Source organism: Neopelma chrysocephalum, unplaced genomic scaffold (genome assembly GCF_003984885.1).
Source record: "Neopelma chrysocephalum unplaced genomic scaffold, ASM398488v2 Primary Assembly neopelma1_60, whole genome shotgun sequence".
Classification (NCBI taxonomy): Eukaryota; Metazoa; Chordata; class Aves; order Passeriformes; family Pipridae; genus Neopelma; species Neopelma chrysocephalum.
In genome coordinates, this window is record NW_020897715.1 from 6439735 (window position 1) to 6555965 (window position 116231).

Consider the following 116231-nt stretch of genomic DNA (forward strand, 5'->3'; position numbering starts at 1 on the left):
CCAAATAAGGTAAAGCAAGAATCTGAAAAATGCAAACCTGGCCTGAAATCGCCCATAGCTTTGAGGAGCTATTTTTGGATTTGTTAACCTTTTCTTAAAAATCAGAGGGTGCTGCAAGGCCTTCATTTTATTACTTTTTTCCCTGAATACTTAACTTCTAGAAAAGTAGTTTGGAACACAAGTGAGCTTTAAGGAGATGAAGCGGTAGGAGACCAGGGCTGAAAGCAGCAGTAGGAAGCAATACTGAAGAAAACAATGTTAAACTTCACCCAGAATAAAAATGGTGCAATTCACCAACAGATACTGAAAGGACATTCTCCAGATTACAGGCAAGCACTCTCCTGAAATGCACACGAGAAGGAATCCACTAGTTTACGTAACACACTGAATGTCTCAGAGGATTTTAGTTCTGGCCTCTCATTGAACTTCACTACTCTCCTTCTGAAGGAGAGGCCAGATATGTTTGTTTAAAGGAGACAATTATTAGGCATTTAAGGGAGAAAGGATAGGATGAATAACCTGTGTCTACATGTGAAGCATCATTGCAAAGACTTCTTAAGGAGGTAACTGACTTCACTTTCCTCTGCCCATCAACCATCACAAATACATCTTGTCCTCCAGCACTCTCCCTGCCACATCTGAGAAGCATACAGCTGTTTCACAGGAACCCAGATATTCAAGATCCCCTTTATCAATGCACATTGAAACTACAAGCATCTGGGACATGGGAAAAAGCAAGCACTTTCCTACCATTCCAGCTGAAGATGGAGTTACTTAGCTTTACACAGAGCAAGTGCAAAATAACACCACGTGGGTGATGCATACATGGACCAAATCTTCATTTAAGGGGGTGGGAAAAGCACAGATTTTTCAACATGCTGAAAATGTAAAAGCAGAAACTCGGAAAAAAAATGATTTTTGCTATTTTTTTCTAACTTGTTGAGGAGTTATGAGAAGTGATCAGGCATTGGGGGCATTGTGTGACTGAGAAGCTGCTCCTGGCTTCCCTGAGAAGTGAAGACATTGTCATGCCATGAAGCATTTTCTCTTTTTGATTATCACTAGTACAGGCTTCCATAGGGCATTTTTAATGCTGACTCAGCACCTCAGCTGGCTAACAGTTTTTGTGGAAGCATTACACCATTTGAGTTTCCTTAGCACACTGTTTGCTAGTCTTCTGCAGATACTGAGGAAATACCTGTATCCATGCAGGATACAGGGAGGGAGAAGGGAGAAGCAGTTATTCACTTCCAAACCCCTGTGTTCTACAGGAGGTTAGCAACTGAAACTGTTAATGTGCTAACTAATCCCTTTAAGCATTGTCATGTTAGCAGCACTCAGCCTACCATACCAAATTAAAGGTGAAAGAGCAGCTTTTAAGTTTCTCTTTTCCAGGAAATTATTCAAAGGAAAATTTAGAAAATGTAGCAAAATGGAAAACCAACAAGTTTAAAAGTGAGAAAGATTTACCTTTTGCCTACAAGGCACCAGGGACACAGGCCAGATTTAGCCCAGGTCACCACATTCAGGCTCCCAAAACTGCAGACCTCATCATACACTTTTGTACCTGAGGACAAGTCTGTGGCCTACAGCAAAGAACAAAATGGCAGTGTTGATGCAGCAGGACCATCCGTGTTTTAAGTGATGGAATATTAGGCAATCCCAGACATGAGTACAAACTGAGAGAAGAGCTCATTGAGACCAGCCCTGCAGAGAAGGACTTTGAGGATTCTTGTGGATGGAAAGCTGGAAATAAGCTGTCAATGTGCACTCGCAGTCCAGAAAGCCAAACACATCCTGCTGCATCAAAAGCAGCATGGACAGCAAGTCAAGGGAGAGGATTCTGCCTCTACACTACCTTTGTGAGATCCCACCTGGAATAGTGTGTCCAGCTGGTGTCCCTAGCACAGGAAAGACATGGGTCTGTTGGAGCAGATCCAGAGGAGGGCCTTGAAGACGATCAGAGGGATGGAACACCTCTCCTACAAAGACAGGCTGAGAGAGCTATGGTTGTTCAGCCTAGAAAAGAGAAGGCTTCAAGGGAGACCTCATTGCAGCCTTCCCATACCCTAATGAGGCCTATAAAAAGGAGGGAGAGGGAGTTTTTGTTAGGGCAGGTAGCGACAGGTCAAGGGGCAATAGTTCTAAACTGAAAGAGGGAAGATTTAGATTAGATGTTAGGAAGAAATTCTTTACTGTAAGAGTGGCAAGGCACTGGAACAGGCTGCCTAGAGAAGTTGTGGATGCCCCATCCCTGGAAGTGTTCAAGGCCAGGTTGGATGGGGTCCTGAGCAACCTGGTCTAGTGGGCAGCATCCCTGCTTATGGCAGAAGTGTTGGAACTAGATTATCTTTAAGGTCCCTTCCAAGATGAACCAATCTATGATTATGTTTCTATAGCGTAAGAGGAATTTAGAGGTTCCTCTTCCATGGGCAAATTACATTGCTCATCACATGGGACCATGTGCCAACACAAGAGCTTTGGAATAGTAGGGACACATGGATTTTAAGAAGCATGACAGGACTTTTAAGTTTTTTTTTAAACAGTCAAAATTGTGACAACAGAGAAAGGCTGTAATCCGAACACAGACTGGTCTTCCTCAGACAGAATACAGTTCTCAGTTTGAAGACTGTAATGCTCTCGAGCTGAAAACGTTATATGATTTTAATAAGTGTACAAATCTGAATATCACTCAGAGTTGTAGGACTCTGAGCTAATTTTGTAGCAGATTTCCACTCAGTGTGGGATTAGAAAATGGAGACAAAAATCCTCCCATCCAGTCCTGCATAATGAAGACACCTCCTCCTTTCTATGCTGATGCTGGTAGGAAGCACCAGTTCCCAAGAGTGGTGAAGATAGGTTCCTTACAGACCTCCTCTGATTCTGGGAGCTTAAGGTCTTGGCCTGCTGCATCCTTACCCTGGAGGGCCATAGCATGCCAAGTTGGCCAGGACCCAACTCTCCTGCTTGTGGCCAGACTGTGGCTCAGCTGCTGACCTGAGGAGAGCAGGGCTCCATGGGGAGGCCCAAAGGCTACCCCTCTGCCAGCTGGCCAATGGCCAAAGCAGCTCCCTTTCCAAACCAAAGCCAGAAAACACTATGAAGGCTCTGACTCCAGCTTGAAACTAAACACAAAATTATAGAAGCTTCCTCTTGCTTTTTCACAAGGTTTTAAAACTGAGCAAGGTCCTGTGAAGTTTCTCAAATTATCCCTGTAAAATTTGTGTCTTTGCCTTTAACATAGTAGAGCTTAGGGGTGGAAATAGGGTTGAATTTATGATTTTGTTTAGGTTTTGACTAACAGCAAAGCAAGACCAGGACACTTCTTCTAAACTGAAGGGCCCAGAGGTATTGGAAAGCTTTAGCCACACTCACCTCATATTCTGGAAATATTTGTTTGGATTTATTCTGTTTGTTTGTTGGTTTTTTTTATTATTTTTTAACTGATTCAAGCTGAAGAAGACAACCATGCTATAAAAAAAGATTTCAATGCATAATCAGCAGGATTCCTTATTTAGTCTAACTCAGGATTTAAAAAAAAAAAAAGACATGGAAACACAGATTCTATATTTAGACTTGGGAGACAGGAAGAGGAAGAAGTAGATTGGACTTACCTGGATATCACATCAGGCCCCAGGTCCTTGACAGAGCTGGCCAAGGTTTCCAACAGAACTGAGCACCACCAAGTGCAACCATGAGTTGCTGTTCTGGAAGCAATCTTAAAAGGGGATTAGGGGGGGGAAAGCATTTGGACAAGAGGCAGGAGGAATATCTTCTGATGGTTGGTCACATCTGGAACCTCACCAGGTACTTGCCATCAGCAATCTCCTGGATGTCCACAGAAAACTGCCAAGCCCGGTTCTTTGCCCAACATTTCTCATGCTACCACACCACATACAACCATTCCCAGAGAAAACACATCAAAAAACAGAACAAGACACACACACGCACACACACATGCAGAAAAAAACCCCCAAGAAAATAAAAAAACCCAAACCAATGCTTGTTCTACTTCTGCTACCTGGAGTGAACAAAATTAAATAGATCTTTGTGTATGTTTACTATCTGTGTGCTTCAGTACAGAACAAAAGGCAACTTTATGCTTAAAATCTTCCCTATAAATCCTGTTTAATTCATCAGAATGAAGGATTGGAGCAAGGGCACATTTTCAAATGCTGTACTGGAAACAGAGCTACACATATGTTTAAAGTTCAGGGTGTTTATATGACAGGCTTGGGACTTAGACTGACAAAGCTGATTATTTTTTCCTCATACTCAAACAGGCTAATGCTCTGTGTGCTTGTCCAGGGCCTGGGCCACAGCATCCAAGTGCAGGTCTTAAGTTACCCAGTCAAAGCAAACAGATTTGGGGTTTGGCTTCACGCACCGTCCAGGCTGAATTTCAGCTGGCTTTGCTTGAGGTCCACCTCCATTCTCTGCAGCTCTTCAGGCTCAGCACTCAGCCCTACTCTCCCTTCACATGCTTGGCCTCCTTCATCCTTGCAATTGGAGTTTCCAATGAGTGTCCTGCCTTCCACTGATGAGCCAAGGGCTGAAGCACCTCTCCTACGAGGACAATCAGAGACAGTTGTGGTTGTTCTTCCTGGGAAGACCTTATTGTGGCTTTTCACTTCTGAAGGGGTCTTGGCTGTGCTGGGTTAAAGGTCGGACTTGATCTTAGAGGTCTTTTCCAACCTTAATGACGATGATTATAAGAAAGATGACAAACTTTTCAGCAGGGCCTGTTGCGATAGGATGAGGTGTAGTGGTTTTAAACTAGAAAAGGATTGATTTAGATTAGATATAAAGAAAAAGGTTTTTATAACGAGGGTGGAAAACACTGGAGCAGGTTGCCCAGAGAGGTGGTGGATGCCCCATCCCTGGAAACATTCGAAGTCAGGCTGGGCAGGGGTCTGAGCAACCTGTTCTAGTTGAAGATGTCCCTGCCTAAAGCAGAGCAGTTAGACTCAGTGGCCTTTAAAGGTCCCTTCCAACTCAAACTCTTCTATAATTCAGCAAAAGGAACCAATCCAGAGAAGGTAACACTAGCCAAGATGTACAAAGCATAGGAAAGAAAGAAAATCAGGGAAACAGGAGACACAAAAAAAAAAGCAAACCCACATCTAAGAGACTATTTTGTTTAGTTTCTAAAAGAATGCTTCTGGTAAAAAGACTTTTAGCTTTGGGCTTGGAGTACATAATGGCCAATGTCCTGTGTTTTTACCCCAAGGGTACTCCAGGTTAGGGGTTCTCATAGCTGGGGTATACAGAGAGCTGGTGGGCCTGTGAGGGGGCCTGGAGACCATACCACTGCTCTGAGGTTGGGAATTCAAAGCTCTATGAAAAGGAACAACATGGGGAAAAGCTGATCCAAGAAATCTGGGGACCAATGGTGCAGCTTGAAGCCATGCTCGTTCTGAGCACCAAACAGGCATGCTTTAGTTCGCAGAGCTCCCCAGGTGAATTGCAATTTTGTACATCAGTTTACAGGCAGAGGAAATCCTCCTTTTTTGGTTTCCACCCTCCCACATTTTCCTCCTTCTCCCTAGAAGTTTTTACCCTCATAGTAAGCCAAGCATCAAATTATTTCAATGTGTGGTTATGCTCAGAGAGGGCAGGGACCCTGGGGAAGCAGACAGGGTGGGGAATCCATGATTGTCACCTTTTCCCTGTGACTCAGTTGCAGGCTATTCCAATAAGATAAATGAACTACTTTCAATTCAAATCAATTTTTAAATGAAAAAGTTGTCAAAATCAAAATAAGTATTTTCACATTTGACTGTAAAGATTAAAGAAAGTAGATCTTTGTAAAACAGATTCAAGTGACCAGCAAAGACATCTGAAAGGCATTTTATCAGCTGCTGAGCAGTATTTACTTATGAAACTGTTCTAATTGTTTTGGAATGTGCACCCTGGCTGCTGGAACAGCTCACTCCTGCTGATACACTGAGCAAAGTAATACTGGCTCATAGGACATGCCACTTTTATACAGCATTCATTCTTCATTCTGAAGGTAAATAGCATAAAATTTGAAAAGAAAAAGCAGCAAATACCTCATAAACAGTGACTTTTGCAGAGTTGCCCTACATGTTTCCAAGAGCATCAACTCATCAGCAAAATTAATAATTGCCATGACTGAAATCCTCACAGATCAGTAACTTAGAACTAAACCCATCTTGCAGCTGGAGATTGTGTGGGTGAAAACTTATTCCTGCTGCCCACTAAATCAGTGCTGGAGTCAATATATAGTATGGAAGAAGTGGTGTGTCCTGGCCACAATAAAGCCCTGCTATTAGCTTGCAGTCTCACCCTCCCTTAGTAGTTAAGCACTGAAGGTCTTGGCAGATCAAAGAAAATCTGCTCAATCTTGCCTTAATCTTCTAAAACTGAAGCAGAACTCTGGTCTGCATTACACATGCCCAGGCTCAGTAACAGCCTACCAAAAAACAAATTGGTAATAGCTCTGTCTTTAAGACAAAGCAATCCCAAATACTGAGTCACAACCTGGAAAGTGTAGTGGTTTGAATGGCACTCGGTCTCTCTGCATCACAAAATCCCAGTGTACTTTACCCAGCAGAGCTAGAAAAGCACAGAATAATTGCTATTATGCATGTTGATGTATAGAACATGGAAAATAAAGGACAAAGGACAAATCATCTTGATCCTCCTAGCATTGATGCAGAAGTGAACCACTATAGATGCACAACAGCCAAGTTAGTTCCATTGGCCTGGGCCAAACTTTATAAACAGACTTGTAAACTTCACATGCTTTGAGTTGACTTCATAGGAAGCAGGAATGTCACACACCCCTCCTCCCACCCTCCCTTCCAAAGCCTGAGCTAACAAAATCCTTGGAAAAAGCAGCTTCAGACAAAACCAGGCCAGGCTGGGAGATAAACAGTCCTGTTCAGAGCCCATGGACCAGGCCACAACAGTCCTTCCTCAGTACTGAGTTGTCCAACACAAGATAAGTGCTCCAGTGTGTGTGATAGTAACCTTGAATTATCTTCTGCAGGAAGCATTGCACACACACTGAAGTTTGTGCTTCGTGCAGACAAAAGGGCTGTGGCTTTTTAAAGAGCACGGTATTTGCTAAAAGGGCAGGTAGGATATCCATTTGGGAGCAGGCAGATCTTGGAGAAGGGTGAAGGTGAGACAGGGTTAGAGTCTCTCACCTGAGAGGGCTCTTCTCATTTCTGACTCATCCAACAAGCAAGTTTCTTGAGTTTTCTGCCTGACATCCCATCCAGGTCTTCTCCTGCTCCATGAGGGAATTGTTTGCAGTTCTCTCTGCATCTCTTCTCCAGATCCAAACCATATAGGCAGTCCTGAACCTCCTCAACTTTGATTGCCACTTCAGCTGCTGCCCCTTTCCTCTCCTGCTGTCAGTCACAGCCTGCCTCTGCTGATCAGCTACACGATCCATTCCTGCTCTCCTTTCACCAGGGCAAGGGTAAATGTCTCCTAATTTCCTGCTTTCCCCTGCCTTTCCACAACTATCCACAGTTACCATTTCCTTTTGTTTCCCACAGCCAATTTTTTTTTTTTAAACAGCTGGTTTGTTTTCTTACTGGAAAGCCTTTTTTGGCCTTAAGGCAGCATGAACTTCTCCCTGTTTTCTCCTGCTGAGAAGGGACATGACCTAAAGGTGAGAGCTTTGAGGCTGCAGAAGAGATTTCCTCGCACGACCTTTTTAATCCTTGGCCTCCATTGCTTCAGTCAACACCACAAGTGCCTTCCAGTATGACAATCACCATTTGTTGCTTAGGAATTAAACATTGACTAAACACACCATTCTGCATAGGCCATTGAACTGGAAGAATGTTTAGTGAGCTCAGCAGCTAAAGCTTTATTAACCATCTCTGGTGACCTTCTCCTTTGCCTTCTCCAAGGGCTCAAAGACTTTCCAAAGTGCTCCTTCTATAATTCACAATGCTTTTAAAGCTCTAACATCCCCCCCCCCCCAAACAAAAAAAAGTTCTGCCAGCACATAGATGCTAACTTATCCATCCATGGTATAAAGTTTTTAGTTCCACACTTCATGCTGTTCTGAGTTCTCTCCAAACCGGTTTAGCACCACCCACAGCACATCTACTGCTCCTTCTGCCACACCAGTAAGTTTAAGTGCTGCACTACAAGTAAAAAAAAAGATTCTTTTCCTTCCTTAAGCATGCCTGCAATGTTTAACAGTGCTCTAGAGCACAGGTCAGCTAAAGGTGTGTTGAAACAGAACAACTAACAGACAGGACAGCAAGTGGAGTTTTACAAACATCAGCAAATACAATCATCCAGCAGGATAACAGAAGTCCAAAATACCCCTGGGGTTGGATGCCCCCTCCTAAGGTATCAAAACCAGGGTGAAACGTGTCATGGGATAATTATATTCTGAACAGAAGTCTGGAAAGCCTGCTAAAGTACCAGCTTCTCACTCTGGTGCTTAAAAGCAAGCAGGGAGAAAAGTGACACAAGAATTCCTTGCATTTTCTGAATTCTCCTCTTCCTTTACTTGGCACACACAAAAGAGAAAAGTACAGGAGACAAGAGCCCACATTTCCCTCAGATTCAATGCTATTAATACATCCTGCTCTCATCAGATCAGGAAGAAAAACTTTGATGAGTGTTAGGTGGTCTTTTGTGGCTGTTATTCCATAAAACCCAACAAAGTAAGAGAGCAGCTCTACCACCTCCCCAAAACTGGACTCTGTTCCATTTGGTGGCATCTTGCCAATGCTAACAGTTTAGTAGGACAGCTAAGTGCTTTTGAAACTAAAATGCAGCTTTCAACACTATTCCTAGACCAATCAGATCTGGAAAAAAACCATCAGTCTGAACACTGTCTCAGCTTGAAGCCAGAAGGCCATACCTAATTAAGCTCTCCTGGGGGACATGGCTACACGTGCCAGCTCCCTTTAGTTAGGAAAAAAACAACACCAGCATTAATGATGAGATTCTCTGGACAGAGCAGATGGACTCTGACCGCCGGGAATCCAGCAAGACAGAAATGAGACAGGGGTCTAAGCATGGATTTGAGATTGAGGAGACACTACCTGCTGGCCTTTCCTCTCCTGTCCTACTATATACAGGAGTCTTCAAGAGAAGAAGGAGGTGTGGTGCCCTAAGATGTTAACAGATGGTATCTGGAAGCATGTACTTGAGCCTAACTTTTACCCTGGGGGTCCACATTCCCCAGGGAGGTGTGTCACAGGAAAAGCCAGGTGGGACAGCACCCCAGCACTTCATGGAAGGCATTCTTGAGTCTGCATGTGGGAGTTTGGTTTCAGTCTGCTTAGACTAGTACCTGTGTCAGACTACAAAGCTGTAGTCCTCAGCACTTGAGCAGGAGTGTTTCTCAACCTTTAATGAATGTAGTGCAACACCTCTGTCATCTGGGCAGGTATAATGATCACCATGGTCATATTCAGCATGTGAGAAGGTAGTCATGGTTTTCTTCTAAAACATAGTGCAGGTTTTTCAGTTTGCCACTTCCAAAACTTTGTAGTTTTGGCAAGGGTTGAGACTCACTTATTGGTTCCACAGGCACAAAGGGTGCATGAAGACCATTAAAGCTATACATGCCCAAACAAAGCAAGACCCCAGGAACAGAACGAGGCAACTGCACATCTCTAACAAAGCACATGGTAGAGACCTGGGGCACCACGCTGGTGAGCCTCTGGAATCTACCAGCCCCTGTCTCTTGGGAAGCAGGAGGGACAGCAATACACACCTGTCTATTCAATGTTTCGTTTCAGTGGGCATAAGGTCAGTAAGAAGGATTTTTTTTCTCTTTCCTAAAACACTCTAACCAAACACTCTCAGCTAGTGGGGCAGGAAAACAAGGATTTTGAGCTGGCTGATTGTTAGCCATCTACAAAAGCACACACGTTACTGGGTACTCCAGTGTCCTCCGGAAGCTTGATTTTCAACTCCTTTCCCTCTAAAAACCTTACTCCAACAGCTTCCACAGCCTCTTCTGCTCCAAGAGTCACAGAATAGTAACAGAGTAGAGAACAAATTCACTGGTCAATCCTTTCATTTCACTTTTGGGTTAGCCTAATTCCACTATAATCCTGATCTTGAGAAGCTGGTTCTCTGGTGCATTTACTAACACTGCCTGCATTATCCTTCAGCCTTGGAAAGGGGACAAACCTAGCCCCAAGACAGGAGGAAGGAACATGTGGAAGGGAAATTATACTACTTAAAAGTTCTTGGCAATAAATGCAAGAAGACAAGACTGTAATTATCTAGTTTATTGCCATAAAGAAGTAATTTTTTAGTAGTCTAGTTTTTTGTAAATCTTTCCAGGACATGGCAGTCAAATAGCCATTTGAGAACACAATCTCCCTTGTGCACAAAATCCAGATGATATGAAGACCACAGAATAGCTTGGGCTGCAAGGGACCTAAAAGCATGTCTAGTTCCAACCCCCCTTCCATTAGAGCAGGGTGTTCAAAGCCCCATCGAGCCTGGCTTTGAACACTTCCAGGGATGGGGCATCCACAACTTCTCTGGGCAACCTGTTCCAGTGCCTCACCACCCCCACAGTAAGAATTTCTTCCTAGTATCTAATCTAAACCTACTCTCACTTTGAAGTAATTCCTCCTTGTCCTGTTACTATGTGCTCTTCTAAAAAGTCCTCTCCAGCTTTCTTGTAGATTGCCTTCAGGTACTGGAAGGCTGCAATGAGATCACCCCAAAGCCTTCTCCTCTTCAGGTTCTCAACTGTCTCAGTGTTTCCTCATAAGATGGGCACCACCAATCTCTTTTCAGATTTAGCACTATGAAAAACAATTACTTGGTAGGAGTTTCTAGGATCCTCCAAATTACATAGACTCTACTACTGTAAACTGTCCTGCAGCAGCCTTGCCCTTCCTTTGTGGACATATTTCAGGAAACCTGAGTTTTAGATTAATTCTGAATCTTAAAGCCTGGAATGATATGTCTGGTTTCAAGTGTTTTTGCCAGCATGGCTGCACAGTGAACATATCCAATGGACAGGGGCAAAACCAGTCTTAAGAAACACCAGTTCATCACTCCATATACAGCCTCAGACAGTCCTATTACTAAGGGCAGTTTTCAAGAGAGATTTATGGAGGGTCAGAGGGGATTATCTTTGCAGTACACTTTTTTTTTTTATTTTGGCAATGACCAAAGCACATTTTTCAGCAATGTCCACTATCACACAGGATGAATTGGTCAATTCTGATGTTCAGAGTTCAAGTCACAATTCCTAAGAAATGCAGAATTAGAGAAAAAAAAAACCACCCTGTTGGTACTTGAGACATTTAGGCTGTCATACTACCAATTGTTATTTTTCTCAGGAGAAACACCTGGCACATCGTATTTTATTTGGTGCCAGCGTAGTCTTTCAAAAGATGCAATCAAATAAAATTCAGAACATTTACAAATGTGGAACTGCATTTAACATATCAGATGAACTTTGTACTGGATGTGATTCAAAGATTGAACTTTGTGTAATAATTTGTTCTGTCTCAAAAAAGCACCCCAAACTGAGAGCTTTATTTTCTGTTCCAAAGGGCAAGTTACAGCACCATCGCTGCTGCATACCTTTCCTCCTCCTCCCTTTCCACTGCTCCAGCCTCTCTTTCTGAGGATAGTTTTTGTTTCTTTCTTGCACTTGTGATTTTAGGTTTGGCAATCTCAAGCTGGAAGAAAACCTAGGAATACCAAAACCCAACCCCTTGCTCAATTGCTATGAACAAAAAGAAAAGTGAATTGCTCAGTAATAGAATGTTCAAGAAAAATATTTTTACCATCTTTAATTCTCATTTACACAGACCTTACTAAGTAAACACTGTGTTTTTCTCTGCCTGATCTGCCAGAGGATGACTGATGAAGGGAGGAACACCCCCTAAGCAGTCTTATTTTCCTTTTCTTAAAGTGTACTGGCAAGAAGGAACACGATAGAAAACAACTCAGCTATCAATTTCTTCTGTATGTTACATTCACGAGTGTTCAATCCAAGAGGAATTTGTATTAGTTACAAACACCTGAAGTGCCAAGGTGCTGTGGCCCACAGCAGAGTGAGGGCCTGGAGGGACATGGCTGGGCCAGCCACTTGTCTGCCCCTCTGCTGAGCCACCCAAACAGCACCTGCCACAAACAGTACCAAAACTTCCTTGTGATTATAAGAGATGAAACACCAAAGGCTTCTACAACTCTGATCAAACATTGAAATTGCCCTTTCAAACCCAAGCATGAGATACCATCTGGGCTTTGCACAGACCAGCCAAGCTTTTAGGCCATTTCAGTGAAAACTGAAAGCCTTTGCATGAAGACCAATACATTGTTCAGCATCTCCTGAGTCACCAGATCCTTTTCAAAGGTTCATCCATCTGCCTCAAATCTGTGCTGGCATTGTCATACAGTTTCCACTTCATGCAACTACCCACTGGCTTGTTTGATGCTCTAGTGCTTGAGGTACCATCAGTCACTTCCTTTCTTCCACCCAGACACTGCTCACTACAGATAAAGCAGGAGAAAATTACCCTTGTACATTAGAACCCAGGCTAAGAAATCATATCTTGCAATAAAGGGGTTGTTTTATTTTTAAACTACTGAAAACAAAAAATAATCACAAAACAGACCAGAGAAACATTGACCTCTCTGAAGTACTACCCAGCTTACAACCGTATGCAATTTGAGCCCATAGGTTATATTGAAAACTTTAATCTACAAATTTGGCCATGTAAGCACTTCTGCCACAGGCATGCGCTCTCAGTGGTTGCTGAAAGGAATGGTACCAACTCACTGAGGTTGAATTTTTTGTTGAACCTGCAGACATAAACCTATACAGCTATGTGTATGACAGTAGCTTCTCCCTTGAGCAGGCTCTGCATCATCCCAAAGTTCTTCCCCCAAGGTATATTTACTTCTGCTGCAGATAAGAGACATACAAGAAACAAACCATTTTCTACTCTAAACAACCTTCAATTTTAATTTAAAGCAAATCTCTGAAAGGAGATTCCTTAACAGATAATCAATTGAGTTTGAAAGCATGATTACCTTAACAGCTTATCCATTCAGCAAGATACCTGTTTAATGATCCTGGTCACACTCACCATCTTTTCCAGGAGAATCCACTTTGTCTTGACTTCATGCAGTGGCACTGTTATCAGCTGAGCAGAGCAGAAACAAGCATTAAACTGATCCCCAAGAAGAGCATCTGGGCTCACCAACCAGCAGTAGTTCAAAATTCACTTGGTTTCTTTTTCCAGCATTTGGTCACCTGAGACCTCAACAAACTGACCCTGCTTAGTACATTTAAATTGGAGAGAGGCTCTTTGGTTAAATGCTTGTATAGCCTAATGCAAGTGCCTGGTGTGCCACCTATCTGATCAGAAGAATCAGTGGCACTCCCATTACTCAGCTCCAGACTGACAGCATTTTCCTCACCTTCCAGCTACACGTAAAAGGAGAGCAGCTGGCAGCATATACCAGGTTTCAAACTGGCTTTCCTTCAGATAGCATGGAAGAGTTGACCCTCCACAGCTAAAAAAAAAAAAAAGAAGATTCAGTATCCCCTAAGAGGCAAGTACTAAGCCACATGTAATTCAGGAACGATCCTGTTTGAACAGCTAATCACAGATTTGTGGCAACAGTGAAACTCTGTATAAAGGGGATGCATAAATTTGTCGTAGAACATGCATCTAGTTTTTGCAGTCTCGTATGCTTCAAAAAAGTATTGACTTCATGCATATATGTGCACGTACATACATGTGTGACCTTTTCCAGCAGTTACTCCATAGAGGGAGAAGGGGGCAAAACAAAAAATTGATTAACCCCCCAGGGAAGCAATATGATGAAATCATACTCAGTCTTGCACCTGAAGCACCCTCAGGTATATGATTTTCCTTGCCTAGGGCAACAGTATACAGAGGTGGAAAAAAAGAGTCACACTGCTACTGCAAGCAATTTAACCATCAACTTTTTACACACTAGCAGCTTATGCCAAACACATTAGACTCATGTGGCATAGGTATATATTCTGCAAAAATTACTGGCACGCTTCCTGCCTACAGTACATTGCAGACAGATTACTAAACCATTGTGTCACTGCTAATATAGTCTGGCTTGTAAACACTTACCTTGAGGTCTGAGACAACAGGTAGAAACAGTAGTGATTAAGTTCGGAATTCCCAGCTCTACCTGTAGAATTAAAGGTAGACACACCCCACTCAGTCACCACTGTCTGAAAACATTAGGGAATCAGGGCCATCCATTCTCCCCTTCTCCCCACCCCAGTACTCCCACATCCTCAAGATAGGCAAGCTGAATGTAACACAAAAGCAGAGTCTCTCTGATCTCACTGGGTTACAAGCATCCGACATTAGCCAAGGCTCCAGGAGTCATTATCAATGTTTTATTTTCTGATCAAATGTTACCATGGAGCTTCATCACCTGTATTAAAGCAGTAGAGGCTGCACAGAAGTTATATTTGCCTTCCAAGATAGACCTGGATCCATGTATTAGCATGCTTTTATCCCAGTGCAGCCAGGCAGAGATATAACCGTGCATGTCCACGAGTGCAAGCACACAGAGATTTCTAATCATTTTGCACTGCTGCTTCCCCTGAGAAGTTGTCAGCACATCCTAAAAATAAGCATGTTGTCCAGGTCCAACTACCCAGGAGACACAAGTGCATCAAGATGTGACACCTCAAAAAAAACCCCAAACCAATGTTCAGTGACACGATTCTGCATCAGAGAAGTAACTGAGCTCAAGTGATGTTGGTTGACTCACAATGGAATCATCATGTATCAAAACAGTCAGCAGTACAGAACACAGAGTAAAGATGATTAGCTCATGTTGTACTTTTTATTTTCAGGATTAAAAACCCCAACAATATAAAGCAGAAAGAAACAGATGTGAACCCCAAGTTTATCTGCAGTTCAGATGAGGCATCCTGGTTTCACAAAACTATATTGGACAGATGGATCAAGCACAAACTACTACGAAAGAGAACAGAAACTTCACAAAATAAAAACTGAAAACTGGTAACTCCTCTTCACCTGATCCCTCTGCCTCTTCCACAGTATAAATAAAAAATAAAAAAAAAATCCATCTGCAAAATACATTTAACATTAAGAAAAAATCCAAGAACCATCAAAATTATTGTTATAGAGGATGTACAGATCAATACTTCTTTCAAAATTAAGAATACATTGCAGTTCAATGTAGATGAGATATCACAGATCTATCGATGGGTAAGAAGTACTGTTTCAATGGACAACACAATATATTTTATATTCCTGAATATTTATGTAATCAGATTCAGCACACAGTTCTAAAGCTGACATTCCTATTCCAGTAGCTACAATTAAAAGTTTATTTGATAAGACTTGCAGATAAATAAATATGCTAATGGAAGTAAACACTTTAACAGGACAGACATATTGAATTAGTAGGACTGATTATTTTTAATACAAAACAGAGACTGATTTAACAACCTAAAACAAAGAGCTAATAGGATTACCATTGAAAGGTGTGATTAAGTAAATCACTACACTCTTGCCACAGTTAGTCCTACATACGTGGAATAAGAATTTGTCAGAGAGAAAAGCAAAATAAAAATTAAAAAAAAAATCTTATTTTCCACTGCCAAAAAGAACTGCATTTTGAACTGATCTGAACTTTGAATGAAGTTTTGGGTCAGTTCTGTTCCTCACATTAGACAATTTCTCTGTGCTTAAACAACCACTGAAAATTTGCCTGAAGTTTTGTCCCCAACAGTGGTCCTCTGACCAAAAAATTTGCCTATTAGGGATTGGTAACAATATGTTGAAATCAAGACAAAAGCCTTACTAAAACTTCATATGGACTTTGTATGAAATACTGCAAAGTCAAGTAAATCTCAAGTCCCACATGCTCACTAGACTTCCAAGGGTAACCCAATTTTAAATCAAAATGGTCACATCCTCTATCTATCTACTGAAGTCCTAAACCCTGGACTGCTAGATGATACAGCAATGAACTCTGACACCTGAGACAGGTATGCAAAGAAAATATTTCCAAAGGCTTAGCCAGATGAGAACAAGATAAGCATCTTGGCAGAAGCCCTACTTGTGTTTGAGCCAGAAGCTCCTGCTCAAAAGTACTTCTTCAACCTTACAGAATAGGTGCTTTGTAAACTCCAGCATGCTAACTCAGTGCAAACACAGCAGAAGACAGCATGTGTTGGGAGCAAAGATAGCGTTTTCTCATTGTTCCTGTCTTCTCCAAAGAGTCCGTTTAACAGAATAGGGGCCTTTTTGCAGTCAGCATTTCTGCTCTGAATCACAGAATCATAGAATTACCAAGGCTGGAAAAGACCTCCAAGATCATCAAGTCCAGCACAGCACTGCTGTGTTCAGTACTAAACGATGTTCTCAAGTGCCATATCCATACACTTTTTGAACTCTCCCAGGGATGATGACTCCACCACTGCCCTGTTCAGTCTGTTCTCGTGCTTTACAACCCTTTCTGTGAAGAATTGTTTCCTAATACCTGATCTAAACCTCCCCTGGTGCAGCTTGAGGCCATTTCCTCTTGTCCTGTCAGTTGTTACCTGGGAGAAGAGACCAACCCCCACCTCACAACAACCTCCTTTCAGGTAGTTGTAGAGAGCAATAAGGCCTCCCCTGAACCTCCTTTTCTCCAGGCTAAGCAACCCTAGAAGACTCCCAGTCTCACATCTCCCATTGCCCACAGCACCCGTGAAACATGTCTTGCCAGCACTGTTGCCAGCAAGATCCTCACCATCCCAGCAGAGCACATGCACACAGGTATCCCTTCAGTTCTTGAGATAAAAATCGACAGCAGGAATTTTCTTTTATTTTTATTTTTTTAATAACAAAAGAAAACACTAAATCCCAGCTTCACAGTTCAAGATATTAGGACAGTAGTTCCCAAGTAAGAAGCCAAGAGACTGTCAGTTTGCAAGATCCAGTAGTGACTCCTTTTCTGTTTTCACCTACAAGGACACAGTAAAAAGCTAAGTAGTCACACACGTAACAACTATCTCCCTACTACTTCCCATCAGGGATACACACAGAGATCTACTGTGCCTCAAATGTGCCCTTGAATTGCACATGGCAGCAATCAGTGCAAGGAGAACAGGAATGCCACCAGTGTGCCTGGCATTCAGTGTTGCATATTAGGAAGAGAAAGAACAGTCATAAAACAATATATAAGTAACCTGAATCTATAATAACAAACCATATGAGTAATTATTCAAGAACATGTAATTCAAGTAAGTACTTTGCCTCAAGCAGCTGCTCCTTTCCTGGCTTTTCCTTTCCCACCACCTACCAAATAGTCGAGAAGTCAGAACAATTCTTCAGGGGGAGTTTTCTACCTAGACTGTTTAAAAGTAAACCCTACTGCTTCGGGGATATACGAGCAAGACTAAAACACTGTATTCACCAAATGTATGTCTACATCAATGGCAAAAAAACCCCAGCCTTCTCCTGTGTTCATGTCAATCTTTATTTTCCTCAAGCTCACACATCCCTGATCTCACAGTCTGAGTTGCTCACACCGACCTCAGGAACAGAACACTCAGAGCCAGACTTTTGTCTGAGTGTCTCAGCATGAGCTGCAGCCACTGTCACTCACCTGCCAGACCTGCTCCACTCTACTGCCTGAAACTGGGCCAAACACTGCCACACCTTCCATGTGGGCACTGGATGCAAACCACTGCCCTACTTCCTTGATCCTCCCTTCCTGTCCAGCTCACCTTTTAATTTTGTACTGCTGCAAAATAGAGTCCACAGCCCAAAGTCCAAGCCTAGATGAGCTCCATCTTTCAAAGCACAAGGAAGTCTGAATATGTTTTGGTGTTGTATCAGAGAGAGAAACCTGTTATAAGGGTAGCTTTGCTCTATGTAACAGAATAGAAGAAAGGTAGTTCATATGGCTTAGAATGGTTCAGGACTACCCTAGGACCAGTTTGAAACACCAGCATTAACATTGCCCAGAATATCCATGGGAGATATCCTGTCACAGACAAGTGTTATCTGCCAAGAGCCCAACTCACTACTTGAGACTGTCAGGTTCCTCACGTTAGAAGCACAACACCAAGCACTGCCCTGAAATGACACACGAGACTCTTCAGACAGGCCAACCTTACAGAAACGTTGTTCTCCCCACACACATACTTAACCATTAACCCTAAAGCTGTTTTCCATTTCTTCTCCCTCTGCTAACACTCTTAACACCTAACATGCCATTATCTATTTCAAGAGGCAAGAGCTAACAGCAAGTATGTTAGAGAAACTGCTGAGTTTGCACTTAAAAATGTCTAACCAAAGCCCTGAGTTGCAACCATCCCGTTTCTATCCAAATAAATACAGCAGAATGACCAGTGACACAGTCATTCCTGTGCATGCACAATACAAGTATTGGTTAAGCCCAATAAATCTCTTTTGAGGTAGATATATAAAGTACAAAATACATTAGGGGCAAATGCAAACATCATATTCACTTCATCTTCTTGCCTTGTCTTCCAGTTTTGCAGGAAACCTTGCAAACATTATTTCTGCCTAATCAGTATTCAAGCCAGGTTTTTCTGAGTTCTGAGCTCTAAGACAATTTGCAGCTACAACACCACTGAAACCAAATCCATACACGTAATGCTATCATGGAGTTTCAGTTAGGGCCATGAGTAAAGTAGGTTAACACAAAATACAGCTAAGGAAAATCCAGGTACTTTAAATAAATTTGCACACTAAACAGTGCTGTTCAAAAAAAGGTTCCAATAGTTTCGTCAACAAGAAAAAAAATAATAAAAACCTTCTGCTGGGGTTTTCAAAGGAAGTATTAAACTAGAAATTTGAGCTTAGTTCCCAAAACCTGATTTTTATCACTTGTCCCCTGCCACTAGAACACAAGAGGAAAGGAGAAAGACAGCTTGAGTGACAGGCAGTCCCCTACCCCCAACTTCCTTAGAGAAAGGATTCAGTTAAAAAATTCAAAGAACTCTAATGAAAACCATGCAAACAACAGATAAATCAGATTACAGTCTGCTCAGAATTCAGCCAAGGTTCACATGGAAGGTTTGCAAACCTTTAGATAAACTTGTCCCAAGTTTAGAGTTTGTGACAAGCAAGCAAAGAGGTTTGAGATTTTTCACAGCTGTCAGACCATGATACACAGGATACAATAACAAAAATAATAAATCTGGAGATTCACTTTTCTTTTGAATAAAATATCTATAAAAAATGATCCATTCTATTATAAATAAGCCTAGAGATTAATACAAATTCATATTCAGTGAATAATTAGTGCACCAACAGTTGCTTTAGAAAGATGACTGAGCAGAGAAGCATCTGCTAATCAGTCACTTTTGTGCTTAATCTTTTTTTAAAAAAAACAAAGGTAAACCAGACTGCAGGACTGCTATCAGCTAGTGAATTAAGTGCTGATAAGTACCAACGTGCGATTGCATTGGCGCAAACACACATGGTCACATCTTGTCGTGAACAAACAAAAATAAGCATGACTACAGAAAGAAGCAGCACTGACACCTGCCTGTGCTTGTATGACTATTGCTTACTTTGTCATAAGCATGTAAAGGCTGGAGAAATTTCTCCCCCATAGATGTGGCTCTGTCTACAAGCACAACTTGCAGGTCCTATTTCAAAATTCATTGTCACATCACAAGTCACAGTGATTCAATATTTGGGCTTTGTGTAGTCCCTGTCAACTCCAGTTCTTTGAATATCAAGTAATCCCCCATTTAGCCCACCTTCTTCCAGGGAAAGGCTGTCTGGGTGATAAACTTTCCCCAAAGAAAAACTGCAGGATGAAAAAAAATCTGAGTAACCAACAAGCAAAAGAGAAAGGTTGTGCTGTACTTTCTCAAATGTCCCAACAGGAATTCAGACCTGTGAGTTATAATCTTCAAAATCTGAAGATAGAAATAGTCTCCAAATTAATGACAAAAGAAACACAAACAAAAAAGAAACAACTCAAACATGGTTGCAATAAATGTATTGAAGTATTAAAGTAATATAAATAGGTCCAGAAGAAGCATTTGGACTCCAAAGAGGAAGAGTGGGACAAGCCTTCACCTCCCAGGCCCAAAGGACAGTTTGGATATTTAACTGTGTTAACAGCTTCCCCCTGAACAATGGCAATATTGTCCCTTCAAGTAAGTCAGAGGTAGTGTCTAAAACAGCATAATGAACACAGCAGCAGCCCCCAGCTGGGCCCAGCTATGCCTGAGGTGGCCCAAGAACAATACCATCTCAGCCAGCCTGGCCAGACTGCTATGGGATCAGCAGCAATCCTTGGAGTGAGCCGTGGTGATGAGAAAGAAGCAGGATGCACACACAAGGGCACGGTGAGCCCAGTCACCAGGGAGATGCGCCCCACAATCGGGTACATCTGCTCCAGAGGCCAGCCTCTCGTTGGCAGGCAGGGACTGCACCAGACGGCAGCAGATGTGTGCATAACTTAGTCAAACACTTAGCACAGACAGACATGAAGCAGCACTCAGACAGCACTTTGTTCTACTCAGGTCCACACATCACCAGGAGCAGGGACCTGGCTGTACGTGATGTCTAACCACGTTTCCTCTAGGACACTTTTTTTTTTTAAATGAATGGAGACTACAATGGGTTTCACTTGATAAGTAAAACACTGAGCATAGTTCAGAGATGTCCACTGATGAGCACAAGCAGGATACAGAAGTCAGGATTTAGATGTAGATTCATCCTCTTCTAAAAGGAGGTCATTCAGTGCAATAACTGTAGCAGCAAAGTCAACCAGCTCCACAAAGTCCGAGGTAATTATGTTAACACCCATAACACCGGGCTTCTGTTCTTTCACCCAATTCAAAATCATGGGCAGGTTCCTAAAGAAATTAAAATAAAGAAAATTAGACACTTTAAAAGAGACACTTCTCTATACTTAACTCTACTGACTTCAAACACAACATGCCATTTACAAAATATATTATCTCATGTCTGTAATCGGGTCCTGACTGCCACCAGCTGATGAGATGAGTGCTTAACATATAGCACATGGTCATTAGTATCAAATACTGGTCAGTCATCAATCCAAATTAGCAGGCATAAAAAAAAACATTTGTGAACTCTGTATTCACTGAGCAGACTGTGCTTCAGTATTCAACGTTACACTACAATTTTCTCCAACCTGGTTTGTTTTTACCCGAGCACATGTTAAGTCAAAAGCTCAATTTCACAGCAGACTGCAGTGTAGCACAAAGCAAAGCTATATCTGGCCTGAGATGTTCCCCTGCCCATTTCTGCCTCGGGGTGGGCAGGAAAAAAGTTGGAGGCAGCATTTCTACAAAACTCCTTTCAGCTTCCAGACCCACCCAAAGCAAGGAGAGCAGGGAAACCAAACCCAGAATCAGGCTGTCAGCTCTATAGGGGTTGAATGTCCTGCTATACATCACTGTAACCAGAGGAAGGTGACGTGTGCCAGGAACTGAGTTAAATGGAGTTAGAAATTCTACCATGGGGAAAAATTTCAAGTAATTTCTTGGACACAGTGCAAGCCAGGAGTCTACACCAGCTTTTTTGCACTTTAACAAGCAAACACCAGGTTTTTCAGCAGTTGGACAAATGGATAAATATATTAGCATTATTTAAATTAGTGCTATAGCACCCATACATTATTTGCGAAAATAGTAGACACGCAAATTAGCTAACAGCATGATAAAGAAAAAACCCACATCCACAAAAATTTAAAAAACACCCTACCACACCTGTTTCAGGAAAATTTTAGAAATCTTCTCAAGAACCAAGAGAAAAAGAGAACTTGAGTGAAGGCATAATTACTGCCCCTGTCAAGGGACACATGAGACTTCTGCTGGTTAAGTGTGACTGTTGCAAGTTTCTCCTTTAACAAGAGCTCAAGAACATTTAAATATTCATATTCAGGGCAAAATTTCCATATGAGAAGGCAGACATCTACATAAAATGCAAAGACTGATTTGCACATTAGTTAGCTTGTGTAAACGTACACGAGCAATCATGCTTTAGCAAACGGCAGCATCCATTAAATTTTCAGTTTACTTGCAAACAAGGGGTAAGGATGGGGCTGAAGGAAAGGGATGGAGCGAAGGCAGGCTTCCAGCTAATGCTGGCTTACGGCCCAGATCCGTGCCAGGAGTCGCTTGAAAACAAACCGGATGTTTTAAAGCCGAAATGCGGTTGGATGTGGGCTGTACCCGCAGCCCGCAGCCGCTGTACCGCCCAGCACCAGCCGGCGCCGCACCCCGCTCACGGCCCCCGAGCGCCGCCCAGTGCCGAGAGCCCGCACAGCCGCGGGCACCCCGCACAGACCCGGAACGCCGGAGGGATTGGCTGATGTTTTGCCAGATTAATGCCTGCAAACAGGAAGCAGACTGAAAATTCCGTGATGTATACCGCCACCTGAAATCTCCTTACTTCACAGAATCGCCTGGGTTGGAAAGGATATTAAAGGTCATCTCGTTGCTACCCTCCTGCCACGGGGAGGGACACTTTACACTAGACCAGGTTGCTCAAAGTCCCATCCAGTTCACCTGTGAGCGCTCCCAGGGATGGGGCATCCACAACTGCTCTGGCTTCATCACCCTCACAGTAAAAAATTTCTTCCTAATACCTAACCTATTCTTTTGCAGTTTAAAGCTATTCTCCCTTGTTCTGTCACTACATGCTCTTGTACGAAGTCTCCATCCTTCTTGTAGGCTCCCTTCAAGTACTGGAAGGCTGCAATTAGGTCACCCTGGAGTATTCTCTTCTCTAGGCTGAACAATCCCAATTCTCCTAGTGTTTCCTCACAGGAAAGGTGATCCATCCCTTTAATGATCTTCATGGCCTCCCCTCTGGACTCACTCTAACAGGCTAGTGTCCTTCCCATGCTGGGGACCCCAGAGCTGGACACAGCACTCCAGGTGGGATCTCATGAGTAGAGTAGAGGGGCAGAATCACCACCCTCGACCTGCTGCCCATGCTGCTTTGGATGCAGTCCAGGATGCGTTTGGCCTTCTGGGCTGCAAGTACACATTTCCAGGTCATGTCCAGGCTCTCACCCAACAGTACCCCCCCAAGTCCTTCTCACCAGGCCTGCTCTCAGTCAACAACTTACATCAGCAACTTCTGTGAGCGCGAAAGCACAATATTTGCTATTTTTAGAAAGGATTTTTAAAAAGCTATATTGACTTTAGCTTCAAAACAGTAATACTGTAATTAACTCTAAAGTGACCAATGAACAAGGAACATGAGCTGGCTGTTGAAGATGTGCGTTTATATCTCACTGCTTAGAAATAAGCTCAGTTCCTGATCGAATTAGACCAGTTGAGACCATCTGTACCAGAGTAATTTAAAACTTAATATCATTATGGCAAAATAAACTGCTAGTGACATCAAAACATGGAATATTAAATAGTGAGCCAGGAGACCAGATCCTATCAGGACAATTTTGCTAATTTTTAGCAAATAGGCTACAAGGTGATAATTCCGTAATATGCAGTCACATGGAAATATTCTGGTCATGCTGTTAACACTATTAAGAGCGTTAACAAATAATTGTACAACAGTCAGTGGTATTAATGTCAAATGGTTAATCTAATTTTTGGTAAAAAAGAAAAAACACCCAAGATAAAATACTGCCCCAGGTCACATATTACTGATATTATTGGGACAGATTTGTACAGACAAATGCAAAACCGAATGCAGAAACAGCCAATCTTCCTCTGTGGCACAACCTCCCCACCCCCCCCAAACCCACTTATAGTTATATATATACACACACCCTGTCACTGTATTATTTTCATTGATTCTTTATTTTTAAGGATTGCAAATATCTCTCACAAGCAATAGTACTAAGCAAAACAGCATCAAGCCTAAGCTAACATCTCATGGTTTCTTGCTTACTCAGTGCTTCTTTCAACATAAAACATATTAAGTAAAGAACTGAGAAATGAAGACAAGTCCTTACCTATGAACAAGTGTGTTCTTCAGACCACGAATGAGATGCCGTGCAATAGTTTTCACTCGAGGTGTGAGGATTGCTTGAGAAACATGAAAAGTCCCATAACGACTTCGTTCCTCAAGTGTGGTCTCCAGGAACTGCAACAGTTTGTGCACGTTGGTTGTATTAGCCCACGGTGCTGGCATTTTATTACCTGGCCACAGGAAGGGGTATTCCTGATACAAAGGGTGGTGGTAAAATATGAGAACCTAACAGAACAAAAAAAAAAAGGAAGAGAAAAAAAAACAAACAAAAAAATCACAATTATTATATTTTTATTTGAGCAGGATGTTGCATTGGCTTATGCTCATACAGTACTGTTGCAGCTAGCATAGCAGTGAAAAGAGGACCAAGCAAAAAGAAGGTGCTCTCAAGTCAAGAGTGTCAGTAAATTTTCTGCACTATTGCCAAAGGAGACTGAGATCATTTTAGTTAGCTATGAGAACGGGATTGCTTCAGGCTTTAAGGGTCATGAGTTTACAATGACAGGTGCCAGGAGCACACTGAACTGTCTTTCGAAGAATTCAGCTTAAACGCATTTCTAAGAGAATTTCAGATTCTTAACATCAGAGAATACTGTATCTGTACTTTAACTTAAGAATTTTAGCAGTCTTGCCATGTTCTGAGTAATTCCTACTAGGTGGCTAAAGGGTACTGGGCCGAGTGGTGTAATGGCATTCTGCTGACACTTACAGAACTACATGTCAAAGCTTTCTTGCTTTCAGCAAAACCTTCTCCAAATCAAAAGTCCGTATTTTATGCCTTGTAAGGTGGTTCTCTATAAGAGGATAGCAAAAGATGCAAGACTTTTTATTAACACCCACATTTACAAAACATTCATTTTGAGCCCTAACACTGACAACATCAGTTCAGAGGAATTCCTCAAAGCCTCGTATATTTTACAGTTTAAGAATTACAGCTGCTGCTGAAATTCAGCCACTGTTGAAACCCTATTCTTGGTTTGTGTGTACACATGGGAGCAGAGAGAAGAAGCATTTAACCTCCCCTCTATAGATTTGGATGGCTGCAAAGGAGCTAAGAAATTCAGTACTCTACCTCAGTCACATTAAAGCTTATATGCTTCACACTGGCCAGAAAGATGACAGTTAATCAAATCCTCACCAACACGAGTCTGCAATACATGCTCCTCCAGAAGAGAAAACCATTTGTGAGGAACACAAAGCTCCAAGGATATATAATTTAATTTAACAAGCATGCTTGGGAACAGGACACAGACTAGCCACACCATGGACAAGGGGACACACAGCTGCACATAAATGGAGGAAAACATGCACACTACATAAAGGAGGCCCTAGTGGGCTTTAAATTGACCATCAGCATCATCCTTGGTCCAAAACCTCTGAGTGGGAGGTCCAACACCTCTGAGTGCGAACTACACACAGATTCTGTTTTTAAAATCTTAACCTTTTGGGTTTGAAAAACATTACACATCCTTTCCCTACCTGGTGCTTCTTCTCCCACATGTACTGTAACGTCACATATTCCACACATTCAACAGCACAAAGTTTGGATTCAAATGCTGAGTGGATCCTGTTGATCAAGAAGTGGTGATGGCTGTCATCCATGGCATAGAAGTGATTGAAATCCAAGAAGATTACTTCCTTGGGGTGCTGCTCAAGGAAAGTATCAATCTCCTTCAGCCCATCCCATACTTTGATGCCAAACAAGCCATGTATGAAGTAAATCTCTTGTCCTATTTCCCCAGGTTTGGAAGATACACGAAGATCAAAGTAGCGTATCCCACCTTCCAACTGCTCTTTGAAAGTCAGATTTTGAGTCACTGACCATTTCTTCATGATCTTTCTAACCAAGGAAATTCTGGCCAAACGTTTGATGGCTGTGGCTTGGTCTGGTCCCACAGGAGATTTCTCATCAACCCAGTAGCTGAAAGAATCATGTGATCCTAGGAAAAAAGCCAAGAATAATTAATTTTAGAAAAATTGACTCTGCCAAAACACATATATCCATGTGCTCTGTAAACTGAACAAAGCCCTACATGTATGGCAGGATCACAGAAGAGTTATGCTCAAGCATGAGCCTTTCAGACTATCCTTTACATCTTGGTTTTATCTGACTCTACAACAAGAGCTATGCATAAGGTTCTCAGTTGGGAGCACACACAAGAAAATAGTTCCAATTTCAGTGCACTCTGAAAACCACAAGACAAATATAAGTGGGTAAAGAAGACCTTCCTTCTAAACCTTCCTTCAATTTATAAACTACCAATCAATCTTCAAAGCTTTCCCAGAGCCTGGTAGATCACTGATCTGTGATGAGACTTCCAGCTTCATTGTAAAAACCTGAGACTTCAATTTAATTCTACCTGGTAGATCCAATTATGACCTAATAGAGCAGAGTTCTTCAAAGAGGTATCTTTATTTGTGTGATGGACAGAGGGATCTGCACCTGTACAAGCCTCAAGATGGTAAATAAATGATTAGTAGTTTGAACAGTGGGCAATGACTGGCTGAACTTAGAGGTGGAACCATTGAGTACACCACATTTACTGTGTGTGTAGATACCAAGCTCATGTTAAATGAGATCACGAACATGTCTTTTACCTGGCAGTGCCTCTGAGTGACCAAACATATGGTGAACAGAAAACTCCTCAAAAAAAGACGACCAGCAATCAAAATCACCAGTCCATGCCAAAATAATAAGAGTCCAACAAAGCTCCTGTAACACTATCTGTACGTTGGCAGAAAAACTGCACCTCTAGCATAAAATATTTGCTTACTAGAAAAAACCGCCAGCTGAAAATTCAATGGTAAATGGAAAAAAACCTGAATAACAACAAAATTCCTTCAAAATATCAGCTTTGGAGTCAATCAAATGTCCCTACCTTAGCCAAGTCAGTAACAGAACAAAGAGTGAGGGCAGTGTATCTTGGCCTGCACTGTACCAGAACAGCAGAAAGCAAAGAGAGGTAGAAGTTGATCCACCACAGACTGAGGTTTACCACGGATTTCTAATCATTGACACCAGGCACCAGCATTCTGGCCACGCAGCTGCAACTGCTGCAGGCTCACCTTCCCTGTGAAATCCCAGACAGGAAAAGCACTACAGGAGCTCTATCAGCCCTCCTTCCCTTTCTCTTCAGCACAGTGGAAGAGAGTTCGCTCATTGAGCCAAATGCCACCCGCTCCCTGCAGACCCACTTGCTGAAGTACAGAGAAAGCATCTTCACCACCAGTAACAAGCAGCTCATATCCCAGCTGCCCCAGGAATACAAGGACCCTGCACTACGTTGCTGGCATCTGCATTTTCCAATCCTGCATGGCCTAAGGTTCTTGTCCCTGCTTCTGGGGCTATGCTTTTCTAGAAATTCCTCCTCTACCTCAGTTTGCAACTCTTAAAAGTCCTAACTTGTCATATCCAATTTTAAGATGACATTTGAGGCATCCACAACCTCTTTTACCCAAACGTTTTGTGTATAAGGGCTCACTTGAAGACTGATGCATTCCCTGTGATGCAAGGTCAGAGCTACAAACAAGATTATGATCTCAATTGGATTATCCTATCGGCATTTTTTAATCCAGATGGAAGAACAGACTGTGCATAAACCAAACATCAGTTGCCAACAACCTTAAATGCCCTCTGTCTCCATGAATTTCAGCTAGTTCAAAAGCAATGAAAAGGTACCAGGAAGGTTAGTTTTCAGGCTTTACAGATAACCACTAAAACTAGTTCTGACCAACTCTTCATGAATTCTTCACAGCCTTTTAAAAGTGTGCCTCTTATGGTTTTCCATTCAGTCCTCTAGAAACAAGTGACAAAAGAGCTGGTTTTAAAAGATGCCATCTTAACAAGCTATTTACTACCTGTCACGGTAAACTACATCAGAAAGTAGCTGTCAGTTTTGGAGTGAGAGGATTTTCTTTCCCACCTCCAAACATGCAACCCAAAACAAAATGCAGGATCAAACATCTAGTGAAGACATTTCAGAAGAAGCCATGTAAGGCCTGGCTCATGCAGCTTACAGATGTTTGAGTTTCAGACACCTTCCCATACAGCAGAATGAGTCTTTCAAGCTTCTACAATATTTAGAAAGTAGACTTCAATCACATGGGGCTTGTCTTCTGCCTTGGAATGAGTCACCTGGCACACAGAAATCATGGGGATTTTGTTTTTCACTGTGAAGGTGTTTGTTTGGGTTTTTCTTATGATCTTGATTCTATCTATTTATGTCTTCCTCTGTTTAAGTCAATGTAGAAAATGGCTTGACTTTCTGGAATAATGACATTAGAAATATTTTCTTTTTATTCTAACTAAGTGCAGCAGTCTAGAGACCTGTCTACAGGAGTCACTCTCACCATTATGCTCCCTTAGACTGATAAATCTGACTTACAAAGGAATGACAATTTTATCTGGCCACAAATATATCGTTGTCAACTTGGAGTTGTCTGAGCAAATCTGAATCAAGAAACAGCTTGTTTTCCTAAGTCTGATCACATACTTTACACCTACAAAAGCCTTTCCTTTGCAAATTGCCACATACAAGGTGCATTTAAGGACACAAAGAGCAAATTTGCTCTCTACAGTATCACAAACCACGTTCTATTTATAGCACTAGAGAGCAACATGAAAGAAAACGAGCCAGAAGCACATTGCAACTTTTCCAACACATAGTTTAAAAACTGCACTCCTTAACAGCAAACTGAACTACGTGTGACATGCTTCTATAGTTAGAGAAGATCCTTTTAACTCCCTCCCCGTGGCTCTGCTAAAAGTCTAAGAAACGGAACTTTCACTTACAATGAAGTCAACATGCATATCTAGAAAAAAACCCAAGCAGAACATGAGCTGGAGCATCTGAAAAACATGCCTTTCTTTTCACAGTTGGTAGCAGACCACCTGCTAAGGAGGACAGGGGAACATCATCAATTCTATTGATCATTCTATGATCAATACTGAGGCTGGAAAGACAGCACAAGTTCAATTAGTTTTCAGTGGTCATTTAAGAAGGCCAGCCCCTACTGTGAGAAATATCTAGGCCAAACCTGGACCCACAACATTTTTACTCCAGGAAGAGAAAAAACAAACTGAAGCAACAGTACTGGATACTCGTTGGGCTGTGGGGTAAGAGCAATGTGGGGATTCACATCATCCACCAGGCCCTTCTTTAATTTAAGATCACTGTGATATGTTACCAGCTCAGCCACTGCCTTTTAATACAGCTTAGCTGTGATGTTAAGTACACGCTAAGCCGATTGTATCATGAGGTCAAAATAACCCCTGCTCTCCTTCACTCTACTCCTGAACTCCATCAAAAGTGTAGCCATTCTGTAGCTATGGCAGGAGCCAGGCTGGTTGCTGATACATATGATACAGCATGATTTCTTTTTGAAAAAGCATAACCTAAACCAATCCAACTCTGTAAAATTTAAAAGGCAAAAGTTAGAGCCTACACCAGAAGAATGGAGTAGACCAGTCCCATTTTGTTAGCAGTTCAGTGTAAGAGCTGCTAACTACATTCTCAATTCATGTCTAACACAAGGATGTGTGAAGATGCTCAGATGCTGTACAGTGACAGCAACAGGGCTGGCAGTTCCTGGACAGAGCAAGTGCCACAAAACTCTCATAACAATGTACACAGGAAAGTCTTTTTCACATGTAAAAAATCCTTCGGGATCTGTGTTCCTCACCACATAAATAGTGTGTGTCACCTCAAATTATTCTGAGCACTTTTCTCAGGAAAAACAACCTCAAGAATTCTTGAAGCAAGACATTTCAGATGATACCTACCTCAAATATAAATAACATCCTATATTGATTCAATAAAGTTATCCCTTAAACCTTTTGACTGTGAAAAAAGTAAATAACGAAACTAGGTATTTATAACCTCCACCTTACACCTTGAAAAGTCAAAAGGCAGAGAAAAGTCAAGAAATGTGGTCTTCATTGTACTTTAGGTGAACAGAGGTCAGAACTCCAGTGTGAACTGCCTCCAAGGCACGTTCTTGCATGTGCAGCACACATCTTTCTGAGTTACTGTAGATGAGACTGGATTAGCATTCAGATTGCAAACCTCACTGAGCTGCTCCAGTGACACGGCATCAGTCTGGAGCTCAGCCCTTCCCGAAACCAAGTCAGCCACAGAAAATGCAACAAAGTGATGATAATTTGCTACTTGCTTCCAACTGGCTGAAGGTGCACAGCATGAACCAGCAGGCATTAAATTTAATCATGAAAGAGATTGCACATTCAAAGACAAAAATTAGCGGACTGCTAATCAGCTGGCAGCTCTTATAGACAACAGCTGCTCTATTTTGGTTTCAGTTCTTTCATCTGACAAAGACTGGAAGTTTCAAGGAAAGCAGTCACATCCCATCCAGTGCCCAGATATTTAACTATCAAAGGCTATGATACAGTTAGAATAAAGAGGTATCTTCTAGATGCCAGACTTAAAATTATGGATAGTCCTCTTAATTTTATCCCAGTAATTGCAAACATGAATTAATTTTTATTTGTATCTTTAAACATCTTTTTATTCTCCTTATACTAATTTCTCAAGTTAATTGTGTGTTAAACAGATCACTTCTCAATTCAATTTGTATGTTAAATAGATTGTATCTCACTGTTCAGGATGACTTTTTTCGTTGAAGCCTTTCTGCTAATTGTTAGAAAGCAGCCTTTTATCATCACATCTGCAGCAAAATCTACCTTTCCAGTGTGTCGTGTCTATTTGTCCTGCTACTTAGTCACAGATAGTCAAATTAACCCACAGTGTAGCTCAAACAAGTGATACTCATCAACAGAATGTTATTAAGCATCAAATTTCAACACTTATTAGCTGTATCATTTGATATTATCTTTTGTTTCCACATAGTACTTTCTGCATATCCAGTCGCAGCAGAGGGTAGGGATGAGCGTCATCTCACCAACCTGTGTCCTTCTGCAAGCTTGTAAATTTACCTTCATGGGACGTTAAAAATATGACTCTATGGCATGCAAAGTGCAGAGATTTTCCAACATATAACATACTTGTGCAGTGCCAATTACTTGAAAACAAGACAAAAACACCCTTTTTTTCGCATACAAGCATGTCTACTAGCATATTGCTGGTCTCCCTTGTAGCAAGGCTAGACTAGTCAGAAGCAGCATCTAAAGACACTTTCTGCAATAATCTGGTTTACCAAGAAACAATAAGTGAAAGCAGAAGGGCAGGAGAATGCACTGTCAGTAAGTTTACTAGATCAGAATAATTTGAATTCATCTTCACATTAAAAGAATATTATTGGGATGAAAAATGCAAGAAAACCTCTTGTGTGTGTTAAATGTGTGTAAGAACCAAGGTCAAGGTAACATTCCAACCCCCTAAAAGCATTAGAGGGTCATTTATGGACACAGAACCCCCCCAGCTGTAGTGACGCCAAACTTCTTAGCACAAGCTTTTCTCACTGGACGAAGTACATTCCCCACACATTACAAACCACCACACACGACACAGCATAGCAAGCATTACACAGCCAAGACAGTCAGAAGCACAGTAATCAAGTTTCAAAAACACAGGATGTAATTGCTAGCAAGTTAAGGCTCTTCCACAAATGCTCCTCTAAAACACATGTCCTGTGTGCCAAAACTGAGGGAAAAACGGGACAAGCAAAAGTGCCTCTCAAAGCCTAGAAGTCCACAGGATTCAGGTCATTAACAATCCAGCTTTTCTAATCAGAAGATTAACATCTTAAAAGTTCATCACTAATGAAAAGCAAATCAAATTGTTACTTCTGCCTTGCCTCCTTTTGCTGGGCAAATTAATATGAACTAACATCCTATTGGTAATTAATTATCTAAAACTATAGAGATGAGTGTTTATATTTCAACAATCTTAAAAGAATCCTTTGGTATTCTTAACGCAGTCTCATTAGGAAAGACAAATCCTGGTATAGACTAAATCCTCTTAGGAAAACTTCCTCTCATAGAGGAAGAACTACCCCTATTTCCCACTGCTTCTTTCAGGGTGGGAGGTGAAGCGGGGTACAATAAAAGGGGAATAAAGAGAGCTTAAAGACAGCTTAAAACTGTCTTAGACACAATGTCACAGGGTAGTTTGATTTTCTTTCCAGCCAGGAGAAATCCTTTCAGTGCTGGTTGGAGTTATTGGCATTGAAGTTTAAGGTCATTTAGTAATGATTTCCCATTTATCAACAACCTCATCTGTCTGCATTGGGAAACCAAGAAAGCAGCAGTACATCTCTATCATTTCCAATCCTGAATGGATCCAGCTGCTCCAAAAAGGAAAAAAAAAATCTTCAGTTTAGAGTTCAAAACTCCTGATTTCTGACCACTCAGAAATGTGTGGACCAAGGGCTCATTCTCTTCTGAGAAGGTTCTAGTGAAATTCTTTCTTGTTTTCATTATATGGTAGTTTTCCCTCTTTTAATATCTTTTCTGGAAGAGCAGGGAAACTGGAACTTTCACACAACATGGAAAGAGAGCAACAACCATTTATGTCAACATTATGACTAGTTTTCTCCATTTGAAATAAAACTTTGGCATGTTCTGCATTCATTTACCAGACACACTTAAGTCACTCTCTAGGGAACAGATCTTAATAAGGAAAAGAAGATTTTTTTTTTTTTTAATCAGGAAAAACTAAGACCTTCATATACTGTCTGAAGAAAATTTTGTGGCATTTCAAGAACATTGGTTTTGGCTAAACAGATGACAGAAGTCCTTTAGAAAGAGAAACCCTAAGACTGGCTTTTCAGGGGAACTTCTACAAGACTCAGTGTCTGCACACCAGTTCCTCACATAGGGACACACAAAAAGAATACTTGGTTACTTAGGAATAGTGCAACATCTTCCACCAAATATTCTCATCAGTGTCACATTCATGATAATTTAATAGACTCTCTAAAAACATTTGAGATTTGCTGTTACAATCAAGTAGACTACCAAGGTAATAAAACAACTTTTCCTTTCAGAAAAAGTTCATCCTGAAAATTCTGTATTTACAAATCATACCCAACATCACCATACTTAAACAGATGCTTTCTTCTAATAGTTACTACCTGATTCATTGCTACATGCCAACTAAATTGGGAAGGAAAACAGAGCTTGGTGCACCAGAACAAATCTGACATTTCTTTCCTTTGAGCTTTAACCCAACAGATGGCCAGCTCAGCTGATTCAGTGATCCTTTTAATTAGAACTCCAAAGGAATACTGTTTGGGAGGAGCCTCAAGCTCACCACCACTACTCTCAGCTCGTGCATCCGTAGCGCACACCAGCCCATGAACAAAGAAGAAAACCACAGCATTAGCAAGTTCAGCAGCTCACCTCAGGGTCATGCAGGCAAAGAGAAAAAACCATCAGATGTAGTCAGAGCCTAGTGGCCACCTCTTAATTGGACAGTGCTGCTGCTTCTTTTCAGAACCATATCTGGTTCTGCTTGGCCAACTCAAATGCAGGCAGCTCATCATGCTCTTGGTGAACACTCGCACTGCCAGGACAGCAGAGCTGGCCAGTCACTGGGTGGGAGATGGCACTCCTGGGCAGATGCACAAGGCCCCACCAGCTTTCCCATGGCATTCCCCATGTGCCTGACACATGAGGACAACAAGCACACAGCAGTCATGCCGTGGCACCACTCAGTCACCCACAGTAGCTTGTCATCACAGGAAACACCCCCCGTGCCTTGTATCCCCCCCTTTAACTTAACTATGGGCTTGGCCAGCAGGGCTGCTCCTCATTATGACTGTCTACTAGCTGTATGTGTAAAGCTTTGTTTTCCAGGGATGATCATTTCATAGTACTTTGATCATTTAGATCAAAACCAGGAGGCTTCTTACTCAGGCTTTTGGGGTGAGCTTCCCATAGAAGGGCAGAAACAGTGGCATGTTATAGTAGTGAAAGTTTTGGCCACAGTCATACTGACGCTACCATGAACAAACTATAGAAAGTTATTGTATTCAAAGTTGGTTAGAAAGTTAAGTATGTATGTGTCATAGTGGGGAATTAGGCAGCTTGACTAGTGCTGTAATTTGGAGCAGCAGGCAAAGACTTACTATTTTAGAAGAGCCACCTCCCCTCAGAAATCAGCAAACAGTCAAAGACATTTAAACAAGTATTTCAAGTCTCAGACATGGTCTTGTTTTAGCCATATTCAAGCCAATATGATTTTCTGTTAAAAAAATGCTTCTGGAACTGTAAAACTCATCTTTTCTGTCAGCTCTAGCTACCTGCCACCCAGCATCCCACAGGAAACTCCTTACCCATCATCCAACCTAATGCTCACAGGAATAGCTCCACATTCCAACTGCTTTGCATGACTGAGAAATGAGATCCTGGCCAGCCTTCCACATGGTTTCTGAGGAAGCAAGAACACACCAGCTGGGATCACTAGAAGATGACAGAAGAGGTTCTGAGCGCAATCAGAAGGTGCAGATGAAGAGCTGCCCCCCTCTCCCTGGAGAGGCAGCTTGCCCAGCCAGAACATTCCACACCAGCAGAGCACCCTGCTGAGTGTGATGCTCAGCTCTAGGTGTACCAGCATGTGAAAAACTGGCTTTTAGTGGCAAAAATTTCCTTACTGTTTCAAATCAGCCTTAGATGTACAGAATTTGACCTACAACACAAAAAATTTACATTTCAAAGTTTTAAAAATGAAATTTTCCATTTTTCAGCTCTCTTCTACAGTGACACCAATCAAACAGTTCAGATTCAAATTAACTGTTCCCCAACTAAGCTTAATTTTTACTAATAGCATGTGTTTCACCCAAACTATGTGAAAGAAAATATAATCACCCATATATTCTACATACGGCCATTCAATCTGTTGTTCTTTCCTTTCTACATCTGCAGCACCATGACACATCAGGTTAACCTTCATGTTCCCTTGGGACACCCACATGCTCCAGCATCCACCCTGGGGCTTGCCCAATTCCATGAGCAGCTGTTGCAAGAAGCTTTTCTGGCAGAAACCACTCCTCAAAAAAACCCAAACCAAAACAAAAAAACCCAACAAAACAACAAACCACCAAACAAAAACCAAACAACACAAAACCCCAAACCCTCTAAAATCCCTCTAAACCATCATCACCACAGAAGACATTCCCATCAGGTTAGCTTGCTGAACACACTCATTTGTACTTGAAGGGGAAGAGGAGGGAAGGCAGGGGACAGAACACACTTTTGATTACCTTACTTATATTTATGAAAGGGCACCCATAACTGTTCTGGAGGCTCCTGCAAGGAGCAGTGGATCCCTAGCTAAGTCATCATAAGCTTTCTCTGGAAGACAAAGAAAGAAAATCAGCACAGGGGAAATTCACAGCTAACCACCCTGAGCAGAGCTGGGAACCAGTCGGGGGATACAGGTTGATACAAAACTGTATACCTATCTGTTACATCACAGCTCTTAAATATTCAAAGTTGGAATAAGAATTAAGTAAATGCATTATTACCAACACCCAAAGGAAAACCGAATTGCCTGCTCTTCTGCTCATCGCATTCATCCAGATCCTCAGAGGCTGGACTGATAAAATGCTCAATAAGCAAACACTGATAGCTGGCAGTGAACATCTGCTAGACTGCCTTGTTGTCTCAAACCAACAGGTACAAGCTTATCGTGACCTCACAAAGTGGACCTTGACACAGTGTTTCATCTGTAAAAGCCTGATGAAACAGGAAAATGGTGCTGCACATTCAGATGCAGAGAGACTTGAGACTCTAGCACCTAGTTAATCAAGACACTTGCTTAAGAATTTCTACAGTAGTTAAAATGAATCAGTACAAACTGTACATACCACAGTACAATGAACTATCAGCGTGCAACTACAAGCAAGGATAGCCAATTTACTTCAAAAGCAGATCAGTGAGAGCGCTCTAGATTCTTCTTGTGTTCTATTTCTCAGGGAATAAATAAGAAAAATAGCTGATGCAGATCAACAGATGATCAAGGAAAGTAATAAGTATCACAGTTGTACATGATTTCATAAAATTCTTTAAAGTAAACCAGCTTGAGATTAAACAAATACCATACAATACCCTGCCAACGGTCACATCCACAATCAAAATGTTTAAGAGTTCATTTTTAAACCCACATTCAAAGAGGATTAGTGGAATATAATTAAGAGAAAACCCTCTGGACTTTCACACAGGGTCACCACTTGTTGAGGGTGGTTATTTTTGTTGACTGTATTGTATGGTTATAAGTTGATGACATTTTAGTTACTTGATATTTTGCAATTTCTTATTGCAAAAGATCCCCCCTCTCATGACATCACACATTGCTTGGATGAGACTACACTAGTGTAACATTTTGTCTAGAGTTTTTATCTAAAAGAAACAACAGAAAAGCCCAAATGTGGGAACAGATGACACAAACTTTAGAGAATGACCTTGAATTTTTCAAATTCTCTCTCCATTTTGAGCACAGAGTTAAATAAGCATGTAAACACTCTGTATACATTATGAGGTACCCATCTTCAACATCATTTGCTACTCATTGGTTCTAAGGGCTGAGCAAAGAATGACCTTCTCTGCCCTCAAGTAACATGTTTCACACCATATTTAACAGCTCACAGAATACCAGAATAATGTAGCTTGAAAAGGACCTCCAGGAGTCACAACTAATTTTTCTAAAGCCAGTGAAAACAAGCAGCTCCAAAAGCAAAAGCTTTGCAACAAATAAACAGCAGAACTCTATGAAGATCTCCTGAGCATCATACAAGACACTTAAGACTTTCCCACTTACAATACCACGCCATAAATTAAATCTAAGCAGTTACTTTACTGTGTATGCTATAAATTCTTTCACTTCAAATAGCCCCATTATACCATCATTTTGTCCTTTTCTAAAAAAAAAAAAAAAAAAAAAGCAGAATGTTATTCTTTGGATGCTGCAGTTCTTCAAAGTGCAAAAAGTATAAAACAGTGTCATGATTTTTAATGCTGACTTTATTTCAAGTTAAAACAGGTGTTAGGGTTTCCACTCCTAGAGCTCCATCTCTGCTCCCATGTACAAAGAGTGACTGGGAGCAGGGGGGGGAAAACAAACAAACAAACAAAATCCCCAAACCAAAACCAGTTGAGTCTATCATTCCAGGGGAGAAACACAAAAGCATCAAGAGATGGACAAAAGCAGGCCACACCTGTCATGTGCACACACAAGCATTAAGCACAAACAAAAATGCTTCTCATTCAACCTGAAGCCTACCTTTCATCTCCTTTTTGAAGATAACACTGGTCTCCATTGCTATTCAGCATCTGTAAATAGATACTTCAACTGCAACCTGTATTATAGAATCCTTTCCTTTGTCCAGCACCACACCAAAAATCCACCTCAGCAAAATAATCATTTGAATAAAATAATATTAAAAAAAATTTCCAAAACATCTTCCCAAAATGTCTTTTGCCCGCTTACAGGTTACATGATGTATATACAGGAAAGGGGTGGGAAGATACACCAACCTTGACCATAAATAAACATATGCTGTAAGCATTTTCAAAAAACCCCACTACTCACTTTAAAAGCATCATGGCATTACTGAAACAAGAACTCATTTTTTTGGTTTCTCTGCTGCAATATCGGTTTGCATGATGTTTGCAAGGGACAGACAGCAGCAATGCACCTACTGCAATCACAACATTCTGCTCAGTGGCACAGCCTTTCAGTGGCTACAGCAACAGGAATTTGATTTATTACAGTTCACTAAAACAGAGAAAAATTTCTTTGCTAGAAGTTCCAGAATCTGCTGCCACTTGAATTTTATATGAACATTCAACTTCCTTTCTCTCCCACTTCTATTGAACAGGGTCACAAAACATTTTTGCTACTGTCAGGGTAGGAAAGGGTGCCACTTCTCATTGAAACTTGGCATTTCTGCTGTTCTGCTTCAGGTAACACAGCAGTGAGTGCTGTGGTACCTCACAGGAAGTGCACAGCCTCTTCCTCTACCTGCTTCATGAAGGGGACAGGTTAGTCCTGCTGACACAAAAAGTTACCCTGTTTCTAGGGAAGCATCTCCAAAAATCTGCTATATAGAATCAATTAGGTTGGAAAAGACCTCTGACATCATCCACTCCAAATTTTGACCCAACACCACCATGTTAACTAGACCATGGCACAAAGTGCCATGTGCAGTCGTTTCTTGAACCCATCCAGGGATGGTGACTCCACCACCTCCCTGCACAGCCCGTTCCAATGTTTAATCACCCTTCCTGTGAAGAAATTCCTCCTAATGTCCAAGGCACAGCTTGAGACTATCTATAATATAACACATATCCAAAGTGTTTTGACAAGCTATAGCACTAAGATGAAAACCAAGCCTCTACCAGTCTAACATCAAGTATCAGAATGAGTTGACACTGTAGCTACCCCTGGAATCTTCCCTACTGACATCTACAAGTAATAGTAATTTTTGCCATTTACAGATGGAAAGTCAGCTTCTTCCTACATAAGTTTCAGGTCATCTGTTGTTGTACTCGTTTATCTATCTGTAAACCAGAAATGATGACACTTACTCTTGCCAATTTTAATAAATTAAACTAGAAGCTCTGCACAGGAGCCAGGTGTTAGATATTTTCACTTTATATAGAAAATTTCAGGGGGAAAATTTTAAAACTCATTACAGTATTTTAGTGTCTCTCATGTAAGACCATACATTAGGATATTTCATAATCATACTGTACTCTTCCCCCCCCCCCAACAAGTCATGCTTAGATCCTGCTATAGAAGAGATATCATAGAATGGCCTGGGGTGGAGGGGACCTTAAAGATCATCTAGTTTCAAGCCCCCTGCTATGGGCAGGGACACCTTCCGCTAGAGCAGGTGGCTCAAAGCCCTGTCCCAGCAGACCTCGAACACGTCCATCTGCTGAACCTCCAGTTGTTCGGGTCAACACAAACAAACCTTCTTCCCGACTTGATTTCAGCCTTACTTAAACAACCTGAAAAACCTTAAGGAGGACCTCCAGAGGCCGCAGCTACCTTTTTTAAAGCCAGTGAAAACAGCAGGTCAATGGGTTCGCTTCTCCCGGCTATATTTACGGAAGATTAAGCCCTCCTTCCCCTGCTGCAATGGACAGGGATTATCTCACCCCCAGCGCTCCCCTACCAGGGACGCGACGCCGCGGCCGACAGGTGCCTCCCCCCCAGCGCCACGACCCGGCCCCCGAACACCTGCCCCACCGCCCTACCCGGGATGGCGAGGTTGGAGAGCGGGAGGGCGCGCAGCGCCGCGGGCAGGGAGCCCATCCAGTCCGCGTTGCCGTCGGCCATGGCCCCCACGGCCCCGCCGCGCCGGCGGCCGCGCTCCCTCATCTCCGGCCGGGCGGCGGGGCCCAGCCGCCACCGGAGGGGCGCGCGCGGGGCCCGCCCTTATGTAACATGGGAATGACGTCACGGCGGAGCGCCGGTACACCATTGGCTGCCCACCGCGCGCCCCGCCCCGGCGCCCGTGAGGGGCGGGGCGGGCTTGGATCCCGTGCCCACAGAATCCCGGGATGGGGCAGGACAGGCTCGGATCCCGTGCCCACAGAATCCCGGGATGGGGCAGGACAGGCTCGGATTCCGTGCCCACAGAATCCCGGGATGGGGCAAGACAGGCTTGCATCCCGTACCCACAGAATCCCGGGATAGGACAGGCCGGGGCGGGCTTGGATCCCGTGTCCACAGAATCCCGGGATGGGGCAGGTTGGGAGAGACCACAGTGGGGCATGTACTACAACCTCCCTGCTTAAGCAGAGTCATCGCAGAGCACATCTCACAGGATTGTGTCCAGACAGTTCCCGAGTATCTCCAGTGAGGGAGACCCCACAAGCTCTCTGGACAATCTGTTTCCAGTGCTCGGTCACTGCACAGTAAAGAAGTTCTTCCTCATGTTCAGGAGGAACTTCCTGTGCATCAGTTTCTGCCCATGTCCTCCTGTCCCATTGTTCAGCATCACCGAACAGAGCCCAGCTCCAGCCTCTTGGCACCCTCCCTTCAGACACTTATGTGCATTGATGAGGTCCTCTTCCAGACTTCTCCAGGCTAAACAGGCCTAGCTCCCTCAGGCTTTCCTCATAAGAGAGATACGCCAGTCCCTAAAATTCATTCATTCCTGTTACTGAAGTACCAGAGAACCTGCCCCCAGTGCAGAGGGCCAGCGTCTTGGTCTTGCGATGCCAAATGGTCAGTAAGCGGATCAGCTGGAGCGACTTACGAACTGCACCTGGCAAGAGCCAACATGGAGCAGAAGATTTAAGGAGCAAGAGAGGGCAGGCTTAATCCCCTGCTCTTCCAGCAATTCCCTTTCGCTAGCAGTCTCACACTGGGCCTTTCACTGCGTTTAACTGGTGGCTAAAGCGTTCTCCAAAACACTTTCTGGATTTGCTGTGATACACAAGATGGATCGGCTAAAATAGCCTTTTTCTCCCTTGCATTATTATGTGCCTTTGAAGGATAATGCTTTGTGAGCCAGTTCTCTTAAAAACTCCTTACAAATATGTACAAACACTTTGCACATTATTCACAGAACGATTTCATTGATATCTAGTAAAACTGCTGATTGAACTATATATTTCAAGTATATATAAAATTAATTTATCTCTAAATACACAGGTTAACTATGTATTTTCACCTAATACAACCAGAATCCATCTCCTTCAATGAGTCTGCATTTTCCTTCTCGAGGAAGTGAACAAAGACATTTTGCTTTTAGAGCTTTGATACTGAAGAATCTTAAAAATAGTGCAATTTCTATTACAGGTTTTCACAAAGCACTCCCAGCCTAGTACCCTCACACTCAAGGAAGAGCATAGAGGGTAGGTTTGGCATGCATTCCACTGTCCTGCAGCCCTGTTCCACCTTCCCATTAAGACCACCTGGTACACTTGCCCCAGTGTAGGAGACAGCAAGCCATGATACTCAATGCCATATGTATGAGATCAGAAACATTTTCTCTTGTAAATAAATTTATATCTTCAGCTGACAGACTGACTGCTATGTGGGAGCTCCAGTCCATATCCCTGCAAGTTTATCTCCCTTAAATGACTACTGTAGGTTACCTCACTCTCTCATGCTCCCACCATTGCAGCTTGTGACTGCTCAGCAAATGCGTGTGTGTGAACTCCTTGAATATGGTTGGTGACCATGGCTGTGTCATGGTGTAGCTTTCCAGGATAAGAAAGCTTTGCAGTGCAGGGGGAGCCATTTCACCAAGGTTGACATGTTCCTGAAGCAGTCTAGAGCCAAAAGTATTATGTCTGACTGCTGACACAGTACTGTTGGCATCCTTGCCAGGCCCCATGTTGCATTTCTCATTTTTCAACAGATGTAAGGATGGAGAGTCTGTGGTTGAAAGTGGAGTCTGAAGAGGAACAGGAAGGGTGCTCTGGTATGGGAAAAGAAGTCTTGACTGGAATTTCTTTTACTGTGACAGCAGGTCTTAGCAGTTCTCTGCCATCAGATCAGATAGAAAAGAGGGGGGATAAAGCTGGAGGGGGGGAGAGTCTCAAACCTTCTCCCTTCGCAGACTCCCAAAAATCTCTGGCCCTTTACCATCACTTTTTAATAGTACCAAAGAACGTGAAAGCATTGGGGTGCTTCAGTGCTACCACAGCACAGCAACTTTCTCCCTTGTTCACAGGTAGTTTCAGCATCCCCAGGCTATCATGTGCAGCATGAGTACACCCTGGCTCTTGTGGTTAAGATGCTATCTAGATCTCCAAGCTGCAAAGGACGTTTAGACTGTGTGGGACACCACCAGCTCAAAACCAGCATGATGAGGGAAGGAGAAGATGCATTCATCCAGCACAGGGACTTCAGCTGTGAGCATCACATGTGATGCACAGATACTGGCCACCAGTAACCACTAGCAAAACTTTTTTATGGTTCAAAAAATCCTTTGTGTGCTTTTCTAGGAAAGAGGAGCATTAAATTACCTGTTCCCTCCACCAAAACCTCAGCCTCTTTCCATCTCCATAAAACTCTGTAATTTTCTTCTGTAATCAGTACCAAACCCTGCAATTATGATTATTAATTTCCGTGGCTGGAGGGAACAATAATAATACAATTTTATTTTCCACAGACTAAACCTACAAATTATGTAGGGTCTTGTCACTTGAGACCATTCAAATGCTCCACTTCAAGCATGTGTTTAAGTGGCTGCAAAATGAATGCCTAAGCAGGCAGGAAAAACATCATATTATTGACATTTTTTAATTCTAGATCAAGGTCAGTAGGCTGTTGTATTTTTCCGTGTTGCTTGTGCATTCACATATGAATCACATTCAGCTGTGAGGATGGCCTGACTAAAACTTTACTATCAATTTTGCCTCACAGATTATATGGCTGTATTTATGCCTTATGTGGATCTACTGAGAGCTCAGCTATTCCTTTTTGCCTGGGTGCAGAGCACAAGCCAGTGTCAGAGGCAGCTCGGACAATCTAGCAGCTGAAGTCGCATTCCCACACTCCTAACCCTCCTGTTTTCAAATGCATAGTAAAAAGATTAGCTGTGCAGATCAGACTGATGCTATTTAAGCACCAAGAGGCATATGGTTTTCACTGTTAGGCAATTCCAAACACACAAATGTGGTTTATTTCAATTTTAACACATGGTTCTTGAGTTGCCATATACAGAATATAAATCCAGAACAATGAACTTTTTAAAAGCTTTAAAGAAACTGAAAAGAAGTTGATATTATCAAGTGCTACAGGGAGCTTTGCCTCCTTCTCCTTACCATATTGAGTACCCTGGTAACACGTCTCATTCTTAAACAGGATGCTTTGCCATTGTTAAAAAGCTTTCTGATACTGTTTTCAAAATCTTCCATTTCATCCCAAAATCTACTGTGCCATGTAAATTCCAAATCCTTACATGCAATTTATCAGCAGGAAATAGATCAAATAAGTTATTGAAATGGCTTCTGTGTCATCTGCATATTTTAAAGGTCGCTTTGCTACTGATAAGAAGAAAACTGCAGGATTCACTTTTACAGAGAGAAGCTAATTGCTCAACATTTCATGTAAGTATACTCAGACTTTTCCAAGCTGTTCATTACCATTTTTACCCTGATTGTAATGGAATTATTTAACATTTAAAACCATCAGACACACTCAATCACAAAGCTTTGCAGACATCACTGCATTTAAAACACTGCTTCTTCAAGTGCAATAGACCAAATAGTGGTGTTCATTTTCCATTTTACATCAAGTCAGAAAACCACTATTGCAGCACTTTTTGCATTTCCTAAGTCCATTGCAAACACTTAGATGTCTGTCATATAATATAGCCTTTGTAATATTGACTTCCCCCTTTTTCTGTCCACCACTCATAGCCTCGGTGTCAGTTTATATCAATATATTACCTGCTTCTCTCTCTCGCCTTTGTTTGCTGGTGTCTGTAAACCAAGCCCTGGCATCTGTGAGTCGTATGTTTGACAATAGCGAGCTATTCAATACTTCGTTTACACCACATGAGGGTGTTTCAAGCCGTGTACGATGCCAGAGTCAATCTGGAAGTCCTCTCGCTTGGAAAGGAACCAAGGGGCAAACAGATACGTTATTTTTCCACTGATTAAAACTCTTATGAGGGCAACCTGATACAGGAGACTGAAAGAAAAGAGATGAAACAAGACAGGCTAGAAAACAGCTGGAAGAGGAGTTTTAAAGACATAATCGGATGTTCCCTGAAATCAAATAATCTTTACTGGGGACTTCCCTGAGCTTTGTCTTGTCTTTAAGGAATAATTTTAAATATAATATGAATTTATATTATTTCCACTAAAATCTCCTTAGGCGGGATTAAGTAATCATTATCCCCTGCAGAGCTTTTTAGGAGTTTTCCATTGGATTATTGCTCAAAGTTAATTGCCAAGTCAGGAAGAATTACTTACAAACATAAACAATAAATTAAAAAAAATAATTCTCCTTTGTATACTGTTTATTCTGGAGTTAAAGTGTGCACAGTTCTTTCTAATGTTTGCTAGCTCTGGTAAATGATGGCTTTAAATCCAGCAAAGGCTACACAAGGTAACTAATACCCTGTGTGTGTTAACAGGTATAATTTCTATGCACAGCTCTGTAAAACAAACACATACATTAAAACAAACCCATAGGTTTTCAGCAGCTTTCAACACAGCTGCAATAAGGGAAACATCTCTCTAAAAGAGAAAACTCTGTGGGTCCTTATTAAGATGGGCTGTTTCCCCAGGAAATCCCAGATGTCAAAGCCTATTATCAGCAATTGCTATCTAATGAGTCTGGCTCTGGAATGGCCAGGCAACCTGTTCTCTCCCACAGCCCTGTGTTCTCCCACAGCCTGTTCCCTGGCACTGCCACACCTCCACCTGCATTCCAACGACTGGAACACACCGTGCAAACTATAGGGGTGCTTCTTAAATAAACAAGCCAAGCTTAATTAGTTTCCCGGACCAAAAGGTGCCCTGTAAGAGAAGCCATTGCAATGCTGTTTAAAAAGGACGCGTGATTCAGAGTGAGGCAAAAGGTAATGCAGGAGGCTTAAGGCTTGGAGGGACAGCTGTCAGGTGTGCCAGGAGCAGGGAATCCTCTCAGTCACAGCTGCGCCCTCCACTGACAGAGAGGTGGAAACCAGGCAGACACTGAGAACACCAGCCTGCCCCACGCACCCTATGGGCTTGGGGCTGGCAGTCTTTCCCAGCTCTCTGTCAGCAGGGCCAAGCACCACCTGGATACAACCAGCAGGAATACAAACCAGGGAGCTCTGGGAAAAGTCACTCACTCCACTGAAGTCCCGAGGCCCTGCCAGAGACTTCACAAGGCACATTAGTAACTGAAAACAAATCCTGAAAACAATTTCTTCCTTTTGGCCTTATTTTCCTTCACCCTACAACATTTACCATCTCCTCAGAAGCAGATGGAAACCACTTTTGCATAAAACCACCTTGCTGCTTAGTTTTCCACTGTGTTGCTTTTACAGCTGTGTAATGCATGTATTAAAGACCACATACAGCAGACCCAGCTAATTTCACAGCATTACATTACATGTTATACATGACCTCAGATTCTGACTCGAGTGTGCTTTACAGAATTCACTGTCGTGGATTTGCATTTAGCAACGTGACCCTGTGGTTTTGGCTGGAGTAGAGTTCATTCTCTTCATAGTAGCTGGTATGAGGCTGTGTTTTGGATTTATGATGGAAACGATGTTGATAACACAGAGAGATGTTTCGGTGCTTACACAATGTCAAAGCCTTTTCTGCCTCTCACCCCCCACACCAATGAGTGGGCTGGGGGGGGCACAAGAAGCTGGGAGGGGACACAGTTGGGACAGCTGACCCCAGCTGACCACAGGGATATCCTACACCATATGGTGTCATGTTTGGCATGTAAAACTAGGAAAGAAGAAGGAAGAGGGGAACATTAAAAGCAACAGTGTTTTGTCTTCCCAATTCACCACTACACATGATGGATCCTGGCTTTCCTGGAGATGACTGCCCATGGGAAGTGGTGAATGAATTCCTTGTTTTGATTTGCTTGTGTGCAGCTTTTGCTTTCCCTATTAAACTGTCTTTACCTCAGCCCACGAGTTTTCTCACTTTTACTCTCCCAGTTCCCTCCCCATCCCACTGGTTGAAGTGAGTTGCCAGCTGGGGCAACAAACAAACCACAACATACATTCAAGACTCTTTTAAAAAATCTTTTTTATACCCACACAGCAAGCTTTGAAAATTTTACTCTTACAGAAAAGCTTTTATCTAACACTCCTATAGCCACCTTCAAGCATCTGGTAACTTGATTTGGGCCAAATTATTCCGGGTTTGACAGAACCCAAGTCCAAGCGGAATGATTCCAGCCTATATACAGGGGCAGCTGCTGCCAAAAATAATCACAGAATCGGAGAGCAGTTTGGGTTGGAAGGGATCCCTAAGTTATCATATAGTTACAACCCCTCTTCTATGGACAGGGACACCTTCCACTAGACCAGGTTGCTCAAAGCCCCATCCAGCCTGGCCTTGAACACTTCCAGGGATGAGGCAGCTGAAGTTGCTGCAGTCGAGTGTTTAATTTTTTTTTTCGGGGGGGGGGGGGGGTTGGGGGTGTTTTTGTTTTGTTGTTTTTTGTTTGTTTGTTTGTTTTGTTTTGGTTTGGGGTTTTTTTGTTTTTTTTTGGGTTTTTTTGGTGGGTGGGTGGGGTTTTTTGTTTTGTTTTGGTTTTTTTGTTTGTTTGTTTTGTTTGTTTGTTTGGGTTTTTTCCCCCCCTCTTTAAAGCAGGGTTTAATTTTGAACATAATAACAATTCTTGAGTAAACTGTACGTTACATGCTTATCCCGGTGCGGAGCACCTGGAGTCAAACGGAGATATAAACTATCCTACACCCAATTTAGCTGCTGAAAACCGGGACGATAGGGGCTGCTGGGGGTGCGGAATTCCTCTTCCAGGTCCCACTCTGAGGGCTGCCCCTTTCCCGGTTCCCTCTCTGAAGCCGGCATGTCCCCCGGGCAGGCAGAGGCCATCCCCGCACCCTCTCGCTTTTCCCGGCGGGACGGGCCGGGACGGGCGGGGGCGAATGGGCCCCGCTCCCCCGCGGCCGCGGCGCTGCGGCTCCGCCTCGCGTTCATCAGCGGGATCGCGGCTGGGCTGCCGTGCCTCCCGTGTGTCCCCCGCGCAGGGGGATCCGTGGAAAACCTCCCGGACAGGCTGGAAGCTCTTCTCAGCCAGGCGGGGTCCTGCGGGGATCATCACCCTGCTCATCCCCCACTTGCGGAGGAGAAGCGTTCTTTCGGGGATGGGCGGGTCGGGGAGCGAGTCCGCCGCAGGCAGCGTTGGCACCCCTGAGCACTGTTAAGGGGCAGAGGGAACAGCTGCGGCCAGAAGCAACCGTGGGGATTAAAATACCCGAGATAATAAAATAACCTCCTTCGACAGCTATGCTACGGGCAGTCATCCTCATCTGAGGGCAAGGAGGAAAGTCCTGGCTCTCCACACCCCTTGGAATATTTTTATCCTTCTGGTTTTTGTTTGTTTGTTCGTGTTTTTTTTTTTTTTTACAATTTTTTTTTAAGGACAAAAAGCTGCCTTCTTTTGCAGTGATGGATAGTATGACAAAAGTTAAACTACTTTGCTTCTACTACCCCACACAGACAAGAAATGCTCAAATTAACATTGAGCCTTTCATGCATGGAAGGTCAGTGTAGTTTTGTAGGACAGAAAGTGTTTTCGGTTCAGCACAGATGACAAATTTAGGACTGCTTGTACTATGAGGTAAATAATACAACAAAACACTCAAAAAAGGTCTGTTAGATCATTCTTTCCAGTAAGTAATTCATTTAATCTAAATTCCCAGGAAATACAGTGCTCTGAACCCTGACACTCATCGACCAGTGTTTAGCAGTAAATAAAGCAATCCCATTCCTAAATCAGAATATCAATTTTGAGCCTGACATGATTGAATTTTAGCTGATTTGCATTAATTACAGAAATACCATTGTGGTAACAATACATTTTCAAACAAGCTTAGCGGGCCTTTTTCTTGGCTGCCTGAAGGTAATGTAGGACCACACTGCTGCCAAAAGCAGTGCTCCTGCTGCAGATCTGGTGCCTTGCATTAGTGATCACACAGCTGCTGACCTGGCTGAGAACTGTACAGCAGGAGCTGAGCCAATCCCACCCTCTGCACCATCATTTATCCATTAGTGCCAATGCAAGGAAATATGTAGCCTGGGTAAGACTGGATCAACTCTTTCACAGGCTTAAGCCACTTGGGAAACTTCCCCCGAGGTCTTGAAAGATAGCAAATGACAGAAACTCATTAAGACCAAAGGAGAAGAAAATTATTATATTTCCTTTTTTTTTCCTTAATGGGTGTCAAAAATATAATTCCACAAAAGCAGACTCAAGTGTAAGCATTGTTTCAAAGGCACAGCACTTCTAAAAGGACTAGAATTTTCCATTATCTTTAGGCTCCTTGTTCACTTCAATCCTTAAGTCTCTGGCCCACAGGCAGCTTGTGCATGAGCCCAAAGTTGACTGTTTTTTGTGACTTCACCAATGATAACTGAGTCTTCTTCACAAACACTTGTACCAGGCCTGCACCATGACCTTTCATCTCACCAACCCTTCCACGTGATCCTCTGTGCAACTCCGTGCCGAGGGATGCAGATATTTTCTTTCTGCATAAGGTGCTGTTTATTTTTTGGTTGGTTTCACAATGATAGAAAATACTAAGTTGGTCATGTTAGTCCACAGTTAAAAAAAATAATTGTAAGAACGACTCGCGTAGGTATCAAAAAGCTTGTGTTAAGCCACTATGACTGTGGTGTCCATACAGCAGAGCTGTCATCTCTGTACACTCAGTAAAAGAGAAGCTTCAACACTCTTCAGTCAGGCTGGAGGAGTGATGTGTTAATCCGCTCCCATTAAAAAGACAGCAAATTCCCAGTTGATCACCTAATTCAAATTAAGCACGTGTAATCTCACGGTGGCGCTCACAATGGTGTTAACGCCATGCATACATAGAGATAGACAGGATGAAGTGTCCTAAGGAATGCTCAGCTTCCAACAGTAATGTCAGGTAAGCACTCTGAATTTTAATGTGGGTCATTAACACCCAACTCCTGTAGTCACTGTTCTAAAGACAGAGCCTTTTAACTGTCGGTCTTCTGCAAGCTACACAAGGGGTGTAGGCAATGTTACAGGTTTTCTAGTTCGTGGCTGGAAGGGGGAGTCCCATCAGACTCCACCATGGAGGTGTACTTTATTGGAGGTGGTGGTGGCTTGAAGGATGGAGGTCTGTTCATACTGAAATAGAGGAGGAAAAAATGCACTATCACACAAAAACTGCATAAAAGACTGATGTAAAATGATCACAGGAGGGGGTAGATTGACACTAAGAGCACCTGACATTAGCTTTTACATACTGCAACTTCCCTGATTCTGTTTTATAACCCCAGCACACCTCCTAGTATTCATTCGGCTTTCTCAGCTCACACCTCACAATTTTACTTTATTCATGTTTTAAAAGAACAGAATATGGTTCTGATGAACCAATCAAAACCAGAGGTCTTTTGCTCACACTACTCTCTGAAGGTGTATTTAATGACTTTTAACTTTTTTTGGGGTCAGTTTATAGGCCAAGATAAATAAAGGTCCCATCCCAAATCACTGAAAAAATCAACCCTGTTTTTCCCTCCTGTATACAGGATTTGTAGCTGTGTTTTGAAAGAGTTTTCTACAATTATAAGTGATTCATTTTCACCATGAATTTTCCAACATTTTAATAATGTTAGTCAGATTAAAAATAATTGTCTCTTAGATACTACTTTTACCAGTAGATCTCTGAGTGTTAGTAGGGAATTAAACTTTGGTAATAATTACAAATTCAATGCTTCTTTGACTGGGATTAAGTTTCAGGTAGCCTACTTTCACATATATTATTCACAACTCAAATAGAGCTGCCCTAGAAGTACAATTTCATTAAAACATGTCCTCAAGTCACCATGGAAAATGAGAGAGCAAAAGCAGCTGGCAGGGAGGCTAATAGGAGTGGGGGGCTCTGGGGACAAAAATTGACTGTTATTCTTCCCTTACACCCTGAAGCTGCACTGCAGCTCTTTTCTTAAAGTTTATTTTAAAGATAACCCACAAAACAGATGGAAGGACTGAAAACACTCCACTTTTCATACTGCTGTATGAAAAAAAATAGCATTACCAATCCATGTACTTAAAGGCCTCGTGTGCTGTGACTTGTCTCAAATGAAAAGGTGTAAATCCAAACAGCTGGGTTAGAGTTTGTGCTGTTCATTGTGCCACACTTCCCACCCCTGTGGCTCCCCTCACTTGTACTTACATCTCTTTCTGGTACTGACACCATTTCCTGATGCCCACAGCTATTAGAGAACTGCAGAAGAGGAGCAGGACGGCCACCACTGTTGGCCAGGGGAAGCGACTGGTGTTTGTGTTCCTCTCATCACCTGCGAGGGAGACATCAATCAGAGCTCATCCCAACACCCTCAGAGAGGAGGGAAATCTGGGCTTGCTGCCTGTGGCTTGTTGCTCCCCCCAGCACAGCACCGGTGTCAGTATGGCCCCAAATCACCACCACACTGTCACGTTCCCAGCCTGAGGATTCCAAACTCTGGGTGTTGCAGCTCTGATTTATAGATTTAACCCACTTTTGTTCTGACTGAGTTTGTAAGCTGGTTTCAGCCACCCATCAGTTCACATGATGAGATTATTCAGGCACAGTCCAGCAAGCGTTTCATCCAAAACCCCTTGGCTTTTTCTGTCCCCCTGTGAGCTTCTCTGTGAAGAGGAAGCAATTCACAGTGCAGCTGGGCACAGCTACCTACCGCAGCTGTCCTTCCCAGGGGTTTATTTTTCACACCACTGACACCAAACCCTGCCAAAATGTCTGGCCAAGGGCTCAGCTGCATTTTTGGTGACACAGCATCCCTGCCCCATTCCAGTTGCCTCTCCCCACCACAGTGCTTGGATCCCCCCCTGCCCTCTGCTGCACAGCCACCCTTGGGGGTGCTGGTGGCTGACAGAGGTGCCCTCAGGGTCCTGGGAATGGAAAAGGAGAGAAGGAGCACAGTACTCCTCCTGCTGTGGAGGGTGCAACAGTGGTCTGGGTGCCAGAGGGGGCTGGAGCACGAGGTCCCTGGGTGATACACCTCGGTATCACCTCCCTGTGCATCACACCCCTGTGCAAGGCTGGCTGTACTGGTACGTCACCCAGCCCAGGTCTTATCCACTGTGGCAGCCAGTGCTGTGGCCTGGCACCAAGTCTACCACACTGCATGAGCCATAAGATTTCCCTGGGGCACAAGAGCATGACTGGCCAAATTTTGCTGCTGGAAGAAAACGTGCACTGTATGTTTGCTTGCATTTGGAGGGAGAAGGCTGGAATACCAAAAGCCTGTGACAGGCTGCGGTGTGAAGACACAGCAGCTGTGACTCCTTTTCATATCTTTTCCCTTTTTTGAAATCCCCTGGTCAAATGGACACGATGCTCCAGGTTTTGTGCTTCTGCAATGGCATGCTGAAAGAAGAGGATTTGTAGGATAGTGTCTCACCAGTACTGTTGAGCAGGCTGCTGGTAGTAAAGAAATCTTTCCCTCCGGTAACTGAAATTGTCTGGCCTGTGATGCTGTAGGACAGATTCCCTAAAAAGATATGGGCACAGAATAATTTTAGTAACTTTTTCAGTTTTTATAAAATGAAGATTATCTTTTGAACCCACTGTTATTCACCCTGCTGAAAACTGGAAATCAAATTCCAGGATCAGGGTGTCAAAATTCTCTTGGCAAGATGCCTACAGTTTTGGCCTAAAACCTGGTGTTGGATAAAAAATGTGCTTTTATCAAATTAAAGAATATTAGAAGAAAAGGAAGGAAGTGGAGAGAGAGAAAGAAAGAAAAGAAAGAAAAGAAAGAGAAGAAAGAGAGAGAAAAAAAGAAAAGAAAGAAAAGAAAGAGAAAAAAAGAAAGAAAGAAAGAAAGAAAAAAGAAGGAAAGAAAACACCTTTTAAAATGTTACAGCAAGCCAGCATTGAGCTGTGCTGTGGTCTAGGAGAATGATAAGCTCTTTACGTCTTTGATGGTAATGAAAAACCTAAAGACATTAAGTGGCTTAGCAGCAGCACAAAGTCTGCCTTTGTCACAACTAAGCAAAACCTCAGTCTCCTCTGTCAAGTGCTGTGTCTGAACCACAAAAATAATTCATCATCTGTTTGTAGGCAGTATTTTGCCCTTCCTAATACAGCTAAGCTACCTATGTCTGAATCAGTGCCATCTAAGGATACATTTCTGTTTTTTCTAGCCACCTCCATATTCACAGCTTCTGAAATAATACCTAAAATATGCAACTAGACAATGGCACAGCATTTCCAGAGGTGCCACAGCACTTATGGTGTGCCAGGGTTGTATTCTCAGAGGAGTGTATGGCATTCCTGAGGCTTTGTGGAGATTCCGTGGTGGAATCATTCAAATCTGTACAAAAAGAAATGATGTTCTTCAATTATCTTCCAAGCCTGCACCTATGACTGCTTCATTAGGCTCAGCTGTGGCTATTTTGTACTCTTAGCCTTTCTCTGATGCAAACAACAAATGAAATAACAGAGGAACCTGAAAGTCTCTGGTATAATTGCTGATTTACAAATCCAAGAAAAAACCCAAAAACACTGTTTAAATGATATGAATGAAACACCAGACAGAACCAGGAAAATCTTTTTCTTGTTAGATGCTGGCTTTGATTGAAATTGAACACTGAAGTGTATGTGTGTATATATATATGTAGGTATGTATGCATGTAAGCAGTAAAAAGCCCTATGAAAATCTGTCCAAATTTAGGGCACTCTAAAAAGTCACTGAAACTTTTGGATATTAATTCAATTCTTTTTTTCTTGCTTATTAGGTGTTTAATTTTATGAGAATAAGCATGACAGATCTGGCATTTTATAAAGTTACATATATAAAAAAAAAAGACACGCACTTAGAGCTTCCGTAGCACTGTGCTCTGTACAGCACAGTGATGAGCACTACTTATTCTTATTTACATAATGGCTTGAGTTAGAGCCTCAGAGGACTGAAATGATAATGGTAATCGCTGTTGTAGGAGCCCAGTGGCCCTGGGAGGGCACGGGGATACATGTTGGTTTGCCTCAGCAGGCTCACTGGTGCCTGTGTGCTCTGAAATTACCCTCAATTACAGCTGCTGGACTGAGGACCCTTCAAGGCCATTATCTCTTAGCCGGTGGTCAGGCAGGCACAGATGTAGGGAAGCAATGGCAGGGATGTGGGGATGACTGGTGCAATGCACAGTATATCCTGCAAATATTAGTGTAATTCAGCATGCTTTTAGCAAAGATTGCCACCAGCAAGCTGTGCAAGAGTGGAATTGTGAAGCATTAGAAGTTGTCATGAGGTTGTGGTCTAAATGTGTGGTTGTGGGTTGTACGTGGGTAAATAAGTACTGGAGTGTTACCAAAAATATAGTCAGAAAATGGAAAGTGGCTGCTACATTTGCACTTCAGCCAAAAGATGACTCCCATGCAAATGCAAAAGCTCACTGACAGTTCCTGCCTGCTCCAAAAGCACAAAGACAAACCAAGATTTTAAAAAAGAAAGTCACTTTGGGCTTCTTGCTGCTGAGCAGAGATTTTCTAAAGGGAAAGACTTCTGAAAAAATGTTCACCTTAGGGGTTTTTTTAATTGATTTATTGATCTTTAATGAGGCTGCCTTTCGATGTTCTATTAGGCAGCCTTTGTTGCTCCACATTATCTCATTATTTCATTGCTACTCTGCGATTTTATTTAGCTTCTCTGGCAATTTATTTCATCTATAAACTACCTTCAGTACTTACTACATTTGCCTAGCAACTCTCTCAATTGTAATATTGTTAAAATAAATATGTCTAATGAAACCAGGATACTCAAATGTTTTTTCATTCCTCTTTTGCCACTGCAAATCCTTGACAGCTTGGAAACTCGGGCTTTTATCTTCTAACTCAGCGGAATTCAATAGGGAAATTGTGTCTGTGAAGTATTGAAAAGCTGGTACAGATGACTCCACCTGACTTTTGGCCTCTGCTCAGACACGACTTTTCCATGTTTAGTAATAATTTTTGCATGGCAGTGTGGTGACTATCAACTAGCAGCTGAAAATAAGCACCACAGAGCTAATGCTCTCGGGAAAGGTATCTCGAACTGAGGACCTGAGTACCTGCTGCTCTACTTTTTGCAAGATGCTCCAGGCTACTGTAGATTTGCAACCCAACGCTCCCTAAGGTAGTGCCACATTTTCACTTTGCAGCCCCCATAGTTGGCTTCATAACTCCCCTGTTACAGTCCTATGAAGCAAAGGAGACACATCATCTACTCACGCGCTGCCGTCAAACTCTCACTTAATGCTGCGGCGCTGGTGTAGCTTTTTGTCTCTGTGTCAAAAGCCAGTGCTCCTGCTGAAAAACACACAAGCTTGTAAAAACTGCTGTAGGGAACCATACTGCTTGTTTTTCATTTTCCCTGTCTTTCTTCCCTATTTCCTGACTAACGAGGTCAAACAGTTGTAGCACACTACTTGAGATGTTGGCTTCCCTCACACAAGCACTACACAACTCCACGCCTGCTTTGAAAGCCTATCACAAGCTAGAACCTCGACTGAGATAGGTGAATAAACTTTGACAAAACATTTGGAGCATTTTTGTATTTCAGCTTAGTTTCAGGTGAGGCTCTGTACCTTCGAGTGCACTGGCTTGTTTCGTCCTGAAGCCAGAGCAGCGATGAACAAACATACATAAATCAGAATCCAGACAGGATGTCACCAGCTCCAGGGAAACAAAACTGTTTTCCCAACTAGCAAAGGGAAGTTTTGAAGAAGTTAGTGTACAGGAGTCAAACCTGCAATGTCTGATGCCAAAAGCCAATTTCTTTAACATTTTCCTTTAAGCCTTTTTTTTTAAGTGCTAAGATTTCTAGAGCTCAGCTAGCTATTTATCTGATATTTAAACACAGATAGTGGCTAGCAAGTAGACCTCTATTTTCCCAAAAGAACTATTTTACATTTACTAGAAAGAGTTCATCTTTCTTAACAACTGTCTCATTTTTGGAAAAAAAAAATATCATTAAGCCATCTAAACAAACCCGAGAAGGTGAAATGCAGCTGTAACCCATCACTCGAAGCCTGAGCTTCTCTGTGCTCAGACATAGAGCTATCGTGGAAGCTGAGCAAAGTCCAGGCTGCAGTTTTAACAGCCTTGGTTTTGTTTTCCCTGCTCCTGCTCTTGCCTCTCTAGGTTCACTCTTCCCTTGAATCTGTTCCCAGCTGTCTCTTAGGTTTTCATTAAAAACTTGCAAAATAGCAGGAACTGAACCAAACCGGCAGACTAAAACAACAGGCTTGGACTTGGCATCCTGACTCAGCTGCAGCCCAGAGGATTTGCTCAAGTAGCTGATAGTGGCACCAGTGTGAGAACCAGCAGCGAGCCAGAGAGGAAAAGCACCAATCCAAGGTTGGCATACTGCAACTGCCACATGTTGGGAGCATTCATTAAAAGGCAGTTGTTTCTTGGGCTACTTAACAGAAGAAAAATGGCTCAGCTCCACCTTACATTATGACTTTTACCTCATACCTCCTCAGCCAGTGAAGATGTGTAATTCAGCGAGGAGAATCTTCTCTGTTCACACTGTGTATTTATAGCCTTTGTCATTAAATTTTTTGTAGAGACAGAAGGGCTTTCAGTCCACTTCGACAAGCAACTTTGCTGTTCTGCTCTCAGCCAGGCAAGTGTCTCTGGTTTGGGGATGGGGACGGCAGCATGAGAAGCAGCAAACTTTCATTTCAGTGCCACTGCAGTCTGTGTTCCTGCCTTGGCATATCTCTGTCTAGCCTCTTTGTGCCCCTGGGGTTTATGTTGAGTGATTCAACTCCCACAAGGAAGCCTTGTGTTTGGTGTCTTCCTCCAGTATTACCCCCAACTGCTGCCCTTCACATTGCTCTCTTATCTCTGCTAGAGAGTAACTTTAAGGTTTAAGGTTACTTTAAGAGAGGGTTGCGGGATTGAATTTACACAGCCCAAGAAGAATAGTCAATGCCCCACAGGCTCATAAAAGTCTGCTGCAATCAAATTTTTTGTTTGGGAGAACAAGGCTTCTGCAAATACTAAGGGCCAAATCCACTCTTGCTGGTGGCTCCCTCAGCGGTGCATCATTCCTGAGCCAAAGCTGTGGTGCTGTTAAGGAGAGGAACAACAACTTGCCATTTTGCCTCCTCCTTGTGCTGCCTGCACTGCTGTTTTGCATGTGCTTCTTTGTCTAAAGTGAAGAGTGTGTGCCATGTGTGTGTTTATTCAGGAGCTGTGGCAGTGAGCACACCTCTCCTTGCTGCCAGTGAGGGCTACCCCAGCACCCTTCTATCTGCTGCTTAAAACCAGCCAGTCCTACAGCTGGGCTCAAAAGAGACTTTAAAGAAAAGAGTGCTTGCAGACAGGCTGTCCTGCAAGAAAATGCACTCTGCTGTGGCTGGTGGGCATTAACGCTGTATTTTGAGATCAGAAGGTAGGAGGTTCTCAGCTTCACCTGCTCTTGATTCAGGCTGCTGCTGCACTGTCCAGCCTGCTGGTTTAACCTCTACCTGGAGAAGAGAGGTTAAACCCTTCTAAGTGTTACCCTGCGCTCCACTGGTCTTGGTGTTGCCAGCCTAAAGAAGAAATTACTGAGTTACCTGTTGTAAACGTTTTGTTTATTGCTGTTTTGTATTTGGACTTCTGTGCTCCGATGTTTGGGTTGCACTTTTTCTAGCTCTAATGTAATTCTATTTTGGTATGATATTTAATTAAAGAGAATAGGTATTCTTTGTAAACAATACAATATATAACACTAATTAATATATACTTGATGTCTGTTCAGTTGCCAAATTTAGTGCATATATCCTAAATGGAGCATTAAAAAAGATAAAATCACGAAAGCATTTTCTCATATATTTACTTTTGAACTGTGGTTATACTGACTGTGGTTAGTATACTTCCTAGTATATAATGCACTAGGAAAAGGGCTTCAGGAGACAGTAAATTGTTTGCTACAAAAAAAGCAAAATGGTTATTGTATTTATGTGTTTTTCTCCTACATTGTTGAAGAAATAGAGAAAACATTTTGGCTTAATTGATTACCTTGTGTTATGGAAGCAGGAGCCAAGTTTGCTTGACTTGTGAAATCTAGAGAGGCCAAAGATGTCGACTGGGGCTCTAAAGACAAACAGATTACATGGTATCACATTTAGCTGATGGGTTCTTTAGAAAATAATATTAATAAATCATAAAACAGCCTAGATCAAAGCTTGTGGCAGCTGTTGGGTGAATGCAGACTCTGCAGCAGAAATCCTGCTGTCAGACTTAAGGCTAAATGCTCAAAACACATCTCACACATTCAGGGGGCACTCACAGATGGCTGATGTTATTAATACTGGCCCTTTCCCATGGGCTGGATGGGGACATTACTTATTTATGTTTTTATACACAGGTACAGTTTAACTGCTGTGGGGTGGGTCATGCATTTGATGATGGTGCTCCCCCATTTATCCAGGGCCTTTCCAGAAATGGTCCATGACAACATGCCACAGCCATATATAAGCTGAGGAGATCACCTGCGGGTTTTCCTCTCGGAGAAAGGAAGAGAGTTTTATGTAGTTACCCATGTGCATGCTCTGGTAAAACAGAGTTAGCTATCTCACATAACTAATGAAGGGGAATGATGTGCTGCTCTTGGGTCAAGGAAAAGTGGTGGCTTTAACTTTTCTATCACATGCACCTCTCTGTCATAATAGGACAAATTTATTTACAGTTCTATAGGCATAATATTCCATTTTATAAAAATGCATAAGAACAGTGTATAATATTCAGGATACCATTTTACATGCTGTCCTAACATGACGGTTTTAATAAGATTTCTGTTGGATCTCTGCTTGAGTGACTTTACAGCTCACAAATTCCCATCCAGCAGGACACAGGTACTGTCAGTACCAGAGCACACTGACCTTTCCCTGGCACATCTCTGGCTCTGTGTACATGACATTTAAGCAGTGGTCAAGCAGAGATCCTACATATATTTTATAATGAAGGCTTCTATTTTATTCACCTTACCTGAGGCAGTCATGACAGCTGATGTAAGTGTTGAATTACCAAGGTCTATAAAAAAATCAAAGCAAACAGCATAAGGGAGGTGTTTATTCTGCTTTAGGAAAGTGGATGATTTAAAGGTTCAAGAGTGAGAAAGTACATCACACTTAATTTCCAAATAATCTTTCAATGCACAACTCTCTCTCTGGAGAGAAACATGAAGCATCTGAGGTAACTGTGCTGTGAAATCCCTAGGGAAACAAAGGTTTTGGGGGAAAAATTTTGGAGCCCCTGGCACCTCAACTTAAAAAGCACAAGAGAATCACATGGGTTTATTCCATACAAAGAGATGTACCTTATTAGCACAGATGTTGAAATAACATATATGACCTGGCGGTGGCACCTGCACAGCTCCATCCACGAGGCACTTCGGAGGCTGTAACTCTGACAGGAAATTTCAGAGACCCTTTGCACTGAAAAGTGCTCACTGAGTCCTCAGAGAAGAGGAGGGGGAGTTATTCCTTGTAATTAAAGAACTGTTAACCACCCAGACAAGTGAAGCAGAGAGACCATCCTGCCCAAGCAGCATTTATGTCCTGAGTAAGACTCAGGACCTCTCACTTTTTCAGTATTATTTTTTCCCCAGGAGAAGAGGTAAAGTACTCCCTGAGTAGTTTAGGAGGATGGATTATGTCTCCCCAAAGGGCTCCATGAAGGAGATAGTCTATGGAAGCTCACACACCCCATTAGAAAAACACATCTGGGAAGGCAGCCAGAAGGTACCTCTGTGTGGTTGGGCACATGTGGAGGGCGCTGGGTGGGAGCAACCCTCTGCAGATCAGATCTTAGCATAAGTAGGCAACTATCAACTCTCCAGCTGCTTTTCTGTGCAAGCACTTGCACTTCCTTTGACTGTTGCTTTTCCATTTGCATTTCATCTTAGCCTCGCCTGCACTAGCAGGGATTTTGCAGTAGCTGGCTGACAAAAAGGACTCCTCACCAAAGGTGCAGCAGGTCTGAAATGCAGAGCAGTGGGCACCTTGAGGTGTGCCCAGCTCCCAGTGACTTTATGCAGTGTGCAAGATGAAGCAGAATGGTGACCTGATGCGAGCTGCCGGGGTTCCTGCGAGAGATCACCTTGCAGAGGCCAGTGGAAAACAAAGTCTCTCTCTCAGGGACCCCCAGTGACTGGGATGACTTTCTGGTGTGCAGTGGAGTATTGGCTGAACCCCCAGGGGTTGCCACAACCTGCACTTGTAGAAGTTTTTACACAGAAACCCACACTTCTTTTCGTGCCATCTGTCTACAACATTTCTCTGACACACTCACGTAACCCACTGCTAAAGTGCAGCTGCCTCCCACGAGGAGCAGAACAAACTGCTCCAGGACAGATGTCTCCAAAGGGCTTCAGCTGAGGTGTGGAGGGAACATTTATCTGTCTGCAATAAGCTGATAATAAGACAAACTTGCAGGGGCAGAGCACAGATTTACCACATTTACACAAATTAAGAAACATTCTATCAGTTCTTTAATTAGGCAAAAGTGTTGAGGATCTTGGCTATGTACTTAAGCAGAAGGTAGAACCGTTAACAGGGCTGTTATTTTTAATTATTAGTTCAGTGCTGAAAGAGCTTTATTCAAATGCCAGCTGAAGCATCAGAAATAACATCATGTGCCCCTCAAGGCTGGAGTTTAATTATGGTTGGTCTTAATTATGATAGATTACATCACCAAAATATCTGTTTATTGTATTTTCTCTGAAGTCATAGCTGCAGGAAGGGGTTTCTTGCTGTAGTAAGTGTTACAACAACTTTAGGAATTTATAGATTCCTCTAACACAACCCAAGTTATTTTATTCTTAATTTATCCTACCTTCTGAAACCATGGTGGGAAAAGCTTCAGATGAAGCTTCATTAGACTTATTATCTGTGAAGAAAAAAAAGAGAAAGATGAAACCAGTTCTTTAAAGTAGTTATAAAGGCTGAAAATTTAGTTTGGGCTTGTGTCATACTGTGCACCTTCGCAGAAGGCATGGCTGAGAATTAATGTGATTCTTTCCTTTCTGTCATTTCTAAATACATTAATGTTTTTATACAGAGTAGATCTATCTTAGCATTAGCATAACCTGCAGGCAAGAATTTAGACTGCTTTAATTGACGGCTCTCCAATTTGAAGATATTTCTACAAAACTACAAATTGGGTGAAATGAGAAATTTTGGAGAAAATGATGATTTATCTCCCTTCCCTCTGAAGCTGTATTTCCAGAGGAGTCAGCTCTGGCTTTTGATGCAGTCTTACTTTGTGGAAAAACATACCAATAAGCATATCCACAGCCACAAGTGAACACAGCTGAGATGCAAGCAATTGCCAAGGTACATGATGTACCAGCAGATGCTGCTAAGGGGTCAGCAGCTCAGTCCTGTTGTCTGTGCAGCAAGGAGCATAATAATAATAATAAAAATAATAAAAAGGTGTCACTATGCATTTGCACCTGAGGAGGAGACATGAACAAGAGAGTGCTAAAGGAAATCTGTCAGATCTTCTCACCAGCCCCTCTGCATTCTCAGAAGTGCCAAAACCCTCTGTAATGTTGAGTCTCCCGCTTTCACCGAAAAAGCAGGACACTTCCCTAACTGTGTAGCTAATCCTTATGGTACAGATTATAGGAGAGTTTCTCCGTCATCCAAAATGGTTCAACCTTTTGCAAGTTTCACTGAAGATGTATAACACAGCCCCGATCTGAGGGTTTGGATTTCCAGGGAGCTGCACTGCACACATGCAGACTTTCTGCCACAAATGCTCAGTGGGAAACACATGATTATAATAGCTCACTGGTGCCATGTGGCTATGCTAATCTATTTTTGGGTATGGGAAGTACAGCAAGATACTGCCTAAACAAACAACAAGCATCTTCTGTTTGTGCTGGAGTTTCTTAGCTCATTTAGAGGCTTAAGCAAAGATGTGAGCTAAAAAACCTGCCAGAAAGTTCAAGCTGTGAGATGAACTTGTACAATAAAGCTTCCATACTCTTCGGATTCCTCCAGTATTTTAAATAACAGTGAATACATGTGTTTGGTGTTCTTAACATCTCAGATGTGTTTTATCTATGAAAAACCTACCAAATGAAACTAATATTTCTTCCGATGAAATATTCCATGTTTCACTCCCGAGGGAAGGAAACAGACATGCACATGAGAATGTCTTATGTGTCTCTTGGGTCCCTTGCAGCATCAGCGTTGATCTCATCAGATAGAAACCTTCACTGTCTTGCAAATCTTCTTGTACAACAGGAATTTCTTGGGGAAAAAAGAAAAAGGCCCTCTCATTCACTCCAGACCATAAATCAAAACTGTGCAAAATATTGGTACTGAAAACAGGTTCATATAGATGCAGGTTTCTTTGCTGAGACACTACCAAAGATCTGTCAAGAACAGTGTGGTTATACCAAACCATGGTTCCCATCCCTAGCAATTGCAGGGGTCTGTGGTCACAGCCATTTGCCATCTGTTCCCTTTGAGGAGGTCTGACACTCTCCCCTTCACCCAGACAGACTCCTGCAGGCTCCCTGTGGCAGGAATGGATGAGCAACCATCCCTTCTCTTGGGAACCACTTCTACAGCTGTGCCATTGTCCTATTGACAGGTTGCTTTACTTGCTTTACCTCCAGGCTGCTCCGACAGGTTCGCTCTGTCCACGTACCACACAAGGCTTGGCTTGGGAAACGCCTTCCTCACGACACAGCTCACGCTGGGCTATGGGGCAGGAAAAGGCAGTTATTAGGTTAGCCTCCAACATCCTCACCCTGCTGCTAGCTTCCAAATTTCCTAATGGACAGTGCTTGTTAACTCACAATCCTGCCCTGTAAGGAAACACTTGCTTCCTCTTTATTGTGTTTCTTGCCCACTCCCTTCATTTTTCTGGTTGTGGGCACTGTTAAGAGTCCAGTGACACCCCACTGCTCTGGATGAAAAGGTTCCAACCCTCTCTAGCCCTGGCTGTGACTGGAAAGATGTAGGGTGACCCTCACCCCTCCTTCCGCCAGTGACGAACGCCCACATGGAAAAACACTGGAATTGGTAATGGGCAGTGTGTGTATGGAGAATAAGACACCTTCTGATCACCACGTAAATCCTCCCTTCATTAGGCAGATGGAGAGACAAATCTCATGAAAAAGACTTCCCAGCCTGTTGAATATACAAAATTAGACACCTTTGTAGCAGGCACAATATGCAAGAGGTTTCCAGAAATTGATGCTTTAGGTGCAGTAGTCCTGGCTCTATGCCAATGGCTCCAAAAATCTGTTTTTGTACTCCATTTAATTTCTCATCAAGCAATAGATGGGAAGAACCTCAAAATCAAGGCTAGATGAGGGGTTGGGCACTAGCAAGGTGGGAGGTCTCATCCTCATGCTGCCTGGATGTTCCCAATCACATTTATTTAGCAGGTTATGACACTGCTAAGTACTAAGCACTGTTATAAGAGAAATTGCCTTGTCCTTTTAAACAGAAAAAAGAAAAAAGCATGTGCTACTCATACAGCACAAGGCCCACTTGCTCCCACTTTCGAAGAAAGTGGCTCCCACATTTAGTTGAAAGCAAGCTTGATGTATTGCAGCTGGGAGAATCAATCATTCAGTACAAAGACTGAAACTACCCAGCTGAAACTCTTTCCCTGCCATGGTAAATAGCATCTATTGTATTGCTTTCACCTATTTTCTCTTCATTATTCCCTTATTTTTCAGTCACTTTTAGGTCATAATATTTTTATAAATGCTTCCTTATGAAGAAATACAAATCAGATATCCTTACTAGATCTAAGCCCTGCAAGAAAAAGAAGAAAAGAGAAGTAAAGGAGTTGGTGTTTGTTAGGAGATGAAGAACCGACAGAGGAGTTTCTATTGTCCAGTCCCATGATGGCAGCACCCTTGCTCTGTTCAACAGGACAGTGCAGACAAAAGCCTGCAATATCCAACACCACACATGGAAATAGGTCATCATGAAAATTATACCAGTCAGTTTTGCAGAACCGACTGACTCATGGCTTGTCTGAAGGAGGTGGATATGGCTAGTGCAAGGTTCTGCCTGCCCACAAGCTCCATTTCCAAGGAAAACCTTAATTTGGGATGCTCACAGATCAAAAGCTTCAACTTGAAGAGATGGAACAGGAAGCAAAGCAGCCTAGCTAGTAGCCAGAGTGGCTTGCTAGTCAGTCATATGTGCCACAAATATGTTTTATGCCAAGTATGGCAGATCTGCAGACCTTTAGGTTTTGCCATTACCAAGCATGTGAGAAAACAGAGGCCCCAAAACACACGGGCAAGTGCTCAGCTCTAAATAGGGACTCTCAGACTTAGATCTAGTTGCTCTATTGGCATCTGACTGCCCCAGATGAGATAGGCTTGCAGTGTGATACATTATGCCCAACACAATCACCACCTTTTCATCAGTGTGTTAGGCCATGTCCGTGCTCCAAGCATTGCTCCCACAGCACCTTGTCCTCCCTGTCCTAAGGGGGGCTGCGGGGAAGGTAGAGGATGCCTCTGCCTGACCCCCTGGAGTAGCATCCTGGGTAGCAGGTGACCTTTTTCAGAGAGGGATTTTATGCAATGTGGAGAGGGCAGCTCGAGATTGTTGGGTAGTAGCCAGCAGATGGGGAGGGAAAGGGAGAATTGCAGCCCCCTGCAAACCACATAGCCCCTTCATCTGTCCTGGAGTCTTCCCTAGGGCTAACATAAAACCAGATTTTGCCCACACATCAGAGAAGCCCCTAGCTAGGTCAAGTTTGTGCTCACTGAAGAAGTTCACTGCTGTGAGGATGGAAATTGCTCAGAGGAAAAGGCATGAACAGCTGACATTAACTCATTGCCGTGCCCATGGCCCTGTGAGCTTTGTCAGTTTTGATGTCCCACCCATGTCTGATTCAGCTCAGCTTGCCTGGCTCTGCTGGGGTGGCATGGTGGCAGTCACAGGCCTTACTCTTTGCTCCAAAATTGCTCACCTTCTGCAAGGTGCCAGCTGAGCCCTCCTGCAGACTAACAGAGATCTCGGGGTAAGCTGAAAAGCAAACATATATGCATTAGTGAAATGGACACTGAAGATCACAGTAACAGCTTCTAAGAAGACTTAACAGCCTTGTTTCATAAAAAGAGTTGAAATTAAATCCTAACTCCACCCACACAAGTAGCAAGATAAAAGCTTGCACAGCTGCGATTGGAGGTCAAGGAAGTGGTTTACAAGCACAGATCAGCAGCTACTGCCACAGGATTCATGATGTATTTCACTGTCTATCTAAACTACTCTAGGGTGGCTTTGCTGGGGAAACAAGATGAAAGCGTCCTGCAGTCACAGCTCTGGCAGCAGAGCCACCATTCCTGGGCTTGATGAAATGAAACACACCCTGGTTGTTGGTTCCTCTGAGTGCTTGCCAATCAAAGTCATCTCCAAAGGCTTCAGCCATCCCCAAAAACATTGATTGGTTTTGGGTACCAGCCACCCACGTGCTGTCACCTGGACAGACATGTGACAGTGTCACACCACAGATGCTTCCTGCCTTGCCAGGAAGCCCAGAGCTCACCTTCACATCAGAGCAGCAGGCTGTGGATGACCACATCCACATGAAATGGAAAAAGTGTTTTCTTTTGTTTTTGCAGCATATTGGTTCTGGGTGAAGTTGACTGTACAAATTAAAGCTATCAGGTACTGTAAGCCTTTCTAAATCAGCATTTCTAAAGTAGCCATTGGGATCCCTGCTTTGGAGTAATATTAACTGAATTGTTAAGTAAGGACTGTTGAAACTGTGTTAATATATAAAAAAATCTCAAAAACCTCAGGTAAACTGTACTTCTGGCCTTTTCTGAGCCTTGAAACTCGACTGGAAACAAGTGCTGCCCCTGGATTAGTTAGGAGATCTGTAATTCTTTCTCTTTCCAAGTTAAATCTCACTTTATTCTCTAACATTAAGATAGTTTTCTCTTTTTTCTTACCCTGATATATTCCCTTACATTCCCCTCTGAGCTGAACTGCTCAAGTTTCCATCTTGTATTATATAGCTAATCCTCTAAAGACTCTCCTGACTTCTTTTTTTTTTTTTTAATTTCCATTTTTCTGCTTAATGTTACTGACGGATTATGCCTGGTCATGACCTGTATTTAATTATCGTGGCCTTATGGTTTCCTGGTCTCAGGGTACTTTTGGATGAAGTTTCCTTTTTTTTTTTTTAATATTTTTTCCTTCTTGGTTTTGCTCTTTACTCGTTTGTTTTGTTTTGTTTTGTTTTGGGAGGTACGTTAGTAGATTCTTCCTATCAGAAAATGAATGTATTAAGATTTCCTTCTTGTTTCTGCCTTGCCAAAACAAGATGTACAGATGGTAGTGGAGCTGGCAGAAGACAAGCATACTTTTTCAGATGTAAGAAAAAGTCTGATAAACTGGATCTTCTAATCTCAGAAAAAAGTTGCCTGGGAGACTAAATGATGTCTAGTCTAGTGCATGCTCTTCTCTTTGTTTTTTGATGAGAATAGGCACACTTTTCCACATCTGTTTTGGATGCTGTCTTCTGCTTTTTCAGAAGACATGTTTGCTGGGTAACTCTTATGCATAGCTCTGAATAATCTAATAGATCTTTTCTAATTAACATCTCAGCCTCTGTTAACATTTTGACATTCACTTGTCTTGCTAGGATATTTACCAATGTTTTGTATCTAGTGGAAATTCAATATTTAGTTCAGTAGTTTCTGCGGCTGAGCTTTTACTGTTACAAAAAGGGAAAGTCAATATTTGGTGAAGTTAGACTTGAAAAGGCCGTACGTTTTCCAAGAAACTTGTATCTAAAAGAACTCTGTTATAGAAAAGAAATATTTTTAAGTATTTCAGTCCAAAAGTACCCCCTAAAAAAAAGCTCTCTTGTTCAAACATCTGTCTTTACTCAACTTACAAAGACTCTCAACTTCATTGAGAGACTTTTTCAGGCCTTCCCCATCCTCTCCTGCCCAGCTCTCAACTGTGAGGAAGTGCCACTTCACTGCCCCTCAGATTTGGTCTGTCTCTGCTGTGTTTAGCCCTGCCTGAAGCATTTGTCAGAGTGATCCTGCACAAGGAGCTTTCTGCAGGCAACATCACCCGCCCTCTCTTCTGTTTCATAACACCCAGCCCGTGGGGTTCAATTGCATGAGTGTTTGGGTGACAGGGCAATTGCCAAGATGGGAAAATCTCCCCAGGTTTCAGCTGGTCTTTGCTCTCTAGCTGTGTCCTTGCTAATGGCCAAGACAACAGATATAACCAATATAACGTGCTGTTGATGTTGTAGACACATACTATCTCTAAATTCTGTTCCAGCCATTTGAGGCTGGATCTAACTGCCAGGACATAAAAGTTCATTTCTTCATTCCCTGGTAAGCACAAGGAACAAGAGAGGTGTTCTCATCTGTCTCCAGATGTCACCAGGAGAGTGTTGGATTATTCTGGCCACTGTCTCTGCCTATTCTGACCTGCCAGTGGTACACAGGTATGTGTGATGGTGCAGGGGAGGCTCTAAACCCTCTGCTCTTGGCCTCACATCCTGCTGCAGGACAAGAGAGGTAAATGGAGAAAGGCTGGTATGGTGCAATCATAAGCAGCATGACTTCAGGGAATAGTAACAGAAAAGAGTGAGACCAGATGCAAAATAGTTATTTTACCTGCAAAATATCAGATGTAGAGGGGCTGGGAGCACAAAAACACACTTCCTCCAAGATGTGTACTCTATTTGCCTGAAGTCTGAGAGACTTTCCTTTAGCACCCACCACAAACCTCAGGGCTCTCAGGGAGCCCCTGCACCTAAGTCTGCCCTCAGGACCCCTGTGGGAGAGGCTGACAGCACAGCACCCTCAAAGCCAGCCAGCACTTACTGGGAAATACACGAGCTGTTCACCACCAAGTTGCCTTCTCTTGTTTGCCTCTCTACCCTGTTGTGCTAATATGCTGATGTGGGCGCATGCACAGACAAGCACACACCTCACAATAATTCTGGGAAAATCCAAATAAAGCAACCTCTTAGGCTAACAGACACAGAAATCAAGGTGAGAGCATCAGCAGTGATGGAGGGGAGGGAGAGTTCAAGTATGTTAGTATACTTGAACAATTACCCAGGTAACACTGTCGCTATTTGACAAATGTCAATATTTTAAAATAAAACCCTTGTCTGAATCATGCAAACGCAAGAGGAGATTTCAGATCATTAACTTCTATTTTTATTTCTTTTACATCAGTGACTAACAGCCCCCAGACACGTTTTTCTTTTTTTTTTTTTGCTGCTCCCTGTTGAACCTTCCTTTGAATTCAGAGCATCAGCCTCGCATGGCCACGCCACCCTCAAGGTGTGGGCTTACTTGGACAGTCAGCTACAGTCAAGGGACTGTTGACAGACCCACTGTTTAACACCCATTCATTTTAGAAGCTTTGGAAATATGTTTTCCAGACCAACTGGTTTATAAACAGAAAATAAAACCTAGTTTTCAAGTGGGCAGCATTTTTCTGGTTCAATTGTACCTCAGCAATTGTAGAGTAGTTTCTAAGCCACTAGAAAGGGAACAGAGCAAGTAATTAAAGATGGGGAAGGCTTCCAGCATGAAATGGCACCCCACATGTTTGCAGTACAGAGGCTACACCACTCCTGACCAGTTGGAGACTCCACAGCCAGGACCCTCATTTTCAGTGCCAGAGTGTTTGGCAGCAGTTGAATATCACATACCTTTGAGGATGTGACTTTGCAACAACAGTAGTTCCAAACTGCTTACTAACTTTTGGCCATGATTTCCTAACCACAGGCAGCATGGTCATTTGGGGCACAGAGATCTTGATGACCTGTAGCCTGCAAACATAAACCTACACATCGGGGAAGATACTGGCCATGTGCCTGTCAGTGGGGGTGATATATGTGCAACGGATCTACTATTTTTTAATGCCAGAAACTGAAGGACTTGAAGGAACGGCCTCAAATTCTTCTAAGAACTACAGGGTTATTTTCTAACATTTTACCTCATTGCAACTGAAAAAATTACAATGTAAATATGTTTATATTAAAAAAAAACAACAATCGGTATGTTTCAAGTTACTGGCTTCAGAACCAGACAGGAGCATTACCCTTCCAAGTGCAAGGAAGCAGGCAGTTGGCACAAGCCCCTTACCGTATACTCTCACAGTGGTGCTGCTCTTCCGGACTCTCTCTGGGTGATACACCACGTGGCAGGAAAAGACCCTGCCATCATCAGTGATTTTGGTGGGGAAAATCTGCAGAGTGTTATTCAAACCCAGGTGGACTCTTTGCCCGTACACTGCGCTGCTGTTCCTGTACATGGCAGGACAGGAGGGCTCCTTGGTCACGAGTTCCTCTTTCCTGCCATTGTCACCCTGTGAAAAGAAAAACCCACCGTATTGTGAAGACTGGACACCCGGAGAGAAAAATATTTTTGTAGGCCAACTCTATTCCCACTATGAAAATCTTCCCTCTCACCCTTAGCATTGTGTAGTAGCAAGTGGACATTTGCAACATTTATTTTTTTTCCTGAATACATTCTCTCCCAGAATTTCAACACCAAGAGCGATCATCTTCTTACCGGTAAAATATGGAGTAAATAGCTGTGTCTGATGAATCCTGATCTCTGTATCCTGCAGAGAGGGCAACAGAGCTGCTTTCTCACTGCACCAGTCTTTAAGTTATGCTGAACATCCCATACATATTAAATACGACTGAAATTTCAGAAAAACTTGGCTCTTTTAGAATTTTAAATAGCTAGAATCTGATAATACTAGCCAAAAGTCATCTCCTCTTATTGTCTGTGTGGCAGCCACCCTTAGATATAGGTACAGCCTACAGATAGAGGTATATCTCGGACATCTGTGCCAGTACATATTTGCCAGCTTTACTCTGCGTGACACATGGCAATCCACATATGTCATTGTGCTGACCTTTGGTTTTTTTTTCTCCTTTCTTCTGCTACTTTGTAGAGTGAACTAGCAAAACTAAAAATTAGTAAGGAAAAGGATGTCCCCTTAAAATTTTAATGTTAAGAATGAACTGCATAGAGGAGATCTAAATAGATAATGAACCAGGACAAAAGGTTAAAAATATTTGAAAATCACCTTTAAGAAAACCCTCAACAGTTACAGCTGAGGAGTGACAATGGATATAAATGAAGAGGCAAAGCTTAAGGAACTGCTTGCTGATACTTATCTTTATATCCTCAAATGAGTGTTAAAAGGTTACATTAAAACATGCTTATAAATATTTATCCAGAGAGTGAGATAAAGTACAAAAATATAGCAAGCTTTACATCTCACAGCAAATTGCTTTAAAATAGTTTTTCATGTGGTTAGCTTGATAACTGGGTTTACATGTCTTCAGTGGGCATCTGTGACACAGAGGTTAACAAAACCAAAAATATTAGTCAGTACCTTTTTTTTATCTCAAAGCAACTTGATATCTTACTACCCTACACAGTAACCATGTATTTTTCAGATACTAAAGCCTCACTAGAGAAAAAACTCCTGAGAAATCCAACACAAGAAATATTTTACTTCTGTTATATTTGCCACTTTCCATGGCCTTGCTCTGTGTGTGGTCCTGAAAAATTAAAAAAAAAAAAAAGAAAAAAAGAAAAAAAAGGAATTTTCCTCTTTGTTTCTTTAACAGCTATTATGGTGTGTATGTGGCAAACCCGTGTTTATATTTTTTCCCTTTTTTATCACAGTCCAACGTGACTGATATGCTTTGTTTAGCAGGTTCTGCAGGACACACTAGAATAGAATATTTCTGTTTCAGTCTGCAAAAATACCCTGTAGTCCTTTCTGAACTTTATACCTGAGATGAAAAATACTTACCACTACCCATTTCAAAGGATAAGTGGACAAATTTTCTGAGGTCGTGTCCTCAAGGCATGGAATTTCTAAAGTCTGGTTTAACCACACTTTCTTCAGGTGGTGCTGCTCCTCTTTTATCATTGTAACAACAACAAAAAGCCAAGAAGGAAAATCAGAAACATGATGTTCATTGTGCTTTGAAAACCAACACTGACTAGTCTTCCGTTCAATGAACAGACACTTTTTTGATTAGAATGGAACTGTAATTTTCAACCATTACCAATAGACACATTTGTTAAGTGAAAGCCCTACATCTGATTCTAGACGTAGTTTCATGACTCAATTCACAGCTTTACCTGAATTTTTTGGCAATTCTTATAAAAGCTTTTCTTAACTGCAGGATCAAGATGTCTCCTTTTCGAGCTGAGAATAATTTGAAGCTTCAATTTTTCTCTAACAATTTTTTTTTCCTGGGCAATAAACCTTCACATCAATTTTGTGCACCCGTATTTGGTTTTCTCTGAAGATATCTGCAGACCTTCTTTTCACTAGGCAGGGTATTCAGCATGTCAGTCAGGTTAAGAATAACCCCTTTTTTCAGCGTAAGTGCTCCTGTTATTCTCCAACCTGCCCACTTCCAGAAGCAGAAAACTTGTTACTCTTTCTTATCCATTTGAAAAGGCATTTCAGCATTTTCTATCCTACCCATTCCCAGCCCAGGGCTCCAGCCCAGCTGTGGGAGGGCAGAGCAGTGCACTGGAAAGAGCACAGTTGTGGCTAAGAAGTGGGGTGCATGTATGCATTCAAACAGGAAGACAGTGGTGATGGGCTGGAGGTGCCACGAGTGGTGTGGTCAGCACTGACCTCTCTGACCCCCAGCCGTGCAGTGGATGATAGTGTGGTGCAGCCTGCTGTGCCATCCTCCCTGCCACAGCAGGCTGTGCCATCCTATCTGCCTGCTGTGACCTGCCATCCCTCTTCCCTGCAGGCAGGCACCAGAGCACACCGCAGGGAAACTCTTCAACTTTGCTCCCCTGGTAGCTCTGGTTTGCATGTTGAGATGGAGTAGATATGTATTTCTTTTATTTTTTTATCTCGAGGGGAGTAAGAATATCTAGCTGTCCTTGACTGTTACGTTACTTGTCAGTGGGGACTTCGCAGTGACTGTAAATTCCTTTGTATCTGGCACCCAAGCACAGAGCAATGATGCCAGCACACAGCCTGTGCCACGGGGACGTGAAGAAAGGCAGTGCCCAGAGTTATGACCAGGAAACCCAGTGGCAGAAGCAGCTTTCCTGCACAGTCCACCAGAGTGAAGCAGCTGAGGAGCCAGTTCTCAGAGCAGGACACAGAGTGCAGAAGCCCTAAGGGGCTGGATAATGCAGAAAGCATAACAAAAGGACAAAAGAAGCAAATCTATAGCTTGTCCAGGAAGAAAGCTGCACAGGAGACTTTGCTGGGACAATCTACCATGTAAAAGTACCAGCACAGCATACAAGTACAGAGATGAGTAGTCACCCCAGGAGTTCAGCCTGCAAACAGTCTCCGCCTGTTCTCACAGTCACCTGCTTGTTTCCCACTCCCCCATCTCTGTTCCCATCTGCATTAACAGCCTGTTGGCTAAGTCCTCTGTGTTTGTCTGTCCTATGCAGGCCTGCTGCTCTGCAGGCTTTTAGCAGTATCTACAAGCTGAATCCATCTGGATTCACTTCAGTTTGACGTAGTTGGAAACTACTTCGTCAGTGACTAAGCACCCTTATCCACTCCACTCATAGACTGGATTAAGGGGGTTTTGCCTTCTTTTGTGTGGAAGTGGTTCATTGCAAAAGATCTGGTTACCTTAAAATACAAACCTGCAAGAGGTAGCAAACTGAATTTTTTGGTTCTCTCTAGCAAGCAGCTGTCGGTACCACAGCTTGCTACCTCAGGTAGCTACCGAAAAAAGCCACAACGATGCTGATATGAACAAGAGCTGCCCACGCTTAACGCGTAGATAGCAGTAACAGTGTTGAACATGCCCGTATCAACCAAGGGCACCAGCAAGAGAAAAGGAGCAATGCCTGATTAGCGCTGTTATTGTGTTAAGAAAGAGACAGAGAAACATGGTATGAGGAACAGAAACACAGGAGGGTTTCACAGGGTTACCAGCACTGTTTGTTCCTCACTGCACTCCCCTTGATCCAGTCGCTCTGCCCTGTGAAGCACAGGAAAATTCCCCAAGAGGAACCTACCATAACACACCCCTGTACAGCGGTGGAGCAGCAGATTTATCTTTGGCACAGTTATCCAGCGTGTACTGTTTAAACACACCCATCCTCTGTGGCTTGCACAGAGGTGCTGGCTCTCATTTTGCTCCTGTGAGTTCATCAGGGCAGGAAGGTTCTGCAGGGTTGCCCGAGGTGTGTCTCCAAGATAACAGCACCAAAATGCTTGGAGCCACTGCTATGCAGGGGCCAACAAGGAGTGAGGGTTAAACATTCCTGCATATGAGTCTTGCACAAAACCTCCTCCTGCTGCAGGACCAGTGTGATCCAGCATGGGAACCAGTGTCCCTCCTGCCACCAGTCTGGCCTCATCATGAAGGTAAAAGGGCAGTAGGAGCAGAGCTGCCCTTTCCTACCCTTGAAATAACCTGCACCCACCCTGATCCTAACCCTTGAATGTTTGCTACACCTACAGCCCTGGGCAAAAGCAGAGTGAGCATGTTGGCCTTGCAGCTCTGAACTGAAACCGTGCTGGGTCTGTTGCATTTACTTTAATCCTGCTTGGGTTGTTAGCAGAAACCTAGGTCAGGGAGAGGTTTCTGGGGTCATCAAATCTAGTCCCCCACGTGTACAACAGCAGGCTTGCTCAGTGTCCCTGCCCAGTTCCATCTTCACAGCAGTTTGGTCTTTTGCCCTCACTGCTGACGTTAAATAGCTGTTCCCAATGTTGCTGCACTAACAATTGCCACTGTTGTTTAATTTGTAGTCAAATCCGTTACCACCTATTTAAATCAATTTGCTCCTTTCCTGGAATAATTTAAATATCCTCCCTAGAGTTCACACACTCCCCTGAGGCTTACTTACCAAGAACAGTCATGCTGCTTTACAGCTTTCTGTTGGCTGACAGAAGCAGCCAAGTCTCTGTTCCTGTGATTGTCCTAAGCAATCTCCTGTTTTGCTCCAGTGTGTTTTTGACAGTGGGGACACTGAGCTAACACCCAGCATGCCCTGCAGAGGCCAGCCCTCAGTCTCAACCAGGTAATGGTGTTTTCTCTTTCTGGTGCCCAATGCTGCACGCCCATAGCAGCAGCACAGCATGGTTTGGAGATCCACCATCCTTGGTCCCGCCATATCCTGAGCTGCTCATCCAGTGTTCTCCACAGCACGTTTCTCCAAAATAAAAATGCGGAAACTTCCCATCTCAATACCTTTTTGGCCTTACTTCATATTCCTCCAAACAAATAAGGTTTCCTAATCACGAGCTGGATAACAACAACTAAAGAGGGCCTGGTAAACAGGGAACTGTAGCAGCGACATTCAGGGGCACCACTGCAAACTCCAAACAGGTCACCATCTATCCTGATACTCTCCCCCGCCCCTGTAAGGATAAAGCAACATCTCATTCACCATCACTTACCTTCTGCCGTGATGATAAGTTGAATTTTTGCAGCCTTTGTCCCATATGGGTAAGTAGCAAAACTGCACTTGTACTGCCCGCTAAGGGCGACGGTGACGTTTTTCAGATGCAGAGCCCACTGATTGCATTCAGACGTGGTGTTTGGATTGGTGGAACACAAAGATTCTGTGACATCCTGGTTGCAGCACTTCCTTGTGCTGAAGGACACCGAAAAATTGTAAGAAGCCTCAGAAAATTTGAAGTAATGAGTGCCATAAGTGGGGTGATAAACAGCTATTTTGGTAGAATGGCTTTCTTCAGTCTTGGACCACTGTGTCTGTATTATGTGGGTGGTGTGTGATTTTGGGAAGAGGCACACCAGGGTCACGTCAGTACCTGGCAGAGCGTGGACCACTTCTGTTTGGGTAATGACATCTCTAGACTGGCCTTAAAAACAAACAGGATCATTTTCAGTGCAAGTAATGTTTAAACAAAGCTTTTCCTAAGCCATCTTCGACATGATTTGGTGCCTTAGACACAGACAACTATGAAGACCCTACAACTGTAATCACAGGCTTTCCAGGGAGGAGTTTTACAGCAAATTTCCACCAGTACAGACTGCAGAGAGAGAACTGGGAAAGCAAATGCATGTACGTCTAGAAGAGAGCAGAGAGCTCCTATCATACTTGTGGGAGAGAAATGGGAGCTCTGAGGGCCTCTGTGAAAATGGAAATCTTTCAAGTAATATAAATAAAGCAGAAGCTGGCCCCGGTTATTCCCCAGCTCTTTTTGCAAGAACAAATGAGTTATCCCTGCTGGCTAATTCTGCCCCACACCGGCTCTCCCGCCCATTGCCTTTGCCTTTGCTGCTTTGGCAGAGAAAGCTGTTCCTTTACCTCCATGTTATTAAACATCTCCTGCATGCCCTAAACGAGTGCCTGTCTCAGTGTCAGAGCGAGTTGCCCTGGTACGTATGGTTTCTTCCTCAATTAATTTCATAAAGCAGGTGGCAGTCCTTAGTGTGCCATATAAAGGAGTAATGGATCGATGAAGTGAAGGGGCTTTCAGCAGGAGCCTGTACTACTTGGTTTAGCTGCTGCTGTAGTAAAATTGATTTATCTCCCTTTCTCCCTCCTATGAGTAAGAGCCTTGCAGTCCCCAAATCCCTGTATGCAGGGTACTGACAAACTCAAGGAGATGAAGAATTTATGTATAGGGGAGTCATAGAGAGACAAGTAATCAATCACACCCACAGAGCCATATACAGAAAGTCCCCTTTTCCAAAAGGGCATGCAGGTCCACAGAAAAAATGAACTGTGCAGTTGCTCTTAGAAACAGACTTGTCACCCCCCTTCTACATTGGATTTTATCTTCCCTGTGTATCATAATATCAACGTATCTTTGCTTTGGGAATTTGCCCTGCAGTCCCACCAGGCACACTGTTGGCTCCCCATGGCAGCAAGTGCCCTCTGGTCACCTCCTTTACCTGAAAAAAGTGCATACCCATTTATTTGCTTTGACACGTGCTCTGCCATGTGGTGCAGGGCTATGGGGCACGTGAGCCAGGGGGTGCCCTGTCAGAGGTCAGGCAACCTTGACGGTGCCTGCAGTGTGCTCCACGCTCTGCCAGCTCAGCCAGGAGCAACACAGGGACCCAGTGCAGCATCAGCTCTGATTGGACAGGGAAAAGGAACAAGGGCAGAGTGCCACATCCCCACAGAGGTGGCTGAGATTTGGTACCTATCCACTGAAGTGTGACATGGACACGTAGAGCCTAGGTGTGGGGAAAACAAAGCTACTGAATGGACATGCCAACATTAATCTCTGTAGTTTCATTGCTGCACTTGCTCTGTTCATCTTTTAATTGTGTTCAAAGAGATGGGATGATGTAAGAGGGTAAATAAAACTCAGCCTGAATGACAAGTGTTGTGAGAAAAATTACTGAAAACTATTTTTGTCAGTCCAAGGAGATTATTATAGGAAATGCTCACTGATTTCACTACAAGTTTTGCACCATCTAAAGTTAAGGAGAAAAGCAATTAGCAATCTTATCATCAGACTACAAGGCAAAAGACACATAACAAGCTTATGTGTCTCATATTCATGCTGGTGCTGTATGAGGTCAAAGGATCATGTAAAGAATGCCTATGAATAATCACTTGAGTACTTTATATTAAGATGAAAAAGTTATATATGTAGAAACAACATTTTAATTTGTGTTATTTGTTAGTAGCCTAGCACGTTAGGTTACCTTAACTGAAACCCTTTCATGCAAAAATGTTCTTAACTTTTTGTTAGCATCTCAATATAAGCACTCTCATTTTATGTCAACTTTGTTTTTCCAAATCAAATACTGTCCATTAGGTCATACTTGTCCTCCAGTTGAAATCTCTTGGAGTAACTCACAGACATTTAGGTGTCTGACCTCTACAAAGGGCATGGTGGTATCTACTTTCACCTTAGAGTGACTTCAGTGAGGATTTCATCCTTAGGGAGAAAAAACCCCAAGTCCTATTTTTCTCTAATTAGAATTGCTCTCCTACATGTGTATGTCTTGAGGCTTCTATTTCTTTCTTTGCATTTAAGAATTTCTATTTTCTATGAATACATATATGAATTATTTTTCCTTTCTTTTAAATCCAGTTTGCCTCAGTGATGAAGAAAATAGGAACAGGCTATGTCAGATTCTGAGATGCATCTTACCATGCCAGTCAGATACATGCAGTTTTTCCTTTATTAACTGGAAAAATGTGTATCCTACAAAATTGTTCTTCCTAGCTGATAATAAGTATTCCTGCATTGTGCATGATCAGACTTTTGGCGGTGGTAGGTGGAGGGTGTTGAGAACATCAGTCTTTTTCTTGGTTTTCCTTGGATTGTTTTTGATTTAAATTCCCTCTGACAGGGATGCAGCCCTCCTTACTCTACTTTTCTGAAAGTTTTGCTCTGATGGCAAACTTGTTTCTCAAGCCTTTAACACAGCACATAGAGCTGGCAGAGGAAGGAGAAGGGAAGAATCTATTTAAAGGTTTGCAGCTGTACAATTTACCCTTGCCTTGCAGTGTTTCAATTCTTCCTCTCTCTGCATACACAAGTGTGTCTGAGAGAGAGAGAGAGAGGTGTTGTTTTTTTTTCCTCAGTGGAAGCAGTTTTCCTTTTGACCCATTTGAGATGAGCACACGTTGCCCTATGTACACATGAGCTGATCTCATTTACTATTCTGGGAGGTTAGGCAATTTGAATGAAGTGATCTGCTGGTCAGCACAAGCCATTTACTCCTTACTAGTTGCGCATTATAACTTGGGTGATTAGAAAGTTGTCAGGAAACAGTAAATCATTGCCAGTAGATACGAGACACACTAGTGAGGCACATTAAGCCCAGCCTACTCCTCCCCACCCTCCATCATAAAATGAATCAAGGTGTCCCATGGATACTCCTACCTGTGATGCTGGGCACCCAGAGGAAACAAAAGAGACAGAAGAGCCACCTTTTTTCCATCTTCACTTGATGAAGTTCAGGTAAATATGTATCTCTCTTGGTGCTCCCATCAGAAAAGGAAGTTGAAATGGTCTGCCCCGTGCAGATGTGCAACACAGTCACTTAGCGTGACTTCAAAAAAATGCTTCATTAAATGTGAAAGCCTCAGTTTCCTGCCAGAGTGATAAAATTAGTACATCTGGTGAAACCTTTAGGTTGAAAACATCTACATTGCAAGCCCGCGTTGTAGACCAATTTTTTTCTCTTTGTCTTTTCAGATAAACTCAGAATAAGCAGTTTAGTGGTTTAAATGCTCTCAAAAACATGTCAAATGTCTAAGGTTGAATATATAATTACTTTGAGATATGATTTAGGGGTGATTATGATGGTGCTAGGTTAGTGGTTGGACTTGATCTTGAAGATCTCTTCCAATGTTGATGATTCTGTGTTTTCTGTGTACTACATGGTAGCTAGCATACAAAAAAAAAAAAAAGCTTTTTTCCCCCAGGTTCATTTTCTTCACGTGTTAGTCCAGAATATCTCAAATATATTATTTCTAGGCTCTCTATACTCAGTATCTTTAAAAACCCCAGCAAAATAACAAAACCAATCCCCCTAAATTATAACAGAGTGAATTGAGAGTTTTCTACATTCACATTTTTTTCCTTTTCGTTCCTGAGAAGCCCATTAATTATTTTCTGCAAGATGAAGAATTACAGCATCACACACGGCAACATCCCGTGGTGTGGTTAACCCCTGCCCCGTCCTTCAGCTGTCAGCTTTGGTAACGGCAGCACCCTCAGGCAGAAGAGCAGAGTTCCTGTCAGTCCTGTCACCTGTCTTTATTGTATGTCACCTGTACATCCTTCTGAGCGGTCCTCGAAGCACGCTGCATTTCCATGGGCTAGGCACACGCCTGCCAGCAAAGCACCTCATTGCAGGCAAGTCTTATGCAAACTGGATCTGGTGTTGGCAGCTTTTCAGAAAGAAACAGGTTTGAGTTCCTGCTTATCGTACTTGTTTCCCCAAAACCAAAAAGAGAAGGGCAGGACACCTCATATACACAGCATAGACATAGGTTATTTGCTGGCTCCTCCCGAGGTGGGATGAGTGTTTGGCAGGATAGCCAGGTAGGAGGCTTGTTGCCCCTGATAGCTCCATTCTTGGGGGCCCAAGGACAACTCACCCTTTGGATTTTGGAAGAGAGTCCATCCACCAGGGCAGAGTAGACAAGTATCACAGTCCCTTAAACAGGCTATTCTCTCTACAAGCAGTGCCCTCTCTTGGGTGGCTGGTCCATCTTTAAGTCGTCTGGGTCCTGACATGTCTTTTCCTGACTGTCAACATTTGCTCACCATGAAGCTCCCCATTGCTCCAGGATGCAAGGTACAAAGTGAAAAAGAAAGTCCTCACTAGTCATTTCCCTGTTTTGTGCACTACCAGATGTAAACAGCATCAATACAACTTCCCTAATTTGTGCACACACAACGTTTTGGTTGCATGTTCAGATGGGTTAAGGCTGGAAGGGCTTATCCTTCCAGCTCCAGCTGAAACAGCTAATAGTGCTGGAGAGGCGGCAGTCAGGGCTCCGCACTTCTTGGAGGATAAATGCTTCTGCACAGTTCCTTGTTTTGCTTCCTCTACCTGAGGAAATGCACTAAAAGCAATTGTAGGAAATGCAATGGGTGCCCTGGTTACTGCTAAAGGAATTGTCCTCGGGGAGGAAATCTCTGCTTGTCATTCAGAAACCTGAGAAAGATCTGTCCCAGAGGATTAACAAGTCCTGAAGTTGAGGATGAACTGAATAGTCAAGCCATTGCAATTGACAGCCACAGAAGGGAGTAAAAATATCAAAGAGATATGTTCTGGTTTCCAGTTCACAGCAGAGACCACAAAGAACCCAGAGATTTCCTGCAGATACTGGAGTCCAAGAAAACTGGACTTTAATCTAAAATTTGGGCTTTCATTTATGATTGGAGTTACCTTTACTTCTCCTGCTGATCAGGTCATGTAAGCTTTGTGCCACGAGAGAATATATTTTGTGTAACACGGAGAAAAACAGTCTTAAATGAGCCTTTTTATTGATCTGAAATATGCATTGCAATTTGACAAGACAGCCCAAGCGCTGTGTGGCATATTCAATAGCCACAGAAATCCCTGAGCAGCTTTTTCAAGTTACTATATCCCTGTATGTTGCCCTTGGAATTTGTTCACCCCCTAAAATAATATTCTAAAAATATACTGCTGCCACGTTACATTGTATTGGCTGAATGCAGCCACCCAGCGCAGTTGCTGTGCTTGGTGATGAAAGACAGACAAGAAAGAAACCTCTCAGCTCGATGGATTTTTGTTCAGTTCAGAGCTGAGTTTTGCCCCAATTCCTACCTTAAGCCCAGATTCTGAAATTGTCATTCACCCTGCTACTGACATTCATGTGCATGAACAGCTAAGCCCTGCCTCTGCCTATGGCATCAAAAACCACTTTTGAGACACACCACTTAGCCTGCTGGCAGGGAGACATCTCTTCCCTGGAGCAAGACCTGAGGTCCTGCTCACAGCAGGGTAAATTATTATGAGACCTTCTTCCCCCACTACCCCTTTCCTGAAAAGTTACTCACAGGCAGCTTTGTAGATGCCACAGTTGGATGTCACACACCAGGTTATGGACGGAAGGGATGAGAGGTGGTACTGAAACATGCCCAGGGACAGCAGACCTTGTTGGTAGCTGGAAGAAGTATATCTCTGCGTTTGGCTTTTCCTTGGTGGGGCAGCTACAGGGGTGAGTGTCTCACATTGGGATGTGCAGATTTTTCCTGCTGTTCCAGAGAAACCCAGAAATCACTGCAAGGCTGGGAGGTTTTAGAGGAAAAGAAGCTGTGCCCAAGCAAGTGACATACCTTATCAGTGGATACGTGAACCACAGCATTTTCTTTTGGGCTGGACAAGCCTGGATGTTAGTCCCCTGTGTCCCAGGCAGTGGCAGGAACTGATGGGATCTGAGTATCACTCAGGATGTGTCCCCAGCAGTGCACTGCAGCACAGGGCTCTGCCCGCTGGGCAGGGACACTTCATGCAGCATTAATTTTTTTCCCCTTGTGTGGGAGTAGGGGGTGGCAGTGGGGGATCCTCTAATTATTTTCTGCAGATCCATTCACTACTGGAGGAGGCATTTGGAACACTACAAATGACGCTTTCCATGGCAATCACCGTATTATGCATCATGCTCACAAAACCCGCCACTGCAATACAATTTTTCTGCCTCAATTACAGTAAGCTGCACCTAAGGAAGAAGCAAAGCTGCAGTCAGTCCCACAGAAAAAGAAATCTTGAACTCCAGAGACAAATTCAATTATTCACAAAGAGAACCTTTTCAGAAATGCTAGTGCACGAGCTCTTCCTGCCAGAGGCGAGGATGATTACCCTTGCAGACTGGTGTCCTCTAAACATTGCTTAAAGAAAGCGCTGGTCCCTGGTGAAAAAGAGATGGAGACTTTGAAACAGGAATTTCATTAAAGAGTAAACTAACCTCTCAGGTTCACTCCCACTTCATCACTGTGGTTTTGTTTTGAACCTCTTTGAAACTCTCACTAATGACTCTGTAGCTGGCAGGCACCTCTGACCACAGCACCTCGCAGGGGGTTGGATGAGTGGGTGGCATGGGCTGGGAGGGTGTGTGGGTGCAGCATTTCAGGGGACAGGGCACTGAGGTTGCAGTGGGATATCCACTGGTCTTTTCCAGTGACCCCTTGCTTCCTCAGTCTCCCCTTCCCACCCTTAGCTCTGGTGCCTCTCTCCAGCTTGCAGCACTGCCTCTTCTGTGTGGGGGAGGAGAGGGAAGAGGGTTTCTCACTCTGCATTCTCCTCGTACTCCTCCTCCCTCATGGCTGTATACCTACACACGGTGTTTGACACAGTGCAGCCCTGGTTCCAGCTGGGGTGTTGAAGCAGCACAGCGAGGCACACGCACTTCCCGCTCAACAGCAATTTTGTTCCCTACTCCTTCACTGACAGCTCAAAGTATGGGAGAAAACCAAGAACAGCTCAGCCTTGGATGCCTCCCTGCTCCACCTTCTAATTAGTTTTTCTAATTAGAAGGCCTAACTTACAGGTCATGTTTCAGAGAAAGAGTGCATACATTTGGGGGTAAATGGAGGAGAATGAACTCCCTCACGTTTTCTGCCATTCCAGCCACAGGTCCCTGTGGTCCTCTGCTCCCATTTAATCCCATTTCTGATCGACGACTGTCCATCAGGGACTATATGAAAGCTGTTGAGCATTTCAGTGCAAGTTACTGAAAAAGCAGAATATAAAAAGTGTAACCAATGAACAAAACGAAAGAAATATAAAACACATTGACCCAGCAACTACACACCAATGCAAAACCACTGTGTGAAAGCCAGCCAGCCATTTCCAACAAAATGAAAGACTACAGAGCCATTACTTTCAAAATTAACTGGAAGGCTCATGTGAGACCAGTCCGGCTTTCTTTGGTCTCTTTCTCTTTTCCAGATACAGCACAAGCTGTGCTTTCCCCCCCATTTTGCACAAGATCAGCTAAAGCCTTTTCACTTGCACATCTCATCTTCCATGTTCTGTAATGAAATGTTTCAAGGTAGGTTCATAACTGTGTAACAAAATGTGATGGCACCCATAGCTTTGAAAAAAGAGTTACCTGCTGCCAGTGCTGGGAAACACCTGCTCATGGTAGACTACAAGGTTAAGGTTTCCACTGAAGCTTCCCAGAAGGGCCATGTCATCCCATGGTCACTTTGGCAGTGGTTTCAGAGACAATGCTTGGAGCAGCTTTTGTGGATCATGCCAGCAAGAGAGAACAGGAGTCTGCTTGTCAAAGGCCTTTTTGTAGACACAGCTTGTGGGGCTTCATCTTGAGGTCTGCATGACAGAGGGAGTTATCAAGACAAGCAGCAGACTACTTGGTCAGAACTGAAAAGCTTAAGTTCACATCCAAAGTGGTATAAACCTAGATGGATTGTACAGCTCATTTTACTGTACAGACTATCTCCAATGGATTTGGTTCCCCGATTAATTTAAATTCCTCCATACTATTGGGTGCAAGTACCTTCTTGAAGATACAGATGTCTGGCCAGAGCTCAACACAGTAGACTGATTAGAATTTACCACTGAAGAAATACATCAAATAGAAAGGATTAAATGTGTGAAAGTTAACTTCAGATACAGTGACATTGAGAACCATAACTTGGATATTTTCTTTTTTTTTTGTTTGTGGGTTTTTTTGTTGTTGTTGTTGTTTTTTTTTGTGCAGAATATTTTGAAAGCATCAGGTGTTAATAAATTTATTTGCATGCAGTATCTTTGTAGCCCTATAAATACCTTTCATACAACCACGGGAAAGTGAGATATTTCCCCCATCTATTAACTTGTCCACTACATCCTGTCTCTTTAGAAAAGGTGGTGAAGTTTAAATGAGAAAAGCAAAGCAGAGGTGGTTTCTCATGTTGAGCCTGATTCTGCAGAGAAGAAAGTGTATCTCAGGGGGGCCTGTTTGGGGTCTTGAGGTACTTTAGCCTGGGGCCTTGCAGAGCAGGACACCTCCCCCAGGTCCTGGAAAGAGGGGAAGTCATCTCCAGAAGGCAACAAAAAGCTGAGTGCACCTCAGATGAGCACAGCATAGGACAAGTGCATTCCTAAATCTGAGTATCCCAATAGAGTTACAAGGGATAAATACAGCATAGGAGTAGGTCGAAGGTAAGAGTAGAAACTTCTTGGATATTTCTGCATAATGTTATTTTCCACTCCATAAGCAGAGTAACATGTAGCTACCTTTTGGTTCACTCTGTGCTTGAAGGCGTAATGTGAACCTGCCCTAAGGAGCCTGCAAGGAGTTTTTAGTGCTGCAATGTGCGCTGAAAACATATCTCCTTCCAGAGAGCTACTGGGCAAGTAGCTGAAGAAAGAGATGGGGAATTAAGATAGTTTTTAACAGAAAACACCTCTTTCAACATTCAAGATGACTTCCTAAAGTTTGAGCAACCACCAAAATTAAGAAAGACTTTCAGGTTTTGGTTGGTTTGTAAGGGTCACTGCCCTTAGATGTTCAGTTTCTAGATGCGTCTGTCACCTTCTAGAACAAACAGGAAAACCCTGCACTGCTGTTTCCTGTTTCAGTGACACTTTTAAATCCTAGCTAGTGGGGATTTAAAAGAGTCATCACTCGCACATTTTTTTGTTTAAAGTGGAGGAGGGACAACCAGGTTATAAAAAGCATCCCTGAGTGTTACCTAGACTGGAGTTTTAGTTGTGAACAAAAAATAGGTTAGTAGTCATCTCCTCTAGCCCTCCTCCCAGTCTGACCCTTTGTCCTCAATACTGTTTCCATCCCAGTCACTGATGTGTTACCTGGCCATTCCCAGGAGCCTGCTTGTGACCCACTGACACACAGGCACCACTCGACTGAACACCGCTCTTCCTCAGCCTGAAATGAGGTTATGCTTTAACTTCTCCACAGCTGATTAAGCTTAGCAATGCAGCTAATGGCAATGAAATCATTTGAGACCTCTAGCAGAGCAGTTAACTTCTATTTTGCATGATTGCCTCCATTTTCAAAATGAATATACATTGTCTGGGTGGGTTTAACTGCACAAGCCGATGGGTGGCTCCTGGATGCTTCCAGACTGTGGCCCAAAAAGAGCACCACTCTGTACACAAGGGAAGCCACTCATGTTACCCAAGTCTTGTTTCCCCAAAAGGCTGAAGCCACCTTCTGCCCCTTGGAAAATCAATGATCCAATAAATTAATTTCTGGTACTGTAATTGGATTTTTTAAAAAAATAAGCATATTGCAAGCCTTCTGAAAGTCAGTAAGCTGGAGAATTGCACTGTGAATGAACCCAAATCAAATAGTTTATTTGACATTTTAATTGAAAATAAGAAAAAAAATCTCTCATTATGGAACTGAACAAAGTCGGCTTGATGTGAATCAGACTCTCCAGAGGACCCTTCCCTCCCTACCCCTTGCTCAGCTGCATGGTCACTGAAGCACCAAACATCATGCAAACTACAGCAGCCGTGGTCATTACTGGTCATCCTTTCTCCCTTTAAAGTGGCACCGACTCACATGGTGTATTTCTCTAACAGGGGCTACTGTGCAGCAAAGAGCTTGTCAAGGAGGAAAAAAACCAACCCCACTACAGAATTGCATGAAAAACATAAGTTTAGAAGCACCATAGATCTGTTTGCAGGAGGCTGGATCAAAATCACTTCAGGCTCATTTTAGTGATTTAGCTGAATACACCAGAGATACACTTGGCTTGCAGTGCTTCCACCAAGTCTTGGCTGTGGTCTTTCAGGATGCAAGAGAAAGTACTGAGCCTGGAGATCAGCACAGCTGACCAGCTGCTCAGAGTACAGGTACAATTTTAGAAGTCTGATTTAATATCTGGTTCAACCAGCAATGCTCATGGCTAAATTGGAAATAAAACTAATCTATCCTTATTAGATTGGGGCTGTAATCTCATAACACCCTCAGATATTGGACTTCCCTGTCAGGCTTACTGCTTTTGCACTGGCTCTCATTCCCAAGAAGCTGAAGAGAGCAAATTGGATAAAGAAAGAAATGTAAGAAATGTAAGTTCAAAGAAAATTCATATATAGTTCAGTGGTTTGAACAGTAGAAGCCTTTAACAACCCACATATGAAACAAAAAGGGAAAGAAGCAGATGTGGTCTGTTCACCCAAAGTTTTATTATACCAATGTGGATGCTGCCCAGGTCTGAAAACACTGGATGAAACAAGTGTATTCCTTGGAATCCTAGGGAAGATTGCTCACTTTTCCTGAACAGAAAAAGTACAGCTTTATGGGTTTGGCACCTACATCATATGCTGATTGCCCACAGGAAAGAATGAGGATTTTTTCAGGGAAGTAATCAGCTGTTTCAAAATGGATAAAATATGGAACAGAGCGAGTATATTATCTATCTTATTATTAGAATTATTATCCATGTAAAAATATTAACCAAAAAATACGTTAGGTTCAGTTAGTCTGACTTCGGCAAAAAATGAAGAAATAGATCTCCTGACAGGCTCTCTAGCATGTCCATTTTTCAGTTGCAATTTTCAGCAGTCTTTCTCTATGGGTGACCTTTCCTTTTCTCACCAGAATCATGTTTTGCCTCCCCCTGACCTGCTCCATTATAGAATAGTTCAAGCAGTCAGGCAGGTCCTCTGGAGAGGAGGTCCCCAGACCTAGGGGAAGGTTACCTCTGCAAGACCTCACCCACCTCCCCTCAAAAGGCAGGGATGACCAGTTTTGTTTTATTATTTAAACCCCTTGCACCAATTCTCAGAAAAAACTTCACCATCCATTGTCTATACAAAACAACATAACTTTCTTGCTAACAATAAACTTTTTCATAGGACCCGAAGCTAACCTAAGAGCTTGACATTCACCTGTTCACATTTTCTAGGAAGCAGGCTTTAGCAATCCACTTTTAAACACCGCAGAAAAGCCTATATTTTTTTTTCCTGGTTCTCCATGCTGTGTACTTTCTCTTTGGGAAACTGCCAAAGTCTGTCTCAAGAGGTTGTTATTTTGTTCCAAAAGACCAAAATAAATCAATCAATCCGTGACTTGGCAGCATCAGAACAGGAGATTAGGACTCTCAAGCCAGATTATAAACACAATCCCCTCAATTAACTTCTCTGGGATGGGCTAGATGCGGTCAGATCCTCGTTAAGTCAATTATTAACACGGATGGCCAATGCGCATATTTTTTTATGACAAGTCTTATTAATTTCATGTGCAAAACAGTAAACCCAGAGCAAGGCTAAGGAGCAGGGCCACTGCCCTGCCTGCTCCATGGAGCACGTTTGGCCACTGCCACATGCAAACAGCCATACCCTCTGGTCGGTAATGCCAGGGCTCTTCCCAGTCTCCTTGGTTTCCATCCATTTGGGACTCTGTGCCCTGCCTGCCTTTCCTGAGGTGCGTTATAGAGACGTCATTAATGGAGAGACCTCTGAATTATGCAGCCGATGTTGTGGGGGCTTTTTAAAGCTACTAGTTCATAGGCCAAGGCATTCACGGCTCTGCCAAAAGGACACAGAAACCCCACCTTAACATTGAACATAGATTGAATTCCCCTTCAGGAGTTCAAAGGAAAGAAGCTGAACTGTGACCTAGAAAGACTGAAATTAGTTTAAAAATGTCCTGTTCTATGACGCAGCACTATATCCATGCTCCTTGCTCAGCAATAATTTATTAGAACTCCTTGCTGCCTGAACAACATTTAAGCGCAGCTAAATGAGCAGCAGCACTGGCAGGCAGTACCTTGCACTGTCCTATAGAGTAATTCAAACTGTGCCAGACAAATGTCTGATTTAACCTTTTTGTCAGGCTCCTGTAGCCTGTTGAAATCATACAGGATCCTGGCAGTACTGCTGACCTCCAGAGAAAGAGTCCCAAATTGTTCCCCTGTGAAAGGCTGGCAGATGAACCTTCTCCAGTGTCTGATGTACTTGGCACAGCCTGAAGAGTGACTGGGAGCAACCCAGTGAAGGAAGGCAAGGGCTGGCAAGCAGCTGAAGACACCTGGATGCTCTCAGTAAGGAAAGATGACATGTCAGCAAGACCCACCAGTGACATATGTGACTGACCAGGAGCAGTGACAGCTTAAGGCCAAAACTGATTCTTGCGTTCATCCATCTGGACAAGTATTTGCTGCTGTTATGTGTGCTTACCAGTGGGAATACATGATTAAAACATTTCTAATTTGCAGCACCTTCAAATGCATTCAAGTCAGGCTCCGTTCTCCAGGGGATAGATGGCATTTATAAATCTTCAATATTTTTCTAAGTTCAGGTATCATTGCAGGTGAAAAATCAGAATATTTGTACTTTAGCAGCCTGTTAGGTGCATGTTTCCATTTGATGAAGATTCAGACATAAATTTGCAACCCCAAGACAAGCTCATCTTCCAGTGAATATTTAATTGGTAGGGGTTGACAGTGGAAAAAGGTAATAAACAGTTTTTATAGAAACACAGAACTGGTTTGGGTTGAAAGGGACTTTCAAAAATAATCTAGTCCAACCTCCTGCTAAGGGGAGGGACATTTTTTACTAGGCCAGGTTGTTCAAAGCCCCATCCAACCAGACACTGACCACTTCCCAGAGATAGGGCATTCTGCTACTGCTTCAACCTGTCCTGCTAGGCAAAAATTTCTGAAAAAAATTCTTTTATTCTAATTTATCTGCTATTTTTTTTTTGTGAAATGGTAATCCATGTCATTTATCTTTTTGGTCTCTGGCCTTCTCTTAGTCTCTTTCGGTACTGCTCAACACCTCAGCTTTACAGTTTTAGAGGATTCAGCATATGATATGCGTGACCAGGGTTCTCCTTATAATGTTGACTGCTACCCATGGTAACGTTTTCTTTCCTACACCTCTTTCTTCTGCTCCCTTTATACAGAGTAAGGTAGCACCAGTCAGACCAGAAAAGCTGGACCTGTGCAACTGAAATGATGGAGTTTTCAAGTCTATAACCAAGACAAGAAGCTGCCTAATAAACAAAAAAAGCGGGATGTCTGTAGTCCATCAGAGAAGTAATCAAAGCCTGGATAAGACACTTGGCGTACTTTAAGATGAGGCTGTGCAGACTTGGAGAAGTTCAATTACAGCATCTCAATTTATATGGAATAAATTGAAGATAGGGCTGATGGTGAACAGACCCAGAATGAAAGCTGAGCGCTTGGCAGAAGTCAGTGACTGACAAGGAAACACTGGTTCTCTGCGTGTTCTCTGTAAGAAGAAGATTCTCTGTAAATAACTTATTTAATTTACGTAAAAGGAAAGCCTAACTCCAGCCTTTAGACAGGCATTTCTGCCGCGTTGGACACCAGGAGGTGCAGTACTGTGTTTGCTTCTTTTTGGCCACTCTACTGGAATCAAGAAAGTTGGGGACAAGCACAATACTGAGTCAGATCTGTGCTTAAAAGACAACTGAGTAAATTAGGAATCCTGGCTGAGGGACTGGAGGGGGCAGAAGGCGCAAGGACAGCCTGCTGAGCACTCATTATGACTAGCTGGTGATTTCATGCAGCCAGCGTTGGCAGAGCTCATTGAACCGCCACCGTGCTGGTGGTGACTCGTGGGAGAGGCAGCTCCCAGGGAGAAAGCAGCAGCCGTGGCTGCCTATCAGTGCTTGCAAAGTCCAGCACAGCTTCCTCACAAACAAGTTTTGAAGCATTCATAATTAGAGAGGCTTCACAGTTGTAAAGATTTTATCCGTATTTATTTCTCTTGCTGCTTTTCAAAAAATTGTAGACAGGGCTACCCAATTTTTTTCTTAGCATAAAAAATAATCTGGGAAAATGGAATTTAAAGAAAAAATATTTTCCAGGTGTATACCTTTTATCACAAGAGTTCTGGTAGTACAGAAAAAGTGTACAGATCTTGAGCTGCTCTCTGACTGAAGCTAAAATACCTCTTCCCCATACCCCATGTGCTCTGACTTATTTACGGGGCTGCTCCTCAGACACAAGATGCATCAAACTCCTCTATGCCTAAGATGAAAATGGTGGAAACAACATGACACAATCATTGTGCCCTATAAAGGGACACAGCCAGACCTCATCTCAGCCCTCAACAGCACTGTAGTTGCTTCCCAGTTTTTATCAGGCGTGTGACTTTTCCCCTCCCAGCTAAAGGTACAGAGAGCTGCTGCCTGTGACATTATATTATCATGCTCAGACCTTTAGCTGCTCAAAGAAATAAACTATTTCCAGAGATCTCCTGGGGCCAGCTGAACCCCCACGGCTCTGCTTGCCCCCCAAGCCATGCTACAGATACCTCTCCCAGCCTTCGTATTTGTAATCAGTGCCCCAGCGAGAGCCTAATGAGTAAGACAACCATTTCTGAAGGTTAAACATTTTTGCAACTGGTGATGCCATTCCTCCACAATTAAAGGCAAATGTCTCAAAGGTACTTAAATCCTTGTTTGCTGCCAAGACAACTACAATTCTTGGAACGATAGCCTAAATCTTTCAACAGAACTCACATTGCCATGCCTCTGTCATTTATGGGCTTTTTAGAGATACAGCAATTGTTATGCTTCAGGCAAAAACTGTGTAAAACAACAACAGAAAAAACCTAACCCACCTCATAAATGAGAAATATTTTACTTCGGGAATGGTAGAGTCATTAATAGTAACAACACTGTAATACATACTAATTACATTTTTAGTAAATTTTCAGAGAAAGAGACACAAGCTGTGCCACAGCCCAAGCCATTAATAGTCAAGCCTTTATCTTTAAAAAAGAATCTTGTTTAAGAGATATTTACCTGGTGGTAGCTTGTCCCACTAGCTCAGCAGGGCCATCAGCTGGACACTCTCAGGTTTTTGTTCACACTCAGTAGCATTCTCCGGTCTCTGCTCTCCATGGGGCCGGGCTCAGACAGGCTGCTGCTATTTATTTTCATTTCTCCAGTTAGTATCTTTAGGCTCTTCTTGTCCCCCTACTGCTTTAAAACCCAGCAGGTATCTCACTGCTAGTTACCGCATAGGAACCTTCTACCATTTTCAAAACTCTTTATTTTCCATTCTTATTGTTTGCTATTGAGGTCTGTGGAGTAACTCCTAGAAACTAGATTTTTTTTTTTTGGTTGGTTGGGTTTTTTTGTTATTTTCAAAGGTGGTTTTGCTCTGTTCCTCCAATCTAGGACTTATTAGTACGGTAAGCTTGTTTGAAGGTTCAGTCTTTGCAGAGGACTTACAGAAAAAACAGCTTAGCTGAATTTAGGCTCAGCAATGTCCATGCCCATCTCAGAGAGAGCATGTGTCCTGAAAGACATGTACTGACCTGGGATATTTTATTCCCATTTTTCTGTTTCTAAGCACTATCCTCAACCCCAAATCCACATCAGATAAATCCAGCAAACCCTCCGTCCTCTCAGTGTTTTGCAAAAAATTACCTTTAGACTCTCAATGCACCAAGTGTTAGCAACACAGGTAATCCCATCAATGCCCACTGCTCTATCCACAGTACACCCAAACATGTCATGTCTGTTATCTACACATTAAAAAAAAAAATAAATTCCAGACTTCCTTTAGTGCTGGGACACTTCCCTGGCCCAGCCAGCAGCACTGTAGCAGGGTTGGTTATATGAGAGCGGCAAGGCGGATGGGGCCGAAGCAGGAACACGTGGTCATCAGGGAAGGCACGGCTCCTGAAACAGGCTGCTGACACCACGAGGTGGGGACATGGAGTAAAAAAAAAAAACAAACCCACACATAAATAACCTCTCTGAAAAGAATTTGCCCACAATTTCTTTGCACATAAAAATCAAAACATACCTTACAGGAAAGCCTTCCCCATCCCTCCCTGGCCTGACCACTGAGTGCAGTCTGTCTCAAAGCTGAAGTTTGCAGTTGCCTGTGTTTTTTCAGCCATAGAGTTTTAGCTCTGTCAAGGCTTTGGCTGTGGTTTTGTCCAGAAATGGTTTCTGTAACCTGCAGCAGAGGTTGGATTTCCCCTTTCCAATTTACCTGGTTATTGGGAGGCTCCATCTCTGAGCCCATCAGTTCATTGTTTTCTTCCTACCTGTCATTTAGCAGTCACCTCTGCTGGTTCAATAGACAGTGCATTTTCAAACAGGCTTAAAATTCAAGTTGATTCTAATTATCTCAAAGTAATTTACCCATAAACTGTCAAGGTAAGAACATCAGACTGTCCAGGTATCACTGAAGCTAGGAAACAAAGCTACCTGGAGTACACAAGAGCAAGCTGCTCGTTGCTCATGCCTCGAATCGCTTTTAGTCTAACAATTCACCTTAAAGCAGGCACGGTGCAGAACATCACCCTCACTGCCTCCTAATGCACTTTGCAATGAATTAGATTTTAATATCAGAATATTACAGTTTCCAGTACCAAGAGATAATGGGTGAAACACAAGGTTTCCATGGGACATTGGTGTATTTTGTCTTTTATGTTTGCTCTGAGCTTTGCTTTGGTGGTACAATGCGCTTATATGCCATTACCATAAATTCAATTGTTTGCACATTCTCTCTCAATTTTCCATCCTCTGGCAATAAAGCTACATTTAGAAAGGGCTGTCTTTAGCAATTGCTTGCCATCCTTTTATTGATGGATTCTCTGAACATCTCATTGCACTTTTATTCTATTATCCGTTTAATGGTTTTTCATTTTCTCCAGCATAGACAGACCAAGGAATGTTTTACCACAATAGCTGCCACTTCCACTTTCCACTTGGGGGTAGGCCAGGGGGTAGAGGGGAAACAGTGGGGATTTTATCCAAGAATTAATTTTTAAAATTAACTCTACTTTTATATACTGGATCCTTGCTGCCTTGAAGAGTTTTATTCCTTATTTCTCCTCCCTAAAATACAGGGTTTATGCATTTTAAACTGATGTTTAAAATTCTGCTAAGGTAAGTGTTGACTGTTTAAAACATCTGATTTGTATCACAAAGAACTCAAATGGAAAAAAATTCTTTTGACAATTATTTCAGCCAGATTGAACTCACTAAACTTACCCAAAGATGTTGCCATTACTGGTAAAATCAGGTGATAGACATCTAGCAAATTATCATTATTTGCTGTTTTTTTTCAAAATTGTCTCTTATTTTGTCTGGTTGCCCAAATAGGATGTGACTGAATTAAGAAGGAGCCCCTGTTTCTTAGAAACACAGTGGTCCATAGATATAAGTGAGATTTGCAAGGAAAGGGAATATCTTTCACAAAACCAGTTGATAAAAGAGTAAAAACTACAAACAACCAGGGACACAGTTGGGTACATGAGATTTCTGGTATGGAGTGTAAGAAGCTATGAGCAGTTTTATCTAAGATCCACAAAACTTGTAAAAATAAAACTACAGTGGACAAACCAGAGTTTCATTATTCTTAGCTTATACGATTTATTAAGTCAAATTGTTCTGCTGTTTAATAAACACAGTCTAGTCCAGTGATTTCTAGTGAAGTGGTATCTATTCCCTCTATGATTTCAGCAAAATCCCACATTCTGAAGGAACCATTTCACTTTGTTAAGCCATTTAACATCCATCTCCCTGCATATCAACAAGGTCAGCCCTTTCATGACAAAGAAGACTTCTTACCACTGCTTTGATGGTCTTGCATGGAGATGACATTGCAACATCTAGAGGAAATGCATCTCTTTTCCATCATGTTTGTAGTGGGTTGTGTATTTCTTCAGGAGGCTCCATTCACCCACAGTACTACATGAACTATTGAGTAATGAACAGCAACACAGGAGTTGTTCAATGCATTTTCAGGATAAACCTGTCTTATTAAGTGCAGTTTGAAGAGGCTATTTTCCACCCTCCTGAGGTGCTGTGAGCAGAAATTGGCTCCCAAGCTCCCTGAGATTTCCATTCAGGTCTGTGGGAAGCTCAGGCGCATGAGAGGGGTACCATCAGCCTCTGAGGGACCTACTCAATGCAGCCTGATGTTGGGATGTTTCCACCACCTAGGGTATAGAGAGAAGTGAGTCCTTGCCATTAGAAGGGCAAATTGGCCAAATTGTTTAGCACAGCAGACAAAGTCTACGTAATGATTGAGTAGAAACAGGTATAAATGAAATCTGGTATGCTGAAGAGGCGCAGTGAAATACCTAACATCAAAAATAATCAATTACATTTAAAAAAAGCATTTAAATCTCAACTTACGGTTAAATGATTACCAGTTCAATTCAATAATGTCTGAATATTGGATTAAAATGTATCTATATGGCTGAAACTAGAAGTAACCATCAAAATAAATCTTCTACTGCATATATTTGCCTGTTGGGTTTGAAGGGGGTTTTGTCATTGAAACATTAAGCTAAGACGCACTAGATATCTTCTTCAAAAGTTTTTATAAAAAATAGCTGAAAGGTGAATAATTCTCCACAACATTTTGGTTGTGGGGGGGAAGTAAAAACCAACCAAACCTCAAGAAACACTTACATGGCAAGGAGAAGTAAAAGAGTAGAATTAGAAAAAAAAGACAAAAACCAAACCAAACCAAACAAAAAAAATACCAACCACAAAAACCCGACCCCCAAAACTACCACCCTTCTTCTACTGTTTTATCTAACTTGCAAAATCATGGACTTCCATTCCATGAGTTTATGTTGGGTTGTGTGCAGGGGAGGGTATTCTCAGGGCCCCAGGAGCTGCTGCATGTGTTTAGCAGAGGGACAAGCCTGGCAGCCCTGGGCCAATGGTCCTGACTCCGCTTGCTCAGAGTAGTTACAGGTGAACTGAAAACACTGCTAAAAAAGGCAGGTGTTATCCTACTAGCAAATGGCAGGTTAATAGTGCAACTTGGCTGGGGTAGTTTGAAGCCAACAACTTATCTGCTGTGGACCAAGCTGGGTTTTAATAACAGGCAGGAGCATTTTGCAGTTGTTTAGAAGATGAGTTTATTTAAAGAAAAATCCTGCAGGACACAAACTACTTCATCCCACCTTAGCCTCAAACTGCACAAACTGACTGGCTGAACCCCAAGAAATCAAATAATCCTTCAAAGAGTGAGACTGGACTCCAACAGAATGAGAATTTCCCGTTTGACCACAGAGAAATAATTTTGTTTTCTTGTCACTGCTCTGCAACTGAGAAAATCATCATCTTGTCATGAATTTACAGATCATTTCATTCATGCAACAAAAGAAAAAACCTCCAGGAAGCACAATCTCTTTGTTTGAACTCAATCATCTATTCTGCTCAATATCTTTCCAGGCTGAAATTAAATATTTTCCTCTGCTCCATCTAAATAAAATGTGATCCAACACATTATTCAGTTCTAATCTATTTTGGCCAGCTACATTTTTATGCTGCTAAGGAAATTTAATTTAACCATATATGCACAGGAATATCATCACATTGTGCATGGAAGATAAAAATCTCACACAGCATTTAGCTCATGCATGTAGCTTCCAGGAGGATGTTCATTTCCAATCACATTTTCCCCCCAATAGATTCTTAATTTGCCTTGTTCTATATGGTTTCCAGTTATCATTTTGTATGACAATAAAAATCAGTGAAGCAGCAAAAGCTTACAGGCCTCTGCCTAGGTTTGATTTATATAATGACTGGCACAATATCGCTGGTCTGCGTAAATGAAATTCATTCATCTCCCACTGTTTATAATGCAGTCATAAAGTGCATTATGTATTTATTGATAAACAGTCATTTTGTTTGCAGTAGTGCTGGGAAAAGAAATGTGCTACCTTAATTTTCTTGTTCTGTGTATGCTTTACATGTATGAAATTTGTAGAGCTATGTAAAACCTGTTTATTCCCATCACCTTCTGTTTCAAAGCCTAAAAGTAGACTGATATCTCCTTATAAAGCACCATTAATTAAAAAAAAAAACAGGCTGTGGCAAAAAGTCAGACTTTTAAGACTTGAATTAATACCTATATAAACGTAAAAAAATGGAGTAATGAGTAGTGCTCTCCCACAGCAGGAAAGCTGCAGCTCCAACCATTTTCCTGAAGTTCAATTTTCCCCTAATTAGGGGAAAAACAATGAAAATGTCCTTTTTCTGAGACATTTACTGTAAGATTTTTTCTTTAAATAACATTTGTTTAAAGAAAACACTGAAGCCTCACTCAAAAAAAATCACAACTGTCTCTTGCATAAATTTAATCAGGTGGCTTAATCCTACAGTCAGGAAAAATTGTATGCACTTCTCCCTCCACCCCCCCTTTTTTTTTTAGAAACGCTATGTGCTATATTTATATCTCTGAAGGTATCATTTTATATCCTGTTTTCCTCTTAATTGTCCCCTTTTCCTCATGGTGTAGTTAAACAAAATCGTATTTTCCACAAGAGCTGTATTAATTCTGATGAGGGTCATTAGACTGACAGCTTTGAAGTAAAGAAATTTTCATTTACTCTACAAGGAACCAGGAGAAAAGAAATAACATGCCTTTATCCTAACCCTGAATGAACCACTTCTGAAGACTGTTCAGAGTAAATAGTCTTGAGGGTCTGCTCCAGTTCATGACACCTCTCTGGGAGTGCTTGAAAGGATCAATAGAATTTCCTGTACAATGAGAGTTCAATAACATGTCCCTTTCTATAAGGGATGTGCCTGTCTCCAAAAAAGCTTATTTCATACCAGCCAAATCTAAGTCATGCAAAGGTCATCACTTTAATTTAGCTCTGGGTTGTACTGAGTATGTCTGAAGTCCTGTTTTCAAAAATGTGGCATTTTACACCAGAACTTTGATTTACCACATGAAGATTTCAGTAGGTTTTACTCTATGGTGGAAAAGTCAACTCATTTATTGCATTTTGTTCCTTGGCTTCTACTGGAGCTCTTATAGAGGCATCTTGGGCCAGCATTTAGACTTGACAATCTCCTGCGATGTGTCCTCACCTTGGAATCTGCATCCACAGCTTCCAGTGTCATTTTGATAGATGACAAAAATGAGAACTGATACCTTTTGTGCCTAAAAACAGTGCTGAAACATACTGCAAGGATATGGTGAAGAAAGTCCTGCTGTTCACTGCTTATCCTCATTTCTTGGGGAAAAGAGAGGCAGTGGTGAAGGGAGAGAAGACTCCCCTTTCCATAGCAACTAAACTCACTGTTCAAAGCATTGACTGAAGCATTGAACACAAGCATTTGCCTTTATACCAGGCTGTGGCAATAGAGGCAGCATATCTCTTTTACTGCTTCTTCTTTTATTGCTCTGGGGACAAAAACCCCAACAACCAAGCAAATAAAACCACCAAAAATCATACCTCCCCCCAAAAAAACCCCAACCAAACAACCAAAAAAGAACCAATACAAAAAAACCCCGAACAAAAAAAGCCAACCAATCAACCAACCAACACCAGTTTTTGAAGATTTCCTCTTCACAAAAAAACCTAGATAATGACTCTGTTATCCCCATATTTATCTCTGGAGATGTTTCACCTATGAATTTGAGGCAGGTGACTTTGTGAGTTATTGCAGCCTGGTATTTTCAACATCTTCTGACAAACAAAAAGTATGCCAGGGAGCAGCTTTTCAGGGGCAGAGCGGTGCCCTGGTGGTTCCTCTCACAGTGACAAGGTGACACCAGCACCGGTGAGGAAATACAGGTTTGCTCTGCTGTGACTGGAGCTGTGCTCCAGTTGGATTTGATCCATGAGGTATCGGAACTGAGGCTGGGATAGCCCATTTATGTGTTAGCTAGTGAAGTCTGCAAAACAATGATTCCCCTGTTCATCCATCTGATCCACAAACTGGGGGGGAAAAGGAACTAATTTTGGTTCATGTAAACAAAACTTTGCATTTAGGATGGTTTTAAATATTAGAAGACGCTGGAGCTTGAAGTGTTATGTGGTAATTTCCTTTTCCACATATTGAAAAGTAACATTCAGTTGTACAAATATTTTTCTTCCTCAGATTAAACTAAAAGCTGGATTTCTCAATTACTTTGGTCATCTTTAAATTACTTGGGGTATTCAAACATTTATTTGAAACTCCTCATGAATCTTTGGCTAACATTTAATGACATTTAAAAAAAAAAAGTTCTTTTACTTCCCAAGTGCTAGAAGTCTCTTTTTCTTTTCTATCCTTTATTTGATTATCTCTTTTTAATCCTTACACATGGTACGTGCCAGCTTCATTGACAAATGTGTACATGAGCAGATATCTGTGATTTTTGGCTCAAGGAATATATAGTACAACACAGCATACTTAGGGCACTGCAAAACTGAGCACAGAAAATTATAGGACAACCAGTGATGAATACACAACCTAAAAGGAACACGTTTGAATGTTTAGAGCTTAAAGAGGGATACCTTAGGTTTTTGGGGGTTTTGTTAGCGCTCGCTCTTCTCCACTCCTAGAGAACACAAATTTTTTTATATAATTGTCAATCAAATTTAGAGCATGTAGATTTATGATTTATTAGTGTTGACCTTTCCTTCCCCTTCTTAGCTATGAAATTTTGAGGCTTAAAATACAAAACAATCCTCAAATGGCTTATCAAATTCTAAAAAAATACTAAGAAAAATAGAGAATTCTCCCTTCCATCTCCAAAAAATTGAAAACAGTCATTGACATTGCATAACATAAAAACTCTTCTGAAAATCCAGGTACATTACAGATTGATGTAATTCTCAAGCATGTACTAAAAGAAATATCCTGCTTTCAATAATGTGGGAAAATAGAAAAGCATTTTCAATTTAAAAAAGACATGCTGCAGGGAGGGATCGCAGAAGTTTCACGACAGAAGCTTTTATGACTTTTTAGAAACGTTTTTCTAGGAAAAAAAGTAGTTACACACAAGAACTATTAAAACATTGAATAAGCCCTCTCGAATCAGTGGTTTGCTTATGATTTACAAGACCCTACTCAAAGCAAGAATCTGGCCTTTGTAGCCCATTTATTTACAAATTAAAGTGGAAGAGATTATCATATTTAAGCTCTTTACTGGCATCACAACCAAATGCACAAGCCTTCCTCCCCTTCCCTGCAACAACACTGACTGACTGAATGTGCTGTCCATATATGAGATGATCACAACGTAGCTGTACTTCATCAAAGACGATGACAGCCACAAGGAACAAGGCTTTTGGATGATTCATTGCTTTGGAGAGTAACTGTGCAGTACTCGTGGGGATAGCTTGCCTGATGCCCAGCAAAATACTTTTTGAAGAAGTATATACATTTTTTCCTTGCCTTGCTTTGTTCATTTTTGGAACTTGTGCTCCAAAGTGCAGACCTGGGGGCACTGGCCAACAGCTGGCTGTACATGAGCCAGCAGTGTGCTCAGGTGGCCAAGAAGGCCAATGGCATCCTGGCCTGTATGAAGAATAACGTGGCCAGCAGGGCCAGGGCAGTGATCATTCCCCTGTACTCAGCGCTGGTGAGGCCGCACCTCGAATCCTGTGTTCAGGTTTGGACCTCTTGTTACAAGAAAGACATTGAGGTGCTGGAGTGTGTCCAGAGAAGGGCAATGGAGCTGGTGAAGGGTCTGGAGCACAAGCTTTATGAGGCGCAGCTGAGGGAGCTCAGGTTGTTCAGCCTGGAGAAGAGGAGGCTCAGGGGAGACCTTGTAGCTCGCTATATCTACCTGAAAGGAGGTTGTAGCCAGGTGAGGGTTGGTGAGTTGGTCTGTTATCCCAGGCAAAAAGTGACAGGACAAGAGTAAATGGCCTCAAGTTGCACCAGGGAAGGTTTAGATTGGATATTGGGAAAAATGTCTTCACGGAAATTGTGGTCAGGCATCGGAATAGGCTGCTCAGGGATATGATGAAATCTCCATTCCTGAATGTGTTCAAAAAATGTCTAGATGTGGCACACAGGGATAGGGTTTAGTAGGGAACACAGTGGTGCTGGGTTACTGGTTGGACTAGAAGACCCTAGAGGTCTTTTCTAACCCTAGTAATGTTATGATTCTAAAGCTGGTGACTTAAGCAAAACTGTTTGTGGCCTGCTAAAACAAAACTCTCAATGACCAGTTTGAATAGGTATGGCAGTGACTGGGTTAGGAGTCTGTCTAGGAAAATATTATGACAGCAAAGCTTCACAGCTTGCATTCAGCCCTTTTTGTGTATTCATATCACTAAATATGCATGGAGATCCATGAACAGAGATATATGTCCAGATATGGTGCACATCTAGGGAGCAGTAAGTCCATGTAGGAAACTGTGCAGGATACAGGATGAAAAGAAAGTTATATTGCACCTAATTGTGTGATAAACTACTGACTAAATACAAACAGTTGTGATTCTGCAAAAGGACATTTTGATTCTCTCATTCAACGCTATGGATCCGGCCACGGAAATGACCCAGCAAGTATCTTATCACAGCCTCTTCTAACTGCACCACAGCATCACTTGACTTCTGAATGCATAAAAGAGCCACATCCTCAATAAGAACTGTTAACCGTTTCCAATGAATAATTCAACAAGCTCAAGTCATGAAACCCACAACAACCACGGCAAGGAAGATGAAGTATTTTTGCTGCCCATCATTATGTATGTTCATGCCACAGGGATTTTTCAATTATTGAACAGTGTAGAATTGCCTTTGTTTGCAGAAACTGTCAATTTGAATTGTGTGGCTTCTATACATTCATTTATGTTTGCCAAAGGCTGCTTGACATTAGCTTGGCTTTTTACTCCTTTGCCACATGAAGGTGCAGATCAAAAGTACTGAATGATTACTAACATTTTATGAAGCATCTTAGGTTGGATTCTTTAGCTGTCAAGACATTTCCAATAATTTCTTCAGATATTTTCTTATCAGCCCCATTAATTTTGTTTTCATTTACCAATGTTAACATTATAAACAAGTGCTAATGTTACCAAAGTTTAAGTGTCAAAAGTAGCAAGAAATGAAAGGTGAAGTAGCTAGCATTAATTTTATAAGCTTAACTCGAAAATGTTGCTGCTTTTATTTAATTCACGTTGAAATTCAACTCACTGCTTAAGAAGGAGCTGTAGTTTCAATTTACAAAGGGTATGAGAACAGTGTTTTGAGCAGGCAACAATATTTTGCATCCAGATATACTGAGCTTCAGTTTGGTGATATGAACAACTTATTTTAGCTAGTGATGACAGAAATGAAGGAGTTCCTGATGTGTGAGCTTAAAGACAAGCATCTACCATTTCCTGGAGCACCAGCAAGAATGAAAACACACCTTGCAAATTACTGTTATGTGTATTGCGGGGCAAGAGCCACTGCATTTAACTTATTTGTGAATTGTGGGAAGAAATTCAAGTTCGTTCTATAATTATAGTTGTGGTGTAATCAAGTCTGTGCCTGCTTGTACATCCCATGTCTGTATGCACTTAATTCCTTGGGTTCCAGGATTTTAGCAGATTCCTGGTTAGTTTTTGCACAGAAGAACCAGTCGACTGGTAAGACAAAAATGACAGCAACACACATGACCAACTCTCTCAGGAGCTATTCAGGAAGGAACTTTGGAAAATGCTAGATTCCCCCAGGTAGATCCCTGTTATGGGTAGAGCAATGTCTATGCTTTGGTGTGCTGATGAGCATCCTGAGTGGGGATCTGGCTGTCCCATGGACTCTCCAGACAGCTCCTGCTGCATAACTGACCAAGTTCTGCATAGGTGAGACTCTTGGAAATAGTAGAAATATTTCCTGCAGGGGCAGAAGTGGTCACCATCGCTTGAACAGTTTGGTGCCTTGTGTTTAGATAATCAATAACCATGGATCCAGTGCTGGTACAAAGGCTCTTACAATAGAGAATCCTGTTGCCATCCAGACTACAAAGGGAAAAATCAGAAAAAATGAAGTGATATTGTTATATCTAAGGATTTACAAAAACTTACAAAGATTCTACTAATTAGTACTCTGCAGCAAAAAACCCCAAACATTGCCCATCAAACATCATGCACCTTTTCTATTGCTAGATGTGTGTAATCACTGCATTTTTTCCTCAGTCCTGCAGTCTGTGGTATAAACATTAGAAATGCATTCACCCTAAGATACATGATAACCATCCATCACTGGATAGCTGTGATATGGGTATCCAAATCTAATGCACTTACACGCCAGATGCATTCCTGAGACAGGAATGTGTGTGTCCATACACACTCATGCTCTCTGATGACCCAACTTCCTTTTTGTGAACTGCAGCCTTTGCCTTCTCCGTCTGAACTCCTTCCTTTCAGAGACACCTAAGTGAGAGTTCCTTCTTTAATAACTGGCCCCTTGCAGACATCACCCTTGCCAAGTTCACAATAGCAAACCTGAACACACAGCCCCTAAGCGAAGGGAACGCAACCATCACCACAGGCTTTCCTGAGAGAGGCAGAACATAATCTCGGATCAGCAGCCTGGGACAACTAACACAAAAATCCAGTAAAGCAAGCTACAACATTTAGTTATTGCTGGGGCTGCTCACACAGCCCCCCACCCTTATAGCCTCTGTGGTAAGATCTCAGCCTTGTGCGGTGGCTCTCATGCACACACTGATGCTTTCCCTGCATGAGCGTCTCTTGGCAATCCACAGCAGGCTGAAAAAACAATTATTTGATTATATGATACAACAATCACTCATGGGCCTCATTTCTCCTAGGAGAAATGCATTTGAATATACACTGTATCTGACACCATAACACCAATGCAGGTGGAATTATCCAACTGTGGTAGAGTTAATTTAACTTGTGGTATGATCCTCTCTAGACACCATTTCCTGCTATCTGCTTATCAGTTATCAGGTACAAAAGGACCAATGGCAGAGGCATTAGTGAAGGGACTCATGATGAACACAAGGTTGTGAGCAATCACTGTGTCCTGCTCCTGACCTTTCTGATAATACATCACTTCATAACTCAGAGATATTTATGACATCCCCATTACCTAAGCCCATTTTCCCCCTTCTAATTTGCATAAATCAGATTGACTGTTACACATTTATCCTCTCCATAGACATTACGACAGTGCTTCTAAAAAATTTTAAATAAGGTAACTAACAAATAACAAGCTCACTCATTACCAAGTTCAGCTGCAAATCATGATCTTATCTTCAGAAAACAGTTTGTCCTGCCACAAGCAAGCTAGAGCAGCTCTTATGCCTTAAAAAAAAAATCTGGTTTTGCATGTAGCTATGAAAAGAAACATACAGATATTTTTCAGGCCACAGATACCATAGCTTTGTTCTCAGCTTCTGCAAGCCTTTGTAAGCCTGGGGAATCAGCTTCATCTCTTCGTCCTTCAACTCTCTACATACAAATCTGAGTCCTCTTTCTCCTCTATTTTCCTACAGGACAGGGTCCCTCCATCCTACCCACTAAGCCTAGCAGAGCTGGTTATTGCAGTCGTTGATATCCCAATGAGGCAGCGTGTTTAAGTCACGCCAAGCAAAAGTGCCAATTTCAAAGCCATCCTGGCTTCAAGCCAGCATTGTGCCTGTGGGATCTGACACAGAGACACAGGATAATTCAGGCTGGAGGCGACCCCAGGTGTCTCCAGTCCAGCCTGCTACCTGAAGTGGGGTCTGGCACAGAGGGTTCAAAGCCTGAACGAAAGTGAGGTAGAGGCTGCAGTGCTGCTGTGTCACCAAGTCATCAAGGATGTGTTTGACTAGGCTGGGAAGAGGTGAGAGGAGCCACGGGCCAAGTCTGACATCTGGGGATGAACAGGAAATTTATAACAATGGAAGCATCATTTTGGGGCTAGTAAAAATAAAAGAATTCATGAGCATAACACGTGAGGGAGAAAAAATACATGGATCTACTGCACAGGCAACACATTTCAACAAAGTCGGATGTTTTGGTCAACACCACCCTTCACCCAACCCCGTTTGCAGCTCTGAAACAGACTTTCACCCACATGGAGGTGCAGCTTGGAATGAAAAGGTACTTTACTAACAGGAAATAGGGGGGACTCTGGGCTGCTGACCTGGGGAGATTTTCAGAAAGTGGCCTGACATGGTTTTGGGTTGTTTTCATCACAGTTATTCATTTGGGAATTTGTGCAACCAACAGTAACAGTAACACTGTGCTTCTCTTGTTGCTTTTCTTCTGTTACTCTTTCATCATAAAAATACTTGTTGGCTCTTGGGGACCCCTGGTGGCCTAGTGGTTAGCATGTGGGACTCTCACCGCTGCAACCCAGGTTCAATTCCCAGTCCCTCCCGGGCAGATGGAACCCGTTAGCCCTGTGAGGCCATCCATCTATGAGAAGGTCACTCTAAACAAACCTACGTCCTGAGGACCTCACTGCCATTGTCCAAGCTTGCTTGGCCCTGGCAGATGAACCTTAGGATTAAAGGGTGGGCTCAGTTCAGCGCAGGCTGTGTCTCACCTAAAAAATCCATTCCGCAGGCTGGAAAGGTAAAAGACCTTTCCCCAAATCTTCGTTCGCGAAGTTGGGCCATTATTATTATTACTTGTTGGCTCTACCATCCAGCTTCACCTTTCTCTGGCTGCTACCTGAACCTTCACCGGTGCAGAGCCTTAAGGACCTTATGGCTTGCCTAAGACAACTTCTTTTCTACAGAGGCCCATTAAAAAGCTCATGCATTTTACTGGGTACTTATCATGTCCTCGTGACATATTTCTCATTATTGTAACCTGAAATTTCATTTCCATGTCAAGGACTCTCATATCTGTCTTAGTGATTGAAAAACCATAAACTGCTTTACGTTTCCTAGGTGCCTTTAGGACAAATAAAGGCTGAATCAGTCCAGGCTTTCGTTCTCAAATGCATCCTATAGGAGCTTCAAATGGGTGCTGTGTGTTCTGAGTCTCAGTCCCTGACCACTGTTACATATACTGATGCTTCAAAAGTAGCACTTGAAGCCTGAGCAAAGATCATGTCTGCAGGGAGAAAAGTCATACTGAGATGATTTTCAATTAGCTTTTTAATTAGCCATACCATGAGAAAGACGGGGCTATTTTGCAGAACACTGTATTTTTTCAACGAGGTTTGTTGGCAGCTTCCATAAAATCAAGCCTTTGGACATGATCAGAGCAACACTTGTGTGGAACACCAGCTCCATGTAAAATAAACTCTTCTTTCATCAGCATCTTCACAGTATGGCTGCCAAAGAGCATTGGCATGAAAGATAGTTCAGCAGATATCATAGAAACTTTACTTGCAATAGATATGAGAATGCAAAAGGAGGAAAGATTAATTTCAAGGTTATGGTGCTAATATGCAAAACCTTTTCAAGGGAAGAACACTGACTCTATTTCCAGTTTCGTATCTGGGTGTAATTTGCTTATGTTATTAATGGTCTAGGTAGACACTTCTCCTGAGCCTTGACATCCACGTGTCCTAGCAACTACAACTTGCTAGGTTTATGTTCTGTACTTAAAAAGCTCCCTTGGGACTCTGTGCCTCTGAATAAACTCTTTTGGTTTTTATTCCTGAATTTTTCTGAATTTCTATTTATCATATTTCCCCTTTTCAATGGTTGCACTTGGGATATACACAAGTGCAAACCATGCTTATGACAAGCAGGTCCTGAAGCAAGCAGTTTGGCAAGCCTGAAGTAGGAGGTTCATCAATTAAATTACTAGCACTGAAGGGAAGGGAAATCTGACCCAAAAATCCCCCCACAAACCCACATAGCAAATACACATAGGCCTCAGATTTTGGACTTATTTCTTGTCTTTGCATTGTTATAGATAACTAACTGCAAACACCCACACCTTGATCAGATATGGTTGTGGAGACAAAGAACTTAAGTTTGCATCAGAATAACAGTAAAGGCAGGGTTAGCATAGGCTTCTGAATAGAGTTGGAGAGACGTGCCAAACTCTAGGAGAGTGCCACTTTCTACTAGGAAGTTTGGGTCCAGCATGCAGTGCAATGACTCCACTGGAAAAATAGATAAAATAGATTAAGTCCTAACAAAACAAATAATTATATTAAATGTTAAATGTTATTGCGGACAGGTTTCCACTTATTTCTTTCCACTTATTTCTAAGGTCAGAACTGAAGTGTCACGTAATAGGATTTACATTACACAGAACTGGTTGCCAATAGGACCAAGAAAGTTTGTAGCCATGCAAAAAAAAAGTTGTTTTTACTAAGCCTTTGTTTTTTTACTTGAACTTATTATTAGTGCTATAATGAAGGGGTTTTCCTTTCATCAAACACATTAAGTGAGAATGGGAGAGCCTTTCCCACTGTTCTTGTTTTGCATTACATATCCATCTTAAGTCAGGAGTGTAAAGAGACCACATTGTTTCTAAGGAAGCCATGAGCATTTTACAATGAGACAGAAAAACCCTTGAATTATAATCAGGATAAAATCCTTATTTATTAAACTTAGCCATTCTGGCTTTAACCTACAGAGTAAAAACTGGAATGATGTGTTTTTACAAAGACAAGGATAATTACAGCAGAAATATAAGCAAGCAAATGAGCAGCTTCTCATTTGAACAAGTGAAACCTACCAAGTGTCTTAGGCCTATACAGGTTAAATTTTAGAGCATATTTCATTCCAATATTGTATTAAGATCAGTGATTTATTTCATCCAGTTCAACAGTCCTTGCTACCTTTGCTTGAAGAGCGGGGATCACATGGAAGGCAGGTTTCTTACAGGCAAAGACACTACACAGATGGATTTTTTAAATGCGTCAGAGATTGATTCTTAAAACCTCACTCTTTGCTTTCTCTGCAATCAAAACGTATCACACACCTCTGAGCTGATATTCTATTTAAAGTCTTGGGACTGCAAATAGCCAAAGCTCTTTTCCTGAAAGCCTTCATATGATTTTGTCCTGTTTTCCATTCTATCACATTTTAGCAAATTGCCACACTTAAAGAAGTTGTTTTGACATGCTTTTAGAAGGGTCTGCATCTGCCATAATGACAGGTTTATAAGAAATGTGATATTAATTTTCCTCAGTCTCAGCACGCTTGAAGAAGAAAAAAAAACCAAAAAGAAGCTATGTGAGTTACCAGGCTCATCACACTTCAGCTGGGCTCTTGTAAAGACAATGGACAGTAAAACAGTCTCAGAGTCATATTGGGGTGGACTGAGAAGGGGAGAGCAACATGACCCAAAGAGACAGAGATGCTCAGCCATTTCAAAAACGGGGATGCAGGTTTCAGCTTTCAAAAGACTAGTGCGTGCAAGCCTGGTTACTATGAAAAGTGTGGACCTTTGGTGATAGTTGAGGGACCTGTAGCACCTCCAATAAAAATATGGAGAAAATGAATCCAGCTACTTAGAAAGCAATCCTGCTTTGTTAGTACATTTTAAGCAAGTCTAGTCCTTTATGTTGTGGTGCCAGAGACTTTGTGCTCTGGCCCTTGCAGAGAAGGAATACAAAGCTCTAATATCTCTCTTTCTTCCAGGATCAGGAAAAATCATCAAGCCCCGAAAAGATCTTAACAGACCAGCTCGTACACAGGTGTCTGTTTTACACTCAGAACAGTAGCTGAAGGAATCAACACAAGAGGGAGTGTTACAGGAGTGGACAATAAAAAAGAAAGAAAAGAAACTAATAACATTATCAAGATAGAAGAACAAGTTCATTGAGTCAGGCCAGAATTCATAATTTGTGTGCAGACTCCATAAATACCTATGGTCATTTTGCCACTCTTATTTTCTAGTTAAGATGAATCAGCAATGTCACCTACTTTCATCCAGAGCTGGGATACATCCCAAGAACATTACTCCAGGCCCAGATGGGTCATTTTGTCTTTGCACACCTCCGTGACTCCACTTCTGAAAAAACCCAAAGACTTAATTTTTTAGAAAATTTGTATTTTCCTCTTTATCATGCAGTGTTTACATTGCCAGGCAGCAGCTGCTGCAGGCAGATAAAACATAGTTTAGCCTTACAGTGTCACATCTATCTCAGCTAAATTATTGCATTGCTGTGATCTTCATAGGGCAAGGAGGTTCAGCAGCAGAAAGATGTTGTTGTTTATGAGACTCTAATGATGACTAGTTTAGGCTAAATCAAAAGCCAGAGAGTACACTGTACTGCTAAGTCTTTGACACCATTGCCAAAGCTGCTTTCTAGCTTTGAAAAAATGTTTTCTGTGTATGGTTAGGAGCAGAAGAAAAAGCCTTACATAATTCTGTGCTAGAGTTAAGCAATACTAGATTCAAATGTTTTGTTTGTTATCTAAAAGTTTATAATTCGTCTTCGAATCAGATTTCTCTGCAGAAGCAACAACGCTTACCTATAGCAAAACAGATCCTTACAACTTAACTCAAGCCCCAGCTGTTTAAACAGCTTTTTTTTAAAATGAAACAAAAACCTAACAAAATACACCCCCCAAAAAACCCAAACCAACAACAACAACAACAAAAAAACAACACCCAAAACAAAACAAAAAAACCCATCGAACAAAAAATTCACAATCCCCAAAAATCAAGAGCACCATCAGATCTATTTTGATCTATTTAGGAGCCTTTTTTGCAGCATCTGTTGCAAGTTCAGGTGGATTTGAATACGAGCAGAAAAAGCCAGAGAGGCAATGGGCCCCAAAAGGAGTGAATATGTGTGGCACATGTTAATCCTCCAACTTGCTTAAGGATTCAAATCCACCAGGGAGCACAAATTCCATCCATGGCTCTGCTGTAAATTCAAGGCTTGAACAGTGAGCCTTGCTGTGTGCAGCAAGGTGGGCACAGACATGTGCCCACAGCATCCCTGCCTTCCTTCTTGCAGCAGAACAAAAATAGGGAAAGCTGAGACTGCCCAAGACACTGGGATTGGTGCAGTTTCTGTTCCAAACAGCCTTTTCTATACCCATCAGGCCACAGTGACCTCATGAAAGTATCTGCACAGTCAAAACCAAGAAAGCCTTACCTGCATCTTTTGGCATGAGAATACTGACTGTTTTGGTTGGTTGGTTTGAGGCTTGCTTTTTTTTTTTTTCCTGCAATTCAAAATAACTTACACATCTTGCATGATAAAGGAGGCTATAGGAGCATGAATTTAATGGAAAGAAGACTATGGCATTTTAACCAACCCTATTGTCAGGAATGGCAGCGTAACATGAAATGAGGACGATGCTAAATTTAAGCCCATGAGGCCTTCAATACACAATTTACAGCTCATCAGTAATCCACTCTTGGCAGTCCATGAGTGGGGTTGCCTGTGCTGAGATTTGGTGACAGAAGTTAAAAACAGTAGCTATAAAACTGTTACTTTTATCTGGGGAGAGCTGCTGTCAAAAGCTCTTTCTGACAAAAGCTATTTCTGTCAAAACAGAGACTACACAGTTACATAGGCATTTGGACAAGGTTTTATTATTATTTCTCTTTGATGAAGTTTCATTTCACATTCACGTTCTTGGAACTGAAATCTTTCCAGTTTTCTTAAGAAAAAAAAAATTAATTGTACTCAAACAAATTAGGGATTTAAATTTGAAAAAGCAAGCTGTAGTATTGGGAAGTCTCCAGTGGGCTCCCCCACCTTCTATTTTCCTGAGGCTCTCAGTATCCTGCCAGATAGATATGTGTCATGAATACACAAAGGGTGAGAAAGTCCTATCCACTGCACATAGAAAATAATACCATGCTTGGCTGGCACAGCAAGCTGCGCTGTTCTGTCATTGTATTCATAGCATGAAAAGAGAAAAGCAAGACACTGAATAAAGGTATCAGGTGTGCCACTTCCTCAGCATAGACCTCCCAGCATGTCACCATTTCTATCTCTAGAACAAAAACAAAACCAGACTACAAACCCACAAATTTCAATCCATTCATGTTCCTGAATCTTTTTTCAGTTACCAGAAGAAAGCCCCTTTATGAGAAAAAATTTCTCTTTCATTAGATGCATTACTGGCAGCAAGAACAGTTCTCCTGGGTACCAGCCTTCCACCAGCTTCTGTCCATCCATGAGAATAAACTTGCAGTCACCCACCTGTCACCTCCCTGCTCCCTGCTGGAAAGACACCACTGCATCCAAAATCACATCACCAGCTCCTCTCTCTGTTCTCATGCCCCACATTCCTTCCCACCACTTGCCACCAGTCCGCTCTCGAGTGTCAGTACAAAGACCTTTGCTGGGACTGCCGGTGAAAAGGATCCACTGCTGACAGAGGACAGAAAACAAGGAACAGACTCAAATCTCAAAGAAATACCTCAGGAGGGAAAACGGACTTTATTCAACAACAGCTCATATGACAACGGTCTGAAGAACACTCCCACCTGAAAGCTGTTGTCTACCTAGTGCCTACACAGGACCATGAATTGCGCCTCAAACCAAGGCATTTCCATTCACACTAAGGCAGGTTGAAGGGGCCACAAGAAACAGCAAAACACGAACAAAGATGACTCCTTACACATTCAAATTTTCCCTGTTGGCTTGCATGTCTAACCTGAGACAGGAATCAGCCCCTGCTGAACACAGGCTGACAGCTTGGTGGGGCACATCTCCTTTGAGTAAAGTGAACAAGGACAGTAACTCAAAACTGCCACAGTGGAAGATTGGAGGTCCGTGCAAAACACAACACACGAATTCAGCGTGTTTTCTAATCACAGGTCAGGGTTTTGCATGCTGTGTCCAAACAGCCTTGGGCTGTCAGTAGTAGCCTGCACATGTGTTGGGCTGCATAAGGCTGAAGGTTCCTTATTCCACCATAAGAAAGCCTATGTGTCTCCCTGGTCCTAGTGCTGAGTTTTACCTTACCAGCTCCAAGTGCTTTCCTGATTACGCTGTATGTAATTCAGGTTTTCTTCAACTGCTTTGTGCCATGGATGATATTTAAAAGAGCAAGTTGTCATCTTCTTTTGTCAGCTTGTGGTGTATTTCATCTCCCACTATCTCATCAAGTGACAGTTTGATTATAATGTAATTACTTTTTTTTAGTGAACCTAGCGCATAATTTTTATTTCCAGATGGGTTTATGTTCCTTATATTTAAACTCATTATGAACAAGAAGACTGCACAGGAAAAATACAAAGTAAGATGCCTTATTTTTTCTTTAAAAGGTGAACATTTTGAGAGGCCTACAAAGTGAGGGAAAATATACCAGTGTCACATGGTAGAAAAGATTAATTTCAAACATGAGAGCACAAATGAGCTTGAGAGCCCTTCGAGGCATTTACATGGAAATTGAAAAAATAAATGTTTAATTTTCATTGCTTGGAATTTGATAAAATCTAACAGGCTAAATAGCTTCTATATCCAAGATTCAAGAGCAAGGATCAGAGAGCAGCTCCAAACAACCATGGTAGGGGTTGTGCCAGTTCACAAATTGGTGAAATGAAAGCCTTTTTTATATAGTCAAGTCTCCAAGCCTCCTGTGGCTGGGTACTTGCCAAGGAGCTCGTTTGCAAGTCAAGTATTATTTGTTGATGCTAAGAAGCACAAGCTGATACATTTTGCCAAAACATGTGACAAGAAAATCCATGTAAATCAGCAGTGCTTTGCTGCAGAAACTGTGGTTCCTCTCTGAAAACTGTCTTAGTAAAATGGCACCCTGGGGTCTCCTGTTTATTGCATCCCAGTGACATCCAAATCAAACATGATCAGCTCAGGCGCAAGTGATAATGATTTTTTTAACTGCTGCTTCTTTGAAAATAGAAATAAAATTGTACAGTCAAGACGTGCTTTCTGGCTTACACATTGGCAGTGTAGATCCTACAACTGGTATTTAGTCAATAATCCTTTTTATGACTCACAATGCAGTTTCTTTTCTATCATCCTGTTTGCAGTTTATTGGCATTATGGGAAAAAAATACATTCAGAAGAAAAAAAAAAGTAGTCTCAAAGCAAACACATTAACTTGCCCCAAAATTGAAATTAGATCCTCATAAGGGTCCATTTCTTTAGCAATGCTTTTACATCTGCTCAAGTATTTACTCATGCATCTCTTCTCTCCAAACTGGAGGTGCAAGGCAATGTATTATGTTGGTAACATGTTTGCTTTTTCTGAAGTGGGAAATTGTTTAAATAAGAACAAATAGAATCGAACATTTTACAGTATGAGTGTAAAACAGAAGCAAGAGATACCATGAGTACATCCACTTCTTTTGTCGTTTTGCCACTCGTGACAGTGCAGATGTGGCTGGATAATGGTGACATTTGAAGTTTGTGACTTGTATAACTTATCAGCACCACCAATCAGGCTGCACCCTGGGAGCAAGGGACCTGCTGCTGCAAACTGCCATGCTTTCCTCTTGCAACACCTCAGGCCTCTTTCTCTTTGACCAGAGGCTGGTTCAAAATATATTTCCTGAAAATAAACAGATTTTTGCTTTAGAAATATATATATACATATGTTCTTTTTTTCCCCAAACAGTTCTAGGCTCATTTTCCCATATTTCCAAGTTTTAGGCTGCTGATAAGCAGCTTAATCTGCTGTAACAAGAATATTGCTTGCTTTTCATGCAGTATCTGTCCAGCAGTTCTCCTGGGACACTTTAAACTAGCATGTAAGATTTTGATATTCCAGGCACGTATTCTACCTTATTCTATTGCCTTGCCACAGACCTCAGTACACCAACTTAATTGTTCATTTGTCTGGGCCTGTCAATTCCTCCATTTCCACACTCCCCCTTCAGTATGAGCCTTCTGTTAGGTGGTGGGAAAACTCAGAGATTATCACATACCACAACATCATTTATTTACTCTATCAAACAGGAACTATTGATTGATTCAGCTTGTTCAGTAGCAAACCTGCAACATTATTTTAGCAAGAAATAGCTTAGTTCTACATAAGAATTGGACCCTAGGAATTCAGATAAAAGATATGAAACACCATTGCTTTACTGTTACCTTTTCAAGTGAAAAAATTAACACTATAATAACAAAATCTAGACATTGTTGAGAAAAGGGGAAATCATCTGAGAGAAAAATCAGAGATAAAAACAACTTGTATTAAAGCCTAGCAGTCCCTGGGAGTGTCATGAAAGCTTCTGAATAGATGAAGTATTTCTAGTAATTACAATGAATCGAACAAATACTGTCAACTTCAGGTTTGCCACAAAATATCTTTAAAAAAAAAGGACAACTGAATTCTAAATTTTTTATTTTTACTGAAACCAAGTCATTGTCTCAATTAAGTGACTAGGATCTGCCTAGCAGAAAATCTCTTTTGTATGGTATTTTCAACACTTAAGAAATAATCCCAAATAATTTTTTCCCCTTTTTCTTTATTTAAACACATTTCCACATTTAACTATTCCCTTCCTCCTCAATCAACTTAGATGAGCAGTTTTTGTAGATGAGCTACAGAGCATCAGAAAAACAGTATCACTATTGAAATTACCTTCTTTAAAAGAAAAGTAACTGGAGGAAGTCAGACAGAGTTCAAAGACTCATGCTATTGCACATTCAAATTTCATTTTAAGGTCCACAGTAAGACTTAAAACACTGTCCCCGCAGAGATCTCCAGACTCCACTTCCCCTTTGTTTCTCTTTTGCCACATATTTTGGCTATTAACCAGTGCTGAGGCATCAGACTTTTTCCTGCTCTTCCAGCAGAAGCCACTGAACAGCCCAGAGACATAAACACTGACAGGAGGCTGTGGCTGTAGAGGATTTTGCAGAGTAAAACCATAGATGGGACTAGATAAGGCAGTGATAAAGTTGGGACCCTTCTCTTTATCCAACACCACAGAGCAGCTCTTGACTTCAACTTGCCTGACTCTTTTGCCTACCTTCCAGAAACATGAGTAATAGCTGAATGTGTTTCCTTATGTATTTAATTATTCCTTTGTTTGGTTTCATTCCAGTTTGAAAAAGAACTGAATTAAGAATTATAATTATGATGGCAAAAAGGACATTTGAAAGCAGCACTTACCAAAATTTCTATTATAAAAGTGCAAAGGATGCATCTTGAATTAAGGCCACAGCATCAGTCCTTCAGGATGTAATCCAAAGCAACCTTCAGCTTCTTCATATCAGTGTAATATGAGAAATTTATTCACGAGTGGCACTGGACTAGATAATTTTGCAGTTTTGTTCTCCTCAAATGTAGAATTGGTCCAGAGGCCAAAGCCTTGTCCAGCTAAGCAGCCATCGATATGGTGACAGTTTTACAAAACAAAATGCTGAAGTTTCTGTTAAAAACCAACTCCATCAAAGGAGAAAAAAATTATGTCAAGAGTCTTATTATATGACTACATTAAGATTTCTTTAATCAATACATGGTATACAGTCCACATAATTCAATTTGAGAACATTTTAACTAGATTATATCTTGGCAAGAAGACCTTTTAGGTCATTTTAAACTCAATTTTTATCTGTCCAAATAATGAACTCTAGAAGGTTAAGAGATTAGCACTTCAGAGTATGTTTTAGTCCAATCAAAGCTTTCCTGAGAGGAGGCTATTGTACTGAAATTCTCAGAATCTTGTCTGGATTACTATATAAACAAGAAAAATCCCAAGAATTAATACCTGACACTTTTCTCTGACAAGATGAAATAAGGCACAGACAAAGTGCTAAAAGAAATGCAGACAGTCATTTCCATTAATGAAAAAGCTCACCTCAAAGTGGTTGAAGGAATGCTAGGAAAAAGTAAAGTAACCATTTCCCCAACACACAACTATAAAGTGAAGATAATATAAATCTGTAAGATGTTATTTAAAATATAAGTAAATGTCTTATTTTTCAAAAGTAATTCTTGACTCACTTTTCAGTCATAAATGATTGCTGTCTTCCTTTGGATTTTTTTCTTTTCTATGTACGTCAAAACCACAACCCAACTTTTACTCTGTGTTTTTGTTATCATCTTTAGGGGAGACTAGCATGTGCAAATCCCAGCATTTCTGTTCCCTCTGGCTTGCACTTCCACACACAGAAAGTGGGAGAAGGAAGAGAACTAAGAGGCAGCCTGACCTGCTGCCCTGCCAGAAGGGAGGATCCCATCCTGTGTGTGTCAGTTTGACAGTTTGTGTCACACGCCCTCTTTTGAAATCACCAGCAGCTGAAATGCCACTAGGTCCCCGGGCATTCTGCTTCCAACCTTCACCATCTTTCGTCACCGGGGAGTTTTATTTTTACTTTTAGTGCAGGGAAACCCACTCTCCCCGAGGATGGGGAGAATTGAGCATTTTCTTACCACCACAGTCCTTTATCTACCGACAGGCCACCATGTCGCCTGTCTCAATAATCTATACCAAACTGTTCATGTCCTCCAGCCCTTTCTGGTGCTGTCCAGTCTCTGATCACCTCATGGACATGGGAAAAGCTGCCTTGCGGAGTGCTGCCCCAGCTCTGAGACCCCATGCCCGTGGTGGGGGCCCAGAGGTACATGCAGAAGCCAGGCTGATGGCTCCAGTGGGCACTTGGGGTAAGGAGCAGCTGCTGCAGCAGAGCCAGCCGTGCCTTGTCCCGGTGGGACATGGGGTGTCCTGACTGTGCACTCCATGAGAACTGGGCAGTGCTGCAGCTCACGGCTCTGGCCCCAGAGGAGGCTGCTGTCCTCACTGCTGCAATCTGCCATCATTCAACAGTCCAGCCCATCAGTGATGAGGGAAGGCTGATGGACACACCAGCTGCTGAGGAACAGCCCCACAGGACTCTCTGGGGAGCCACAGCCCTGCAACTTACACTCAGGTCAGCAAGAATTGCAATCCAAGAGCCTTTTACCTTTAAATTCTCTGGCTTCTCCTGGCATTTGAGAAAGGCAAGCTGCTCCCTGCTGGCCTGCTGTATAGGAAAAGCCTATGGAAGCCTGGGGAGAAGGATGGCTGTATTCCTCCAGGGACCTTGAATGGAAATCCCAAAAAGCATTAAAAACAGGAAATGGTGGTGCAATCCCTTCATATTATGAAAACCACTACATTTACTGTGTAAATGCATTTACTGTGAATGCTGTATCAGGCTGCAAGAAAGTTCTTTTGCTAGTGCCAACAGACAGCCTATGTGTCATCTCCGGCCATCAGCCTCATTACTGTTTCTGGAGGGTCTGTTTTCCTACTGTCTGATACAGTCACATGTGACTTACTTACATTCTCTATATGATGAATGGGTAACTTTGGTTATCGAGAAGAAGGGCAATTAAAAAACAACACGAGGCCAATCAGACAGAGATAAGTGAATATTAAAGCATCTGGGCAGACCAGGTGCTTGAAGATATCACTGAAAAGGTCTTCAATTAAAAAATAAAAAACAAAACCCCAACAAATTACCACCTTGACAGATTATTAAATGTTTAAAGCTTCTGGCAATAAAAGCTGCTAATAAAGAAACAGTGTAAACTAGAAGACAACAGTAGCAACAGTAATTATACTGCAAAATGATTAAAAAGCTCACAGCTATAATGACTCTAATCTATTCTATGAGAGAAACTCAAAGATTCAGCATTCAAAAAAATAATCAATTAGGGAGCAAGGGAGATGGAAAAAAAATCTATTTAAACTGAATTCCTCCAATCAAGTGATAAATCAGTAATGAATAATTGTAGGAATTACTGCAGCTCACCATGTTTTGATAACACTGGCTACTCCATCAGAGACTGAGGAAAAACTGCTCAGTTTCTCAGCATCCAAAGGGACTCCGCAGAGTAGTCTGTGAGAAATTGTTGCGCTCAACAAACTGTGCTGCTTGGCTGGAAGCCAAACCAAAGTTAAGGTCTTGGTTTGGAGAACTTTTCTTGCCACTTTCAGTTCAGCGGCACCTAACAGGCAGGCTCCTTAACTCTTAACCACTTTTAGATATCATCTCTTTTCCTCTCCCTGCTCTTCCTTTACATTTTTCCTCCCCCAGATAGGAGGTGTTCACCTATCAGCTCCTCACAGTGATGCTAGCTGAGAAAATGCTGTTCTTGGATATCTGCCATGTCCCCTTTCCTCTGCAGAAGCCAAGGAGTTCAAAGGAAGAACACTAGGAGGATGCATGGGAAAACCTGTGGTGGTTCCCAGCCCTTCCTCTCACAAAGCACTGTTCCTTAGAACAGGATTTGTGTGCTTGAACGTGGTATTTCACACACTCCTTCATGCTCATGGCCAGGCAGCAAGATCCCACCCCTCATCACTTCCTCTCTCCTTAGCTGCTGAACTTGGATAGCTTCTACCTTGGAGGGAGGGTGTCCTCCAGGCAGGCACTTACGTGCCTGGCTACGAGTGGCACGGAGATGAAAAGCCAGCTCTCACCCAGCCAGCTGTTCCCACTCTCAGGAAGTGATACTCGCCCTTAGGTAAGGGAAGAGCTTCAGGTGATGCACCCCCCGCCCCGATCCAGTGCATGGTGGTCCCTGGGCAGCACAATACCAGGCTCTCCCTCCCCTTGGCTTCCCCACCCCACTCCCTTCCAGATTCCTCATACCACATCAGCTCCTCATAACTGCACCGATGTTCTCGGTCACCTGCCGCTCTGAGAAACTGCCCTCAGAAGGGAGATTGTTTTCACTGCACTCTCGCTGGGTCCTGAGACTATTGGCAGGGAGTCGGCAGGAGAGACAAAGACTGGTGTGGGCAGCAGCCTGGACTTGGGTCAGATTGAGTGTGCAAAGAAAACAACTTGTATTGAAAACTTTCTTCACCTGAGCAAAGAACCGTATTATTCTAAAGGTAAAAATATGTTACTCTGTTTCCCTGTATGTCTCCTCCTTGTTCATTCTAGTGAGATTATTTTGTATATTAAAAACCAGGGCCTTTCTAAAGCTTTTACTTTTATTCCTGTAGCTCTTTCCTCCACTGTTCCATTTGCAAAAAAAATTTTGAAACATAGAGAACCTGACACTATCAGATATCTGCCCTCCAAATATCGGAGAAAAAACCCCAATAGCTTCCACCTCACAAATATTGATATGTCTATATGAAAAAAATCTTTCATATGGGCTCTTTTTAGCATGGTGGTATTGGAGACTTTGTCTGACTGACATATCTTTGTTATTACCCTCTTCAAGGCTTGTATGTGCTAGGATGAGATCCATGCTCCTCAACCTTGTTCAGAAGATGCTGAAATGCTTCTGAGAGCAGAGGACTGGATTTGACTAAATGCATCAGATGCAAGGATTAAGTATGAAATATAAATAGCAAGAATGTGGATCAGATCACATGAAAAAGCAATCTGAGTGTCAAGATAAAAATATAATTTCTCCTTTGATGCTTTCCTATGTAATTTCTGGTTTTATGTTTTAAATAAATACATTAAAGGAATTTTTAATATTGTGATTGAGCACCTCAGCTTTCTGTAAAGTAGGCATTATAACCTTAACTACCAAATATTTAAAAATTCAATTTCAGAAGAAGGGGAAAGATAAACCAACTCCAGGAAGGACTTAGCTGTGCCAAAGCTGCTCTGCTTCTCAACATCTCCCTGGAAAAAAAAAGCATTGATCATTATCACCATACTATCCCTCCTTATTTGCTTACTGTTCAAATTTCAGAGTGGGATGCAATTAATTAATATGGGTTTACATGTGCTATGTTTTTAGACCT

At 42.3% G+C, this 116231-nt stretch overlaps 2 protein-coding genes across 5 annotated transcripts; both read right to left on the bottom strand.

Annotated features, from left to right (window-relative positions):
* Positions 1-19974: 19974 nt before the first annotated feature.
* PLCXD2 (phosphatidylinositol specific phospholipase C X domain containing 2) lies at positions 19975-39264 on the bottom strand. 2 transcript variants are annotated; one of them, XM_027681501.1, is made up of 4 exons: positions 39151-39264; positions 25449-25909; positions 23953-24194; positions 19975-20854 (listed from the first exon to the last, which is right to left on the bottom strand). In XM_027681501.1, the coding sequence occupies exons 1-4, from the start codon at positions 39230-39232 to the stop codon at positions 20692-20694; spliced, it is 948 nt and encodes a 315-aa protein (XP_027537302.1). In that variant the 5' UTR covers positions 39233-39264; the 3' UTR covers positions 19975-20691. The 2 variants fall into 2 exon arrangements, with proteins under 2 accessions (XP_027537302.1, XP_027537304.1); XM_027681503.1 differs by lacking the exon at positions 39151-39264 and adding an exon at positions 34224-34293.
* An 8510-nt stretch (positions 39265-47774) lies between these two features.
* Positions 47775-88968, bottom strand: CD96 (CD96 molecule). Of its 3 annotated transcripts, none has more exons than XM_027681592.1 (16): positions 88759-88968; positions 79061-79258; positions 76406-76615; positions 72986-73411; positions 69386-69495; positions 67693-67915; positions 63528-63583; positions 61192-61282; positions 60650-60826; positions 59403-59456; positions 57555-57599; positions 56586-56660; positions 53802-53876; positions 50995-51084; positions 49767-49890; positions 47775-48718 (listed from the first exon to the last, which is right to left on the bottom strand). In XM_027681592.1, exons 3-16 carry the CDS (start codon positions 76461-76463, stop codon positions 48610-48612), a joined length of 1713 nt encoding a protein of 570 aa, XP_027537393.1. In that variant the 5' UTR covers positions 76464-76615; positions 79061-79258; positions 88759-88968; the 3' UTR covers positions 47775-48609. The 3 variants fall into 3 exon arrangements, with proteins under 3 accessions (XP_027537393.1, XP_027537391.1, XP_027537392.1); XM_027681590.1 differs by having other exon boundaries at positions 53802-53879; XM_027681591.1 differs by lacking the exons at positions 79061-79258; positions 88759-88968 and having other exon boundaries at positions 53802-53879; positions 76406-76628.
* Positions 88969-116231: the final 27263 nt, after the last annotated feature.

Bases quoted from the DNA above. Each gene is read 5' to 3' on its own strand.
- CD96 (XM_027681590.1), bottom strand. From the start codon at position 76,463: ATGGAAAAAAGGTGGCTCTTCTGTCTCTTTTGTTTCCTCTGGGTGCCC. The intron at 51,085-53,801 runs GTGAGTAGATGA...ATATCTTTTTAG, and splicing joins TGAGAGTTTGACGGCAGCGC to GGAATCTGTCCTACAGCATC. The intron at 48,719-49,766 runs GTAAGTACAAGT...CCTCTATTTCAG, and splicing joins TGTCAGTACCAGAAAGAGAT to TATGAACAGACCTCCATCCT.
- PLCXD2 (XM_027681501.1), bottom strand. From the start codon at position 39,232: ATGGCCGACGGCAACGCGGACTGGATGGGCTCCCTGCCCGCGGCGCTG. The intron at 25,910-39,150 runs GTAGGGCGGTGG...CTTTTTTCCTAG, and splicing joins CTCCAACCTCGCCATCCCGG to GATCACATGATTCTTTCAGC. The intron at 20,855-23,952 runs GTAAGGACTTGT...TAATTTCTTTAG, and splicing joins AAGAACACACTTGTTCATAG to GAACCTGCCCATGATTTTGA.